Source organism: Triturus cristatus, chromosome 4_2 (genome assembly GCF_964204655.1).
Source record: "Triturus cristatus chromosome 4_2, aTriCri1.1, whole genome shotgun sequence".
NCBI classification, from domain to species: Eukaryota; Metazoa; Chordata; class Amphibia; order Caudata; family Salamandridae; genus Triturus; species Triturus cristatus.
Genome location: NC_140586.1, coordinates 53,035,128 through 53,179,306, shown reverse-complemented (window position 1 = coordinate 53,179,306; position 144,179 = coordinate 53,035,128). Strand labels below are relative to the sequence as shown.

At 49.4% G+C, this 144,179-nt stretch overlaps 1 long non-coding RNA gene across 1 annotated transcript; it reads left to right on the top strand.

The window, feature by feature from the left end:
- The first annotated feature begins 56,716 nt into the window (after positions 1–56,716).
- LOC146832953 (uncharacterized) lies at positions 56,717–115,172 on the top strand. The gene is made up of 5 exons (XR_014960184.1): positions 56,717–56,813; positions 57,589–57,635; positions 96,189–96,283; positions 96,499–96,673; positions 115,017–115,172. It is a non-coding gene; the product is annotated as an uncharacterized LOC146832953 (long non-coding RNA).
- The last annotated feature ends 29,007 nt before the right edge of the window (positions 115,173–144,179 follow it).

Sequence of the window (144,179 nt, the reverse complement as noted above, 5' to 3'; positions counted from 1 at the left end):
TTGGGCTGGTTAATATGGCCCCTCAGTACTAATGCTTGCCAGTTAAGTTTTTCAAATTCGACAGAAGGATTTAGGCTCAGTAGACCAGATCCTCGTTTTCCACAAACACATTTGGTTACAACCTATTCAGTGGGTAAATTGTGTCAACAGTGGTTGGGACAGTCATCATTGTCTTCTGTGAAACAACATCTCTCAAGTTCACTGGCGACATTGATCTTGCAGATTTCATTTTGGGTCCAAGGTCTCCTCGCCCAAAACATATTGCTTATGCAGCATATAATGAATTCTCGAAGCTGTACCAAATGGAGGCAGCTTTTAGATTGCGACAACTAGATCAAGACGACTTGCGTACAGTTTTGGATGTTGTGGACAACAGCATTAATACTTTGTCTTCTCTTATTTACACTTTGGACAATATTGTTTCATCTGTAATTGACATTGTGCAGAATGAAGTGTCTGTTTTGTATCATGGCCAAAATCAATTACGCTCTGTTATGCAATTTGGCTGGACTTTGCAAACATTGAAAAATGGGGAAGGGCCTTGGAATTAGTTGAACACAACTGACCTGTTTTTGCCCTTTCATTTAACAGATAAACAAAAACTTATGTCCATGAAAGATTCGACATACACATTGTTGCATATTGAGAAGTTAGAACAACTACCCTGCTCAATAGCAGAGACCAATTCCTCAGTATGGTTAATGCACGGGGTTATTTCTTTGCCCATTTCCCTCTTTCAATTTACTGCATGTATGAAACATTATCCCAATGGTAGATTTGAACCCTGGGTAGTGCTTTCTTTTTTTTTTTTTTGTTACTTTTTAAAATTTTTATATGAACAACCGGGTACCGGTACATACAAGACAAATTCAAAGTGAGAAATCCCCCCTTCATACAGTCCTCATCATAGTGACATTCACCCCATGAAGGAAGAGGGAGTCATGTGGAGCAAGTCGGACATAGAATTTACAGAGAACTATAAGAGACAACGCTATCCATAGAATACGTTGCAACAGGTGGTTGGGGCTGCAGGGAGCAAGAACACCACACCTAAGGGGGGGAAGCCAGCACCTCCGCCGTCAACTGGGCCATCAATGTTCGCCTTTCCCTCTGAAGCTCCACTGTCGGGGAAATGCAAATGTCTCCTCTGTATCTATTCCATGTTCCCCATTTCTGATCCCGTTTCTTGGGGCAACCCCGTCCCTTAAATACTGACTTTTCAGCAACCATGGTTAGGTCCATATCCTGTGCCCAGTCAACCAGGAGCAGGACTGTCCCAACCCCCCATTTCTGGGCAATATTCCTTTTTAGCCTGTGTGAGGTCCGTCGCCCCCCAAATATTAAATAAGCGCAGCTGTGGCGATAACCCAAGGGTTTTGCCTCCCGCCCTCTCCGGTTGACGGGCAATTTTCCCCCAGTAGTCCTGGATGCGTGGATAGTCCCATAAAATATGAATGAAAATGCCCTCCTGGTTACAGTGTCAGAGGCAAAGTGGATCGGGCATCTGCCTAATTTGAACAGTAATTTGGCATCAAAGTAGGCCCGGTGGAGGATCTTAAACTGGAGGAGCCGCATGCGCATGGGGATGGCTACTTCTCGAGGCGAGGCCAAGGCGTCCCGTCACATGTCATCCTCCAACTCCGCCAAATCCCTCTCCCATCCCCTCAGTTTCAGCATCGGGTCAACACGATTGTTGACTAGCTTTTTGTATGTAAGTGAAATGGCCTTACGATCCATGGGATCCAACAATAACCGGTCTGCCAGCGGGGATGAGTCGGGAGGGGGCCATCTCTCAGCAAGGCGGAGGACACAGCATGGGTAATCTGTAAAAACCTAAATGTCTCGGACGGTGCCAATTGGTATTTAGCTTGAAGCTCCGCAAACAAGGCCAGCTTCCCTTTAACCCAGAGGTCTCTAACCGTGGAGATTCCAATTAAATCCCACTTGTCAAACCCTGGACAAGAGCTAAGATGCCCCAGAACACCAGGTTCCCATAAAGGTGTTGCCTTCGTAAGCCGCTTGTGCCACCCCAACCTTTTGGTGACACTGTGCCAAATCTCGACCGCGCGCGCCGTAGGCCCTGTTAGGTTGGGTTTGCGGGGATTGGTGTAAAGCGCTCTATTCTAACCGCCTCGCCCCATGAGCCAATGGTCCATGCGAAAATTAGGCTTGTCGTGGGGTTCAAACACCCATCTATTCACAGCGATCAGCTGGGACGCTTGATAATATAGTCTGAGATCCGGTAGGCCGATGCCCCCATCATACCAACCCATGGTGAGTTTAGTCATTGCTATTCGTGGCGTACGGCCCTCCCACAACAATTCCCGCAATACACCATCAATTTGGGAGAAATAAGAATCTGGGATCGAAATGGGGGTATTCTGCAGAGAATAGGAAGTGCGAGCATTTTAAACAGGGACGCACGTCCAAGAAGAGTCAGGGGAAGAGAGCGCCAATGCTTGGCATCGGATTTAAAACGCTGCAGAGGTCCAAGTAGGTCTTGTTCAAAGAAGAGATCGGTGTCAGGAGTGACAAAGATGCCCAAATATCGAAAACTCCGGGGAGCCACCGGTATCTCATAGCCCTGAGGACTCACCGGGGGGGGGGAACCCCACAGCGCGTACATCTGTGACTTGGACCAGTTAATCTGATATCCAGAGTGGGCACCAAAGATGTGAAAAATATGAAGCACCCGCAGCAGCGAGCGCGCAGGGGAAGCCAAGTACAGGGGGATATCATCAGCATAGAGCGATATGCGGTCCTCGTGACCCTCCGTCCACTTAAGCCCCCGTATCTCTGGATCACCCCGGACCCACACCGCAAGTGGTTCTAAAACAAGGGCGAAAAGTAATGGTGACAAGGGGCAGCCCTGCCTCGTGCCTCGATGAAGCTCAAAAGTGGCGGAGCGAAGGTTATTAACAACGACATGGGCAGTCGGGCAAGTATACAATAGCCGGATCCAACGTATCAGTTTAGTCCCGAACCCTAGGCGAGTCAGATGAGCAAAAAGAAAGTCCCACTCGATAGTATTGAATGCCATAGAGGCATCCAGTGATAACAGAATCGCGTCCTCCTCTAATGTATGGAGTCTACCGAGGACCCCATGGATCCGACGCACGTTCCGAGCTGTATTTCTCCCCGGCATAAACCCTGATTGATCCGGATGGACCAGATCAGTGATATAATGGAGGAGTCGATTTGCAAGGAGTTTTGCCAGGATCTTAGCTTCGATCGTCAAAAGGGATATGGGACGGTACGATTTGCACTCCTCAACAGGCTTGTTTGGTTTATGGATAACCACGATGGCTGCGGTACAGATCTCCGCGGGGAGGATCCCTGACTCAAAACATCAGTGTATAAATTTAACAAGTGGGGAGCCAACAGAGTTGACATGGATTTAAATAACTCAATGGGAAACCCGTTAGGGCCCATAGCTTTACCGGAACTGACATCATGTATAGCCTTTTGGACTTCTGTCACCGTAATGTCTGCCTCCAGGGTCTCTCTGTCTTGAGGGGAAATTGTGGGGACGTCGATAGTAACCAGGAGGTCAGCCGACAGTGGGGCCTGAGACGTGGGAGAGCTAGTGTAGACATTCTCATAATAACTAGCAAATATGTCGCGATTTGTTGAGGGTCATTAAAGACAGTACCCTCAGAATTTGCTATCGCGCGGACCCACCTGGCAGCCTGCTCCCGTCGTTCAAGCCGCGCAAGGAGTTTACCTGTCCGCTCATCCTGTTCATAGAGCCTATTCCGGGAAGCCAAAGAGCGCGCCGCGATGTCTTCAGAGAGAAGCTGTTGATAGTCCTGTCTCTTAATCGCAAGGCAATGACATGTGGCAAGGTCGGGGTCACGAGCGACTGACTCCTCCAGATCTGAGACTTCCGCCTCCAGCTCCCGCATTCTCCTGGATCGCTCCGCCCTGTGTCCCACCATGAGGGATAAAGCCCTGCCCTTTATAATTGCCCCAAAGGCCCCCCAGATTGTCACTGCAGAGTCAATAGAGCCAAAATTATCAGCAAAATATTATTTGTGGAGAGTCTCTTTGATGTTCGGAATCTTAAGTACCCACGGGTATATGGTAATGGTGTTGGGACGTCCCCCACCTCGAGAACCCAGAGTCACCAGGATGGGAGAATGGTCGGAGATCCCACAGGCCAGGCAACTTGACTTTGTAAAAAGGTGAACGTCTTGGACATGAGTGAATACGTAGTCGATACGCGATTGGCTGCCGTGCACCCTAGGGGGGTAGTGCTTTCTTGCACAAATTGTGGGTGTTACAGTTTACTTTTCACTGTCTACGTGAAGATAAAGAGGTTTCCTGACAGGCGAGGACTGTGATTCTACTGTGGGATATGCGCTAGTATGTCAATAAACAACAGAAAAAACACCTTCCCCTACTCCAGAATAACAATGCCCCACAGGAATGTAGTTTACTTCATTTATTATCAAAACATGTTTATCATTTTATAAAAATATTGGTATCACAAGTGCATGTTCAGACAATACATTTATAAAAAAGACATTTATACACTTAGAACATATGTTGCAATAGAGCCCCAAACAAATTTAATAAGGAACCATACATGTCTCCAAAAATAACACACGAAAAAAACAACCATAAAGTGTGAGAGACAAAACAATATAACATTAGACTTCAATGAACATACATACCAATTTACAAATTACACACAATGTACACAAACACAAGAGGTGCGCCGACGAGCGTTTCGGAGGTACCATGTACTTAAACCATCCTTTATCAGGGCGCTAAATTCATAGTTTTGTTCAGTGGTTGAAAGCCATCTGTGATCATAAATATAATGCAACGGGCTCTGTTCAATGTAAACACACTACTTTTCCAAGGATGTACTATTCCAAAGGAATAGGCCTCTAGAGGATATTGGAAGTCCCCGAACATAGGAAAACTACCTCATTTGTAGTTGAAGTTTATACTATCGCAGTGGGATCACCCATGGTCCCCTAAGTGCGCACAGTCTTGGACGTGATAGTAGAGGATGATACGATACAAGATATATAATAGTTTTATGAAATCACCCCAGTTCGCGTCCCGTGGGCTGCAAAAAGTTGCGTTGGAGTCCAAAATAATCGGTCGCGCAATGAATGAAATTAACAACCGGCAGGCCACGTGTATAAAGAATTATTCTATTACCGTAGACTCCGATCGCCAACAGTGCCAGGGCTCTCAATACAAACATAGGCAGCAAATATATAGAGAGAGATCAAGGGAGATTCCGCCGAAAATTAAAATGACGCCGTCTGGGTCATCTGTCCTCCATCAGTGCAAGAGTCTATGTACACAAGTTCAACTTCATGGGCGCTTGCAACGTATCAGCACCCAATTTGGCCTGTTTTCTAAAAGGAACACCAGTCCCTTCAATACTTCTCACACTCGCATTGCTTTCTAACGGTAGTTATCGTATCCTAAATAACTACAACTGCTGCGGGTTATGGGCAGGCATTACGTATATAGTAACGGTCTCCGAAAGAGTTACTTGTTGCAGCAATGTTCTTTTTTCCATCCCACATGGGATGGTAGAGAGCTCCCTGTGGCCTTCCATTCCCACTTTAAAAACAGACTTCAATAAACTAAGCAGACTCAAAGCGCTATTGTTTCAACAAGAAGTCACTCTCACTCCTACTCGAGAGACCTTCGAATTGCAGGTGGCTAAAACATCTAGTGAGATTCAGTCACTGCTGAATACGAATCTCCCACTACATTTTGGGGAACTGATTCACCAGATCTTTAATGCGTCTTATACTGAAGGCCTTGCACATTTTTTTAACCTCGTAGGTTCCGGCCTTGTATCATCTTTTCAGTAGATTTTTTAGTAATACCAGCCTTTATCCATCCTATTTTTTCCAGAGCCTTCGGTGGTTTTCCACTTATCCTCTTATTGGCGTGTTGAGTGCTGGTTCTTCTGCTCCTGTTACACAATGGATATCCATCCTGTGGTTCTGCACAGACCAGGCCCTTGGCGACTGTACCATGAATTAATGCAGCAGCTTTTTGGATGCTAGCCGCTGGCAACGCTGAGTGTGTCTTAGGTTACTACTCACCTGAAAACCAGGTTGTTCCTTTGGGGAGATGAGAAGCTGGATCCCAACACCCCCAAGATGCTACCTCTGCAAGAGCGAGTAAACACACTCTGTGAAGGAAAAATCCTAGGGAAAGGGAGAAGTGGGATGAGAAACAAGAGAGACACGAAACACTGAGTCGTAGTAGCTTCGATGACCTAATAAACTCTATGTCTAGTATAAATGGATACCGGTCCCTGATGATTACTGTTCTATTGAAATAAATACCAACCTATAGATCAGAAGAATTGACTAATAATTGGTAGCAGTTAGTGCTTTTCTTACAAACAGTAGTTGAATAACAATTACTCTCTATAAACTCTGTTACTCCTATAAGGGTTTCTCAATTCTTCACATAATAGCTGGAGCAATTCAAAATAAACGATGTGTTTTTTAAAACTGTGCACACGGAAGAGAAACAGAAAAACATTAACAGTTATACACACAGCCCAATCTTCCTGGAGTATAAAATAGTTAAGTCTTTTTGCTTACTGCCTTAAATAAAGTCTCAATTTGTAAATAAGTTCCTGCTTTAGAGTGATATTCATTTGTTCCAAGGTAATACATTCTTTCTTTACACCTTGTCCATTTTTATACATCTTTGTCCACTATTCAAATGTTCATTGACCGATTTGTAACCTCAAAGAAATAATATAAACTTTGCCCATTATTCAAATGTTCATCGATCACTTTGTAAAATCAAATAAATGAAAGGAAATAACTGAGGAGTGTTTGTATCAACATCCGCCAGATACGAATGCTGAGAAACACCTTGTATAACCTCGTCCTGTTTTTCTTTCTTTCAGTGCCTGGAGGAATCCAGATACGACGCGGGATTCCGGAAGGTTGCCCGGGTAACTGGAGCGGAAGACAGGAAGGCTGTAGAGGCAGCTTGGATGGGTAAGGAGTGGCCAAGGACCAGAGCCAAAGAAAATCGGAGACGGAGGCTTGAACACACTGGATTCCAGGTAAGCGGGAGGAAATAACAAGGCCAAGCGCTTCTGTTACTTAGATGCGCTTATTTAAAGTCCAGGAGTGGGTGGGGTAACACGTTGAGGGTGTGTCCAGTTAACTGTCAACCGGCAAAAGTAAACACATGGATACGGGGAAAATACTACACGTGGGAGCAAGGCTGAATGCTTAGTCATGCTTACTAATAAGACCTCTCCATGTGCGCTTGTATTTTAACTGTGTTATCACCATAATGTATTTTTTGTTTTGCAATACATAATCGGTTGAGCATAACATATATTTGTGAAAACGAATTAAACAGACATCTCAGCACATTATTCTTTGCTGCCATAAAAATATAGTTCAAGAGTTGACCATAAGCGCACAATTCCCATCAGTTAACCATAAGCGCACAATTCCTAACATTGTGAGATGCGGGCTTACTTTTCGCTTCACCTACTTCACTTGCATGCAACCTGTGTTCCATTGCCGACAGGCCTTTTCTATTGGGCCTTGGATATCTGCCTCTCCACATCATCAGGAGCTGACCCGGATTATGATCTGTCGGTGGATCCCTTGCTGGCCCATGACCACGACTGTTCTGGTAATGCCTGTATGATGCGTGCGGCTGCACTTGGAGTGCGTCTTAAAGGAGAGCTTCATTGAATATCACGCAAGTTGTCCTATTCTGCGTCTGGATACACTGGATCACGAGGAACGCAAATGTTCCTTTGCTCAACTGAATTGGATGGCATCCCTCTTTTTTTATGAACAACAATGATGCCTGTAAGAAACAGGGATTCCCGGTAGGCTAGGGCATGCGCCACAGCCAGGCAGATACCCCCATTTCTAGTCAGGGCAAGGGAGTTACACACTGAAGAGAATCCCATCTCACCCCCTTGGTAGCTTGGCACGAGCAGTCAGGCTTATCCCAGAGGCAATGTGTAAAGCGTTTGCGCAACACACACACACACAGCGGCGACACACTAGGCACACTACAAAAGAGACTCCACACAAGGTTATGTAAAAATAGCCTTTGTATTATGTAAAACACATTAGAATCACGATCACAGATATATACACTGTGCCGACAGTCACCAGGTAATTATTTACAGGGGATTATGTACAAGGCAGCGCAAATTGGGCCGTTGACAGAACCATCGCAAAGCATAAACAGTAAATGTAAACTGACCAGTAATAAATGTACAACAGCCAGTAGCTACCGGTGAAATAGTGACCCCAGCCTTATACCGCGATAGGCAATCACATTTAGATCAGGCATAACCTAAGCATCATAGTATGACAGGCGTAATCACATGAGCATCTCATTAGGCATAAACCACCTTAGATCAGGCATAAATCATGAGCATAAATCAGATCCTGCATAACCACCTTCGCATGAGTACATTAGGCATAAGGACAGTAGTGCACACATCATACCTACTGAAATGACCCCAGTCTGTCGTTGCAGCTGCCCATGCTCTTGTGGCGCAGCTGTACAAACAAGCAGTGGCACTAGCAACGTGCCGATTTTGGGCCTACGTTTCAGCTGCCCGCTTCTGCGGCACAGCTGTGTCCAAGGAACAGAAGAATGGCACCAAAAGTAATTGCCCCCGTGGTGCAGCTGGAGGTAACAAGAAAACACGGGCACCAACTGTGCCTCCTTAGCCCCCTGGGACTCTAGCCCACATGGTCCCCAACGATGCAGCTGCTGCTAACAGGTGGTACAGCTGTGCCAACTAGTCTGGGCACCCTTGTGCCTTTGCAGCCCCACCCTGGAACTCTGAAAATAATTTGGCTAACAGCGTTGCAGCTGCCCGCAACAGCGGCACCGCTAAATAGTCAAAAGGTCGGAGCACTCTCTGTGCTTTAAGGGCAGCCCCCACTCTGGGATCCTACAAACAGATTCTGCCCCCAACATTGGAGCGGCCCGCTGTCCTGCGGGGCCGCTCAGGTAAACAGGCATCGGCAATGTGTCTCACTCTCGCTTCCCAGGCCAGCTCCACTCACCGTCAGTCCTGGGTCTCCTCCGGTCCTGTTCTGATCTCAGGCAACTCCGCTCCTCTTGCTGGCTGGAGGCGGGCTGCTGGAATGAAGCATGCACCGCTCCAACTTCTCAGTGGCTGCTGGGCTCTCTCCGACTCACGAGAGCCCCGCTCAGGCCTGCACCACTTCCGGGTTGCCTTCTCCTTGCATCTCGCGGCCCCACCCACAGTCAGGCCGCCGGCCTGACTTCCGGGTCCATTTCTTGTGTCTCTTCTCTCCGGCTACGGCGGTAATTTCGGTCAGCTCCATTCTTCCTCGGCGGGGCAATGATGGGTGGGCACCCGCTTCAACGTAGACACAGAGCGGGGTGGGCACCTGCTTCTGGAGGCAGAAAATAGCGGGATGGGCACCTGCTTGCCAATAAAGTATAAATGTGGGGTGGGCAGCAGTTGGAGAGCAACAATACGCAGGATGGCCACCCGCTCTCCTGTTAAAAAATGCAGAAAATGCGGGGTGGGCTCCCGCTAGCCAAAAATGAGCGTAAATGCGGGGTGGGCTCCTGCTTCTTGGTTTTCTCTGCAGCTCAGTTCGCCGCTGTGATTTTGGGAATTTCAAAATGCAGGGTGGGCTCCCGCTCCAGTTTTAGAAGGTGTCCACATGCGGGGGGCTCCTGCTCTTCCGCAGGCAGCCCAGGGGGACTCGCACACGTCGGGTAATTAGAATATAGCGCCCATAAGGCGCTAGAAGCCAGGAGAGCAGTCAGGCAATGTTGAGCAAGATCAGCAGGCAGTAGGGCAGCTCAGCAGAACAGGACAGCAGTTCCTGGGGAACAGTCAAATCCAGCAGTGTGGCAATCCTCCTGGTGCAGCAGTCTTCACTCTAAAAGTCCCTTCCTGGTCCTGTAGAAGGCAGAGGGGTAAAGTTGGGCACAGGGGCCAGCACGCAGTGACCCTCAAGGGCCAGCAGCTGAGTCCCGCAGCGGTTCCTCCTGGCAGAGTCTCCCCTCCAAGTAAGCACAAAACACAACACCTCATGGGGTCGGTTGTATGACATAATTTCGACAGACAGAAAATCGACCTACAAATATATCGCAACACAAATATCGATGTCAAGAATATCGACATCCTATCTACAACATGGTAAGTGCAAAAATATTGAAAATTAAATATCGATGTAAAAAATATCGTTATTAAAAATATCGGTTTTTTTTTTACTTTAAAAATATATGTAAAATAAACCAAATAATACTTAGAAATAAAATAAACATAATTAAATATATTGTATAATATTTAAAATGTATAATTAATATATATAATTTAATACAACTTTAATTAAACATATACATATAATATATAATATATATACTTACTTAATAATTAATTTCAATAATAATTTCTGTAACGTATAAATTATTAATTTTTTTTTAAAATGACCAATACATCTATACACATAAAACAATAACATCAATAAATATTTAATAATTACATATAGCAAATAATAATCAATATTTTTCATATAAATAATTTTTATTATTAATGATATATTACAATAGCTAAAATAATACAAAACATATTAAATATCAGACACAATAAAACTACTAGTCCAACTCCAACAAAAACAACAGTAAGGAAAATGTTGGATAGCGTAGGGGTAAAAATTACTATTCCAACTCCAAAGAGTGCAACAGTAGGGAAAGCGTTGGATAGCGTAGGGTTAAAATTACTATTCCAACTCCAGAGAGTGCAATAGTAGGGAAAGTGTTGGATAGCGTAAGGGTAAAAATTACTATTCCCACTCCAGAGAGTACAACAGTAGGGAAAACGTTGGATAGCGTAGGGGTAAAAATTACTATTCCATCTCCAAAGAGTGCAACAGTAGGGAAAGCGTTGGATAGCGTAGGGGTAAAAATTACTATTCCAACTCCAGAGAGTGTAATAGTAGGGAAAGCGTTGGATAGCGTAAGGGTAAAAATTACTATTCCCACTCCAGAGAGTGCAACAGTAGGGAAAGTGTTGGATAGCGTAGGGAAAAAAATGACTATTCCAACTACAGAGAATGCAACAGTAGGGAAACCACTGGATAGCATAGGGGTAAAAATTACTATTCCCACTCCAGTGAGTCCAACAGTAGGGAAAGCGTTGGATAGCGTAGGTGTAAAAATTACTATTCCCACTCCAGTGAGTGCAACAGTAGTTAAAACACTGGATAGCTTAGGAGTAAAAATTACTATTCCCACTCCAATGAGTGCAACAGTAGGGAAAACATTGCATAGCATAGGGGTAAAAATTACTATTCCCACTCCAGAGAGTGCAACAGTAGTGAAAACGCTGGATAGCGTAGGGGTACAAATTACTATTCCCACTCCAGTAAGTGAAACAGTAGGGAAAGCGCTGGATAGCGTAGGGGTAAAAATTACTATTCCCACTCCAGAGAGTGCAACAGTAGTGAAAGCGCTGGATAGCGTAGGGGTAAAAGTTACTATTCCAACTCCATAGAGTGCAATAGTAGGGAAAGCGTTGGATAGCGTAAGGGTAAAAATTACTATTCCCACTCCAGAGAGGGGAACAGTAGGGAAAGTGTTGGATAGCGTAGGGGTAAAAATTACTATTCCCACTCCAGTGAGTCCAACAGTAGGGAAAGCGTTGGATAGCATAGGGGTAAAAATTACTATTCCCACTCCAGTGAGTCCAACAGTAGGGCAAGCGTTGGATAGCGTAGGGGTAAAAATTACTATTCCCACTCCAGGGAGTGCAATAGTAGGGAAAGCGTTGGATAGCTTAGGAGTAAAAATTACTATTCCCACTCCAGGGAGTGCAATAGTATTGAAAACGCTGGATAGCTTAGGAGTAAAAATTACTATTCCCACTCCAGGGAGTGTAATAGTAGGGAAAGCGTTGGATAGCGTAGGGGTAAAAATTACTATTCCCACTCCAGAGAGTGCAATAGTAGGGAAAGCGTTGGATAGCTTGGGTGTACAAATTACTATTCCAACTCCAGAGAGTGCAATAGTAGGGAAAGCGTTGGATAGCGTAAGATTAAAAACTTACTATTCCCACTCCCGAGAGTGCAACAGTAGGGAAAGTGTTGGATTGCGGTGTGGAAAAAAATTACTATTCCAACTACAGCGAATGCAACAGTAGGGAAACCACTGGATAGCATAGGAGTAAAAATTACTATCCCCACTCCAGTGAGTCCAACAGTAGGGAAAGCGTTGGATAGCGTAGGGGTACAAATTACTATTCCCACTCCAGAGAGTGCAACAGTAGTGAAAACGCTGGTTAGCGTAGGGGTACAAATTACTATTCCCACTCCAGTAAGTGAAACAGTAGGGAAAGCACTGGATAGCGTAGGGGTAAAAATTACTATTCCCACTCCAGAGAGTGCAACAGTAGTGAAAGCGCTGGATAGCGTAGGGGTACAAATTACTATTCCCACTCCAGAGAGTGCAACAGTAGGGAAAGCGCTGGATAGCGTAGGGGTAAAAATTACTATTCCCACTCCAGATAGTAAAACAGTTGGGAAAGCACTGGATAGCATAGGGATTCTATAAACATAATAACCAATTAAATAATTATTTATAAAAAAATAGCATGTTAATAATTAATTTACAAAATAATCATTATTAAATACCAATTTTTTAAAATAAATATTTACAAAAATAACTTTGAATTACATCCCACACTATTCCCCCTTTAACACACAACGCACTACACATACAAAATACAGAATACATTTAAATATCAATTTATCTATTATTTACAATTAATAATACATCCTTTATAATTAATATAGTTATTATTTACTAATTTATACATATTAACTACCAAATTACAATTATTCACAAATTAATTATTAATTAACAATACATTAATTAGCAATAACAACAAATAACATGAAATAATAAATTATTTATATTTACTATATTTAACGTACTAATAACAATTAATTACCAATTAATAATTAATTAACAATTAATTATAAATAAATAAAAATGATCATTAATTATTTTAATTTAATTACATCCCACCCTATTCCCCTATAAACCCACAACCCACTACACATAAAAATTCACATAATTAATTTAATCATCAATTAATCACTTAATAAAATTAAATCACCAGTTAATTAGTAATTAACAATTAATTAATTAACAATACCAATAAATAAATATTAATATTAAACTAATTATAACTTATATAATTAACCAATTAATAACATTAATTTACAATTAATAATTAATTAACAATTAATTATTCAATTAATATATTTAATTTACAATTAATAATTAATTAACAATTAATTAATTATAAATACCAATTAAACAATACATATTAATTTATTAATTATAATTAAATTACTTCCCACCCTATTCCCCTATAAACCCACAACCCGCTCTGATACTAAAACGCTAAATTAAATCTTAAAAAATTATTAATCTCTAAACATTTATTTTTAAATGTATTAAAATACATTACAATAATCTTTAACATACAAATAAAATACATATTAAAATACATTCCACTAATAAAATATCGATATTATTGACATCGAAATTTTTGCTTACGATATTACTTACATCTATATTTATGACTTCGATATTGTTAACTTCGATAATACTTACCTTAGGGTCGATATTCTGTCCATCGATATTCTTGACTTCGATATTCTTTACCTACGATATTAACAACTCGATATACTTGTATGTCGAAATTTAAAACTCGATATTTAGACTGCTCACCCATGGGGTCACAGCCCCTATATTTATACACACTTCTGCCCTGCTACTAGAAGGGGGCAGAAGCTTTTGGAAGGGTCTTTCGGGAAACCAGTCCCAACTGGTTTTGTGGGAGTGTAGAGCACTTTGTTTACCAGGCTTTCCTCCTCCATTTGTGATCTGGGGCTTGGTAATCAGACACACCACAGGGGGCGGAGCCAGCATTGTACAGGGCAGGCACAGATCCATTCAGGGACGGGACTTCTCCTCTCACTACTCCAATTGCAGATCTTCTATTCAGCCTAGGGCTGACTCACCCTGCCCTCCCTGGAGCCACCCACACTTCACCAGCCCCGGTCACTTCTAGAACCAGACGTGCAATACACAACAGGCAGGCAGGCACACAGCACACAGAAATGCCAACTTCTAAAAGTGGCATTCCTAAAATAGTGAAAATAAATCTGCACACACCATTGCGCAGCATTTATTATTTCCATTCCACACATACCAAACATGACATACTTATTTTGTGCCATTTAGGAGTTATCCCATAAGGGGGGGCTCCCAATGTTAGCCTATGGAGGGCAGAGAGCACACACACTCTGCTCTGCTAAACAGTGCTAAAGTGCCCAGAGTCCTAAAACCACCAACCCCATGTCAGAAAAAAGGCTAGGAGGAAGCCAAAAAGTTCATGGATGACCCTGCAAAAAGGCCCAAGTCCAATAATGCTTTTTTGAAACACCTTGCATTCCCTGGTGCGCGTAATATTTTCAATTCTTCTGACTAGACTGCACACACACACATATGTGTATATATATATATTTTCACTAAAAAAAAACATAGGTTTCAGGCACGTTATAGTTAGGAATTACCATTTAAAAAACCTTAGAAATTCACTGAAAAAACCATAGGTTTCAGGGGCGTTATAGTTAACTGGACATTTCACTCGTACAAAAAACCATTGAAATTCCACCGTTATAGTTAGTTCAGCTAACTATAACTCACGCGCCCGCAATGCACTGCTGATGACATCACATATTACATCACTCATGACATCACTGATGACATCTCAAATGCTTACTCTTCTTGTATTGCTGTCCCTTGTCACGCGTGACACTATTAGACTTCACCTAATGTTTAGGTAACAGCTAGCTGCATTCTGGGACTTGTAGTATCGCTGTCAACAATGCGCTAAAAAAAATCACATGATGGAAAGGCGGCTGACTGAAAAACAAGACTGGTTAAAGTTGTCACGCATGACACAGAGCCCCTTGCTAGCTGGTTGCACCAGCTTTCATTTGGTGAAGTACATTGTGTTCTTTACAGCATAAATCCGCACGTTTTACCAGCATCGAGTACAACGTTGTTTACAAACTGCGCATCAAATATGTGCGCTCACGTACACACTGCAGGTGCAGCAACCAGTCTCATTTATCTTAAAACCTTACATGAAAATGTCACTGCATCCGGTGTACAATCGAGATGGATATGCAAATTTTTTCATGAGAACAAGAGAATGGCCCGTTGAGAACAGAGACAAGTAAAGTGCTCAGGATGAAAAATCTTAATATAAGATATCTCTGTCACCCGCCACATTGCACAAAGTATTATCCAGCTCGGCAACAGTTTCCAGTATGAAAGACAGACAGCAGGTAGAAGATATGCGGTAAAAAAATATAAGGGGGATATTTGCTCATTTTTCATGCAAAGGAGAGCAGCAAGCAATGTTGCTGCTCTGCTTTGCATGAAATGGAGACAGCAGAAATGCGTCATATCTGCTAAAATATGACACCTTTCTGCTGTCTCCCTGCGCTGGCTCACTGTGTGCTGCCTGGCACCAAAGCAGGCACCCTTGCACCGTGGTACAAGGGTACCTGCGTTACAGGCAGGATTGTTTTTGTGCAGGAAGAGTTACCTTCCTGCACAAAAACAATCCTTAAAGGCATTTTCCAGAATGCAGCATGCATAGAAAGAGGAATTAACAAAGAGAAATACAAATATTTCTCTTTGTAATGCCTGGTTCAGGATGGCGTACCATTTTGCTGCAATTCTAGGTTTACTTACCCTAATAAATCTGGGATTGTGTCAAAATCCATGAATGGATGCAAGGGAACGCCCATGCTCCACCCATGGGACACCTCCCTGACACAAAGTAACGCAAGATAGTGCTAAGCGCTGCCTTCTGTTACTTTTTTGAAAACTTTCACGCGAAGCCACACAAATCGGATTTGCATGGCTTTTTAAATTACAAATAACATTTTGCAACATGGCTGAGCCCAACAAGTGGCTTATTCACGACGCAAAATATTAGTACATCTGGGTCCCAGTGTTGACATCCGGGAAGGGTTTAAGACACAGGGAACTCCTGCCACATTTTAATATTTGTGTATATAAATGAAACACATAGCAGCAAGAAAATAGAGGAGGGTTCATAGAGAGGGGAAGAAAGAAAGAATGATGGTTTTCCTGAGGTAAGAGGGAAACCGATATAGGCAGAGAGGAAGAGATAACAAGAGTGGAAGATGAAAAGTGAAACAGAGAGAGCAAGGGTAGGAGAAAAAGAGAGAGTGTGAAAAAAGAAAGAGAGATACAAGACCAAGAGAGAGGAAAAAGGAGAGAAAGAGGGAGTAAAAAGGACGAATGATTAAAGAAAGGAAGAGGGAAAGTGAGAGAGAAAACAAGAAAGACAATGAGATGGGAAGAGGGAAATGAAGGAAGAGAGAAATTAGAGGGAATATATAATAGATACTTAGGAAAGGGAATAGCAAAATAGATGTTCACATAAATTTGTAGTGAGAGATAGCAGTATAGTGACAGGCAAAGATTGATTTAGAAAAAATGACGGAGTACGAAAGAGGGATGGAGAAATATAGAGGGAAGGGGGATTAGAGTCAAGGAGAAAGAGTGGGAACAAGACAGATACAATGGGAGGGAGGGGGAAGAAGACAGAGAATGATGGATCCATAAATATCAATATCATTAGATCCTAACTATCAAGATAAGGTACCATCATGCATCCATTGACCAGGTTCCAGTGCCTCTTAACACACATTTAGAAGTTGTGTCATTTGTTATCATCAGGAAGGAAGACTACAGAGCAGAAGACCTGCACATTTCTTCCATATGTTTATAACACAGACCCCTACAGCCTGTGCGGTGCAGATGGGCCCCTGCTCTTCAGAGGCACCACCATTCAACCCAAGACCAATGAATATATGTGTGACATATGGGAGTCTTGTGGATCCCCTCATTCCATTTTGCAGGGGGGCCTCCATCACTTTACTTCACGCCACTTGTTTAAAGGCACTTCACAATTTACCAAACAAATGAGATTTTACAATAATGCAGATGACACACAGCTGTTCTTGTACAGAGGATTTTACAAAGGGAGTTAACACATCTAAATTGAGCACGTTAGGTTCACCCTAGACAAGACTTCTCTAACAAGTAGCTCATAAGCTACTGGGAGCTTCGCAGCTACCTGCAGGTTGCTCTCCAGTGTGCAGCCCTGACTACTAAATTAGACATTTTTGCTTGAATGAACTAATTTATGTAAAATAAAACTGAGAGTTTTTACTAAATATGAACATGTGTGTATTTTCAGAACTCATACATTCATGTTTGGAGAACAATGGTTTAATTCGTGAAATATATTTAAAGCTGATATGAGTTATTAATCATGTGGCATTGGGCAAACAGATTATTAATACCATAACCTTTGGTGCCAGAGGCATTGGGTTATATATTATCCTTTAAAGGCATTTGAAACTTACAAAACCTTTTCACACTGCAAGTGGCCACTAATGTAGTCTTGTGTGGTATGACCACTAAAACAACACTAATAATATGAGTAGCTCCTCATCATTTTCATTTAACATAAGTAGCTCTTGCTACAGAAGAGTTTGGAGATTCCTGCCCTAAACATAAATAAATAGTGAGCCTACGCTAAGACTTATGCATTTCTTCTCTAAACTAAGGCTGGAGTGCAAGTTATATATGCTTGAATATATCTACACTGCCCCATTAGAAAAAGTTAAGACCCTGGGCATTACCTAAATCTAGATGCTGTCCATTAACACTACTCCCTAACAGACATCCAACATCGGCCTTCCAGTACTACCTTGCACTGCGGGACTCAATAAGTAGATTTTGAGCCAAACTCATTGTACTATCATGGCGGCACCTTCCTGTGGTACTCATTCACTTTTTCTTCCTAGCCCTAGGCAGTCCTCAGAAAGCACGTTATTTGAGGCTTATGTGGGACCAAGGGCAAAACATTTTGGTGAGGCCCAATAAACTAGGAATTTTGTTTGTTTTAGAAGGGTGGAATGCTGATTGAATCTGACATTCAAATTTGTGATTTACAGGTTACATACAGATATCTGCAGCAGGCATATCAACTGAGAGACATGTACCAATTGCACACTCAAAGATAGAATGCACTTAGAAAGTAGTGGAGCACTAGAACTAAGCACTATTAATGTATTATTTTGTTATTGTGGACTTTGAAGGTCACGAGGTGGCAAGTGACATTCGTGTATTACAAATAAACCCAGCGTACCCCTGTAACATTTTCCCTTATCGTCTAGAATCATCCTATCTCTTCCTTGTCGTCCCTCACATCCAATTACCCCCTCAATGTATGTTCTGTTGTGGGTTTTTGAACTCTAAAATGTGTCAACCATAGAAAGAGTACCCATCTTTTCATGCTGTACTGGTTTTGGAGCCATCCGTCCTCTTCGCTCTCCTACACAGAAAAATACTGGCTCCTGCATAACACCTCTATGCATGAGGCAAAATTCACAAATCCACAAGTAGACCTAGTTATGTTTATTTTAGTGTGAGCCGCTGAGCTCAAATGTTGTCAGCTCAACAACAGGGTCTTGTCTAGAGTGAGGCTTGAGTCAAGCAGCTCTAGTTGCCCCCTCATGTGAAGGTCCGGTCTGAAAGTTGGATATGAGACTGAAGAGCCATCTCTTCCACCAAACATTTCACTTAAGGGGTTATTAATAATACAGCTTTTGTTTCTCTTCCCCTCTCATGTTTAGCCGGGGCTAAGAAGCAACCGACATTTGTACTAACACCTCACAAACACAATACATTTATATATATATTATCTACTGGCGGTCGCCAGTAGATAGTTATAGTTAGGACCTAGTTTCCATAGGAAAAGCGTTTTTTCTTTTCCAAATAACTTTGGTGCCAGTTGACGAATCTTCGCGAAATTTTCAAAACTAGTGGGGCGTTCCGGTCAGCTCCTATCGTGAAAGTTTGGGGGTGATTTGTTGAGCGGGGGCTGAGAAAAAAGGGGGGTCCTAAAACGTGTTTTCTCCGAGTTATTTTCCATAGGAAACTTTAGGCTACAGCCCGAACTGCTGAACGGAATTAAACCAAATTTGGCAAAAAGGTAGCCCTTGTTTCAGAAAGAACTCTTTTTGTTAAATGGTGTAAATCCGTTCAGTAGTTCCTGAGAAATTTAAAAAAAAGAGGTCGGAAAATGAATTTCCCATAGGAAACTTTAGCCATAGCTACAGTCCGAACTGCTGAACGGAATTACACCAAATTTGGCAAAAAGGTAGTGCTTGGTTCAGAAAGCGACCTTTTTTTAAATGGTGTAAATCCGTTCAGTGGTTGCTGAGGAATTTAAAAAATAAAAGTTTCGATATCTGGGCGGAGCCTAAGTTCCGAGCACGAGCTTGCCTCTAATTGGCTGCCAACACTTCAAACCAGGAAGTGTTGGCAGCCATCTTGAGCTTCCAAGGAGTGAAAATCAAAAAGGTGAGACAAAGATTAAAAAAACATGGAAAGGGGGCAGGGTAAAAACACCCTGACCCCCCAGGCCTGCTCAGGGGGTCCCACAAGGACCCCCAGGCCCAAAAAAAGCATTTTTTAAAAAAAAAAAAATTTATGCGGGGTCGCGCCGGGTGCGCGAATCTGCCCAACATTTTTAAAAAATGAAGCGGGTGCTGCTGGCTGTGCTCTAGTCATATATGGGTTGGGGGGAGCTGGTGCCTGCCATGAACCGCTCCCAAGAGTTGCACGTGAGGATCAGGGGCAGAACAAGTACAGTGAAGCTGCTGGCCGGAACTCTGCACTCGCCCCTCTTCCTTCCTGCTCACAAGTGTGTCATGCCAGACATGAGCAGTTTATTCAGCCCGATGCATTTTGATACATGTAGTTCTGCATTTCTCAGTATAAATGCACGGCTACAGGTCGCAGAAAGCAGCATAACATTTGTACTGGCTAATGTGCAGTGCACCCCCGAGATGGCCCACGCTAGACTTGACACCCAGCGCCGCCTTTGCTCTCGTAGTGATATGGCCGGATACCTGGGTCCGCCTCTGGCTGCCTTGAGTTCTCTTATGGACGCTCCTGCAGGAGGGGTGCAGCAAGGGAGGAGGTCTGAGCCCTCAGCGGGGTTTATATCCGGGGGTATTTAAAAGTCTCTCTCCGCCAGCCCTTTCTTCAGCCTCTTAGTGACTAAACAACTCACGGAGGACCTCGCATCTCTCTCTGTAATGCATGCAGCAGGCCAGGTGTTTAAATATGTGAAACGGCACGCACTCACGCACACATACATACACAAACACGCGCACACACAAATCCATGTCTTCCTCCATAGATACGTCTTTGTTTCCTCTCACCGTTTCTTCTCTTGCTCACTTCCATTCTCTTCTAGAGCCCCCTTTGTGCCCCCCTGACCCATAGAACAAGTTTCCATGGCATACCCTGCCTTCCCCAATCTCCTTCACTTCCTCTCCCTTCTTTGTTGTTACCTTCTATCTCCTTCACATTTGCCGTTTTTCTTTTGATTTCTTTCTTCACGCAGCGCGTCTCCTCCTTTCTGTTTCCAATGTTGGCCTTGCCCTTTTGATATTTGTTCTGTTCCGCTTCGCTCTCTACTGGTCTTGACTGTGCTTACTGTTCTGCTCTTCTCTTTTCTGTGCTGCTCTGTTCTGTTTTGCAAAGTCCTGTCCAGTTGTGTGCTGCCCTGTTCTGTTGTGCACTGTTCTGGGCTGCACTGCTCTGTTCTGCCCTGTTCTGCGCTGTCCTTTCCAGGTCTGTGCTGCCCTGTTCTGTTTTGCAATGTTCTGTTCTGTCCAGTTGAATGCTGCCCTGTTCTGTTCATGTAAAAAAAAAAAACAAAGCGGGTTCTGGTGTGCTCTAGTCATATATGGGTGTTGGGGGGCTGGTGCCTGCCATGTACCGCTCCCAAGAGTTGCATGTGAGGGTCAGGGGCAGAACAAGTAGAGTGATGCTGCTGGCCGGCTTTCTCCACCCGCCCCTCATGCACGCTTGCATACACAAACACGCGCACACACAAATCCATGTCTTCCTCCTTAGATACGTGTTTGTTTCCTCTCACCGTTTCTTCTCTTGCTCACTTCCATTCTCTTCTAGAGACCCCTTTGTGCCCCCCTGACCCGTAGAACAAGTTTCCATGGCATACACTGCCTTCCCCAATCTCTTTCCCTTCCTCTCCCTTCTTTGTTGTTCCCTTCTATCTCATTCACATTTGACTTTTCCTTTTGATTTCTTTCTTCACGCAGCGCGTCTCCTCCTTTCTGTTCCCAATGCTAGCTTTGCCCTTTTGTTATTTGTTCTATTCCACTTTGCTCTCTGATGGTATTGATTGTGCTTACTGTTCTCCTCTTCTCTGTTCTGTGCTGCCCTGTCCCGTTTTGCAATGTCCTGTCCAGTTGTGTGATGCCCTGTTCTGTTGTGCACTGTTCTGGGCTGCACTGCTCTGTTCTGCCCTGTTCTGTGCTGTCCTTTCCAGGTCTGTGCTGCCCTGTTCTGTTTTGCAATGTTCTGTTCTGTCCAGTTGAATGCTGCCCTGTTCTGTTCTGGGATAAAAAGTAAAAAAAAAAAAAAAAGCAGCTGCTGATGTGCTCTATTTATATATATTGCTATATTTGGTATATTGGCACTTTCCATGCTTCCAGTCCTCTAACCACCTACACACTTGTCTTTCACACCTTCAATTACCCAGGCAGTACCTATACACTCCAGCAATCACCCTGTCACTCCCCATGCACACCTCCAGTCAGTCATCCAGCACCATGTACTAATCCGAACACTGCGCCAAAACCCAAACACTTATAAATTGACCCAGGCACTCTCCTTGCAGTACTCTAATCATTTAGTCAGTACACAAGTACTCATGCAGTGACCCAGGCTTTAACACATGCACTGCTACAAACCCCTGTCCACTACGCATGCAGTCCTCTAACCACCTACCACTTGTCTTTCACACCTTTAATTACCCACGCAGGACCTATACACTCCATCAAAGACACTGTCACTCCCCATGCACTCCTCCAGTCAGTCATCCAGCACCATGGACTAATCCGAACACTGCGCCAAAACCCAAACACTTATAAATTCACCCAGGCACTCTCCTTGCAGTACTCTAATCATTCAGTCAGTACTCAAGTACTCATGCAGTGACCCAGGCCTTAACACGTGGACTGCTACAAACCCCTCTCCACTACTCATGCAGTCCTCTAACGACCTATACACTTGTCTTTCACACCTTTAATTACCCACGCAGGACCTATACACTCCAGAAATCACCCTGTTACTCCCCATGCACTCCTCCAGTCAGCCATCCAGCACCATGTACTAATCCAAACCGTGTGCCAAAACCCAAACACTTATAAATTCACCCAGGCACTCTCCTTGCAGTACTCTAATAATTCAGTCAGTACCCAAGTACTCATGCAGTGACCCAGGCATTAATACATGCACGGCTACAAACCCCTGTCCACTACGCATGCAGTCCTCTAACCACCTACACACTTTTCTTTCACACCTTCAATTACACAGGCAGTACCTATACACTCCAGCAATCACCCTGTCACTCCCCATGCACTCCTCCAGTCAGCCATCCAGCACCATGTACTAATCCAAACACTGCGCCAAAACCCAAACACTTATAAATTAACCCAGGCACTCTCCTTGCAGTACTCTAATCATTCAGTCAGTACCCAAGTACTCATGCAATAACTCAGGCCTTAACACAAGCACTGCTTCAAACCCTTCTCCAGTACACATGCAGTCCTCTAACCACCTACACACTTGTTTTTCACACCTTCAATTACCCAGGCAGTATACATACACTCCAGCAAACACCCTTTCACTCCCCTTGTACTCCTCCTGTGACCCATTCAGCACTATGTACTAATCCATTCACTGCGCCAAAACCCAAACACTTAGAAATTCACCCAGGCACTCTCCTTGCAGTACTCTAATCATTGTCAGCACCCAAGTACTCATGCAGTGACCCACTTGCTCCTTTCTACTCTTCTCCTGCCTCTTTCTGCACCCCTGTTGCTTCATTCTGCACTTTCCATGCTTCTTTCTGCACCTCTCTTGCTTCTTTCTGCTCCCCGTTGTCTCTTTATGTATCTCTTCTGTCTCTTTCTGCACTTTTCTTGCCTTTTTCTACACCTCTCTTCCCTCTCTCTGTATGTCTGTTGCCTCTTTCTGCAACTCATTTGCTTCTTTGTGCACCCCTGTTGTCTTCCCTCTTTCTGTACCTTTCATGCCTGTTTTTGCATCTCACTTGCCTCATTTTGCACTTTTCTTGCTTCTTTCTACACCTCTGTTGCTTCTTTCAGCAATTCTCTTGCCTCCTCCTGCACCTCTTAGTTAGAGGTAGTTTTAATCCCCTTGCCCTAATATGTACTAGGGCCATACAGGGGAGGTCATGCCAATCACAGGGGAATCCCAACACATAGTGTACCCTAGTGTATGTAGGTGTTTTCACTGTATTCTAAGTGTCTTTCAGCATAGCACTGGCTCTAGACCTGGTTAGTCAGAGTCAGTTATCACCAGTACCCATCAGCAAAAGGTTGGGGGCACAGGATGACTTTGCAAAAAGGCCTCTTTCTGCTCCTCTGTTGGTTCTTTGTGCACATCTCTGGCTTCTTTCTGTACCTTTCTTCTTCTTTCTGGACTTCTGTTTCCTCTTTCTGTATTTCTCTTGCTTCTTTCTGCGCCTTTCTTCCTCTTTCTGCACATTTCCTACCTTTGTAGGCATAGTTTGAAATTATCATTTAAAAAATCTTTTAAGTCCACTGAAAAAACCATAGGTTTTAGGGACGTAATAGTTAGAAATTAGCATTTAAAAAACCTTTGAAATTCACTGAAAAAACCATAGGTTTCAGGGACGTTATAGTTAGAAATTAGCATTTACAAACCCTTAGAAATTCACTGAAAAAACCATAGGTTTGTGGGATGTTAATAGTTAGTTGGACATTTTACTCGTACAAAACCAGAGAAATTCAGCCGTTATAGTTAGTTCAGCTAACTATAACTCGCGCCCCCGCAATGCACTGCTGATGACGTCACATATTACATCATTCATGACATGGTCAGTGACATCACTGATGACATCACTGATGTCATTTCAGTCATCACTGATGACATCATCCACGTGCTAATCTGATGACCTCCTCATATGCAAATATAACCTTTGATACACCCACTCTAAAATACAGACTATCATTTTCGAAACAGTAGACACACCAATACCAGTTAGTGCATACCCACTCAATAAGTCAGTTACGCACCTACTAAATCATTCATGCAGACACTTATACACCCACTCATTCTTACACCTAGGTATATATATATATATATATTATCTACTGGCGGTCGCCAGTAGATAGTTATAGTTAGGACCCTGTTTCCATAGGAAATCCGCAACATTCTATTTGGAATAACTTTGGCGCCGGTCGATGAATCCTCGCGAAATTTTCAAAATAGGTGGGGCGCTACGCTCCGCTCCTACCCTGAAAGTCTCGGGGGGATTCGTCAAGCGGGGGCTGAGAAAAAAGGGGGGTCCCAAAACGCGTTTTTCCCATGCATTTTTCCATAGGACCTTTAGACACAGCTACAGCCCGAACGGCTGAACAGAGTTACTTGAAATTTGGCAGAGAGGTAGTCCTCAGGTCAAGGAAGTGCCTTTTGTAGGTCTGGTGTAAATCTGTTCAGTAGTTCCTGAGAAAATAGCATTTAAATCAATATATATATGTGGGCGGAGCCTAACCACACATCTCATCCTGAGATCTGATTGGCTGTCAGCACTTCATCCAAGAAGTGTTGGCAGCCATCTTGGGACCAATATACATGATAGCACCTCATTAAAAAGCATTGCAGTTAATAGAAGATTTTAAGACTTTAGTTACATTATAAATCATTTGTTGATGGTACCATACTCATTTTAGGAATTGTGGTATGTTCTAAGGTGATTTCACCATGTGAAAAAGCCTTCTGCTGGGATATCATGATTGAGAGAAAAATATTTTCTCATGCTTTTACCACAGAGGTTTGGAAGGTGATCTATAAGCTAAACTGAGAGCTTATTTTCTGTAAATTCACATTATCTTTCTCAGTCATGTGAGAATGAAGTCTGACATTCTCAGTAAAACATGTACATCCAACAAGGGCAGAGACTGTCAGTTGATTCCTTTGTGTTCTACTGCAGCTTTCCAGAGTGTTCCAAAGAACTACTAGAGCGCTAACCGTCCTACTTATGATAAATGTATGGCACACCTGAAGCCATCTTGCTTGGATTAAAGTGGTAACTCTTAAAACATTTAATTTAAAAAGGAACAAAATGAGGGGGTTCATTTTTCCATAAAAAGTATGATTAGTGCTGCAGAAAGAAAAATTAGGGCACATTTTGAGTGACTTCTCAAATCCTGGCATGCAGACTGAAACATGCACTTTCAATACCAGCAGCAGTTTTCCCTGGTGAGCAGTAGCTTTACTACAGTGATCTAATGAGCAAAAAGAGTGCTAACATTCTGATTTTATGGCAAATGTGTGACACATTTGAATGCCTTCTTGATGGAATCAAAGTAAAAAACTGAAAGTATTTCCTACTGAGGAGACTGCAGTAAATGAGGAAATTAGGAAACTTCATAACAAATAAGTCTCCCAAGATGGCCACCAGAGACAAAAGAGCCCAAATGTAGCCCAAATATCACCCAGATGTAGCCCAAGTATAGCCCAATGACAGAATGTCCAAGAATGTTCTTAAAAACAACTAGAGCACTTACTGTCTTCATTATGACAAAAGTATGGCACACCTGAAGCCATCTTGATTGGAATAAACTAGTAACACTTAAAACATTTAATTTAAAAAGGAACACAATGAGGGGGTTCATTTTCCATAGAAATTATGATTAATGCTGAAGAAAGAAAATGAGGGCACATTTTGAGTGACTTCTCAAATCCTCTTCTATTTCATTAAAAAATTCTGACATGCAGACTGAAACATGCACTTTTAATACCAGGAGCAGACTTCCATGGTGAACAGTAGTTTTACTACAGTGATCTAATGAGCAACTAGAGTGCTAACATTCAGAATTCATGGCAAATGTGTGACATATCTGAATACCTTCATGATGGAATCAAAGTAAAAAACTGAAAGCATTTCCGACTGAGGAGACTGCAGTACATGAGGAAGTTAGGAAACTTCATAACAAATAAATCTCCCAAGATGGCCACCGGAGACAAAAGAGCCCAAATGTAGCCCAAAATCACCCAGATATAGCCCAAATATAGCCCAATGACAGAAGTGTGCAAAACACTTATTATTTTGTGTTTTTGCAGTGTTATATAGTGCAGACTTGTCAGGTATTGGAGTGCTTTACATGAGCATTGGTTACATCACACAAGAACAAATTCATTTTGGTTGTAGACATGGGGAGACTAAGTGATTTGACCAGAATCACAGAATGTCGAGCTGAAGCAGAAACTTCAACCTGGTTCCCCAGTTGCAAAGTCTGCAGTTCTGGAAGTAACACCACATCCTCTCCCCTAAGTGCAACATTTAATCAAGTTGTCAACTAGATAAAAAAACATAAAGATAACAAATAATTTAAAATTGCTTTGTCGCTATTTGAAAACTCAGAAAATATGTCCTTATTTTAGTCTTTTAGAGCACTAACCATAATTTTGATGCCAATAAGACCCTCTCATATATGTAATTTCTAAAGGAATGCTCTAGGTATTACAGTTTTGATTACGTCAAGATGATGTCAGGCGTTCCACACTTTTGTAATAAATATAGAATGTTAGCAATCTAGTTGTTCATTAGGATACTGTTGAGAGGCAGAGGCCAGGGGCACGGACTCTGAAAATTGAAGGCAGGTAGGAGGGTGCAAAGGCAACAATTTAACCACACTGAGCAGGCAGGAAGGGCCGTGGAAGCACAACAGACTATGGAGGGCAGTGGAAAGGGGGGCAGGGGCAACAAACCAACAATACAGGACTTGCAAGAGAGGCTGTTGGAGGGAAGATCTATTACGGGTCAAGGAAGCTAGGGGCGGTCCCCAGAGCCCCGGGAGCCACCACAGAACTGAGCAGGAGAGTGAGTCAGGGACAAAAGGGGCACCTTAATTTGAGCCGGGGTGCCTAGGAACGCTTGCTCCAAAAATGAAGAAAACAGACATATGAGACATGGAATTGGAGGCAGAATACAATGGCAGTTTAATGAGAAGATGCAACTTCAAAGAAACCGCAGAATAGAGACATAAAGTACAAAATACAGAATCCAGATAATCATACAGCTGTCATGATATTCTCTGTATCTCAATTAATGGACTGACAGAGAGAGAGAGAAAACACATCTATAAATGTATCATGAGAAACAAGTTACACCAAGGAAAATGTTACCTAGGGACACTCACATTTACTCTTAGAGCAAGCATTCCTGCAATTACAATACAACATCTTTTAAATGCAAAAGTAAAGAGAACAATGGTTAAACATAACATGACATTTCATATAGGTAAAATAGAATAAGATACTTCAAGCAAAGCAGAGCAAGACATTTTAAGCAAAGGAAGACAAGAGCTCCCAGTTCTTGGGGAAAACCTGCACAGCCTGTTAACCTACATACAAACGGCGAGGTTGTCCGTCGATATCTGTGGGTGCTCCCTTTTTATATCATTTTGTGGGCTCCTTTGCACGCTACATCTACCTACGTATGCTACCCAAAAGCTTCGTCTGCAGATTTTACCAGACATTTCGTCATTTACCCACTTAATGCTGACAATGGACTGGGTGAAAAGGTCAGTCTCTCAGGCCAATCGCTTATCGTAAGTTCCATAGAGCAAGCAGAAAATAATGGGTATTGTACAGGAATTCAATATATTCATGTATAAAATCTCCTCAGTTCTCCTAACTTGACGCTCTGCGGTTGCCACTTCCTTAAAAGCGGGAAACCTGCCCAGGAAGCAAGTACCAGTCCAGGATGCAGCCTACTGTATGTCGACAGCTTCAGGGGGATGTTGAACTTTGATACCGAGCACGGAGCACTCGGGTAGGGTGGGGGCTACTAGTTTGGAGCAGAAGGCCTCGCAGACCTGCCTTCAGACTGCTATACACTAAAATTGCAGAGCTATGGTCAATTTAACAAAGAGGCCTACATATTGAACAGAAGGGCCTACACAGGGGTTTTATGCTGGCTGAGTGGTAAGGATGTCTCAGGATAATTATATAGCAACACAGGACCCGCTGGTCAATTTAATATGGCCTACAAATGCGGCTGGCAGGGCAAGGACAAGGGTCTCATACTTCAGGTGTGGACAGAACGGGCCAGGGGCCCCCTGTGATACAAAATCTACCCACCTTCAAGGCTGTGGCAATGTAATAGACCATTGTGGGCAGAAGGAAGAGGCAATGGTAGTACAACCATACATGCCAACAGACCCGATTCAGCCAGGAAACGTCCAATGTTTTTAAGCTCAAATGGGCTTTATTTGATCTGTCTCCTGTCTAAAATATCCTCTTTTTCAATGTAACTCAAAGGGGAAAATCAATACCCCAGTTTTTTTTCAAAATCTCCCTCTTACCAAGTTCAAAATGTTCGCAAGTATGGTACATTGGATCATGGAAGGAAATGGGATAGGGACATGGACTTGGATAACAGAGGACAGGAGAGACATGGAGAGGTGCACCAAACTGACCCTGCAGGGCAGGCATCAGGGTTTGCAGCAGCACAATACACCACACAGGGCATGCAGGACGGGAGTGCAGCACAACAATCCATAGAAAGCAAGAGGGAGGGGACAGGACCATGCACATGGACAACAGAGAACAGAGGGGCAAGAGGCAATGGTAGCTAGCTGACCATAATGGACAGACAGGAGAGAAGGCTGCAGCATAACAGACCATAAAGGGCAGGAGGGACGGATCAGGGGCATTACAATGGAACAGACAAGCCAGGAGGGAGGGAGTAGGGGTCTGCACATGTAAACAGAGGGCTGGGGGCAAGGGGGCAGGGCAGGAGCAGCAAGATGGCCATGGAGGTCACACAGGATGGGCACTAGAAGCAAGACACAACATGAAGAGCAACAGTGAGACTGTGATGGCATACACACAGACCATGGAGGGAAGGTGGGAGGGGGTCAGGGGCAGCTAACTGACCACACAGGGAAGGTGGGAGGGGCCATGGCAGCACAGAAGACCATGCATGGCAAGTGGGAGGGTTAGTGGTAGCACAGTGGCTATGATGGGCAAGAAGGAGGGTGCAGGGGCATGCACAAAGGACGATAGAGGATAGAAGGGAGGGTCAGGACCTGTGCACAGACAAGAAAGTTCAGGGGAAGGGGCCTCACAACAGACCACACGGGGCAGGCAGGAGGAGCAGTTGCAGCACAACAGACCAGGGAGGGCAGAAGGGTGTGGCAGTACAATGGACCATGTAGGACAGGAGGAAGAGGATAGAGGCATGGCATGTGGACAGGCAGGGTGGAGGTGGCAGGGACAGGTTACAGTCATCTGACAATGCTAGGCAGGTGGGAGGGGAGTGGCAGCTCAACAGAACACTCAGACTAGATAGGAGTGGCAGGTCCATGGGACATGGTGGGCAAAAAGGATGGAGCAGGGGCATGCACAAAGACATCGGAGGGCAGGGGGAAGGAGAATAGGGGCAGCAAGCTAAGCACAGAGTTTAAGCAGGAGGTCAATGATGGGGCATAGAATTGGGCAATGGAGGGCAGGAGGAGTGGACTGGTACATCATACTAAATTGAGGGCAGTGGCAGCACATCAGACCATGCATGGCAGGAGGGAGGAGGCTAGTCCATGGATTCACACAACAGAGGATAGGGAGGAGGGGGATGGGGCAGCAAGCTAACTGTTCAGAGAAGGCGGGTATTAGAAACTTTATTGTTTTTAAAACATTTTGTCTGTGCAAACTACTTAAAATATGAACAAGTATGCAGCATAATCTCACTTTTATTCAGGAAGAAGAAGACGTTAGTGACTGTGACTCCGGGCTCACTTGGCAAAAACACCCCCTGACCCTCCACCCCCTATCGCAAAATGTAATGCCCGTGAAAAGGGTAGGTGAACACAGTGTTATATAGAACATAGTCCTGAGAGCACGATTGAAAATGAAAACTAGATATAGTGTATGGTATAAACTATGCACCAAAAAGTGTGATAGAAGATGAACCAGGCGTGAAATATAATATGCAATACATTGTGCGCAATGACAGATTCATTGGAGAGCGCGAGATAGCACAGGCACTAGCGCGTGCTATGCGATATGCGCCTTAGAGTGTAATATGCACAGGGCAGTGTTGTGTAACCTAACTAGTCTCTAAAGTTGTAATATAAAATATGTGCTGGGGAGTGTAACGTTGCATATGCACTGTGACAAAGATATGGATCCCAAATTGTAATATGTATGGCATAGCACTGTGCGTTATAACATAGGCATCGAGGAAGGCACGTTAGATGGGGCAATATAACCCGTGCGAAGACAAGTGTGGCATGACATATTCACGGGGTGGTGTTACAGTGCACATGGGCTAGAGAGTGTCATAGCATATGCACTAGCTAGTGGAATACAATACAGAGGTGTGTGGCACTCGGCAGGCAATGGTGGGTGTAACACAGCATTGGGCTCTGTCAGGAGCGCGCTGTGACTCGCAAGTGATGTTCGTCCCCTTTCCAGAGAGTAAAATAAAAAGTATTACACATCCGGCAGTGGATGTGTGTTTTATTAACTGTGAGGGGGGTTTCTTGCATAGTTTTGGTCGAATTTTTGTTGAATCCCCTTTGAATGGCTTGGTGTGCATGTGTATTAAATGTGCCCGTCAATAGCTACCCATGTTTGTATAAATAAACGACAAGGGTGTCTACCGGGATTAGGCACGGTAGAGCATCAGACATGTCAGAGCTTCACTAGTGGTGTAAATACATTCCACGTGGATTAATTGCATGCATAGTCGCCTTTTAATGAATATCACGCAAATCGTCATGGTGATAGGTACGTACGGTTTGTCCAGCATGTCCTAGGTGTGTCTATAAATATATATTTTTTAAAAATAATAAAAAACAGTGGCCGGCCCTGGGGATTGGGGTCAAAAAAATATAATTAGGAGACAGGCCCTGGGGGATGGGGTCATCAGGGCCAATAAATTAGAATAAGAAGGGGAACCACACAGCCCCCCTTCTTAAAAAAATAAAATAAATAAAAGACTGGCATCGTGCCGGAGGCCATGCCCCCTCCATGCAGCACTCTGCAAAAGCGCGCCCAACAGGCATCTCCAGTATGCGCCAGGGAGCTGCGCTGCAGACAGGTGTTCTGAGGCCAAGCCCCTTTTTACACCTCTCTGCAACGCAGCTCTGTGGCGCTTACTGGAGGTACCTAGTGGTCTAGTGTGACCCTAGGGACCCTTAGGATTCAAGGGGACTTAATCTCTCAACTTAGAACAGCCACAGGGCGCGTTTACACAGTGGTGAAGGGAGGGGACGGGGCCTGAGGTGACGTGTGCAAACACGCACCATGGCACGTTTTAAATTGGGGATATAATTTCCCTTCAATACTGAGGGCCCCTGGGGGCTAACTAGCCCACCAAGTGCTTCCAGTAAGCGCCACTGAGCTGCATTGCAGAGAGGTGGTCCAGGCCGTGCCACTTTTTACACCTCTCTGCAACGCAGCTCTGTGGCACTTACTGGAGGTACCTAGTGGGCTAGTTGGACCCTAGGGACCCTCAGGACTCAAATGAACTTAATCTCCCAACTAAAAACGGACACAGGGCGTGTTTACACAATGGTGAAAGGAGGGGACGGGGCCTGAGTTAACGTGTGCAAAAACGCCCTGTGGCCTGTTTTAAGAGGTAGTTTTAATCCCCATGCCCTATTATATACTAGGGGCTTATAGAGGAGGTAAGGCTAATCACAGGGGGACCCCAACGCATAATGTTCCCTAGTGTATGTAGGTGTTTTCACTGTATTCTAAGTGTCTTTTAACATAGCACTGGCTCTAGGACTGGTTAGTCAGACTCAGTTACCACCAGTATCCATCTGAAAAAGTTGAGGGTACAGGATGATTTTGCAACAAGGCTTCTTTCTGCTCTTCTTTTTGTTCTTTCTGCACGTTGTCCTTCTTCCTGCACTTTTCTTCGTCTTTGAGGACTTCTGTTACTTCTTTCGGCATTTCTTTTTTTTCTTTCTGTGCATTTTTTCTTCTTTCTTCACATGTCCTATCTCTGTAGGCATAGTTAGAAATTAGCATTTAAAAAACCTTTGAAATTAACAGAAAAAACCATAGGTTTCAGGCACGTTATAGTTAGGAATTAGCATTTAAAAAACCTCAGAAATTCACTGAAAAAACCATAGGTTTCAGGGGTGTTATAGTTAGCTGGACTTTTCACTTGTACAAAACCATTGAAATTCCCCCGTTATAGTTAGTTCAGCTAACTATAACTCGCGCGCCCGCAATGCACTGCTGATGATGTCACATATTACATCACTCATGACATGGTCAGTGACATCACTCATGACATCACTCATGACATCTCAAATGACATCACTGATGACATCACTGATGACATCATCCAGTGAATGTGTGTTATTCTGAAAATTAAATATGTTTTATATATGTATATCTCAAGGTCGATGGAAGAATAAATGGGCATATAAGTGTCTAAATGGATGATTTGTTTTTGAAAAATTGATTGTGTAACTGACTGATTAAGTGTATCATAGTGAATACATGGCTTAGTGAGTAATGTTTAAATATGTAAATATCTGTATCAGTCTCTCACTTTGTGTATAAGTGGCTGCATGGGTTGGTGAGTAGCTACATGGGTGTCTATATAGGTTATTAGTTGGTTTTTGGAGTATCAGTCTGAGTGTCTGCATGGTTCGGTGGGGGGTATTACGTAGTGCATAGGTGCATGAATGAGTGACTCACTGTTTGTATGGGTTGAACACAGCATGTGTGCAGGACTGTATGGGTGGATGAGTGTGTGTATGGGTGTGTTAGTGAGTGAATGACTGTCTCAATAGTGTCTTTATGAGTAACTACATATGTTTTAAACTAGTATATGTGACTATTGGTGTATATATGTGAGTATATGTGAGAGTGAGAGATTGAAAGAGTTCCTGTATGAATAAGTATGTGTTTCTATAAGTGATTGTTTAAAAGACTAAGTATGTGTAAGTTTCCGTAGAAGTAAGTATGGTGGTGTGTGTATAACTGTATATGCAAGTAAATGTATGTTTGATTCTTTATTAGCATGAGTGACTATGTGTGTGAGTAACTCTATGGATGAGTGGCATTGTGTAACAGGATGTATAGGTGTATGAGTACATATGATGAGTGAGTACATGTATGAGTGACTGTATTGGACTGTTGGTGAATGAGTGGATGTGTATGTGGATCTTAGAATTACTGAAGAGGTTGTTGTAACTGGTATTGGTATGTCCATTGTTTTGAAAATTTTAGTCTCTATTTTTGAATGTGTGTATCAAAGGTTATATTAGGGTGAGAGGAGGTCTGCCACTCTATCACAAGGATGATGTCATCAGTGATGTCATCAGTGATGTCATTTGAGATGTCATCAGTGATGTCATGAGTGATGTCACTGACCATGTCATGAGTGATGTAATATGTGACGTCATCAGCAGTGCATTGCGGGCGCGCGAGTTATAGTTAGCTGAACTAACTATAACGGGGGAATTTCAATGGTTTTGTACAAGTGAAAAGTCCAGCTAACTATAACACCCCTGAAACCTATGGTTTTTTCAGTGAATATATATATATATATATATATATATATATATATATATATATATATATATATATATATATATATATATATATATATATTTAAACTTTACAGAAACACACATTCACTAGATGATGTCAGCAGTGATGTCACTGACCATGTCATGAATGATGTAATATGTGATGTCATCAGCAGTGCATTGTGGGGGCGCGAGTTATAGTGAGCTGAACTAACTATAACGGACGAATTTGTCTTGTTTTGTAAATCCTAATTTCTAACTATAACGTCCCTGAAACCTATGTTTTTTTCAGTGAAAATATATATATATATATATATATATATATATATATATATATATATATATATCAAAAACACAATCCTGGCTACTTCATGTTTGATTCACCAAACGAGCAGGAACGGACCACACAGTAATGTTTCTTCAGTGTTTTTATTCTTCCCTCAGCAACATGGCGCGTTTCCCCGGTCTTGATCACATGACATGTCGAGACCAATAGTGCAATAACTACTGTTTACACAAGAGTAAATTCCGCCCAATTGATTCATAGGGCTAGACAACAGACTTGGGGCCATATGTAGGTAGCTAAATACCGGTCGGTAACGGCCGAAATTCGGTAAATATCCCGTTACCGACCGGTATTTAGTCAATTGAGATGTAGGAGGCCAAAAAGAAGGTTTCGGTAAATATGAATCGGTAAATACCGATTCACAATTACCGAATTCAAAATTACCGATTCATATTTACCGAATACACATTTTCCAAATCGGTAAATATGAAGTGGTAAAACGAGAAAAGAGATGTAGGTAAATTCGGTATTTAAGAAATCCATGAAATTCGGTAATTAAGAGTCGGTAATTAACACAGATTGAAAGCAGGTGGTAAGCATCAACAGTGCATATAAGCAATCCCAAAATGCAACAGCGTGGACACCATGGCCGCTCTGTATGTCATTGCAAGGCGCCTACAGGCAGCAGGGCTGAGGATTTGGAGACGGGAGGAACGCATTTACAGACAGCGCATCACACTCTTTCAACAGACTGAGGCAGAGATACATGAAAGGTACAGGCTACACCCACAAACCATCATGGACCTGATAAGGGACCTGCACCCACTCCTGGACCAGCCAACAAGAAGGGCGCATGCCATACCACCACATGTGCAGGTTCTCTGCAGCCTACATCTACTTGCATCTGGCAGTTACCAGGGCGTGATAGCTGCGGTGGGCGGTGTATCCCAGAGTTGCCTGTCCCGTTTCTTCAGGAAGTTCCTGGATGCCATGATGCAGAGAATGCACCACTACATCAGCTTCCCAAACACACAGGCTGAACTGCAGAAAACCAAGACAGACTTTTATCACATGGCACAGTTCCCGCATGTCATAGGCTGTATTGATGGCACACACATTCCAATCTGCCCACCAGCAGCCACTGAGCACATCTACAGGAACAGAAAGTCCACCCACTCCATCAATGTGCAGGTAATCTGCGATGCAGGGAACATCATCACTGATATCGTAGCGAAGTTTCCTGGGAGCACCCACGACTCCTTCATCTTCCAGAACAGTGGGATCTACACACGACTGCTTGCCGGAGAATTTGGAGAAGGATACCTGCTAGGTAAGTAACAGTGACGCTCCCTAATACTTAGTGCAAATCATAGTGTATTGAGGCATGTGACTGATGGTTCCCTCTTACTCACCTAGGCGACAATGCATATGCCGTGCGGTCATTCATCCTCACTCCCTACCTACACCCATCAACCCTGAGTGAGAGACGATATAATGTGGCACACAAATCTACACGCAATGTGGTTGAGCGCACGTTTGGACTATTGAAAAGCAGGTTCCGCTGCCTCCATAAAAGCGGAGGCGCACGCCAGTACACACCCATCATCTGCTGCAAGATCATTGCCACTTGTGCAATGCTGCACAACCTTGCCACGAAGAGAGGTACAGAGGTCGAAATGACAGATTTTGAGGACAATGATGATGATTCTGCACAGCCAGAGGCCAACGCAGCAGGAGTGGCAACAGCAACAGATGGGAGAGAGAGACGGGCAGAGATCACATGCAACTATTTCTGAGTGAGTAAGGGGACACAGCCAGTAGTTGGATGCCATGACGTAGTTTAATCATGCGGCACTACGCCACAACACAAAGGAAAACCTGTCCCATCAAGATTGTGCAATAAACATTTGTGAGTCAAGGGTTACTTCACCCAATTGTGTCATGTTATTTTGGGCAGCATTAGTGTCTGCGCCCACGCGCTCCAGTGCGGGATGCCATTGAGTGTGCGTCCTCACTGGCTGTGGGACCAGTGGCAGCCCCATGCCGCCTGCTGCTCCTCCGTGTGTCTGGGACAGGGGGGTTAATGCTGCTCCTGCTGGTCGTTTCCTCGCTGTCCCCAGCATCCACAGCGCCAGTTGTGGCAGACTGGCTTGTGAGCAGCACTTCGAGTGCACTGGTGACCCTCACCATCCCCCTTGACACGTCAGTGCTGCAGTGCGCAAGGCCCTCCTGCATTGCCACCGAGCGCCTGCAGAGCAGCGAAGTGGCAGTTGCCAGTCGGTTCACTGCCCTTGTGTTCTGGTCTTTCCTCTGATGTCCCCGGCGCCGTGCTGCCCTGTCCTCATCAAACTTCGAGCACAGCAGCATGACGGACTGGGACATGTCCCGCATGCCCGCAGCCATCTCAACCATTCCCTCTGCCATAGCGCTGATGCCCCTGTCAATATTTACAAAAGTATCATTGAGGCCACGCATTTGGCGCTGTACGGACATCATTGCCCTTGCCTGTATGCGCTGTATTTTAACCATGGTGGCCTCAAGCCCTGAGCAGACTCCATGGCCCTCACCTTGTGGAGGTGGACTTTGAACCCGAGCCCTGCGGCGACTTCTGCCACCTGTGTGTGCTCCCTCAGAGGCGGAGGGCACACTGGCATGGCTAACATCCAGGGGCACAGTGGACATTTCAGCCCCCCTCGAGTCTTCGGATGACGACTCAGATACATACAACATGGCAGCAGCACGCCTCCTCGACCTGTGCAATGCAGGTGGTGATGATGGTGGTGACTCCAGCAGGAGTGGCGATGCTGGCTGGGGTGGAGATGCTTGTTGTGGTGGTGAGTCTGCCTGTGGTGCTGTTCCCTGGCCAGAACTTGTAGTGGCCTTCTCCGAGCTGTCCTTGTGGTGTGCCCTCTCTCCCTTCTCATGTGCATATCTGCGCGAAGTAGCGCCTGTGGACAGAAATGCAACATCAGCTAAGTGTACCTGAAGAACAGAATTGCTAGCATCACAATACATTTCTGACACAGTATCTCACTGTCCTCTGCCTGCTTCTCGCTAATGTGTGTAAGATGCCTTGTTGTTCTGTGCTATTCGTATCATGTTTTGGGTTTCAGGGACTACATCTCCCATGATGCATTGCTAGTTTGCAGTAACACCTGTACTGGAGTGGGATTCTCATTGCCCATTTGGGGAGTTGGGATAGGGGTAGGCGGGGCCACATTGCTGTGCATGCGTCTTACCTTGTTTGGTGGCGGCTCTGGCAGAGCTGTCATCATCCCCAATCCCCACGATGCTTTCAGGCTCAATTGTGGTCTCCACAAGCTCCTCCAGTTCTGTCAGGGCTGGTGCCCTGTTGCGTCCACCTCCTGTCCTGCTGGCCTCTTTCTTCAATTCTGCCATCTTCCTGTTTGTGATGATACGGATGTCGTACCACCGCTTCTTGAGGACATCAATGTCCCGGGGGGGTCACTCCCATGGAATTCACCTGCGCCTGGATTCCCAGCCAGATTTTCCGTTTCTCTGATTCAGGCACTTGCAGTGACTGTTTCCCAAAAAGCTTCTGGTGCTGCTTTACCACCTCCTCCACCAGTACCTGCAGTTCCTTTTGGCTGAATTTAAGTTTTCTCTTCCTCTCCCCTCCATCCCTCTCTGTGTCCTAGCTGGCCATTCTTGCAGTTTCCTGTGCTGAATCAGGCAGTTGCTCTGTTGCTCTCCTCTGCCCTCCCAGCCTCTCCAGAGTCTGTTGATTGTGTGCACCTGCCTGGGTGTGGCCACTTCCTGGTTGGGTGGGGTTTGGTTAGTACAGGATTGGCTGATTCATCGAGTCATGTGTATTTGAATTTCCGATTCGGTAAATACCGATTCGGTATTTACCGAATCGGTAAATACCACTTCGGTATTTACCGAATCGGTAAATTCCGATTCATGAATACCGATTATTACCGATTCGGTAATAATTACCGAATGTTTACCTACATATAACTTACCGATTCATAAATACCGATTCGGTAAAATTCGGTATTTATGAATCGGTAAATAAACATTACCTACATATGGCCCTAAATGATTTAAGTTGGTTGTAAGCGCAATCTCTACATACAATTACAGTATTCACAAAAACGTTTCCCATCAGGGTAATCGTTTAAACAAATAAACACTGGACAAATGTAGATATATTTTATCAACAATAAATTCTGCAATGCTGAATGCATATAAGAAATAGAGGGCAAGTGCCCAATTGTTGTTTAAAAATATATATGTTACCCACCTAAAATTACAAAAATCTGTATGTCTGTAGTACAGAAATCTTGTGTTATAAAAAAAAGTGCATGATAAGCCACAAGTGAGGAGTAAGCAAGTCTACCATAGATACCGTAGGAAACTCACTTCTTAAAAAATATTTAAATGGATGGACTGGACGCTCAGAATAAAATGCCATCAATATAAGGGTAAATACCAATATAAAGTGCTAGTGCAAGAAAAAAAAGGGAGAAAAGTGTTCTCAAGGAGACTTATTGCTATTAAGTTATAGACAAAAAGTGCTAATGCATAACAAAGGCATATACAAGCAAAAGCATATACCGTACAAAATACCCACTCTAAGCATAGAAAATATATGCAAAGAACGCTAAACTTTAGCTGCTAACAATCATAAAGCAAATCATCAGAAAAATATTAAACCAGTACAGTTCCTTTACCACCAAAATGGATCATATGTTCATAAGATATAATCTAATCCAACAACAGCAATTAACCAAAAAATGTCAGATCTCATTACCCCACAGACACCGAATAAAAACCAGTAAAACCAGAAAACTAGTAAAACCAGTTAAAATCCGATACAAGTAAGGTCTAAAATCTTAAATATTGATCATGCTTAAAACAGTTTATATAAATATATAAAAATATATAAAAGGAAAATCCTATTACATAGCAGCAATAAAGTTACATCAAAGGAAATTGTACAAGTCTTCCCCAGTATTCAGGCCATTTGGCATTTTAGTATCTAACTGTAGGATATCCTGGCTTTCTAATTGACACAATTTTTACTCTCTGATACCTCCCCTTATTGATCGCGGAACTGCGTCAATTACAAAGTAGTTAAGGTCTTTTAAGTTCTTCTGCTGCACCAATTTGAAATGACGTGCAACTGGATACGTAAGATCAGAGTTCACAAGTGCACGTAAGTGCTGCAGGATACGGTTAAAAACTTGTAGTTTAGTACTACCTATGTACTGTAAATTACAAGTACATTCTAATACATAGATTGCATGGTCTGTTTTGCATGTAAATAATCCTCTGATTTTACATGGGATAGGGGAGAAAGCGTAAAAAAATTCCTGTTTATTTACCCCAAATTTACAAGCCCTACAGGAACTACACTTGTAAAAACCTATTCTGTTAGAAAGCCAATGTCCAGTTTCAATTACTTCAGGACTAGCTTTTACAAGGGCTTCTCTCATAGAGGGTGCCCTTCTGAAAGTAATAGCAGGCAATATATCTAACTCGGGGGCAAGTGTAATATCTGACTTTAAAATAGACCAGTTTTTATTTATAATCTTTCTTACCTGCTTTTCTTGACAACTAAAAGTAGTTATGAGCCTGACTACTGTTTTTTTGGTTTCCAATTTGTTTAGGATCTCTGATACTGTACAATCATCGTCAAATGACCTCAGCGATTTATCATCTATAATTGTTTATTTTGGCAATAGTAGTCTGTAAATCGCTTGATCTTTACCCTCGAGCCTCAAACCTATGTACAGTCATTCAAACACATAGCTAGGTCACTTTCATTGCTGCAAATTCTTTTGATTCTTAAAAACTAAATGGCTCAAAACCAACATATCCTTTAAAATCAAGAAAACTAGAGGTTAAAATGCCATGCGTGTGACTTTCTAAACTTTGACAATCTGTGTACTTCCAGAACCTTTTTTAAGTAGAGGAACCATTGATTTTCTAATGGACCCCGGGTCCTCCCATAAGGGTCCTAATCCTAGCCTTAGAAACCAATCCTTACTCCTATTAAGCCATTTAATGTGACCTGTTTGTCTTTACAGAGTAATTAATTCTGCCAGGGCCTTCCTGAGCGGGACCCGAGTGTCACTAGTCCAAATCCTAACCAGAACAGGAGTGCCCTAAAAATAGCAAAATGGCTGATAGGTCTAAGGCCAAGATCGAGTCTAAGTGGCAGGAGGGGAGTGTTTACAGGCAGCGTTGCCCTAATACATTTATTTTCGGCAAGGACCATATCTTTCAAATTTTCCGGCCCCCATAACTCTGCCCCATAAAGGGCTGCACCTAAACCTTTTGCCCTATGGAGTTCTAGAATGGGGGAGAGTGGCCGGAATGGGGAAACTCTAGCCCTTCGCACTATAGCACAATCGGCATGTTGGAGGACCAAGGTGCTTTTTTCAATTTGTGGTGTCCGAGCCAGCTTATCACTGATACGTACACCTAGGTAGTCGAATTCCCTTACCTTCTCCAGGGCTTGACTTTGTAGCATTATTTTACCTTTGTGTGAATTGTATGGATTAAATGTCATATATTTGGTCTTTGAGCAATTTATAACTAACCCCCTGTCTTTGCAGTCTTTGTCAAATTTGTTCAGGAGGTTCTGAATCTCAATAGGTGTCCTGGCAATGAGTAGGGTATCATCCGCAAAAAGCAGACAGGGCAATACACTGCCTGCTAATTTCGGAGGATCACCACCACACTTAAACAATTCCCCTATCAACCCATTAATAAAAAGAGTGAACAATGTTGGGGCCAGAACACAGCCTTGTGGAACACCTTTATTTATCCTTATATCCTTGGAGAGACTTCCATCCAGATTCCACCTAACCTTGGCAAAGGTATTGTGGTGCAGTCGGATCAGAGTGTTAAGTAGGTCCTTGGCGCACTTCATTACCACTGCAGCATCAGGCTCCAGAGCAATCCAGAGCACGGCGCTCCCGTCCTACAGCCTTCCCTGCACCCACAGCTCCCCAGTCACCTGCGTGCCTTCCTCGACCATATCTGCGTGGTAAACCTTTAGACAAAGTTAAAGTGTTTTTTTTATTTTTAGCCCACCATTGTGAAAGTCTTTTGGAGCTTTTGCAGCTGAACATAGTTTACAAAGTGTTCCGCGCCAAAATGTCTGTGAAACTCGTGACTTTTGTGACCATTTGTTCCATATACCCTTTCATGCTCGAAATGGTTCTAGCGCGGTATACTGAAATCTACAGTGCTGTTTATGCATGGAAAAGCCATGAGTAATGTAACCCCGCAGAGAAAGTGGTAGTGTTATGCTGCCCATACATGTATATGTGTGTGTGCGTGTATATGTATGTATATATGTATGTGGTCCAGTAGAAGGCTGGGTAGCCGAAACACGTAGACCATCCTTTTTAGGTCAAGCAGTCGAGACCTCTTATATATACTTTAGTTTATACTTATATATTAGTATATACTTATATGTGTATGTACTTTGTGGGCTCTGGAGATCATCCTTGGGACTTGTCTGCTTCCGCTTAGGGTCTTTTTTTCTGTTCAACTACCTCTATTTAACTGCCTTAATAGAAAAGGACCAGTAGAGGTCAGTAAAATACCAGAATTGCTTTCTGCTGAGGGACTTTCTGTTTTTTTGTTTTTCTGGCAACTGCCTCTATTTAACTTTCTTGATAGAAAACGACCAGCAGAGATCAGTAAATTTCCAGAATCACTTTAGCATTCTCTAGATTCCAGTCCATACATACTGTCTTCCACGAGCACCCGTAGACAATAATAATCTTTTCAAATTTTGTATTTTCAGTGATATGACCACCGAAGGCCCTGATTTTATACTAAAAACAGAGCTTTGGACTATACCATTTCCTGCTAAAAGGCAATATTTCTCTCCATGTGTTCCCATACCTGGCGTGTCACACAGTTTGGTGCTTACTTTCCCTCCATGTTAGAAAACAGTAGATGTTTCAGCACCCAGGCTAATGTGCTGCATTGCTAAATACATATAAGGTCCCAAAGCCGAGACCGACTGCATTGCAAATGGTTGTTGTTATTGGCACTAATGGGGGCTATGGTGGCGGCTTTTTGGGGAATTTGCATAATGATCGCGGCGCCCACTTTAGGGACACCGCGATCATTTTCAATTTTATTTATCTTTTTATGTTAAGTGCGGCGTCCACTTCTGGGACACCGTGCTCTAACTAATTTCTTTTTTTTTTTAAACTTTCATAGTGAGCGCGGTGCCCGCTTCAGGAACACCGCGCACTGTTTGTATTTTTTTATTTAAAACTGAGCGCAGTGCTGCTTCAAGGACACTGCGCTCGGTTTCTTTTTTATCTTTAACACTCAGCACGGCGCCCGCTTCAAGGATACCGCGCTCAGTGTTAAAGTTAAAAAAAAGAGAAAACCAATTGTGGTGTTGTTGAAGCGGCGCCGAGCTCAGTTTTAAAGTTAAACAAACATTTGCAATGCAATAGATCTCGCATTTGCGCGAGTTCAAGCTATTGGCATTGTCATTTACAATGCCAATAGCTTAAACGTGCGTAAATGTGAGACCTATTGCATTGCAAATGCTTGTATTTTAGTCTCCCCAAGCCATTAGGTGTGGCCTTTGTGTGACGCATGCGCACACACAGGCAGACAGGTGTCGACAAACAAATACATGACAGCAACCCATGTCACATGGTTTACCAGACATCCTCACACACACTACTAACACCCCTCAGAGCTTCCTGTTTCTTTAAGTCCGACTTCTGTTTGCAGTGTGACGTTTTCCCGCCATACCTGACCTTTTGCGTCACACTTAATGCAGATCATAAAAGGAGGACCATGCTGACATCTTCAGACCTGCTTTTTCTTTGCCTTGAAGGGATATCGTTTTGTGGTTATAGTGAACATAATGAAAATATCAGAACTACAAGTACCAGAATGCACTTTTAAGTGAATTAACTGCCTATATACCTTTTACGTTGGTCTGTGCTTGGTGGGGTTAGTTCCAGTACTGTTTTTTCTTGCATTCTGATATGTTTAGCATTTCCCTTTCGTTATCCAAAACTACAGGTGAAAGATTTTAAAGTATAAATTGATGATGTAGTTACACGCGATCAGGGGTAGATAACTCGTGTTCTGGTTTCTGCACAGATCTATAAATACTCCGTTCTGGAAGCCTTAGGTATACGATCAGTGCTTGTTTATTACACTGCTGCTGCTCAATCGTTCAATCACATTATTCCCCGTTGACCTTTTCATATTTCATTTTTTATCATTAAATCTGTTGGATTAAACGTTTCAGTATGCTCTTTAATATACACTCTCCTACTTTCAGGCCTAAAGTATTTACATGTTTTAAGAACAAATCTACTCCTGTGGAACAGAAAACAAAGAGTTCAAACCTCTTGATCGAGGGTTTTCAGCAACAAAACACACATGCATTTCACTTTGCACTTCATTACGTTAATAAACCGTAAAAACACAGCCACACAACAAATACTTACATTACAGAAAGAGCAGCAGTGTGTTATCCCAGCCCATCTGATGACGCCACCGAGCCCCAGTACCACCGGTAGTAACAACAACAGTAGTAGCAGCTGCAGCAGCAGCAAAGGGTGGGGCCAGTTAAACAAAACAACCCTTTACATCCGAGGACTTCCTCCTAACACCGCTGAACGGGATCTGGTCAAACTGTTCCAGCCGTAAGTACTTTTTTTCAATGGAAACAAAATTCAAAATTTTCGAACATTCGTGACAAGAATTTTCAATTCTATTAAGGACACAGAGGCGAGGATTATGCTTCTCATTTTCTTTACTGAAAATTCTCAGCAGCCAATCAGAAAAGTAGAACAAAAATACACACTACAATACCCATAAACCCTAGTGGGTATCACATGACAACCATAGAGTAGACCCCTATATAAGGAGCATAAGAGAATACTACATCCTCTTTCTCTGATGAGAAATAACAGTTAAGTCTAAAATAAACAGTCTGATATCTGGGAACAACGGGAAAGAAGAATCCATTCTTCATAAGGAAATCCACAGGCCAACGGGCAGCAGCGAAAACGTGAAGTCAGCTTCAACAAAACAGCATTCCCTGGGAGACGACTAATACCCTCCTCAAAGATGAAAGGCAGCAAACTTTATTTGAGATCAGAACCTGAAATAGAGAATAAATCCGTAATACCGCGCTCCCAGGAAGAGATCTAGCAGTAGGGAAGGGTAAGAAACAGCAAAAATATACATAGCAGTATAAAACAATTCAAATCAGACATTGCAGTACTGAATTATGGGTGGGATAATCCTCGCCTCCGTGTCCTTAATAGAATTGAAAATTCTTGTCACGAATGTTCGCAAATTTTGAATTCTATGTCAGGACCGGAGGCTCCGATTATGCTTGTTCAAAGCTGCACCACCACAACAGATGCAACATTTACAATAAAAAGTTTTAAATGTAGAGTCAGAGGACCAATCAGCTGCATTCATAATGTCCAACAAACTGACTCCCACAGAAAAGGCCTTGGATGCCATAGCACCACGAGCAGAATGAGCACCAAATTTGGAGACATCAATACCAGCTTCGCTCATGAGCCAATGCACCCATCGTGCCAGTGTAGGTGGGTTCACTGGACGAAAAGGTTTCTGCAGAGCAATCAGCAATTGACCCGCCATATTATGACGAAAACCTGCAGTACTCACCTCATAATCCCGGATACATTGTACCACACACAATTTTGGATTGTCAGGAAACGCAGGATAAGTGACAGAAGTGGTGTTACATTTAGTGCATCTGGTGACCAAAAAAGTAACACCCTCCGGAGAGAATCTGCGACCCGCTAGATCAAGGGCACGAATATCAGAAATGCTTTTGCAGGATACTAGACAAAGTAGCATAGCTAGTTTGGCAGAAAGCTGTTTACGAGACAAACACTGATTTACAGGCCAGGAGTCCAAGAAATGGAGACATCCCAAAGCTCCGAATATTTAGAAAATGGTAGTTTTACCAACCGGATACCTCTGATTAATTTACGTACTAATGGATTGTCACCAAGTGGCTTGCCCTCAATGGCCACGTGACCTGCCGAGATGGCCGACCGGAAATTATTGACAGTGCGATAAGCAAGGCCTGAAGCGGCTAAGGACGCAAGAAAGTTCACTACCAAGGAGACATCCGCTGCAGCGGGATCCACCTCCCATTGAGAGCACCAATCACACCATCGTTTCCATGCTGTAGCATAACGTTTGTGTGTGTTGGGCGACCAAGCCTCACTGATAAATCTGGTAGCGTCTCTCGAAAGGCCTGGGACTTTCCAACGATCCCCGAAATTCGCCAAGCGATCAGCAGGAGTTGCCCTGATGTTATCAACGGATGTGGAGATTGGAGAGGGTCTAACAACAGATTCCACCGCCGGGGAAGAAGAACCGGAACTGCACATAACATTTCCAGAAGTAATGGGAACCACGCTTGAGCCCTCCACAGAGGAGTGATCAGAATCAATTCCGAGTGGTAACATTTGGTTTGGGCCAGGACCCTTGGAATCATTACAAACGGAGGGAACGCATAACAAAGCGCTGGAGGCCACACTTGCAGAAAAGCATCCGTGGCTAGAGCCTCCGGATCCGGACGCCAGCTGAAGAACTCCGGAATCTGTTTGTTGAGTCTGAAGGCAAACAGATCGATCTGACAAGGGCCCCATATCTTGTTCAACAATCGGAACACTCGAGGGTGAAGACTCCAATCGCTGAAATCCCGGAGATGTCAGGAATTCCAATCGGCAACTTGGTTGCTGCACCCTGGAAGGTACTCCGCCACTACAAACAGTTTGTTCTGAAGGCAAAAGTGCCAAAAGTCTTTGGTAATCTCTGCTAGAAGATGGGACCGGGTCCCGCCCAACTTGTTGACATAACGAACCGCTGACACGTTGTCCATGCAGAGAAGGATGCAACAATTTGTCTGACTGGGCGAGAGGCACCGAATCGCAAAGGAGCCTGCCAGAAGTTCCAGGCAATTGATGTGGAGATTCAATTCCTCCGGAGACCAACGGCCGCCAGTGGACACTTGACCGCACCGGGCTCCCCAACCCCATCGACTGGCATTGGACTCGATCACCACCTCTGAGGTGGTGCCGAATAGGGCTCGACCGTTCCACGACTCCATATGGTCTAGCCACCACAACATCTCCAACCTCGAGAGAGGAATCTGATCGGAATATTTGAGGCCTTTCCGGAGATGACGTATCTTGAGCCGTTGAAGTGCTCGGTAATGAAGGGGACCCGGGAAGATCGATTGGCTAGAAGAAGCTAACAACCCGACGACCCGGGCTACAGACCTCAAGGACACAGTCTGCTTGTTCAAAATCAACCTCAACTCTCTCTTGATCGATCTGATCTGATTGGGCAAGAGGAGTTGACAAGTGATGGAGTTGACTAGGAAACCCAGGAACTCGATAGACTGAGATGGAATCAACACAGATTTCTGAGGGTTGACCAAGAAACCCAGATTCTGCAACAGATCTATGGTCCAGGCAAGATGCCGCATTACTAGGCGAGGACAATGGCCCATGATGAGGATGTCGTCCAGATAAACAATGAGCCGAACGCCCCGGGCTCGAAGAACTTCGACTACAGGCCTCAGAAGTTTTGTGAAGCACCAAGATGCTGACGAGAGGCCGAAAGGAAGGACTGTGTACTTGTACCATAGGCCCTGCCATTGGAACTGCAGAAAACGCCGATGTGGTTTGTAAATGGGCACCGACAGATAGGCATCTTTCAGATCGAGGCGGACCATCCAGTCCCCTTCCTGAAGAAGATCGCGAAGCAGATGGATCCCCTCCATCTTGAAGTGACGATATACAACCCATCCATCGAACTCCTTGAGATTTAAAACAAGCCTGGATCCACCCCCCTTCTTCTGAACCAGGAAGACGTTGCTGACAAAACCCTGAGGGTGACGAGATGTCTGCACTATGGCTGCTTTCCGAAGCAGAGACTCGATCTCGCTGGAAATGAACAGTTGATCTTGAAGGGAAAAAGGCATTGGACGAGGAGGGAGAGTTTGAGAGGGGGAATGAAAAAAACTCTATTTTGTAACCCTGCACCGAATCCAGGATCCATGCATCCTGCGAGATCCTTTGCCAATTGGCGAGAAAATACTGAATGCGGCCCCCCAACTGAACATCTGAAAAAGGAATCCGGCTCACCTGAAGGTGCGGCATCACGGTGACCTCCCTGGTTGCCCCCATAGCGTCCTTTCCTGTTATTGCGGGATCCACGGGGTGGGATAGAAGGAGGAGGAGGAGTTGGAGTCCTGATATTTTCCACGAGTGGAGGTATAACCCCGCTGGGCGCCTTGCTGGTAACCGCGGCTGAACGACCGCCCCCGATGTCATCCGGCCCGGCCAAAAACCGGGCGGAAAGCCCGTTTGAGGGAACCTTGCGCCTTGTCGAAACCTCTGAATGTAGCAACAAATTGTGTCAGCTCCTTCAGAAAAGGCTGCCCAAAGAGAAGACCTTGTGCTAAGGGGCCTGACTCCGAGGTAGATAACTCTGCCAACTTAGGGTCAAGTTTTAAAAGAATAGAGCGGCGACGCTCGCAGGACATGGCACAATTAGCATTGCCCAATAGACAGATGGCACGCTGAGCCCATCCGATCAGATCATCAGGATCAATGATTTGCCCAGATGCTTTAGTTTTGAAACCTAAGTCCAAAAATTTTGAAGGGAACCAGTTAAATCCAGGAGCTTATCCTGACAGGACCTCCATGCACAATCTATTCCTTTTTTAGGATCCTTCGTGTATTTCTTTAAATAAGCAAGCATGGATAGATCCACCTCTGGGGTGTCCGCCACTTTGTCTGCCAAATCTGGTCTGGGACATTCTGAGCGCAACCGCGCTCTGACATCCTTATCAAAGGCTTGACGCAGATGCGATTGCACATACTCTGCAACCTCGGTAGAGGGAAGCCAGGAGGAGGAGTTAGGGTGGACAATGGCAGTGGGTTCAAAATTCATTAAATTGGGATGGGAAGGGGGGGGAGGAGCCTAGCGCGCATCCAAGATGGCCGCGTAGGTGCGAGGCTCCCGAGGACCTCCGCAACCTCCTACGATTATCCTGAAATTATCCTGCCCTGGATGAGGGGACTATGTTGGTGAACCTGAGCTGAGGTGGCACCCGTTTCCCGCTTCCGAATCGGACCTCGGACACCGGAGTGAGCACCGATTGAGGTTTGCGGCCTTCCCCTCGCCGGACCCCGGACTTGCGCTGTGGGGTGATCCAGTGACAAAGTGAACAACAGCGGCAGGCAGGGCCTGGCGACTCGCGTACCCCGCACTTTCGCTTTCGCTTTCACACCCCCTTGCCGTCTCTGCGAGGTTGAGTTGCGGAGCCCTTGGTGTTGGTGTGGCCTTGCTGGGAGGCCCTGCCTGCCTGCAGGCTGTGATCCACCCCGCTGCTCTGAGGTGGCCCCCCCCCGGAGCTCGTGGCCCTGCTTTCCTGCCCTACACGACGTGGCTGGTGCGACTGGGAGATTGGAGGCCATGGCCACGAAACAAGATGGAGACCGGGCAAAGACCAAATCGACCCGGCGTGGCGCCGTCCATCAGGCTAATAGTATGGACCGCTATACCCTCCAGAAGGGATCTCCCGATGGACCGCGCAAGTCCCCTGAGAGCCCTCCTGATGCCCCAGACCTGCCCGCAGATCTGACTCTGCGAGATATCATGGGCGCCATTGCCGAGATGAAGGCCTCGGTGGGCCAGCGGTTTGATACACTGGCGCAGAAGATCGACTCGGTCCTCGTGGATGTTGGCCTGGTGAGGGCCGATCTTTCCAAAACCAATGACCGAGTAGACTCTTTGGCCCACACCGCATCGGGCCTAACGACAGATGTGGCGGCCTTACAAACAGAGGTGCGCCGACTTAGTCAGGCGAGTGCGCTCATGGATCGACGCCTGGAGGACTCTGATAGTCGGGCACGGAGGAACAACATCCGCATCATCGGGGTGCCTGAGGGACGCGAGGAGGCGGCGGCGGATCTCTTTGTGGAGGACCTGATTGCTACCCATCTCCAGCCACGGGGGCTGAGTAAATTCTTTGCTGTGGAGAGGGCCCACAGGGTTCCCGGGGGAAGGCCGAAGGTCGGAGCCCCTCCGAGACCTCTCATTGCCCGGATTTTCAATTTTCGGGACAGAGACGCTATCCTGCAAACCTCCAGACTGCATGGACCGGTCAAGTTTGACAATATGGAGGTACATTTTTACCCTGATTTCACCCCAGCGGTCCAGAAGCAGAGACTGAGCTTCCTAGGCGTCAAACGCCGTCTTCGGGACCTCAACCTCAAATACGCCATGCTCTTCCCAGCCAAGCTGCGAGTGGAGGTGGATGGTCGCACGCACTTCTTTGATCGTCCCGAAGCGGCCGGGGACTGGCTGGATACTCTGTCCGGGGATCGTGATCGGGGGGGCGGGGGGGCGGCGGGGGGAGACGGCACGCTGGATCAGGACTGAGGGTTTAACATTGGGCCTCACTCTGGACGAAAATGATGCCACTTTCGATTCTGCGTCAGTCGGTTCCCCTCCTATGGAGGTTGTGTTGGGTCTGTTGGGGGTTCTCCCTCCTCCTCTAGGGGGTCTAGTTAGTTTAACTATATATGGGGCGACAGGCACACTGCACGTTGGGGGGGCTGTTCGGGCTCATGCAGGGGTGCAGGGAGGGGGGAGTTCTGTTGGGGTGGGTGGGTAGGGATGGGGTGTTGTTCGTTTTTATCACAAGGCAAACGTACTTTTGTGTTAGTTCTAAAGTGCTCTCCGGGGGACGAATGATGGCTTCTGAGTATGATGGGGGGTAGGGAATTAACTTTGTTGTCTTGGAATGTGAATGGACTGGGGGACAGGATTAAACGAGGTGTGGTCCTGCAGTTTTTGAAGCGAATCTCGCCCGATGTAGTCTTTCTGCAGGAGACACACCTCATTGGCAACTCCTTCTGCGCCATGAATCGGCGTGGCTATCGCCTAGTGGCTCACTCGGGCTTCACGTCTGGCTCAAGGGGTGTGGGCATCATGGTGAGGAACTCGCTCCCGTTGGAGATTGATGAGGTGCTCCACGATGACAGGGGACGTTACACGGTCTTGGTGGGAAGACTGGAGGGCAAAGTGGTTGTCTTTGTGTCAGTATACATCCCACCGGGGCTGCAGTCGACCACCTTTGCAGACCTGGGGCGCCTTCTCCTTGGCCTTCCGGGGGGGCTTTTAGTTGTGGGGGGGGGATTTCAATGCGGTGGTATCTGGGACTGTGGATCGTTACCCCCCTAGGGACCTCCCCCGGGCACAGGCGTGGCTACCCGGCCTCTTGGATACATTTGGGTTAGTGGACTGCTGGCGTTTAAAACACCCCACGCAGCTGCAGTACACTTTCCACTCGGGAGCCCATGGTAGTCTCTCACGACTAGACTATGTCCTTGTCCCGGCGGCCTATGATGGGAGGGTGGGAGAGGTGCGCCATTTGCCACGGGGCATTTCGGATCACTCCCCGCTCCTACTGCAATTTGATGTCTTTCCGAGGGGTGAGGGTAGGGTTGTCCCAATTAATCCTTGGTACCTGCGCGACCCCACTATTCGCGCTGAATTGATTAAATCCCTTCAGCGATATTTTGATGAGAATGTGGGGTCCGTGCCTTCGGCTGTACCGTTGTGGGAGGCCTTCAAGGCAGTACTCCGAGGGGAAGCCCTATCCCTTATTTCCCACGCCCGGAGGCGCGAGCGGGAGGAGGTAACCCGGATGGAGGCTGAAATAGCCGAGTTGGAGGGTAATTTAGAAGGTGGGGTGATGGATGCCGCATTACATGTCCTCCAACTCAAGCAAGCGGCCTATAGGGCCCTCGTCACGGAGGAGGCCAGGGGCCTCAGTAGAGAGCAACAGGGGCGACTGTATGATGTGGGTGATAAGGCTGGTAAACTGATAGCGTGGTTGGACAAAAAAGAGAGAGCGAATCGTGTGGTCCCGCTGATTGAGAAAGCGGATGGTGTGTGTGCAACTGAGCCAGAAGAAATCGTCTCCTGTTTCGCGGATTATTTCCGTGGAGTGTATTCCCCGGTGTCTCCCTGCTCGGAAGAGGATTCCTGTGCCCTGCTCAGGGATATCGCGCTGCCGTCCCTTTCCGGGGATGACAGGGTGTTGCTGGACGCCGCTCCCACCTCCGACAAAATTGCCCTCGCCATACGCTCGGTCGCCTCCGGCAAGGCCATGGGTCCGAATGGTCTCCCTATCGAGTTGTACAAGTTGCGACCGGATACGCTGGCACCCCACCTCCGGGCTATGTTCCTGGAGGCGCACTCGGTGGGCTCCCTCCCGCTGGACCAGCGTCTGGCTACAATCGTGGTCATCCACAAGGAGGGGAGACCTCGGGACCGGGTTACATCCTATCGGCCCATTTCACTACTGAATGCGGAGCCCAAGATTCTCGCCAAGGTACTGGCCAATCGGCTGGTCGGCGTGGTGGGCGACTTGGTTCATCAGGACCAGTCCGGCTTTATTCCTCATCGCAACACAGCCCTTAATCTGCGGCGCTTGCACGGTGTGCTCGCACGTGTCCCGTTTCTACGGGAGCCGGCCATTTTGGCGTCCTTAGACGCCACCATGGCGTTTGACACGCTTGAGTGGCCATACATCTGGGCGATGCTTGCGAAGTTTGGATTTGGCCCAGGGTTCATCAGTTGGGTCAAATTGCTGTATTCGGGCCCACTGGCGCAGGTGGTGGTGAACGGAAGAGTATCGGCTCCGTTCGAGCTGGGCCGGGGCACGCGGCAGGGCTGCCCCTTATCGCCGCTCCTCTTTGCACTTGCCTTGGAGCCCTTGGCGGAGTGGCTGCGGTGGGAGCCTTCCATCCGTGGTCTCCGCTGGACCCCCGAGTATGAGGACCGCGTATCCCTATACGCTGATGACATCCTTTTGTACCTAGCTTCCCCACGTAAATCACTCATAGTACTGGTTGATGTTTTGCATTCATTCGGTCGTAACTCCGGTCTTGTCATCAACTGGGCTAAATCGTGTGTGTATGTTCTCTCCGGGGAGGCTCCTATCCTCCCGCGGGGCTGTCCGATCCAGGTCGCCCCGCAGGGATTTAGGTACCTGGGTGTCTTCATTACTCTGGACCCGGAGGCTCGGTATGATCGGAACTTGCTTCCCCCCCTCCAGCGTCTGAAAGAGGATGTCGCACGCTGGCGGCGTTTGCCGCTTTCGCCGCTCGGCCGGGCGGCATTGTTTAAAATGATGTCGCTGCCGCGTTTCCTGTACGCGTTGCAGAATACTATGGACCTCGTCCCAGCGCGCTACTTCCGCGAAGTGGAGAGTTTGCAGCGCCGCCTGTTCTGGGACGGGAGGCCACGTATTGCCCTGGCGAAGCTGACGCTCCCATGGTATGACGGGGGGATTGCCCTTCCGGATATCAAACGGTACTATTGGGCCTCCCAGCTAGCTGCGATTAATCAGGGCCTATATGGGCCCGCCTTAAACCCGGCATTTGAAATGGATAGGATGCTCCTTCCAGGTGGTGACCATAATCGAGCGCTCTATTCTAGCGCGCCCGACGCTCGCCTAACGGGCCCCACGCGTGTCATGGTGCGAGTGTGGCATGCGGCCAATGCAGCTATGGGGTGGAAGGACCGTTTGACCCGGGCGTCACCACTGTACGCGTCTGAGCGGTTGGGCTCCTTGTGGACCTCGAAGGGCTTTGAGAAGTGGGACATAATAGGCATTAGCAAAGTGGGGGATCTCTGGACGAGGGGAGGATTTAAAATGTTCGAGATGCTGCAGACGGAATTTCAGTTGCAGGGCAGCGAGTACTTTCGGTATTTGCAGGTCCGTCATGCGCTGGGCTCCGTCTTTCCGGACGTTGCCTCCATCCCGGAGTGTTCCCCCCTGGAGGATAGAGTGCTGGATGGACACATCCCGGACAGCACGATCTCACTGATCTACAAAAAACTGATCAACGACCGCTCAGACTTGTTGATTGCCCTTCGTGGGGCTTGGGTCGCCGACGGGCTGGAGCTGGACGACGAGGACTGGACTTCCGCGGTGGCCTCCCCGAAAGAGGTGGCCATACCGGCTCGCCTTCATTTCGTCCAGCTCAAGATACTCCACAGGGTCTACATGACGGGGCCAAGGCTCCTGCGTATGGGCTATGCTGAGGACGGTCTGTGTAAGCATGGGTGTGGTGCGTTGGGAACTTTTCTGCATATCCTGTGGGAATGCCCGGAGGTGGAGGGGTTCTGGCGTGGTGTGCATGAGGTGCTGCGAGTGGTTACGCATGTGGCGCTGTTGCCCGAAGCGAGGAGATGCCTGTTGAATGTGTGGGAGCCTACTGACTATTCGGTGCCGCAGACGTGGTGGGTGACTCTGGGGTATATGGTTGCCAAGCGTGATATTGCCCAATTGTGGGGATCCCAGAGGCCCCCGACTGTCTCAGCCTGGAAGGAACATATGGATTGGTGCATGTTTTGGGAAAAGGTGGTGTATGTGGCGAGAGGTAAGCCTGGGACATGGGTGAAAGTGTGGGGCCCCTGGAACGCCTACCGCGGGGGAATCTGTGCTCCGCCGTTATTGCCTGATCCGTCGCCGGCCCCGTCCCCTTAGCCAACTCATCCCCCCGGCACCTGGGCATTGGGTTCACCCAGCCCTAGTTCTGATCTCTCCCCCCTCTTGAGACTTCTATGGATGGCTAGGATTTCCCCTTTAGGGGAGCACGTGTTGCTATTTCCGATGGAGGATTGCCTTGTGGGTTTATTTGTATTTGTTGTTCTTTAAGTTTAAAATGGAACCGTATAGTGGGGTCTGGATGGTGTGGCTCGCAACGATGTTAACTCCTATGCATGCTCTGCCGCAGCACCATGAGTTTTATAAATGTATATCGTACGCTCCTTCATTGCTAGCGGCCGGCCGGAAGGTTGTAGGCCCATACTTGTATATTTTTTAATCTTGTAATAAACGGTTTAAAAAAAAAAAAAAAAAAAAAAAAAAAATTGGGATGGGAAGGAGCATTAACAAAACGTTCCTTGCAATGTTTCTTAGCTGGGGGAGGGGAAGCCTCCGGCTCAGACACCGTACCAGAGGAGGTATTACCATCATCCCTGTGAGGCGAGCTAGGAGAAATATCCCTGATGGAAGAGCCATAAGAATGGTCCGCAGCGAATGTCTTGGCTAATTTTGCAAAATCTGAAAAATTGGGGTTTTTGGAACCTTTCCCGCCAAATAGAGAACGGGATGAAGACCCAGGAACCCAGCCCTGTTGCCGGGCATAATTACACAAATGCCGTTTTAAGGGTTCAATAGCCCTGACCATGGCCTTATTTACGGAGTGCTTGACTCCCACATCAAGAGCCTCAACCAGCTCATGCTCCAAAGACCCAGAGGGGTCCTCCTCAAAGTATTCCTCATCATCATAATATTCAGACATAATGTCACTTACAAGTGACTGATAAACCCACCAGAGGAGAAAGTTGGAGCAAATATGCACTGCCTGCGCGGAAAGGGACTCTAGAAACTGAGTATTGACAGTGATATAATAAGGGGGAGTGGCAAAACCCCAGGCAAGCCACAGCAACACAAGGACGCAAGACCCACTGTGTGCAGGTAAATTTAAATGTGGAGGGAGGGCTTGCCTAATAACACCACTCTAGGCAAAGCCTATGCAGTAGTATACAGCCCAAGTCCTTTAATTGTAAACCTGAGCGTCATGTGAGGGAGGCATACCCTGGTGGGTAAAGAGCAAACGTCAGCGCTGCCCCTGCGCTCATTAAATCCCGAAAACGGAAGAAATCGGAAAAAAAAAAGAAAATGGACGCCGCGCATGCGCGGAACGGCCAAGTAGTGATGCCAGAAAGACGAATACGCGTCGGAACGACGCGCGTCCTCACCCTCTTCTCCCACGCCACTGATACAAGAAACGGGCACTCAGCGCCCGTTGAGGGAGGCGAAGAACGCTCCCAACTAGATCCTGAAGGATAAAGAAACAAATGCCGAATACACAGACGAGCACACAAACAGCGCTAGGGGCACAAAGGAAAGAAGCGGCAGCGGAATAGAACCGCAAACTAAATCAAGCACCCCCTGCCAAGAGGGACGGCATCGCGACGGGAAAAGAGCATGCAATGCGCGAATAGCGCCGGCACACAGCAGGAGCAAGCAGCAGAGCGCGAACAGCGCCGCACAAAGCATCAAACAGAGAAACAGGCAAGTAAATGCAAAACTCAGTAGCACAAACGGAAAACAAAGCGCAATGAATGGCAAGATAATCAGAAAGAAAGTAATGCACTTAACTGGCTGCGGAGCAGCAAAGAAAGAGGATGTAGTATTTTCTTATGCTCCTTATATAGGGGTCTACTCTATGGTTGTCATTTGATACCCCTAGGGTTTATGGGTATTGTAGTGTGTATTTTTGTTTTACATTTCTGATTGGCTGCTGAGAATTTTCAGTAAAGAAAATGAGAAGCACATTCGGACCCCCGGTCCTGACATAGAATTTTAATCTTAATTCATTTTTTTAATGTGTGTAATTTGTGTGGTAACCTCAAACAGAAACGCACGTTAAAACATTACTGAAGGGAATCATTTATTCAACCCTAGAAATACATGTTTTTAATCTGGTCACTACACTTATGTAATCTAATTTACATTTTTGCAAACATATTTTCCATTTTTAGTTGACCAGGGAGCTGTTTAGTTGGCTTCTAATCGCGTGAGTGCATTTCTAGACCAAAACTCTGCTTTCGATTTAAATAGCTACAGGCTATCTGATATTTCCTTTCGCAAACATATGTTTTCTGAAGCTGCCACTAGGAATTTTTATTGTGGGATGTTTCTGAGTTTCTTTCCGTGCCGGTCAGTGGAAAAGTGCTGTGTCCTGCCACTTGTGTGCATAGACTACTGGCAAAATTAATTAAAGAGTGCAGTTACGTTTACTCAAACGTCAAGTTGTGAAGTATCGGTCTGTGGAAAAAAATTAGAATATGTTGCCATTGCCAGAGTAAGAAAACCATTCCAAGATGGCACTGATTGCTACTATTCCCCCTGTGGGAACAAAACAGGTGCTTTAGCTCTTGCAACTAATGTGGACCACAACATTTATTTGGATTTCACTTTGCTTGGTCCCTTATATTTAGCGATTACTCCTCGCAACGCAGTGGATGCAACAAGCAGAAACAGTCTCTCTGCTATGAGGGCCTAACATGCTCCACTTTCATGGCTGCTAACAACATGGTTGTCACCAGTATAATCATTAACTGGTGAGACACTATGATTATACTTCTCCTCCCTTTGATGCTATACCCTATACCGTATATAAACAAGCATTTGCAATGCAATAGGTCTCGCATTTTCACGAGTTTAAGCTATTGGCATTGTAAATGACACTGCGTTTTATTTATGTTTCAGAAACCAAAACATAAATGAAAGGCATTGTCTTTTAATATGCCAAAATATCTCATGAATGCGAGACCTGTTGCATTGCAATTTGTTTGTTTTCATTAGAAGCATTGGAAAAACTGTCTGTCCGTCATCCCGCTTCCTGGCTGTAATTGGTCCCTACCTGCCGACGGGGGCGGGGCTCTGCGGACACCATGTATTCTTCTGAGGCTCGCGCTACGAGGAATGGTTTGCTGCTACACAGCGCGTACGCCGCTTCAGGAATGGTTTGCTGCTACACAGCGCGTACGCCGCTTCAATCCGCAGAGCCCTGAACAAGGTGAGGGCCTCAAGGCCTGCGCGGGTCTTAGAGAGCTGCCAGGGAACAGACAAGAGGCAAGTGCGAGGGAAGGGTGATAGAGAGCATGCAACAAGGCAGGCCCGGTTCTAGGGGGTGGGGGGTGGGTCAGCCAGGCCCACGCAAACATCCTTTCCCACCCAAACATTAGCCTTGGCCCTCTCAGTGAGGACATAAAGGCCAATAGAAAATGGGCTTTATGATTTTAAACTTTACTCCGAACGTTGTTTTTCATACAATTCTGGGAATGCAAGATTGAGCCTTGGCTCTTTCTCACAGCCAACCCCAATCACCCAACTCCTTTTAGAAAGGTGGGTTGTCGTCAGAGGCGCAACTAGAGGCAAATTTCGGGGGGGGGGGGGGGGGGAGAGCTAAGAAAAAATTTCTGGGGGGGGGGGTAAGTCTTTAATTGATAGGAAGAGTGGAGCTGCATGGGCTCTTAGAAGGGGTGAAACAACAGCAAGGCCTCATTAACATGCAAATGGTCTTTTAATGACCTGTGAAGTGCTCGGGTGCGGCTGTGTGTGTGCCCGGGAAGCTGTCTCATCCCGGGCTGCCACACACGAGGGAGGGAGGGAGGGGGCTGAAGCCCTTTGAGTCCAATGGGTGTTGCGCGCCTGGTTGTCGTGCAGGTACAATAGGGGTTATGGCAAAGGGGACTTTTGCCTACCGTCCTGCCGCGTTGATGTTTCCTTTTCTGTCAGCGCTGTAGAAAATAAGTTTGATTATTCTGATTCACCTTTCCTCACCCCCGCAGTTGCTGATCACATCAGGCTGACATATAAAGTTTGGCTAATTGAGTAGGTAAGAGAAGTGTTACTATTTGTTTTTCTTTTTACAATCTGCACAGGCCCAGCAAGGCACATAATAGCTGTATGCTTCATTTAATTTATTTTTATTGTTAACATGGCCATGGATGCAAGCCAACAATAAACATGTCAAGATAACTGGTGATTAATGATCCTGCTGGAGAGGAATCCTTTGCCTGTTGGTATTTTTGAAATGCAGATACCCTGTATTTTATGTGCATAGCTCAGTGGGTTACTGCCTTTGTCACAGAGATTCTTGTGTTACTTGCAGTTCAGAAGTTACAATCCTAACGTAGGAAAGTGACCTGTGAACTGTCATCGAAGAGCTGCACACAAGCATGAATGGTATAGTTAGAACTTCCCCAGTCTTTCATTATTTTAATGGTGCTAAAAAGAGTTTGGGCCGATATACATTTTTGTTATAGCCAACCCCCAACCACTGGGGTATGCTTTAAATCCCGAGTTTGTGCTTCCCCGGCCCAAACCCTCTTAAAATATACTGCCCACCAGTATGGATGACGTGATTCCTCCACCTTGTATTCCTCATTAACTTACGTGACTTTCCCTATAGACTGATTTACATAGTTGTATGATTCATTGTCTCTGTATATGTGCGTGAGGTAAAGTACTGTGACACCCTACCCTGATATGAGTAGCGCTATACAACAAATGAATTGCATATGCAAGAGTGGCTAAAGAGTGATGAAGGGCTAAAATAAAAGTGAATTTGATCTTCCGTAATCAAACACAAACTAACAACATTTATAAAGCACAATACTGTCACCCCTAGGGGTATCTGGGCGCTGTTCCACCAAAGAGCCAGGTTGCTCTCGAGCGCTGGGGGAGTACGGGAAGGGGCTTCGCTTGAGGGCCTTTTGTTGGCACCACCACTGAAGTATTTTTCAGGTCTTGGTTTGGTGGGGGGGGTTTATGTGACTGGTGCTCATTAACGTCTGTCCTTTGACCGAAATCAAACTATATAATACTGATTAAAAAAAATAACCTTCTGTTTACTCCTTTTAAGCTTTTGCGACGGCAGGAACATGAGAGTATTCTTCATACAATAATAAAAAACTTTTGTATTTCTTCTTCACATGGCTTTTCTGCTTTTGTTTAGTTTAAACTGTCAGTCATCGATCATTAAAGCAGCTTTAGACCACATTTTATACTGTTTTCACCTTGCATTCATTGTTTAAAGTACGTTTTGATCAGAGTAGAAAATACCAGCTGTGGGTGATTCTCTCCATTTTTTTGTACTGACCTGGACATTAAAATACCAGTAATGCTTTAAAAAAAACGGCCAGGTGGCAGATAGCCAGATCAGGAGTTGTGGCCTTTTTTGTGCCACTTTACTGCACTTGGCTCGCCCGACCAAAATGTAGTACTTCTAGTTTACACCAATGTTTTTGGTGGTATGAGTTTTAAAATGTATAGTTTATCAGACATTTCTCTAAAAATTAGCCCAATGACACTAGTCAAATGCTGTTTAAAGAATGGGTGTGATCCGGGAATGTGGGCCACTTTTTTGGGGGGTTCCTGGGCCGAATTGTTATCCCAATCTGACCGTGGTTGTGGTGACCATGTCATGATCGGACGATTGGCTGCCTCTGGGTGTTTCGTATCGCGTCAAGTCCTAGGTTGTCTGAGCTTTAGATAGAGGGGGTAGTTAGTAATGGCCCAAGCGTAAGGGAGCGTGATGAAAGATATTTCAAAGGACATTGCAGTCTACCGGTCAGAAGCCACCATCCACCAGCAGGGGTGGTGAATCAGTGGCACATCTTGGCAGTGGGCACTAACGCAGGTGCTGCTTGGTGCCATGGTGAGACCACCCCATGTTGCGTAGGCTGTCTGCAGTGCCAGGTCTTCAGGCACTGCGTGCCGAGCCTTGTGAGGGTCATGGTAGCAAAGAGCCCCTGCATAGGGATGCTGAATTCTGCTTCATTGGCACCTGCTGTTGGGATCTGATGCCAGCTGTGAGTATCACACTGTAGGGTGCTGGTACTGCTGGTAAGAGGGTGTCACCCAGGTTAGAGATGGTGACTGAAAGTTCCTGTCAACCAGACACAGGGATCTGTTCAGGACTCGGGTCACACCTAGAGCTCTTGTCTGATCTTAGGACTGTTGACACTGTTAGTAAGCCCCCCCGGTTGGTTCAGCCTGACTGGCCTCCCAGTCCAAATCCGCATCCTCTTTTCTCGCAGACCGAACCCTATTGACTAAATTCAGCACCCATTATGTGTTGAACCACTGCACCTGGCCGTCCTAGTGCCACTGGAGGTGACCTGCTTATCCTGCCTTGGACCTTGCCCCATACTCACCTTAAGTTCAGGAGATTGGACTTGTGAGTCGCGGTACTGTACCCGATTGCCATACTTGTTTTTCCTCCTTTGGGCTAGTATTGCAGCTTCTGAAAAATCCACTGCTGACTTTATAAATGTAAAAGTATTTCTCTTGCAGGACTTACGTACCTGATCGTATTGATTCTGGTGCCTAAACATTATTCGTATAAATTGGTGTGGATCTCCTTAATTCCTGTGCATCATTTATTGGATTTGTGTGTATTTTACGGCTTGCTAACTCACCTGATAAGCCTATGGCTGCCCAACCGCACTACCCCCTATAAGAGCACCTTGGAATTGGTAGAGCAAGCCTGTGTCCACTCATAAGGGAATACCTGGTCTCTCTGTACAATATACCTCTTTTTGGTATAGCATAAAGAGTCAGCTCCTACAATTACTTTGCTCAGTTGTATGTTTTCTAATCGCAGCACATTTGCTTCACATTAGAGCACTATAGTTGCAATAAATATTGTAGACTGAAATTGTGTCTTTCTTTAGCTTGATATGGACATGCATTAGTAGGATGCAGAAGGTGATGATCTGTTTCCACAGTTCCCATTGGAGCTAGAGTGTTGTGTTCTAGGTTCCCAAATCACCTGTCCCTCTGGGAAGGGTACAAGGGCAGGTGCGGCACTGTCAGCTATTGGGATTTGGACCCATATGTACTGATGTGCTATATTTGTAGTGTTGGACCCTAGCTTGGGGCTGTGAAAGGGGGAATGGGTGCTATTTCCAGTGTTGGGTCTAGTTCTTGAGGACTGAGTTCTTTCAAAGGTTGACTGGAGGTGTCAGATTAAAATGCTTAAATCGGGTACAATGGGCTCAAGAATCTAGGCCTGGGACTGAGAAGAGACCTGGAAAGTGGTATATTGTCAGTCACTTACCATTGGAATAAGAACAGTCTATAGGGTGGTCTGGCAGGGTTGAAAAATATCCCAGTCTCCAGAGGCTGCGGTAAAAGATTAATGTGGCCTAGAAGCATGTGAACCCACTGTACTGTGGATGGATGTCCTTGAGTTATCAGTGAAGGTGGGGAAGCGGGGCGGAAATTGTTGTCATTGCGATTCCACCATGTACCCTTTACGAGTCCGGACGTGTTGGTGACTGTTTTAGTAATGTATGTTCTGTGGCAGTCACCTTGAAGGAAAGAGATTATCTGCTGAGATTTGAGGCTCTCTCTTTGTGTTTGGAGCTTGTTGCATGTGGTTTTGGTTGTGTGTCTCTAGCAAAGGAGTGAACACTTTGCTCTCTTTTCCAGTGGTCCTAAGTGGATGACTGGAAGACAGCCAAGTCCATTTTTCAGTTTTCAGCGTGAGATATTGATGGAAATTAGATGCCCCTGGATAAATATAATTTAGTGGGAACTGTACTCCTTCTGTTCTTAGGAATTGCATCTTGCACTGCCAGAAGTTGACAGACTAATGCTGATTGTTCTGAGCTCTGTATTCTCATCAGCCACCTTACGTTTCACAGAGTGCTTAGAAGAGCGTTTAAGTCCCCCACCAGGGCTTTATTATTTTCAATCAGCCCATCTCAATTACCCTTGCCTCTTTGTTCATAGTCAGTAATCATTACTCGTCTCTAGTGGTTACACAGGCCCCTCCATGTCCATTTTCTTTCTCCCCACAATCACGTTTTGGCATTTTTGATTCCATTAGACCCTTCATCATCTTTCATCTGCCAGAGTCAACCATCTCTTGCAGGGCTCTGCTGGTGACACTACATCCCCTGCAGTCTTCTTTTTCCCTGCTCTTATCTGCCTCTCCCAGTCACTAGCAGGAGACATAGACCTAGAAGACCCCTTGCTGTCTCTTATACAGAGTGGGTGGAGTTCTCCTGCTTCCATTCAAACATCACACAGAACAGAACACCCCAACATATTCCTCTTCCATGGCGTGGGGTGTTATCTCTCTGATCCTCTTGCTGATACTTTAGGGCCAGCTGCATCTACCTGAACCTTTTATAAAGCACTTGACATGGGCCCTCTGCTCTTCTGGTGGTGCAGCTAACGTGGGAGCTTGCGGAGAAGATGGGGTCAAGCGTGTGGTCTGCGGAGTGGGTGGGCGTTGTGACGAGTTGTCTGAGTCTGAGGTTGTCGATCAGGGTGGTGGAGTTGCGGTCGTTGTTCTTGAGGTGGAAGTTCAGGTCCCCGAGAAGGATGTAGTCTGGATGTGAGGGCGTGTGTACTGACGAAGTCGGCGATGAACTGTGGTTGTGGTCCGGGGGGTCTGTATACGAGGGTTCCTCTGAGGGTGGTGTTGGGATCGGTGTGGATCTGGAAGTGCATGTGTTCGGCGGTGCTGAGGGTGTCGTCGGTGTTGGTCGGGACTCTGAGAGTGTTCCTGTGGATGATGGCGATTCCTACTCCGTTGGTGTGGTCCCTGCGGGTGATCTTGTAGCAGTCCGGGATGGCTATGGTGATGTCTGGTGCCGAGGAGGGGTTCAGCCTGGTCTCCGTTAGGAAGGCGACGGCTGGGGAGGTTGAGTCGAGTAGGTCCCAGAGTTCAACGGCATGTTTGCAGGCGGAGCGGGTGTTGAGAAGGATGCATCTGAGGTGGTTGCGTTCCTTCACGGTGGGTGGCTTGGCGGATCGGATGCTGGTGAAGCTGCAGTTCTGGCAGGTGAAGGGTCCTTGGGTGCGCTTTGGGGTGGCCAGGAAGCAGGTGTGTGATTGTCTGGTGTTGGGTGTGTGGAGGGTGCTGGCATCATAGCGGTGTCGGGCGTCGTGGCGTTCGCAGGGCCAGGGGTTCTGGCGCTGGGCGCGGTCCAGGCGCGGATGGGCGCAGACTGGCTTGCCTTAGGCACGCCCGCTGCGTGCGTCTGCGCAGCGGCTGCCATAAGGGGAGGTGGGAGGGAGGAGGCAGCTGGGAGGAGGGAGCGGACGAATGGGCGAGCGGGGCCGCAGGGGACGCAGCGGAGGGAAAACGGGGGCAGGAACGGCGAAGGAACAGAAGGCAAAAGGGCAGTCTATAGGGTGGTCTGGCAGGGTTGAATAATATCCCAGTCTCTAGAGGCTGCGGTAAAAGATTAATGTGGCCTAGAAGCATGTGAATCCACTGTACTGCGGATGGATGTCTTTGAGTTATCAGGGACGGGGGGCAGAAATAGTTGTCATTGCCGTTCCACCATGTACCCTTTACGAGTCCTGATGTGTTGGTGACTGTTTTAGTAATGCATGTTCCGGGGCAGTCACATTGAAGGAAAGCGATTATCTGCTGAGATTTGAGGCTCTTTCTTTGTGTTTGGAGCTTGTTGCATGTGGTTTTAGACGTGTGTCCTCTTGTAAAGGAGTGGATGACTGGAAGGCAGCCAAGTCCATTTTTAGTTTTCAGCCAGAGATATTGATGGAAATGAGATGCCCCAGGATAAATATAATTTAGTGGGAACTGTACTCCTTCCGCTCTTAGGAATTGCGTCTCGCATCTGCCTGAAGTGGACAGACACATGCTGATGGTCCTGAGTTCTGTATTCTCGTCAGCCACCTTATGTTTCACAGAGTGCTTAGAAGAGCGTTTAACCCCCCCACCAGGGCTTCATTATTTTCAATCAGCCCACCTCCATTGCTCCTTCCTCTTTGTCCATGGAGTCAGTAATCATTACTTGTCTCTAGTGGTTACACAGGCCCCTCCATGTCCATCTTCTTTCTCCCCACAATCACGTTTTGGCATTTTTGATTCCATGAGACCCTTCATCATCTTTCATCTGCCGGAGTCAACGATCTTCTGCAGGGCTCTGCTGGTGACACTACATCCTCTGCAGTCTTCTTTTTCCCTGCTCTTATCTGCCTCTCCCAGTCACTAGCAGGAGATGTATAGACCTAGAAGACCCCATGCTGTCTCTCTTTTACAGAGTGGGTGGAGTTCCTCCTGCTTCCATTCGAACATCACACACAACAGAACACCCCAACACATTCCTCTTCCATGGCGTGGGGTGTTGTCTCTCTGATCCTCTTGCTGATACTTAGGGACCAGCTGCATCTACCTGAACCTTTTATAAAGCACTTGACATGGGCCCTCTGCTCTTCTGGGGGTGCAGCTACATGCAGTATACCTAGGTAAGTAAACTGCAGCACAATAAACCCCTGTAGACAAGGGCATGTTCCCGCTACTCTGGGGGCAGCTGAAGCTCTTGAAACGGGATTAAAGGTTCTGTACTCTCCTCCACTAGAGTCAGGGTATTGTGTCCATGCTCTACTGTATGCTACTCTCGGTTCTCAGGTAGACAACAAGGTTCATAGACAACCTTTTCCCTTAGAGTGGCCACGTTGCATTGTGTTAGCATTGGAACATCCCACATGAGCCAGAAAGGGGATCATCTTTTCTTATTGATTGAGGAAGATTCTTTGGTTGGAAAGGTTGGGATTTACATGTTGTTGGAATAGTTTTGAGTGACATCTTGAGAAAATGCTCTGTTGAAGGTAAATACACCTGTTGAAATAAATCAATGCTTCAGATTAATTTCAAATGGCAACAAGATGAGGGCAAGACATGTTTCACCTCGGGGTGTGAATCTGTGGGCCGCATACCTACCACTAATGGAGGTCAGGATCTTCTTTTAGTCTGTATGCTACTTCCAGTGTTGCACAGCTCTTGTGCTGGTGCCTGTGTACACTGCTGGACCGAAGAAGTCAGAAGTATAAAAAAGTATGCAGAGGATAGAGGTACTGATCAGCCTGGCTCCCCACCCTCCATTGAGAATTTGAGGAGGGCTGCAGTACATGAGGAATGGCTGTGGAGGTGCACATTCTGTATTTGTCTCCGTTTAGCCCAAATAGAATGACTCCAAAAGAAGAGACGGAATTTCAGGAAGTGCTCGGATCTCAGAAACCCTTCAACTTTGCAAAAATGCAGGATTACCAGCAAGGAACATCCAAATGCACAATGTGTCAATCAGCCACTTTGTATAGTATTTAGATTCTAATATTATTGGCAGCATAACCACCTTGGTATTTACAATGTGGCCTAATTAGGCACCTACTATTTGAAAGATTACTTCTGCATTGCTTGTGGATGGGATTCGTCATACCTAGTTGAGTGAAAAAGGAAAAAACTATTCCAATCCTTGGTGCCAACAGTTCTCCCATTCTATTGATTCATCTTCTTTTGATTATACTTCTGATGTAAAGGAAAGCTGGGTGCTGTATTGCATTCATACTGCTGCACACGGGTGGCATGAATCCAATATCTTGTGCACTGTTGGGTACTATTTTGGAAGGCTAAGATTCATTTGATGTGCAGAGTTATATTGTGAGCACCACCTGAAATTAGAAGCTGCTGTCCTCCTCCTTTGTATTATTCTCATTCTCTGAGAAACTACTAGATAACATTTCCTCTGTCATTAAGAATGAGGATACAGAAAGGGAGGATGGAAGACAATCACATGCACACCCACAAACTTCCACCCTGAAATCTCATACCACGGTGCCATGGTCCCCTTCTTGGTTGCAAACTGACATCTCTTGGCGATGCCGGGCAATCCATATGTGGACACGCTCTCCAAGATTCCCCAGCTACTGCTGCACATGCCTCATTTCCAGAACGGGGGCACACTGTACACAGTGCATACAAGAACGCCTTTACTAATCAATTTCCCAACACATAGAGATTGCACAGGCCACTTTGACAAGCCAACTTATAGTGGCCAAGCCTGTGCCTGGATGGCGCTTCTCGATTGACCCCTAAAATACTATTAAATTCTGGAGTGATTATGTTAACCTAATTTGATAGCTTAAGATATACATTCCTAGTGCCCACTTTGTCTGTACTTCTACTGTTTAGTATGGATTCTGAGAGACGTAAATGGATATGGATGACACAGGAAGAAGACTGATGAGAGAAGTAACCAGAGGGACAACACAGATGAGGTGGAACTAGGCACTATACAAATGAGAGAGGTGAGTGAGGAAAAAGCCAAATGAGACATGTGAAACAGAGAAGAATGGAACAAGCCACAGGTCAGATGAGGGCGGGCCAAAACATGCACTGGATGGAAAAGCAGAAGACTAGCACAATCTGGATACAGTAGGGTAGCAAGATTAAATAAATAAAACTTTAACTTCTGCTCCCCTTTAAAATATATCTTCTAGCAGTGTAGTACGATTACAAGGAATAATAATCTATCTAAACAGACATGTACTGGAACTAGGCTGTTTGTTATAATGTAATCTTTTGCTGTACCTTGGAGGCTAGGGGTTATTTACAAGCCCCTTGCGCTGGCCGGTGTGTCACTTTTCCCATGTTAAGTGACGCACCAGTGGCGTAAGGGGCTTTTAAATAAGCACCTAGGTTTCGATGACATAAGCTTTTACGTCTCCTTTAATGATGAATTAGTAGTGTAGGTTAATGTGTAATTATGGAATTACCTTGTTCAATGAAATATAATAAAAAGAGAAGGATGAATGGCAAACAGTAGACGATACTGCACATGCTGATGAAAGAGGAGACTAAAGAATTAGGCTGGTGAGATAAGAGTGTGGCATACAAATGCGAAGCAATTATGTAGTAAAGCGCAAGTCACATGACAGAGGAGGCCAAGAACCACAGAGATGAGTGGATCAAGGCACAGAGCAGATGAGAAAAGCAAGTGAGGCACAATTCATATGATGGAAAAGAGCAAGACACAAAGCAGATAAGGGTAAGAGAAAAGGAATGATAAAAAGGGGCCGGTGCCTAATATGAACAATAGGTCTGAACATGCCACAACCCAGATGAGGAAGAGAAGCAGGTTCAGAGAAGAGATTGAGACTTGATGTGGCTGAGAGTCAAGCAAGGTACTATGCTGATGAGAGAGGGGAGCAAGCAGAGGCAAAGCAGCATAATGCAGATGAGATTGGAGCAAGAAATGCAGTTGAAGACGCAGGCAGCTGAGCCATCAAATGGATGCTGGTGATGAGAAAGATTAATATCAGGTGAGCGGGGTGCAGGGAAGAAGATGGAAGAGTCGTAAACAATGTCCAATACGGATGAACGGGGACCATGGTACACAATGGATTAGAAAGGCGACAGAAGAACAACACAGATGATGTAGGAGAGCAAGACCTAAGGTGGATGTGAGAAGAAAATGTGGTCCAAACTTATGAGACCGAGGCAAAACCTGATATGAGAAGCAGCTAAGCCACACAATAAATGAAAATAAAATGACTCACAAGATGGATGAATGAGGGGTATGAGCACACGGTTGATAGGAGTAGTGAGGGAGACGTGCTAGATGAGAGAGAGTCATGAACTGGATAAGGACAGAACAAGTGACAGGAGGGATGAGAAAGGACCACTGCACGTACTGTATGGAAAAACGGGAAAGCTGCACAATATAGATGAGAGAGGGGAGCAGAACACAAGTTGGATGAAGATTAACCTCAATTAGTTTACAAAGAGTCACTTACACTGTTCAATAAGCCACGGACATTTACAAAGGACTTAATTTACAGGGAGGTAGCTTGTGGAGTACACCCCACTACTTTCACAATATTTACTCACTACGTTAACATTGCCACTACTGAGAATGTGATGGCAGAGCATGATACTAGATGAAACAAGGTTAGTTCAAAGGTATGCACTAGTTTCCTGAAATTTACTGAATTTACTTATATATTTGTTTGTTTCCTAAATGTTATAGAATTTGTATTTTTACTTCTACTTTCATTGAAAGATTGGGATAGAATTAGTATTAGGGTGAGCTTGCTTACTTTTATTAAATCAAAATAAATTTAAATAATTTTAAGTTTACCATTTGAGTTAGCTCACAGTAATTTACTCAATTAAATGTAATATTACAAATAGAAACCATTAGGAACACTAAACAAATATTTATGTAACTAAATTGTATTTAATTCCACTCAATTTAGAGTATAGAAAGTGAATTTTAATGTTGGGTAAAGATAAAACTAATTTAGTAGATATTATTTAACACCAATATATTTTACCTAATTGTAATTAATAAAAGGTTAGTATATTAAATAATGTAAGGTAATATACAAAATCTTGTTATAACTTTATTTAGCATTCGGTTAAGAATTACCTTTTAGATCTGTTTTTAATTTTATAACATTAAATGACATCCAATTAATTTTATTTTGTTTAAAGTTTGGATGCGGTTATTTTCAGAGTTGGGTAAAGGTAACTAATTTAATTTAATCTATTTAAATGTATATAATCTGATTTCATTTATTTGTAATTAATGTCGTATTAGCTATCAAGTTAACTTTTACTGAAGTGAATTTACTTAAATATGTTCAAATCATGGTAGGGGTTAGTACTAGGCATGGTTTTGGGTTACGTATTTAATTGCTTTTAGAGTAAGGGCTAGTGGTACTTTTGTAGCTAGAATGGATGTAAGGGGGGGGTCAAAGTAGGGAAGAAATTAGAATATAAGAAAGGGTACATAGGCAGGAAATGGATGATTAACTGGTGCAAAGCCCAAGCCAAATGAGGCATAAAATGGATGAAAGATGGACCAGAGTCACAAGGCAGATAAATCTTTGAAGGAATATACTTCTAAGAAAAGGGGTTTATGGATTGTTATAGGATGGTAGCTGTATTACAATCTAATTTATTTAATGTACTGAAACAAAGCTGTAAATGTTATAAGTAACCTCTTTTATTCACCTTAATGAGTTTGTAATTCTAAGTGTTTAGTTATGCTACCTTCAATAACTTAAGAGCAATAATAATTATTAAAGGGCAATATATGTTGCTAAATAGTTGTCTTTGTACAACGGTGTTGAATTTAATAAAATATCTACGTGTCCATGGGGCAGGTTGCTTCATAAATCTACTTGTCCTGTAACAAAATCCACTTGTCCCTTTTGTGCCTGTAATGCGGTGACAAATTATGGCAACAATCTCATTATTTAACCCCTTGCGCGTGGCTTTATTTCTCCCGCTGTGCGGGAGAAATAAACGGCGTTCGCGAACACGACGGCACCCGGCCGTCGTGCGCACACAAGGGGTTAAGAGTTCTGAAATAGCCTCTGATTATGCCAGAGCTCATACCATAGAAGGATTAGAATACTAGCAATTCCCTTATGTTGCCACGTTTCCGACAGATCTACATACTGGGGCTGAAGGTAATGTTAGGCAACAGTTTTAGGTTGGAATGCCCTTTTGAGTCTGTACTAACTTGCATGTTTTAAGGGTTTTCACCAACTCTTCTTTAATCTTTTTCCATACTGGGAAAGGTTGGAAATTTACTCCTGACAATGGCAGACATAAAACATCTTCCACGGTTGAGGAAAAAGTGAACTTGTAAACACTCAGATTTTTGACAAGAGCAAATGTACACCTGCATATTTGTTCATGCTAAAATGCAGTTCACAAATATTTTCTAGGAGTATTATTTCTTGGCATACTTCTGTAAAGTCTTGTGAATTCACGAAAGCCGTATCTCTGCACTTAATGCATGGACATGGGTGTATTTTTGAGACTTTATTTAATATTTCGGCCCTAATTAGGTCTGGTGTTAATAATGACCCTTTGTGTTAATTATAATTCTCTTTCTCTCACTCTCCACTGTGAGTGACAGAATTCTGTTCTTTCACAAGGAGAACATCAACACACACTAGTTTTGTTCAGTGCCAGAAACTACTGTGGCAATGTGTGCTTTTTGAGACCTAAACGATCTTTGCTTTTGCCAATGTTTGTCATAATGGTGAGGGCCCGGCAGCTCCCACACCAATAAGGTTTTACAAAAACCATGCCAAAACAAGTCGCGCATTGACAAAGCCAAAAGTCTGATCAAAAAGTTCAGACCTACTGGCTATACCAATGCTTGTTTATTTTTGTTTCCCATAATCTTGTTAAAACTGGTTTCACTGATTTTCCATTATTAATATTTTTGGGAAATACTTGCATACTTCAAGACATTTTACTAAATGATGCTGCAAAGAAATGGTAGCTAAAATTTTACAGTAGTTTAGCGAAATGCTGTTGCATTTTATTTGTGAAAAATTATTTTGAAAGCAAAGAAACGTCAATCGTGCTTTCAAGCTTCTGCAAATATTTGCATCTAATCAGAGATCATAAACATAGCCTTATATTGCTAAACATTGAAAACGTGTGTACACATTCTTATACTGGAACCACTATCCGTAGTGCAGTCTGAGCCTACATTTGCTTAGAGTGCCCACACTAATAATAAAGTATTTGCATTAATGAACCATAAATACAAGTTTGAACAGCACTAACAAATGGACACAAATATTATCTTAACTGCATACAGTGCCCTTCCCTGAGCCATAATGTGGTACTGGCAGCCAAAGGGTTTGTGATGTAGGGGGTTGGGCCTACTTGTCCCAAGGACAAAATACATATGAAAACTTGTTGCCCATGACCCCATACAATATGTCCCGGGCGTTGGGCTATAGGAATTCGACCTCCCTATTTGTATTTCTCTCATTTTAAATCTTTATATTGAACTATACAAAGGCAAAATAGTGGAAGACAAATGGTAGTAATTTGTGACCACTAAGCCAGTTCAACTTTGATTAAGGTGAAAGAGAGGGGACCAGGGAAAGAACTGTATGTCAGGAGAGAAAGGAACACGGCTGATAAGAGAAGGAAGCCGCATGCAAGCCAAATTAGAGTACTGAGCGAGGACAAAGCTGGACAAGAAAGGTGAAAGAAGTGAAGCACCCTCTGGGTGAGAACTTGGTGGGAGGTGGAGGATGGTTGTGATCAGGCAGCAAGGGCCCAAGAGGAAGAGGGAGTAAATGCTGCACACTAAGTGCAAAGGGATAAAGGCACAATATAGATGCGTGGTGACCAAGACACAAGCCAGGTAACATGGAAGGAAGGCACAGATCAGTTGAAAATGAACAAGTAAAGAAGGATGTTGAGAGAAGTATCAATAGAGATAACTAATGTGAAAGTGTCACAGACCACAAGATGTTTGCAGAATGAAAGGCTCTGGAAGGATAAGGGAGGGAACAGGCAAAATAAGAAGACTCGCAAGACAATAGGGTGGTGAGGGGAGCGTGGGCAAGATGGATAAGAGAAGCAGTAAAGCATAATCCAGAACAGAGAGTAGACTGAATCAACTCAAAAAGCTTGATGCTAGCCAGATGTCAGAACAAACTTCATTCCTCAGGATCTGGACTTGAAGATACAATGAACCCACCTCTCGATACCTTTAACTCTGATTCTTTGACAAAGTATTGAAGTGATCAAGCAAGGGGGTAAGGGAAATTAGGATGGGAGCAGCTGGGAAGAAGCTCTGTAAAGGAAAAGGTTAATCAAAACATAAATAACAGAAACCATGTACTAAATGATGCGCCTTAATAATGCTTTATGCCACTCAGAGCCTTATTAGTTTCCTGTTATCCTGTATCAAGGCTTTCATCTGCTAAGGAAATTACTGCTTAAGTAATCACTGTAAATATATATATGTGTAAGTTAACAGCACTCACATTTTCACCACATTGTGTTTTTTTGTCGAGTATTAGCTGATGTCTTTGGCAGAAATAAATCTCTTATTTTCAAACGTTTCACCCGTTTTTATTAATAAACTCATATGACAATGCTTAACTAAGAAAAGAATACCACCAAAATAATATGCAAAATGTGCACGTAATCAAGATAATTAATTTGTTCTTTCCTGAGCAAATTCGTAGGTATTGTAATTCTATCTTACCCTACAGAGTACGGCCTACTCTGAAAGTTCTGTTTGTGCTGCCGTAATGTCGGGGAAACTCTGCGGGATCCGGCTTAAGTCTGCGTTGTCCAGCAATGTGCCGGCTGCGATATCGTGAATCGCCGTGGAGAAGCCAGGAACTCGGAGAGGTGAGAGCCCACACTGGACGGCCTCAGAGGAGCGCAAAGGCTCTCTCAAAGAACCGGCAAGACTCTCTCAGGAAAGCGGAGCAGGACAAGAGCTCTGCACGTGTGAACCTCTAAGGAATAGTGAGCACGGAGGAAAGGGCTAGGCAGCTTTTGAGGACGTTGCCACGCTCACCGTGCAGCACCCCAGGCATGATGGGACATGTAGTCCCAAATTGTAAAACCTCCCTGAAAGACAACATAAGAGCTATGAGAGCTCTCAACCCAGGAACATAACAAAATAAAGAGGCAATATTAATAAAAGCAGTCAAGTTACCAACAATGAGAGAACCAAACCCACCACCGAGTAACTGAGGCTGCCTCATGTGCTTTGCAACAAAGCAAATTAGCACAAGGCATAAGCACACAACTCTGGCTTACTACAGGGATGCGTGGAGTAAATGGGGCGGGCCCTAGACCGCGTGCCGCCCTAGACCTGACACCAGAGCAGAGAGCCAGATGAGAGAATGGAGCAGATCACGTGCTAGATGATATAGGAAACCAAGGCCTATGTCAGATTAGAAAGAGGGGCATGAGGCTCAAATAGAGAGGATTGATAAGAGATGAAGACTAAGAGAAGGGGGCACAGCTAAACATAGACAACAGAATAAAACAAGGTGCAACCGGAACGAGAGAGGGAAGTGAGACACTGTAAAAGAGATAGACCAGCCATAAAAAATTGAGGACCAATGCCAAAGCCAGATGAGAAAGCAGAGCAAAGCTTAGAATGAATGAGAGAGAGAATCAAGGCAGAAAGTGGAAGAAATATTGAACAGACATTTTCTGGATTTGCAAAGGGAGTTAAGCACAAGTCAGATGAAAAAATTGAGTAAACCATGAAGCAGATGAGGGCAGCAATCCGCTAGTTGAACGACAGAGGAACATCAAAAAAGATCAAGGATGGAGCGGTTTGTTGTGCACTATAACTATGAGAGTGCCATGAAGCATAAGGGGGATGAGCGAGTTGCGAGACACAAGTTAGATGAGTGGGTGAAATGAGACCAGAAAAGGATGGGCAAAGAGATCAAGGGTCCATGTGAATGAAAGCCAAACAAGGTGCAAGATTGATGTGAGATTGGATCAGGCACAAGGCAGGTGAACGTGAGTTGCCAAAAAAGAGGGAAGACCAAGATAAGATGGGGGTGAAATAGGCACAAACCAGATAAGATACCCAAAATAGTCGTGCTCAGAAGTGGGGTCAAGGGGGTTGAACACCCGTGACTCCTCCTCTGGAGCATCACCACCCATACCCAAGTTATACTGCCCTGCAGGATTTTGGAGGTCATCCTGCAGGAGCATCTCAAAGAGGCTGTTTGGTAGGGTTGCTACCAGTCTTCAGTTTCCTAGACGAACACAGGGTCCTAAGTTCCTGGAACCTAATACCAGTGTATCCAGGGGGATGAGGCCCACTGGCCTCGCCCACCTGAGACATGGTACTAGGTGTAGTGTGGTGTACTGCAGCTACCTATCCTAGTGATCCTAAAGTTCCAAAGATCGGAGAAAGGATTATGGTAAGACCCTTGATACCCAATCCAAGAAGTTCAGTAGAACTTACTTGATACAGTATTTATATGTGCCTAGCTAGTGATGGTTTCTCATGTAACCTTCACTCGATTATATGGTAAAACAGTGCAGGATTTAAACCCTACCGCTGCACACAAATGAAGGAGGCTGGCTTAGTATGTGGTACACACTGAAAAAAGTGATGGACCTTGTACAAATCCAGGCAACACTTATGGTGATTTTAGTGGCCTTTGATAACCTCAGGCTCTCAAAATTGTTGCTGTGGGGAGCAGCCTTCAGGCTTATCTTGAAGGAGCGTAAAGCAGCTTGGTTTACCACATGTAATCAGTAGTGTAGATTAGGTGAAAAAGAAAGTGTTTATGAAAAATACGGCTATTTATTACACAGCATAATCACTATCACATTGGCATATCCCCTAGCTGGAGATATCAACAATACACATTAAAATACTTCAAAAAATCGGCAAGTGGCACTAATATACACTGGTCTCCAGGGGGAGGTCAAACCATATTCTAAAGAAGTGTAATGCGAACTGCAAGGAAGAATGAGACTGGTACCAAAGGAGTCAGAGGAGCTGAGAGAACCTGGAACCACCCAAGTTAAGTAACAAGGAACCCCACGGAGGCTGTGTGCAGAGTGGAAACACAGCTATGTGCCTAATGGAAGTTAATGGAGAAGTTTTGATTTTAAAGAAAAAGGACCCTTCCCAAAGAAACCCTTTGGAGGACAAAGTTGGAGAGCCACCCCACCCGTGGATGCCCCAGAAACCAGGTTATCTGCTCCAGGGTAGCTGGGTGCAGAGGGGTAAAGTGGCGTCAGAATCTCCGGTAGACGACAAAGAAAGACTTGGGAAGAAAGGCCTTTGGAGAAGTGTATGAAGATCTCCAGTGGAATCCAAGGGTGGATTCTTGAAGAGGAGAACTTGCAAGCATAGGGGACAAAGTATTTTTCACTTGGAGGCGACCAGGAGGCATGGAAGCACAATGCCCTCCCTTGGCAGGGAGCTCAGCAGAGTTGATGAGGACCTTGGGGCAGCTGTAGGGACCAGGTGACGCTGAGAAAGACAAGGAGCTGTACACAAGGTGTCCGTCGGTGTCTAGGTGCTCGGTATCTGACTGGAGTGCCAATAAGCCTTGGTAGCTGCAACTGGTGTGGATGACAAGATGCAATTGTTGGAACCAGCAAGGTCCAAGGGACTCATCAAGTGCAGCTAAGTGGGGGCAGGCCCAGGGAAAGCAGGGGAGCCCACCAATGCAGTAGAAGACCTTTGAGAGGACACCTAGGCCGAAGGCACCGGAGTGGCAGAAGGACCTCAGGCAACTCACCAAAGAGATGGTGGCCCTCAGTGCAAGGGATGTAGTGTGGACGCTGATCTTTCGAGAGATGAAGTGCTGGATGCTGGAGCTTTTTGTAGCCCAAAGATCTCTGGAGTGCTGAGCCAGCAAGCCTTGGCAACTGCAAGTCTACTCGGTACGCAGGGGTTTGGTCCCAGTGGCTCCGACAAGAAATACTGTACACCAAATGGCAAGGAAGACAGGTCAGGCCTTTGGAGATCCACAGAACCACCACCTGTGTTGCTGGGCCTCAGAAAGTCCATAGGACGACAGGAGCAGCAGACCGTTCAGCTTTGTTATTGTGCCTGCAGATGCAGGGTAGTGACTTGTTCATTCCAAGGAAGATTATTTTGGATGTCCTTGATGCCCACTGGTCTTCTGGATGACATGAGCAATGCACAAATGAGGTAGAAGACTTGCAGAACAGCAAGACCAGGAGCAGCTAGTCTTCCTTCATGCAATCTCGGTTCACAGCGAAACTCATATGACAATGCTTAACTAAGAAAAGAATACGACCAAAATAATATGCAAAATGTGCACGTAATCAAGATAATCAATTTGTTCTTTCCTGAGCAACTTCGTAGGTATTGTAATTCTATCTTACCCTACAGAGTACGGCCTACTCTGAAAGTTCTGTTTGTGCTGCCGTAATGTCGGGGAAACTCTGCGGGATCCGGCTTAAGCCTGCGTTGTCCAGCAATGTGCCGGCTGCGATATCTTGAATCGCCGTGGAGAAGCCAGGAACTCGGAGAGGTGAGAGCCCACACCGGACGGCCTCAGAGGAGCGCAAAGGCTCTCTCAAAGAACCGGCAAGACTCTCTCAGGAAAGCGGAGCAGGACAAGAGCTCTGCACGTGTGAACCTCTAAGGAATAGTGAGCACGGAGGAAAGGGCTAGGCAGCTTTTGAGGACGTTGCCACGCTCACCGTGCAGCACCCCAGGCATGATGGGACATGTAGTCCCAAATTGTAAAACCTCCCTGAAAGACAACATAAGAGCTATGAGAGCTCTCAACCCAGGAACATAACAAAATAAAGAGGCAATATTAATAAAAGCAGTCAAGTTACCAACAATGAGAGAACCAAACCCACCACCGAGTAACTGAGGCTGCCTCATGTGCTTTGCAACAAAGCAAATTAGCACAAGGCATAAGCACACAACTCTGGCTTACTACAGGGATGCGTGGAGTAAATGGGGCGGGCCCTAGACCGCGTGCCGCCCTAGACCCGACACCAGAGCAGAGAGCCAGATGAGAGAATGGAGCAGATCACGTGCTAGATGATATAGGAAACCAAGGCCTATGTCAGATTAGAAAGAGGGGCATGAGGCTCAAATAGAGAGGATTGATAAGAGATGAAGACTAAGAGAAGGGGGCACAGCTAAACATAGACAACAGAATAAAACAAGGTGCAACTGGAACGAGAGAGGGAAGTGAGACACTGTAAAAGATAGACCAGCCATAAAAAATTGAGGACCAATGCCAAAGCCAGATGAAAAAGCAGAGCAAAGCTTAGAATGAATGAGAGAGAGAATCAAGGCAGAAAGTGGAAGAAATATTGAACAGACATTTTCTGGATTTGCAAAGGGAGTTAAGCACAAGTCAGATGAAAAAATTGAGTAAACCATGAAGCAGATGAGGGCAGCAATCCGCTAGTTGAACGACAGAGGAACATCAAAAAAGATCAAGGATGGAGCGGTTTGTTGTGCACTATAACTGAGAGTGCCATGAAGCATAAGGGGGATGAGCGAGTTGCGAGACACAAGTTAGATGAGTGGGTGAAATGAGACCAGAAAAAGATGGGCAAAGAGATCAAGGGTCCATGTGAATGAAAGCCAAACAAGGTGCAATACGGCTATTTATTACACAGCATAATCACGATCACATTGGCATATCCCCTAGCTGGAGATATCAACAATACACATTAAAATACTTCAAAAAATCGGCAAGTGGCACTAATATACACTGGTCTCCAGGGGGAGGTCAAACCATATTCTAAAGAAGTGTAATGCGAACTGCAAGGAAGAACGAGACTGGTACCAAAGGAGTCAGAGGAGCTGAGAGAACCTGGAACCACCCAAGTTAAGTAACAAGGAACCCCACGGAGGCTGTGTGCAGAGTGGAAACACAGCTATGTGCCTAATGGAAGTTAATGGAGAAGTTTTGATTTTAAAGAAAAAGGACCCTTCCCAAAGAAACCCTTTGGAGGACAAAGTTGGAGAGCCACCCCACCCGTGGATGCCCCAGAAACCAGGTTATCTGCTCCAGGGTAGCCGGGTGCAGAGGGGTAAAGTGGCGTCAGAATCTCCGGTAGACGACAAAGAAAGACTTGGGAAGAAAGGCCTTTGGAGAAGTGTCTGAAGATCTCCAGTGGAATCCAAGGGTGGATTCTTTAAGAGGAGAACTTGCAAGCATAGGGGACAAAGTATTTTTCACTTGGAGGCGACCAGGAGGCATGGAAGCACAATGCCCTCCCTTGGCAGGGAGCTCAGCAGAGTTGATGAGGACCTTGGGGCAGCTGTAGGGACCAGGTGACGCTGAGAAAGACAAGGAGCTGTACACAAGGTGTCCGTCGGTGTCTAGGTGCTCGGTGTCTGACTGGAGTGCCAATAAGCCTTGGTAGCTGCAACTGGTGTGGATGACCAGATGCAATTGTTGGAACCAGCAAGGTCCAAGGGACTCATCAAGTGCAGCTAAGTGGGGGCAGGCCCAGGGAAAGCAGGGGAGCCCACCAATGCAGTAGAAGACCTTTGAGAGGACACCTAGGCCGAAGGCACCGGAGTGGCAGAAGGACCTCAGGCAACTCACCAAAGAGATGGTGGCCCTCAGTGCAAGGGATGTAGTGTGGACGCTGATCTTTCGAGAGATGAAGTGCTGGATGCTGGAGCTTTTTGTAGCCCAAAGATCTCTGGAGTGCTGAGCCAGCAAGCCTTGGCAACTGCAAGTCTACTCGGTACGCAGGGGTTTGGTCCCAGTGGCTCCGACAAGAAATACTGTACACCAAATGGCATGGAAGACAGGTCAGGCCTTTGGAGATCCACAGAACCACCACCTGTGTTGCTGGGCCTCAGAAAGTCCATAGGACGACAGGAGCAGCAGACCGTTCAGCTTTGTTATTGTGCCTGCAGATGCAGGGTAGTGACTTGTTCATTCCAAGGAAGATTATTTTGGATGTCCTTGATGCCCACTGGTCTTCTGGATGACATGAGCAATGCACAAATGAGGTAGAAGACTTGCAGAACAGCAAGACCAGGAGCAGCTAGTCTTCCTTCATGCAATCTCGGTTCACAGCGAAGTCCAACAAAGTCCAAGTGTCTACACGGTCGAAGAGTGTCTAGGTTTCAGAGGTGAGTCTTGTTCCTTGACGAATCTGAGGACCACCCCCCCACAGGGAGCCCTTAAATACCTAAGGAAAGGGTTGTAATGACACTGGGATCCCTCCCAGAGTAGGGGCTGGATGAGTGGAGGATACTCCCCTGTTCTTGGTCCAGTTTCATGTCAAAGCGGAAACCAAGGATTCCTGAGCTGGCTCAAACTGGTGTATTCAAGGAGAGCAGGAATGTGCCCTTCAGTGCAGTCTGGTGGCGCTGGAAAGCAGACCCACCCTAGCCAAATACACGAAGTCCTGGCTGGGATGTGGTCACACCACCCAGTGACTAGAAACCTATTGTTCTACCTTCCCCTGCTCGAGCTCATCTCAGAAGCAGGAGGGCAGAACAGCGGCTGTGGTCGGCAGCAGGACTAGCTTGCTGGCTGACCCAGAAAGGCTGTAACCGGGAGTACAGGGGGCTCCCCTAAGGGGCCCCCAGTACTTGGGATCTTACATCCAACAGCTGATTCAGTGTTGTATGATTCCAACATGTTTGATACCAAGCATGACCAGGTTTGATGCAGCCAATATATAGTTAGACTTTTCGTAATGACTGAGGTCCACTATGTCTTAAAATGGCTGACCACACTTGCAAATCCTGGAGAATCAAATCTGGGGTTAGTAGGGGTGTCCTGATCATGCAGGGGCACCCTCATGCTTATAACAAAGCACCCTGCCCTCAGGACTGAAGAGCCTACCATAAGAGTGACTTAAGGTTTTAAGTGTGGTGACCTCAGTTATAAGAAAACGTATAACTGTCATGAGAGGTGCAAGCACCACCTCACACAGGCTGCAATGGCATGCCTGTAGTCTGAGTTTAAGTGGACTCCCATAGATGGCATAATACATGCTGCAGCCCATGGGAGCCCCCTGGTGTACCTCTACCCTGGGTAGCTTAGTACCATATTTTAGGGACTTATAAGGGTATATCAGTAGCTAATAGTTGTGGTACAAAAGTATTTACCAGAGCCATTTTGGGAAATAGAGCTCAGATGCTGGGTTCAGAGTTAGCAGGATAACCGCAAACTCCAGTCAAAACATACTGACACCAGCCAAAAAGTGGGGGTAACCTGGAAAAGTATATCTCACTTTCCTACAACATGTATGTTCCTGGCACTGATATTCTCAGCTGGATGCATGCCTTTGATCTTGCATATAAGGCTCAAAGTCTGAAGGGTCAGTCCAGAGCAGTGACTCTTCTAAGTCGCTTCCCTCAGGAATGGACTGAAGTAATTGATGGGATATCTAAGAAAGACAGTCTGACAAATGAGTGCATGAAGAATGCTTTGATTAGTCGGTTTGAACTGAAAGTGAGTGAGTGGGGTGGAAACAAATGATCACCAGTCCCTAAATCAGGTGATGATAGCAGAGCATCTCCGGGAGGAGTTCTCTAACTGACTCAGTTTTTGTTCTGACCTTGCTGAGAGGGATCTCGAGAAACTTCCAGTGTTGGCAAATAAGTGGCTTGCCAACAAAGTCAACAAGGGGCATGGGAAACAGAGCTTCAAGCCCAAAGGGAGAAGAACTCCCAGCAGCCTGGCCTTAAACCAGAGTGGAAGGGCCAGAACAGTTCCCCAGGCTCTCAGCCAGGACAGCAGTCTAAGGGGTAGAGGGCCTTTAGTCAGCACCAGAAGGGAAAGGAGGTAAGGTCCTTTCACTCCCAAGGTGATTAAATGCTATAAGTGTCCCAGAGAGGGACACTTAAAGCCGGATTGCCCAGTAAAGGGCAAGGTGCAAGTGGCACCTGTGAATGCAAGTGTGCTTTCAGTGGGGGCAGACTTAACTGAGTTTACCTTAGTCACCAGGGACATCTGGGAACTAGACCTTGAACCCCTTAAGCATGTTCACCCTAATTCAAGGGGGGTATAGGAATGTGGCAAGTATCAATGGAAGGAAGGTTCCCACCATGAGGGATACTGGTACCCACAAGACTATGGTTGAACAGAACGATCTCAAACTCGAGGAGCTCATCCCTGGTTCCAAGGGTTATGGACTTTTAGCTACCGGTGCTGAATTGGAGGACCCTCTTGCTAGAGTGGAGGTAGATATGAAGGGTAAGAAGGTCATGGTCAATGTGGGTGTGCAAGAAAAGCTGTGCACAGTGTAGTTCCTGGGGAATGATCTGGTTGAACCTGCGTTAGTACCTGGAACTGAGGCCTATATGGCCTGGATTTCATCAGCTGTGCTCAATAGGGCACTGATGGTAAAACCACTTCTTAGTGAGGTGGGGGCCACTCTAGTAGACACTAGAGAGGAATAAGCTGGAACAAGAATTAAGGACCGATTCTGAGAAGGCACCTTTCCTGTAGTCTGCACCTTCAGCTCCATTTGGAAGGGAGGGTCAGCATCCAGAGGAGGATATGGTGTCAGAGGCTGGGTCCTTGGCAAAGCTGCTGGTGTCAAGAGGGCCGTCTGTGAGGATTTTTTTAAGGCACAGGCTGAGTGTCCTACACTTGTTGGTGTGTGGAAGACTGCTCAGAAACAGGTATCTACTACAGTAGTCAGAAAGCACATGGTGGTTTAGAAGGTGGACTCCTTTATAGTGAGCCCACTTACCCATAGCCAGAAGCTAGCAAAAGGTTGGTGGTTCCTCACGTGCACAGGAACTTCCTGTTGCAGCTAGCCCATGAAGTACCCTTAGCTGGTCACTTTGACATCAAAAAGACAAAGGGCAGGTTATCACGTCTGTTTTACTGGCCAAGAGTTGGTCAGGATGTGGAGAAGTTTTGCCGTACCTGTCTGGTCTCTCAGTCCAGTGACCAGTCTGGTAGCCAGACGAAGGCACCCTTGGTGCCTCTACCTTTTGTGGGGGTACCCTTCCAGAGGGTGGGGCTTGATATAGTTGATCCGTTTGACCCTCCATCCTCTTCAGGCAACAATTACATTCTTGTGGTGGACCATGCTGCAAGGTTCCCTGAAGTGATGGCTTTAAAGAACACTACTGCCAAAGTGGTAGCTAGGGATCTTTTCCAGGGTTGGATACCTGCAGACGGTGGTTATTCATAGGGGAGCAAGCTTTATCTAGTCTTACATGAAGGCCATGTGGGAAGAGGTAGGGGTGACTTACCACTTCTCCACTGCTTACCATTCCCAGACCAATGGTTTGAATGAGCGCTTTAAGACCCTAAAGAGAATGATGGGTACGCTGTCTGATCCCCAGAGGAAGTGGGATCTCCTCTTGCCATACTTGTTTGCTTACAGCAAGATCCAGCAGAAAGGAGTTTGCTTCGGTTACTTAGAACTTCTTTTAGGGCATCCTTTCTGAGGTCCCCTGACTTTGGACAAGGAGGTTGGGAGGGCGACCCTAAATCCCCTACCCATGGTGTGGTGAACTATGTCCTGGGCCTCCGTAGAGTAATGGCCCAGCTCATGAATAAAGCAAAGAATAATCTTCAAGCCAGTCAGGAGCTGATTGAATGGTATGACCATACTGGTATGCTGGACCTGGAAGTGTGGGTCTTAAAGCTGATTTATCCTCTGGCGGACATGTGGTATGGCTGGCCCCCACAAATTTGTTTGGAAGATTTCTGATGTCATCTATTTAGTTGACACAGGAGCCCCAAAGGTTATTCCATGTTAATCGGATGAAGCTGTGTCTTCAAAGGGATTACACGTATTCTTTGCATGCAATGGCTGAAGAAGTGGAACAGGAGAGTAAGCCGCTCCTTGACTTATTGCAAGGGGATGAGAAGAATTGTTCAGTTGAGGGTGTTAAGCTTGCCTTTGAACTGACACCTGAACAGCAGGTGGAGTGTAAAGAGCTGCTGGGGAGACTTTTCCATCTCTTTTCAATTACCCCTGGGCTGACGCCTGTCTATGTTCATAGCCTAGACAAAGGGGGCACCCTGCCAGTTAAAAGCAAGACGTACAGGATTTCAGACCAGGTCCAAGAGTGCATCAAGAATGAAGTGGTCAAGATGCTGAACATGGGTATTTTTGAGACCTCCCGTTGTCTCTGGGCCAGCCCAGTTGTGTTAGTGCCTAAGCAGGGGTCAGCTCACCTACACTTCTGTGTGGTCTATTGCGATCTAAACACTGACCAAACTGATGCCCATCCTATTCCCTGAGCTGATGAGCTGGTGGATAGGTTGGGTGTCGCAAAGTACCTTAGTACTTTTGAACTTCCAGCTGTTACTGGCAGATTGCCTTAACCCCTGATTCCAGGGAGAAAACCGCATTTTCAACCCCAGGGGTGCGCTACCAATTTAAAGTTATGCCTTTTGGATTGAAGAATGCTACTGCCAGCGCCAAGTCTGTGTGGTGTACCTGGATGAGATTGCAGTGCTCAGTACCTCCTGGGAGGACCACATAGAACATCTGATGCAGGTTTTGGAGAGGATGCAGGGGGCCAAACTGATATTCATGGCAACCAATTGTCAAGTTGGGCATTCCTCTGTTTATATTGGACTTCAGGTGTATAATGGAAAGGTTCGCCCCCTGGAGGCTTCTGTCCAGGCGGTGTTGAACTGGCAGATTGCCACAACCCAGACCCAGTTAAGGGCCTTACTGGTTGCTGTCGGAACTGTGTAGCAAGCTATGGGACCATAGTTGCTCCATTAACAGTCCTGCCCTCTAAGAAGCAGCCCAGGAAGGTGATCTGTACTGAAGTGTCAGAAGGCATGTGATCAATTGAAGGTAGCACTATGCAATGCTTCTGTGTTGAAGGCCCCTGATTACAGTCAGCCCTTCATTGTGCAGACAGATGTTTCAGACAAGGAGTTGGGGCAGTTCTTGCCAAGCTCAGTGGAAAGAGAAGGGAGCATCCGGTGGCCTTAATTTGCTGCTGACTACTCCCCAGGAAGCAGAACTGGTCTGCTGTGGAAAATGTTGGGCCCTTTGAAGATTCAGGCCTTACTTTTTTGGCACGAGGTTTGAGGTACAGACAGATCACAAGCCCCTCACCTGGCTCATGGCAATGAAGGGGAAGGTGATCAGGTGATCCATATCTCTTGAGGTGCTAGATTTAATTGTGGATCATAAGGTAGACTTACAGCACGGTAAGGAAGATGGCCTTTTTTGCAGGTTTACCCAATCAGATGATTGGTCTTTACCCATTGGGGAATAACTACCAGCCATTCTTATCTGGAGTGGGCATATGTTGGGATGGGAGGTCTTCTGCATGTCTCTGGAAAGCGTGCTTTCCCTGCTTTATGCTGATCTCCAGTCAAGTAACATTAACAGTTACTGTATGTTTTCTAGATCTCTACCTCAGTGAGCATGACAATCACCTGTTTACCTGGCTTGAGACCCTAGAGCTTGGCTCTGAGGTAGAGGGGGGCATGTATTGTGCACCCCTATTTCACAGAGAGAGGTTACTGCCATCTTTACCCAGGCTGTGGCAGACTGACAGTGGTGGCAGCAATACATCTATAGTCTGGTACACCTGTATTCTAAGAAGGGTGGGTTACTACCCACCCTCCTAATCAAGCCTGTGCAGTCTCCCTTGTCTACATGGAACGTGGAGAGAGGATGTGACTTAATGGCTAGAACGGGCTACCGAGCCGGGTATCCGGGTTAGAGGTCTCTGCAACGGCGCTCAACATCCTGTGATCTGGGTAAATTACTTAATCACCCCATGCCTAGCAAAATAAATGTGTCCATCTGTAACACAACTGGTGCTCATGTGAAGAGCCTTGATACTGTCGGGTTGAGTTTGCGCTATACAAAACAAAAAAGAAATATGTGTTTGAGAGCCAGTGGGTGTACTGGGGAAGGATGTTGAGTTGAGCCATTGTGTGTAATATGAGCTGTTCTGCTCGACATGCCAGCACCCACGTGTCCTTTCCCTAATCCATGAAGAAACCCAGGGGGCTTATCTGTGTTCAGCTACATTAACTCTGCTAGGAGGGACCCTCCCACCTTTCTGTTAAGCGATGGCCAGGGCCTCCTGGTCTGGAGGTAATTGAAATTCCTTGTTTGGGACTGGTACAATGGAAGACAGTAGGTCATCCTTTGCATACTTTGGACAGCAGTGAACATGGCACAAATGTGCCTCACGATTGGAGGGGCGCCCAGGATTCAAATGTAGCAAACCCTCTGATTGGATCAGGTTACCAATCAGAGGCGATAAGTCTGGCTTCAGTGGTCAGTTGTTTGTTCACAACTGGTGTACTTATGAAGGGGATCCACACAGTGTCCGTCCAAGGAAGCCAGCCAGGACCTGTGGTGTGAAGGCAAGATAAGAAGCTGGCTCACTGCGTCTGACAATCTGAAAGTTCCTTGATAAGGGTTGAACTTGAAGATGTTTTCTGTGTAACTGATAGAATATGCTGCCAAGGAATTGGTCAGGTTGATGAGGAGAATCAGTCAGCAGCATCGGTCAGAGAACCAGCTGTTCCTGTGAGGCTTGTGGAGCTGGCACTTTGAACAAGGAAATCGGAGACAGCTGCATAAGATAAGGAAGCTTGCAGCACATCGGAGACCGAAGGAAACTGGGAAGCTTGAGCCCATTCCTTGAAGGTGGGGTCACTATGCCCAGACTCCTCTCTGGTGCTGTTGGAGCCAGTGTGGTATTTCCAGTTACAAGCTGTATTTGGTAAAGAGTGTCCTGTGGTACATGCCCCCACCTTTCTTTTTGTGACATCTGGGGGGTTTTGGGGTGTCCTTGCGCTCTGACCAGTCACTACCCTCCTACAGCTCGCCAGTGGCCACTGGACTAGTGGGACTCGAGTAAACTGTGGCAACACATCAGGCACATATGGCCAGACCTCTGACGCCACTAGAGCAGTGTCCACGCTCAGGACAGGAGGGTGCTTCTGTTTCTTTGGATGGCTGGTTAATGGCTGAGTAAGAAAATGTGACTTCCCAACAAATACTGAAACAAAATCATTTCAATACAAGGATTGGTATCCTGTCTCTAGTGAATGAAAGGTTAGGAGGCTGGCTTAATACGTGGTGCTCACTGAGCACCCTGCACTAATCCAGACAACCCTTATGGTGACTTTAGTGTTCTTAGGCAACCTCAGAAAGCTCTCTAAGACAGTAGCTGTGGAGAGCAGCCTTCAGGCTTAGTCCAGAAGGAGTGTAAAGCCGCTTGTTTTACCAGTACTTAAACTTATGGTATATGTTAAGTGAAAAAAAACCACACAGTTGAGTTATAAAAAATATGTATTTATTATTAACACTCACTAACACAATGCAATATCTCCTTCCTGGAGATATAAACACAATACACACAATACTTTGCCAATAGAACTCGTAAACAGCACCAATACTCAGTAGTCTCCAGGGGGAGAACAAATCATATACTAAAGTAGTGGAATGCGAACCACGACTTGCGTCCAGAATGGACCCAGAAGTCGTAGAAGAGTTGGGGATCCAAGGAACCACCCAAGGTGAGTATCTAGGAACCCCACGGAGGTCGTGTGCTGAGTGGGAACACGATCGGGTGCTCAATTCACGTCAACGGGTAAGTTGCGGTCACAGTTTTAAACAAGGACACTTCCCAGTAGACCCTGAAGAACACTCCATGGAAGATGGAAGGTTGGAGGGTCACTCCACCTGTGGATACCCCAGGAACCAGGATACATACACCAGGGAAGCTGGGTGCATAGGTGCGAAGTGACGTCAGAAACCACCTTAGACCACAATGGAGGATTTCAGAAAAGATGATGCTGGTGAAGAAGGTGAAAGTGTCAGCTGGAACCCAAAGGTGGAATTAAGATGAAAGATACCTGCAAGCAGAGGGGACAGATTCTGTGCCACTCAGGAGTAACCAGGTGGCAAGGAAGATGAATGCCCACCGATATTGGAGATGTAGGGGAGTTGATGGTGCCCTTGAAGTTGCAGCTGTGCGGACCAGGTGGCTTTGAGGAAGACTAGGAGTAGTTCACGTGCTGTCCCAAGTCGGTCATTGAAGCTGCAGATAGACTTGACCCCAATTCCATCATCTTTTAGACCTCTGTCCTGAAGCAGTCTCTGACATGGTCAGGCTGTCTATAAATATACCTGAATTTACTCACCATGTCCAATTTAGGAAAGAAGGACACAGGCTGGGGTCCTCATTAGCAGGATACCAGTCAGACTAGTCAGTAAAACATAATGACACCAGCAAAAAGTGGGGGTGACCATGAAAGCAGATCCTGATATCCTACAGAGAGCAACCCTGTGCAACATGGTCTGTAATATGCAATGCTAATTGTGTCTCCATGTTAACTGTGTTTTTATAGTCCTTAGTGTCTAGGCCCTATAATACTGTTTGGGGTCAGAACTCCGGCCCAGAGGGTTGTAGCGACAACTGTTTTTCACGGTTTGTCCTAGTCTTGTGTAGTATTTTTCTCTTGTGTGTATTAAAGAACTTTTCTTTTTAAAACGTAAAGCACTGGCTGGACATTGACTTTATCAGCTGATAGTACTGTGTGCACTGTTTTCTGAATGTTAAAACCCACCTCACCTCCTTGAGTAAGCCTTGGACTTTTCTGTCTCACTACCATGAGTGTGTCAAAGTGCTGGAGAGGAGTACTTTGTTATCCAGTTTTGGGTCCACTAGTACCAAGGCCCCAAGACACCCGCTGGGAACACTCCAGTTGATGCAGTTGGAGCCTAGTGACCCCGGAGTGCCCTAGTGCCCAGGAATCCGGGTATAACAGTCTTATTCAGATTTAAAGACACCTCTGTATTGAGATTATGATCTCAGAGCAGAGACTGATATAGCCATGTAAGAACTCTTTTTTTGGAAGTTTTATATAGAGAGAATTCAACCCCCCACCTGCCAATCAAGTTATGTAATGGGGAGCCATGGCCAAAAAGTCAGGGTAACCACTTGTTGAACATGTTTGTAAACCACTGGCATAATACCTCCCATTAATGTGTTTTAATTATCTCTGACCCTGATTGGATTTGATCTCTGTAGCAACATATGGTACAGGACACATTCAATCAGCCAGTGCACATAGGCGATAACACCAGGTTCCATTCTTTACAATCACTTGATTTTTAACAATATTTCCATATGTAATGGGGGCATGTAACCATCCTCCCCCTTTTCTTTACAAGAGCTACTAGTGACAATCCTATATTCTGTTAGCTGGGAATATATATATATATATATATATATATATATATATATATATATATATATATTCTACTGGCGGTCGCCAGTAGATAGTTATAGTTGGGGCCGTGTTTCCATAGGAAATCCGCAACATTCTATTTGGAATAACTTTGGCGCCGATTGACGAATCCTCGCGAAATTTTCAAAATAGGTGGGGCGCTCTGCTCCGTCCCTAAAAGTCTCGGGGGGGGGGGGGGATTCGTCAAGCGGGGGCTGAGAAAAAGGGGGGGTCCCAAAACGTGTTTTTCCCATGCATTTTTCCATAGGGACCTTTAGTCCGAGCTACAGCCCGAACGGCTGAACAGAATTAGTTGAAATTTGGCAGAGGTAGCCCTCAGGTCAGGGATGTGCCTTTTGAAGGTCTCGTGTAAATCTGTTCAGTATTTCCAGAGAAAATAGCATTTAAAAGCATATGTACATCTATAGGCGCGCACCGTGCGCGCACGGTACGAGCACCCTAACGTGCGCGAGCGTAATTCTGATTGGTTGTTACATTTCAGTCAACGTTCGAATCGGTCGAAATCAGGAAGTGTCGGCCGCCATTTTGTTTGTCAGTGCGAGAGTGGAAAAGGAAGGTGGCGAACGTGAAAAGGGGGCAGGGTGGACAGTTCCTGACCCCCTAGCCTTGGTCGGGGTCACAGAAGGACCCCCAAGGGCCAAAAAAAGATTTTATTTTTTTTACGAAAAATCACGGAGTGCGCGCAGAGTGCGCGCAGCGTGCGTGCACGCAGAAACGGAAAAATTCAGCGAACTTCGCGTACCAATTCCGCAAACTTAGCGTACCGTGCGCGCACGGCAAGAAAAAACATTTTAAAAAAGTGATAAAATTTTTTTTTTTAAAGTTGTGAGGTAAGGTTGGCTCTTAAAAGAGCCGTTGTGTTAATACAGGGTCAGAGGAAGGAAAGAATGGGAATATTAACAAGGACCACACTTGTGCTGGTCTATCTTATTGTTTATTAGGGAAATACTGGACTCCCCAAAAACAATTAGACCATAACACCTGGTGCACCTCATTTGTTCTCTCTGAAATCGAGGGTTAATGTCCAGAGGAGCAGAAGAGGGTGATGCTCCCCCCACAGAGGAAGGGCTCAGCTGAGCTGCCTATGATGTACTCGGCTGAGCTTCTGAGGTTGGGCTCGGCTGAGCTGCTGGAGGGATTGCTCCAGTAGCTCGAGTAAAGGTCGCAGGATGTACATCCCTAATGTGTCTGGACATAGAGAAGATCCCAAAAGAGTACTTCTTCTTAGGATCCCCTCTAGACAAGACACGCCCACAAAGTTTGCAGGTGACCTTAGGAGCATTAACTTTCTTCTCCCCCTCTGGAAATGTGAAATATTCCCAAACAATAGAATCCTTCGGCTTCCTCTTTCTCTGTCTGAGAATGGTGTCCTGCTCACTCCCAGAAGTGGATTGCTGCTCTGCCATTGTCTCTCAAAAGCAGTTCAGGTCCTTCTCCTATGGAATCACAAGCAATAATGAGGGGAATGGGTGTGGTGTTGGGATGTTTCTGGAAATGAAAGAAGTTTAAACCAATCAAGTGTTGTGGCTAGATCACATGACCTACCGTACGCGCTCCGTAAGCTTAGCGAGCGCGTACGGTTAAAGTACGCATGCGCGAACGTAAGACGTACGCATGCGCGTACAGAGCATGCACGTACGACGCACGCGCGCATGCGCATTAGAGGCACTTGCGCAACCGCGTACGTCGGTTCCGCGTAAGGCGCATACGCGAACTACGCCAGCGCGTACGCGTCGCAGACGAAGTACGCATGCGTACGTACGTCGCGTACGCATGCGCACACGGAGCATACATATTACGTACGCGCTCCGTACTTATAACGTACGGAGCGCGTAGCGTCAGCTTATGGTACGCGCACGGTAAAAATTCCTTAAAAAAAACTAAGTTTAAAGGTATGTAGAATATATTAACTATGATGTTCAACCATATCTAAACATTTATTTTAAAAAGGTGAACCCTTCCATATTGCAGGATTCAGTAAATTTATGATAATATACATGGGTAGGATATTCTTATTAAAAAACAATCTAAAAGAAATAAAAAAATTTGCATTTAAAAAACCTTGCAAATTCACTGAAAAAACCATAGGTTTCACACACGTTATAGTTAGGAATTAGCATTTAAAAAACCTTGCAAATTCACTGAAAAAACCATAGGTTTCACACATGTTATAGTTAGCTGGACATTTCTCTCGTAAAAAAACATTGAAATTCCCCCGTTATAGTTAGTGCAGGCAACTATAACTCGCGCGACAGCAATCCTCTGCTGATGTCAGATATTACATCACTGATGACATATGTGTCTTTCTGAAAAATAAATATTTGTAATATATGTATAGCTAAAGATTAATGGAAGAAGACATGGGTAAATAAGTGTCTAAATACAGTGATGTAATATCTGACATTATCAGCAGAGGATTGCGGTCGCGTGAGTTATAGTTGCCTGCACTAACTAGAACGGGGGAATTTCATTGGTTTTTCACGAGTGAAATGTCCTGCTAACTATAACATGTGTGAAACCTATGGTTTTTGAAGTGAATTTGCAAGGTTTTTGAAATGCTAATTCCTAACTATAACGTGTGTGAAACCTATGGTTTTTTCAGTGAATATATATATATATATATATATATATATATATATATATATATATATATATATATATATATATATATATATATATATATATTTCTTAGCTGAGAAATATCCATCACAGTTTTTTCATCCATATCTCTATAAATGACTGAAAAATACACCCAACAGCCACATAACTACAAAATAAGGACCCAAGGCACCGCAAGAGAAACTAGGAGGGGATTTCACTCGCGTCTGCCATTTTGGAAATGACCAAGCGGTCTAGTTGCTCTCTGCTCTAGACAGCGAGCGAGGACGCACAGCCCATGCCCCCACTCACCAGCACGTAATATGAACAGCTCTATGGGGTAAAAATGGTAATGTTAAGGCCCCAGTGCATGTCCTTGGGTGAATTGGCACAGAGGATTCCCTAAAAGCAGTCAGTACGGCACAGCTATTTAAGTTTCCATACTGCATAGTTCTCTGAGTGAGCTCATTCTTACGAGGACGACATGATGGCTATGATTTGTATTTTTTACCACATCAAGTGTAACTACAGGCTGTTCTTGCCACCGGAGGGCCTGTTCTGCAAATGTCTTGCTTTATTTTTGTAGTGTTTGTACTATGTCTATATGTGTTATTTTGCCTTGTGTTTTACGCCATAGGTATCCCTGTTTTATTAGATATGCGCACCTCAGCAAGCATTGTATTTTAGTTCACATGACCTGCCACGTAGAGGCCACTTTAAAATATATAAAAAGCATATACAGCGTACTTGCTTAATTTACTAGTCTAAGCGCACTGTTCTCTTCTTTTCTGCCTGAAACTTTGCCAGGCTAGCTCTCTTATTATACATTACAGGTTGCCAAGCAATAACACCAAGTAGGTGCTAAAAAACCTTTTCTGTTAGCATGCAGTGTGTGTGAGGTCACTTTATCAGTACTATTTTAGGAGTGGAATCAGAGAGTTAGATCTTTGGTCCTGAAGAAAAGCCATGAGTATTGCCTTGAAACCTGTAGACCTATAGAAAGGAAGGTACATTTCAACCTACACTTTCTATTCTCTCTCCCTACTTTTTAACTATACCGCCTGGAGGAGAGATTAAAGTATTACTTACTTACCAAGCAGTTATTTTTAAACCTCCAACAATACCCCTCCTACTTCTTATATTTTCATCATTTAGGGCATACTACTTAGTGCTTCCGCATAACTCGCTGGTCTTAGCAGGCCTGTTCCGCAGCAAAATGGGAGGAGCCCTGTGATGAAGCATGCCGCCAAGGGGCAACCCTAGTGGGTGAAGGTTATATAGGAAAACCTAGAGTTTTCTCTTTATCTTGTGAAGGGTTAGCACACAGAGTACAGATGAGCTCTCTTGTTTTGAAGAGGTCGAACTCCTCGTGATATTCCTCTCCTCTCCCCTTTTCTCTTGAGACAACAATATCCTGCCAATGACCCATAAGAGAAGAAAGCTCCAGAGCTGGATACTACCCTTCAGGGCTATCACTGCGCTAGCTATATTGCTCTTAAGCACGTCTGCTTCTTTGCGGTATAACTGAGCCCCCAGATAGCGGCACAAGTCAGATTCCCATTGAAGACCCCGATAGTTAATCTGCCTCTCCGGTCCAATGGGACTGGGTTTATCAGTAAAAATGCAAGAGTTCATCCTATTGGCCCTTAATCCTGACACCTCAACAAAGGTCTGTACTACTGCCAACATTGATTGTAAATCTGACGTAATGCTCCTTACATAAAGCAGTATATCGTCTGAGCATAGTGATGTGTGGTGTTCTGTATGCGATATGTGGATTCCTCTATCTTTATTATCACATCTTCTTTCATTAGCCATGCCCACCATCGCCATAGTAAAAATAAAGTCAGAGAAAGCATACATGGTGAGTTCTCCTCTTTATCTGGTATGACTCACACCGTTCACCCTGTCTTAAAGCATGCAAGTGGTGGAGCGAATATGAGAGCGACCCAATGCATGCTATTAGGCCTGTGGTCTAGTATTCTCCTGACTCTGAAGATGGAGCGAAATCCTATTGTGCCAAAGGCTTATTCCAGATAAGTTATGACCACTACCGGCTTTAATATAGTGCAAGAGGTCTTGTCTAGGATTTGGCAACAACGGAATCATCCCTTTTTTGTGAGTCAAGTAATAGCAGTGTATACCTCTAGTAGGCTCAGGGCAAGCTCCTTCACTTAGGTAATTTAAAGATCTGCTGATAGTCTATGGGCTACAGGGGTTTTGCCCCCTGGCCAATTCAATTATAAATTTTCGTACCCCTTGGACATTTAATAAAGCCTTCAAAGCACCTTTTAAGGTGGGAGTTAAGCCCCCCCCCCCCCCCATTCTGGATGAGCTACAAGGTTTTCTAGAGCCAGGACAGAAACCTCAGTACTTTACTCACACCAAGTTGGGAATTAACCAAAAAAACTTGATTAATACCCTTTTGGGCTTGTATCCTCTGCACGTCTGTATTCTGTATTCTTGTGCTTTGTCTCCCTCTGGGTTTCGGTTTGGTCAATCCGGCCAGTAGCCTCCTGGATTTATCCACCTTACTACGCTGTTTTGGCGTGTATTCTTCGCCTCTGTAATCCTTCCATTATTGTGGCTTTGGCATGTTTTTCCCTGTGTAGAAGTAGCTCTTTTTGTACGTCTGAGTCTCATCAGGGAGCCTGTTCCCGTTCCCTATGGCAGTGGTTGATCTAGGACAGTCATTTGCCTCTGTTATTCTTTTCTGTCTCTGTCGTCCATATGATATTCCCCTGATGGCCATCTTGAAAGCCTACCATTCTGTCAATCCACCGGAGGATGTCCAGATGTTCTCTGCAAACTAGTGGCAAATCGTTTCACTCATAGTGTCCCCAAACATACTGTTCTCCTGTGCAGCAGATTGAAGACTCCCAGTAGAGACTGCTAATCTGGGCCTGCTTCACCAAATCCCCAACAGGAGGGCATTATAGTCAGAGGAGGACACAATAGACTTATGGTCCTGAAGAAGTGATCTTGGCCAAATGTTCTTCTATATCTAAAAACAAAAAATAATGGTGATATAAGATACTCTTTGTATTCATGGCCTTTGCGTTTGAAGTTGTGAACACATTAGAAACTTATACTCTTATAAGGAGGGACCATCACTATATTCAGAGCAGGTGACAGGATGTTAACAGCTCCCTACCAGTAACGCACCTATGGATGACTTTTAATTGCCAACAACCATGTGTTGCCGCATAAGATAGAGTGAAACTATTCAATTTGCCAATTTCTGAATGTTGGATTGGACAGCCTTAGGATGGTCGTCCCTAAAACCTTTTGCCTTCTCCCCTCCTGTTTTTCTCTAATTTGCTTCCATTGGCTTTTGTACTCTGTACACTTTATCACTGATAGCCAGTGCCAAAGTGCTGGTGCTCACTCCTTAAAACATAGTGCCATTGGACTACACACAACTGGCACATTTCATTTACTTAAGTCCCCAAAGTTCATAACATGTATCCAGTCCTGTAAATTAAATGCTTTAAGTGGGCCTGCAGCACTTATTGTGCCACCCACTTTAGTAGCCATTTAAAACATGTCTCAGGCCTGCCATTGCAGCCTATGTGGAGTTTCAAACTGCCAATTTGACTTAGCAAAATAACCCTTTGCCAGGCAGAAAACTTCCTTTTTTAATGCAAATAAGGCACCCTTAATATAGACCCTAATCAGCCTTTAGGGCAGGGTGCAGTTTATTGAAAAAGTTGGACATATGGTTTTAAGTTTTGTCCTCGTGGTGAAAAAAATCCAAATTTGTTTTTCACTACCGTTAGGCCTACCTCTCCCATGGGATAACATTGGGTTAGCTTATCACATTTAATAAGTTGTTGGGATTGAAAAGTTCTCTGCATGGTAAGTGATGTTTACCTCTGCCCTGAGTGCCCTACTGTACTGTTGTCGGAATCCATAATGCTGTCTTAGACAAACACGAATCATGTGTGTGTGCCATGACATAGGCCTGTTTCATGGATTGTGGCCTTGTTGGAATGGGAGGGGTGCCCAAAGCACTACTCTCATAGTGGTGGAAAGCTACTGCCTTCACGAGGAGTTGAGCAGCACAAGCGCGGTGGTGGCAGCATACTGTGTAGTGGTAATTAGTAGTAAACAGCTCCCTTTTACCCTGTGCCACTAGAGTGAGGCCTACAGCTACTTACCAATCTAAAGTTCCGCTGTGTGCTTAAGTCACTCTTGGCCCACATCGGTTAGATGTGGAAGTGCTGTGCAGCAAAGATTAGTGCCTCTATTTGTGCCTGTGAAGGGTACAGTACAGGGATAGAGTAGTTCTACACGGTATACACCTGGTTAGTGCACGCACTGAATGTATGTATTCCTGTTGGGGTACAGTACATAAGAGATGTAATGCTGGGCAGTGCATGCAGAAGAAAGGCACTTGCTGAGTCTGTGCTTGCATCAAGTACAATACATGATGGTGAAGTGTTGTGCAGCACACATGGTGAGTGTGTGTGTTATAAAAAAACAAAAGTACACCCTGGTATAACACATAAAGGCTTCAATGCTGAATAATGCACTTAGATTGAATGTGTGTGCTGAATGTATGTGTGCCTGTAATGGTACAATGAATGGAAGTAGAAGAGCTGTACAGTAAGTGTTCTGTGAAAGCATACTGAGTGCCAATGCGCCTGCAATGGTATATTACATGGAGGATCCTGGGTTCCATTTTGATAGGGGTGGGTGGAATGTTGCATTCTGCCCACGGAATGGGCAAAATTTGGCAAATCTACATTACTCTTGTAACGCGGAGTTCCAACCAGATTCCACCAATGGCCGCTTGGCAGTTTTTTCCCTGTGAGGCTCCAGAAATGCGAACGATATTTGGACTCCCATGCTGCCATTTTCTAATGAGGGCAGTTGCGGCCAGAGTACTGCTTCTTGAGTAGATTTCCTGCTGCTCAAGTGAATTTTCTGCTGCTTGATTGGATTTTCTTCTCGAGCGGCAGAAAAATCAACTTGAATGGCTACATGTTCGTTCACACCACATGCTGCCATTTGCGCTGATTTGTCAGTGCTTCTCGAGCTACTGGCTCTAAAGTGCAGTGCAAGCAGCACAGAATTTATTTTTTTCTGTTGGATGCTGGTACTCCGCAGAGTTTAGCACAGTTTTTATGTAACTCTTCAGAATTCTGCAGAGTGAAACGCCGAACGTTTTGCCCATTCCATGAGCAGATGAATCCCACCAGACAGGTTTGTGTATTGATGCATTCCTGCGAGCTGTGTGCGACACAACGCCGGAGGGAAAGCAATGCTCCCTCTGTGCACTTCAAAGAGTGCTCTTTGATTCAGTGATAGATCACAAGGAAGGGGCCTGGACACATCCATGGATGGGAATTGGGGCAGATAACGGAATCATAACGACCCTGTCTGGGAGCCCGGTATTAAACCTTTTACGCACATAGCTCTGTGGCTGACATCCGGATGTGAACTCGGATCATACCCATGAATTGTGTTGTGGGTCAATAATTCTCAGTCATGTCTGTGTGACAACCATCCCTTCAGAGGAAAGGAGAAAGGGAAAGATGTCCATAAAAAAAAAAGCTGAACCCCAATCAAAAACTTGAAAGGCTCCGACCTAAAATCACATTTGCTGTCTAGTAAAGGACCACAAAAAGGGGAGACTTAAACCAGAAATGTTCTCATACAACCTATCTGGCTGCTTCGCTGATGACGAGGTGAAGCTCTGCAAGACTTCTGCCTGTGACCAGGACTTGGGGCTAAGTCATGCTTGTCCCTGCTGGCTGAGGGGGGACACCAAGATCATGAAGAAGGGTGAGACAGGGATTTGCCTGACAACTACTCAAAACTCGACCTCCAGGGGAATTGTGTTAATTCTTCTGAATGTCGTATACCTTTGCATGTGAAGAGTTAGAAATAAAATACTTCTTTTTTATATAAAAGCAAGTATTGGACTGGGCATTGGTTTATTGTAAGTACTGTTTGCACTTTGAGTCATAAGCGGTGTTCATTGATATGTATCTACATCTGCCCAGAGAATCATCATCATCAAGGGGTGGTAGCTGGGAGAATGGTGCTTTCCTTCACTGAGACGATGGTAAATGGGAATACGCTGCTGTGCTTCATTGACGATTTGTAACTGAAAATTTGCTACACTGCTACATTGAGGTGTGCTAACTGGGAGTACTCTGTTTCACTGTGTTTTGGAAACAGAATACGCTGCTGTTCTTTATTGAGGGATTGTAAAAGAGTATGAGGGGTGGTAACCAAGTATGCTGCTGTGTTTTATTGAGGGGTAGTTACTGTGAATACACTGCTGTGTATCACTAAGGGTTGGTACTTGGAGTACTCTGCCGTGCTTAATTGAGTGGTGGTAAACGTGTGTATGGTATACTCATCTTTCGTGAGGTAATTTTGCATACCCGTCTCTTGCTCTGCTTAAGCGACCTCATTTTTTTTATACTCTGGTCTCTTCATGAGGCGACCTTCCATACATCTGACTTGCTTCTCACTTTTCTCTCTTCTACAGTGTGCCCAAGTGGATGACTGAATGGCAGCCAAGTCCATTTACGAGTTCTCATCCAGACATATTGATGAAAATAATGTGTCCCGGGAAAAATACAGGTGAGTTAGACTTGTACCTCTTCCACTCTTGGGATTTGCATCTTGCATCTACCTGAAATTGCCAGACTAATGCTGATTGTTCCAAGCTCGCTTGTCTCATCAGCCACCGTAGGTTTCACAGAGTGCTTAGAAGAGAGTTGAAGTTGGATACATGCACTGATGAAATGGGTAAATAAAGGTTTTCTCTGACCATTTTCTTTTCCGCTTCATTCTAGTGGGCTTGTTTGCATCATTGCCAACTTACCCTCCAAACTTGAATCCACTGCTGTTCTTCATTGAGGGTGGAAACAGAGTACGCTATTTTACTTTACTCTGGGATTGGTATCTGCAAGTACGCTGCTTTATGTCACAGGGTGGTAATCAGGAGTATGCTGCCATGCTTCATTGAAGGTTGGTGATTGGGAGCGTGAGGGGTGGTAACATATTACACTGTTGTGCTTTGAGTGGTAATAATGGACTTGTTTGTTTTGCTTAATTGAGGAGTGGTAACGAAGTATACTGCTTTGCTTCAGTGAGTTGTGGTTACAGAATACGCTGCTGTGCTTTATTGAGCTTTTGTAATAGGGAATGCGCTGCTGTGCTTCATTGACAATTTGTAACTGGGAACAAGCTACTGTGCTATATTGAGGGGTGCTAACTGGGACTACACTGCTGTACTTCATTGAAGAGTGGAAAGGACTATGCGTGAGGTAACCCGGAGTAGGTCGCTGACCTTCACTGAGGTGTGGTAACGGAATACGCTGCTGTGCTTTATTGAGTTGTGATAACAGGGAATACTCTGCTGTGCTTCATTGATGATTGGTAACTACATAATGGTAACTACATAAATGCTACTGTGCTACATTGAGGAATAATAACGGAGTACTCTGCCTTGTTTCACTGGGGTGTGGTAACAATATGCTGCTGTGCTTTGAGTATTGAGCATTGGTAACCGGGAATACCCTGCTGTGCTCCTTATACAGTTTGTAACTGCAAATTTGCTGCTGTGCTATTTTGAGTGGTGGTAACTTGGACTACGCTGCTATACATCATTGAAGAGTGGTACGGACTATGAGGGGGGTAACAGAGTACACTGCTGTCCTTAACTGGGGTGTGGAAACAGAATATGCTGCTGTGCTGTATTGAGCGTTGATAACAGGGAATATGCTGCTGTACTTAATTGACGATTTGTAACTGCTAATTCACAACTGTACTACATTGAGGAGTAGTAACTGGGAGTAAACTATTTTGCTTCACTGAGGTGTGGTACCAGAATATGCTGCTGTGCTTTATTGACTATTAGTAACTGCAAATTCGCTGCTGCGTTACATTGTGGGGTTGTAACAGAGTACTCTGCTGTATTTCACAGGGGTTTTGTGTCAGAATAAGCTGCTGTGCTTTATTGAGCGTTGGTAACAGGGAATAAGCTGCTGTGCCTCATTGAAAATTTGCAACTGCAAATTCGCTACTGTGCTATGCTGAGGGGTGGTAACTGGGACTATGCTGCTGTGCTTTATTGAAGAGTGGTACAGAATTTGAGGGGGTAACTGGGAGTAACCTGCTGTGCTTCACTGAGATGTGTAACAGAATATGCTGATGTGCTTTATTAAGAGTTTGTAACTGGGAATACGCTGCTGTTCTTCATTGATTGGTAACTATGAATTCGCCATTGGGCTATATTGAGGAGTAGTAACAGGGAGTACACTGCTTTGTTTCACTGAGGTGTGGTACCAGAATACGCTGCTGTGCTTTATTAAGCATTTGTAACAGGGAATACGCTGCTGTGCTTGATTGACAGCTTGTAACTGCGAATTCGCTACTGTGCTATTTTGAGGGGTAGTAACTGGGACAACGCCACTGTCCTTCATTGAAGAATGGTACGGACTATGGGGGGGGGGGGGTAACTGGAAGTGCGCTGCTCTCCTTCACTGAGGTGTGGTAGCAGAATACGCGCTGTGCTTTATTGAGGGGTGGTACATGGAAGTATGCTGTCATGCTTCACTGAGTTGTAGTAACAGAATACGCTGCTGTTGTATTGAGCGTTTATTACTGGGAGCACGCTGCTGTGGTTCATTGGCTGTTAGTAACTGCAAATTTGCCACTGTGATACAATGAATGTTGGTAAATGGAGTATGCTGCTGTGCGTCTTCGAGGGTTGATAACTGGTGTACTCCGCTCCGCTGTGCTTCATTGGGGATGGTAACCCTGTACGTATTTTTATGAGTCTTGTGTGGTAACTGGGATTACGCTGCTCTGCTTTGATGGATGGCAACTGGGAATATGCTGCCGTTTCATTTATGATTGGTAATTGCAAATTTGCCACTGTTCTACAATGAGAGTAGTAGCTTGGATTACACTGCTTTGCTTCACTGTGGTGTGGTAACATAATGCGCTGCTGTGCTGTATTCAGTGTTCATTACTCTGAATACGCTGCTATGCTTCATTGATAATTGGTAACTGCAGATTCGCTACTGTGCTACATTGTGGGGTGGTAACTGGGAGTATGCTGCTCTGCTTCAGTAAGTTGTGGTAACAAAATACGCTGCTGTGCTTTATTGAGCGTTGATAACAGGGAATACGCTGCTGTGCTTCATTGACAATTTGCAACTGCAAATTCTCGACTGCTATATTGAGGTTGGTAACAGGTACTACGCTGCTGTGCTTCATTGAAGAGTGGTACGGACTATGGGGGGGGGGGTAACAGAGTAGGCTGCTGTCCTTCACTGAGGTGTGGTAACAGAATACGCTGCTGTGCTTTATTGAGCGTTGGTAACCGGGAACACTGCTGTTTCTTTTATTTGTAACTAGAAATTTGCCCCTGTGCTATGTTGAGGAGTAGTAACTGGGAGTACACTACTTTGCTTTACTGAGGTGTGGTAAAAGAAGATGCTGCTGTGCTGTATTGAGCGTTGGTAACAGGGAATTTGCTGCTGTGCTTCATTGGCAGTTTGTAATTTGAAATTCGGTCCTGTGCTATTTTGAAGGGTGGTAACTGGTACTACGCTGCTGTACATCATGGAAGAGTGGTACGAACTATAAGTGAGGTAGCTGGGAGTACGCTGCTGTCCTTAACTGAGGTGTGGTAACAGAATACGCTGTTGTGCTTTGATTTTTTTTTTAACTGCATATTCTCTACTGTGCTATATTGAGGCGTGGTAACTGGAACTATGCTGCTGTGCTTTATTGGACAGTGGTACGGATTATGAGAGGGTTACTGGGAGTACCCTGCTGTCCTTCATTGAGGTGTGGTAACAGAATACGCTGCTGTACTTTATTGTGCGTTGGTAACCGGGAATTCACTGCTGTTCTTCATTGACAATTTGCAACTGCGAATTCGCTACGTGGTATATTAAGGGGTAGTAATTGGGAGTACTCTGCTCTACTTGATTGAGGTGTGGTAACAGAATACGCTGCTGTGCTTTATTGAGCGTTGATAACAGGAAATACACTGAGATGCTTCATTGAGAGTTTGTAACTGCACATTCACTACTGTGCTATTTTGATCGGTGGACACTTGTACTACGCTGCTGTACTTCATTGATGATTTGTAACTGCTAATTCACTACTGTACTATATTGAGGGGTGTTAACTGGAAGTACGCTGTTGTGCTTCACTGAGGTGTGGTAGCAGAATACGCTGCTGTGCTGTTTTGAGCGTTTGTTACTGGGAATAAGCTGCTGTGCTTCATTGACTATTGGTAACTGCAAATTTGCTGCTGTGCTACATTGTGGGGTGTAGTGTGGTACCAGAATATGCTGCTGTGCTTTTTTAAGCGTTTGTAACAGAATACACTGCTGTTCTTAATTGATGATTGGTGACTGCAAATTTTCCACTGTGCTACATTGAGGAGTAGTAACTGGGAGGACACTGCTTTATCGAGGTGTGATAAAAGAATACACTGCTTTGCTGTATTGAGAGTTGCAAACAGGGAATACGCTGCTGTGCTGCATTGACAGTTTGTAACTGTGTATTCGCTACTGTGCTTTATTGAGGGGTGGTAACTGGGACTACGCTGCTGTACTTCATTGAAGTGTGGTACAGACTATGGGGGGGGGGGTAACAGAGTAGGCTGCTGTCCTTCACTGAGGTGTGGTAACAGAATACGCTGCTGTGCTTTATTGAGCGTTGGTAACCGGGAACACTGCTGTTTCTTTTATTTGTAACTAGAAATTTGCCCCTGTGCTATGTTGAGGAGTAGTAACTGGGAGTACACTACTTTGCTTTACTGAGGTGTGGTAAAAGAAGATGCTGCTGTGCTGTATTGAGCGTTGGTAACAGGGAATTTGCTGCTGTGCTTCATTGGCAGTTTGTAATTTGAAATTCGGTCCTGTGCTATTTTGAAGGGTGGTAACTGGTACTACGCTGCTGTACATCATGGAAGAGTGGTACGAACTATAAGTGAGGTAGCTGGGAGTACGCTGCTGTCCTTAACTGAGGTGTGGTAACAGAATACGCTGTTGTGCTTTGATTTTTTTTTTAACTGCATATTCTCTACTGTGCTATATTGAGGCGTGGTAACTGGAACTATGCTGCTGTGCTTTATTGGACAGTGGTACGGATTATGAGAGGGTTACTGGGAGTACCCTGCTGTCCTTCATTGAGGTGTGGTAACAGAATACGCTGCTGTACTTTATTGTGCGTTGGTAACAGGGAATTCACTGCTGTTCTTCATTGACAATTTGCAACTGCGAATTCGCTACGTGGTATATTAAGGGGTAGTAATTGGGAGTACTCTGCTCTACTTGATTGAGGTGTGGTAACAGAATACGCTGCTGTGCTTTATTGAGCGTTGATAACAGGAAATACACTGAGATGCTTCATTGAGAGTTTGTAACTGCACATTCACTACTGTGCTATTTTGATCGGTGGACACTTGTACTACGCTGCTGTACTTCATTGATTTGTAACTGCTAATTCACTACTGTACTATATTGAGGGGTGTTAACTGGAAGTACGCTGTTGTGCTTCACTGAGGTGTGGTAGCAGAATACGCTGCTGTGCTGTTTTGAGCGTTTGTTACTGGGAATAAGCTGCTGTGCTTCATTGACTATTGGTAACTGCAAATTTGCTGCTGTGCTACATTGTGGGGTGTAGTGTGGTACCAGAATATGCTGCTGTGCTTTTTTAAGCGTTTGTAACAGAATACACTGCTGTTCTTAATTGATGATTGGTGTCTGCAAATTTTCCACTGTGCTACATTGAGGAGTAGTAACTGGGAGGACACTGCTTTATCGAGGTGTGATAAAAGAATACACTGCTTTGCTGTATTGAGAGTTGCAAACAGGGAATACGCTGCTGTGCTGCATTGACAGTTTGTAACTGTGTATTCGCTACTGTGCTTTATTGAGGGGTGGTAACTGGGACTACGCTGCTGTACTTCATTGAAGTGTGGTACAGACCATGAGGGGGGTAAATGGAAGTACGCTGTAGTGTTTAACTGAGTTGTGGTAACAGAGTATGCTGCTGTGTTGTATTGAGCGTTCATTGCTGGGAACACGCTGCTGTGGTTTATTGGCTGTTGGTAACTGCAAATTTGCCACTGTGCTACAATGAGGAGTAGTAACTGGGATTACACTGCTTTGCTTCACTGAGGTGTGGTAACAGAATACGCTGCTGTGCTGTATTCAACTTTCATTACTCTCAATACGCTACTGTGCTTCATTGTTAATTGAAAAACGCCTAATTTGCTACTGTGCTACATTGCAGGGTGGTAACTGGGAGTTTGTTGCTCTGCTTCATTGAGGTGTGGTAACAGAATACGCTGCTGTGCTTTACTGAGGGGTGGTAACCGGAGCTACACTGCTGTACTTAATTGAAGAGTGGTACAGACTATAAGGGGGGTAGCTGGGAGTACGCTGCTGTCCTTCTTTGAGGTGTGGTAACAGAATACGCTGCTGTGCTATATTTAGAGGTGGTAACAGGAAATACCCACTGTGATACATTAATTGGTAACTGCAAATGCGCTACTGTGCTACATTGAGGAGTAGTAACTGGGAGTACACGGCTTTGCTTCTCTGAGATGTGGTAACAGAATAAGCTGCTGTGCTGTATTGAGCCTTGATAACCGGGAATACGCTGCTGTGCTTCATTGACAATTTTCAACTGCTCTACTGTGCTATATTGAGGCGTGGTAACTTGGAGTACGCTGCTGTGCTTCATTGATGATTGGTAACTGAGTATTGGCCAGTGTGCTACATTGAGAAGTAGTAACTGGGAGTACTTCTCTTCAGTGAGTTGTGGTAACAGAATACTGTGCTGTGCTTTATTGAGCGTTGGTAACAGGGAATAAGCGCTGTGCCTCATTGAAAATTTGCAACTGCAAATTCGCTACTATGCTATGCTGGGGGGTGGTACTGGTAACTGGGACTATGCTGCTGTACTTCACTGAGATGTGTAACAATAAAGCACATCTGCATATTCCAAGCGTTTGTAACCGGGATTACGCTGCTGTTCTTCATTGATTGCTAACTATGAATTCGCCACTGTACCACATTGAGGAGTAGTAACTGTGAGTAAACTATTTTGCTTCACTGAGGTGTGGTACCAGACTACGCTGCTGTGCTTTATTAAGCGTTTGTAACTGTGAATTCGCTACTGTGCTATTTTGAGGGGTGGTAACTTGGACTATGCTGCTGTCCTTCATTGAAGAGTGGTATGGACTATGAGGGGGGTAACGGAGTGCGCTGCTCTCCTTCACTGAGGTGTTGTAGCAGAATACATGCTGTGCTTTGAGGGGTGGTAAATGGAAGTACTCTGTCATGCTTCACTGAGTTGTAGTAACAGAATATGCTGCTGTGTCATATTGAGTGTTCATTACTGGGAGCACGCTGCTGTAGTTCATTGGCTTTTAGCCACTGCAAATTTGCCACTGTTATACAATGATTGGTAGCTGGAGTATGCTGCTGTGCGTCTTCGAGGGTTGATAACTGGTGTACTCCGCTGTGCTTCATTGGGGGTGGTAACCGTGTACGTATTTTTATGAGTTTTGTGTGGTAACTGGGATTATGCTGCTCTGCTTCGAGGGATGGCAACTGGGAATATGCTGCCGTTTCATTGATGATTGGTAATTGCAAATTTGCCTCTGTTCTACAATGAGTAGTAGCTTGGATTACACTGCTATGCATCACTGTGGTATGGTAACAGAATGTGCTGCTGTGCTGTATTCAGTGTTAATTACTCTGAATACGCTGCTATGCTTCATTGATGATTGGTAACTGCAGATTCGCTACTGTGCTACATTGCAGGGTGGTAACTGGGAGTATTTTGCTCTGCTTCATTGAGGTGTGGTAACAGAATACGCTGCTGTGCTTTATTGAGCTCTTGGCAACAGGGAATACGCTGCTGTGCTTAATTGATGATTGGTACCTGCACATTGGCTAATGTGCTACATTAAGGAGTAGTAACTGGGAGTACACTGCTTTGCTTCAGTGAGTTGTGGTAACAGAATACGCTTCTGTGCTTTATTGAATGTTGGTAACAGAGAATTCTCTGCTGTGCTTCATTGACAATTTGCAACTGCAAATTCTCTACTGTGCTATATTGAGGGTGGTAACTGGTACTACGCTGCTGTGCTTCATTGAAGAGTGGTACAGACTATGGGGGGGGCTAACAGAGTAGGCTGCTGTCCTTCACTGAGGTGTGGTAACAGAATACGCTGCTGTGCTTTATTGAGCGTTGATAACCGGGAATATGCTGCTGTGATCCATTGACTATTTATAACTGCGAATTCACTACTGTGCTATGAGGGGTGGTAAATGGAAGGCTGCTGTTTTTCACTGAGGTGTGGTAGCAGAATATACTGCTGTGCTGCATTGAGCATTCGTTTTTGGGAATATGCTGCTGTGCTTCATTGATGATTGGTAACTGCAAATTTGCAACTGTGCTACATTGAGTAGTAGTAACTGGGAGTACACTGCTTTGCTTTACTGAGGTGTGGTAACGGAATACGTTGCTGTCCTGTATTGTGGTGTAAGGAAAAAATGGTACATATAAGGCCAAAAAGGTCCTGAAGCAGCTTGAGCTAATGCGTTTAAAAGGGGTATTAATCATTAGACAGGTGGCAAATGGTGATTAGTAATTTCCAGAGATAGCGGTATGACAGTTTTTAAATATACATAGGGACACATAGTAATATTGACATAGCACTTATTTATTTCATAAATAATAGATCAAAGATTATGTAAAAATAGTTCAAGTGCTCACAAAACAGTTGAAGTGTGATGTGACGAGTGAGGGTGACATTAAAAATTACATCGCATTGACATTATCAAAAACTCCTTGTAAATTTTAAACAAAGGAGTTTTTTGTTGTGGAAGGGTCGACGGCGTTCTGATCTCAACTACTTGATCATCATCAGGGCGAGAATTGTGAGCAAGAAGAATCTATATGGGTTAGGAGAAAACATGGTTTAGGGGTGTCCTTAAGTATATAGTTATTTTTATTGCTTCCATAAATTGTGACTATACATACGACGATCAGTGAGAGAATCAGTTAAAAATTGAGGGAAGAATTAATAAAGTGCAAAACAATACAAGTTGTGAAGACGGTGTTTTCAATACTGAAGGTAGGAGATGTAGTCAGGAATAAATCAAGCATACGAGTGGGTAAACGGCGCGGAAAGTATGGCTTGCTCAGAGAACCTTTGTCATGCCAAAAGTAAGGACAGTCAGATATATACAGCATGGGTAAGGTGTCACTCAAGCATATTGAGGAAGTCAGGCTATGCAGAGTGCCTGAGACAGAAAATGGGAAGTTGCGCTCTTAATACATGCCAGAATTGGGTAATGACTGGTAAAAAAATCACTTATATCTGAAGCCAAGGGTCGGCTGTGCGGCGTGCCCGAAGCAGGTAAGGAATATGCATGCTCTATTTACACGTGGAAGGGTGTAAATTAAAACGGGGCCCGTTGCAGGTGCAACTAGGAGACGAGTGCCTAGTCTGGAAAGTCCATGCGGGTGGGAGGTGAGTTGCACCAATGCGATGAAAAAATGCGCAGGCTTACTTAAGGAGCGGACCGAGTGAGTGCGATGTTCAACTTGGGGGCTATGAATCTAATGCAAGTCTCGGTAGTCGGTCTGGACCCGACAGCGTCCTGTAAGAGGGTGGGGGAGAGAGAGTGAGTGGAAGCAGAGGACAATCACTTTTCCAAATGCCTGAGATAAGGGAGAAGCACTTACATGTGAATTGGAATAATTCCAAGAGCCACTGTATGGCCGGTGTGCCAGGGAATGGGGACGCAATTCAATGGCAGGAACCCCGCTATGGATTGTCCATTATTGCGAAGATGGTATTGAAACATGACACCACGTAGTTGATGTGCATGTGTAGTTAACTGTGGAAAAAGGAAATTATACTAAATGAATTGGAGCTCAGGAAGGAGTGAGGAAGCCCACCCTGTCCGAGCGGTAATTGGCTTAGTTAGGATAGACCGCCGAAGGTCGGTCTACTGTGAAGGACCGGGAGCGGCTCTGCCATCTAGCAGAATCTTTGCTGAAGTGCAGAGGCCAAGGATGAAGTTATGAGAGGCCCGACTTCCCGCATGGGAGACGAGAGCGTGCAAGGGATGCGCATGCGCGTAGAGTAGCGTGGGTGACCTGGACTCCATCTTGGGAGAGGGGCGTGAGGGGTGGTCAGTGTGCAGCTTAAGTAGCGAAAGAAGAGAAGGGAGCAATAAATGTGACGGTAAGACAATTTTACCCATATGAGCTCAGCAATGAGAATAGGTAGAGCAATGGGAAACTAAACAGTCTAAAAGGTAGATAGAAAATAATTGTCATAATACAATGAGAGTTATGAAATCCAGGTTACAGGTGGTGGTCATATAGGCGCAGTTACAAAATTGTATTCCATTCTTCCAACATATTTAGTCCAGGTTCAATTGACCTGCAGTAAAAAATCCATTTGGACCCAACTCTGTTAAGTGTTTGTTGGTGGTCACCACACTGCTCTGTGGGCGTAGGATGTCGATTACTTGCCACATAAAGTCCAATTCCTAGTGTCCTTTCTCCAGAAGGAGTTCCACCAGGGGTGCCTTGAAAACTTTACAGTGTATTCTGCTTTTATGTAGGCATATTCTGGATTTGACTTTTTGTGTAGTTTGGCTAATGTACAGAAGATTACAAGGACAATGAATGCAATATATGACGTTGTTAGTATTACAATTAGAAAAAGAATTGTGTGTGTTTCACACTGCCATATTCAAACACTTTCGGATTCTCTGTTTGAGCACATGCAGTGCAGTTGCTGCATTAAAAAAACTGCCCTTTGATCGGAGGGAGGCCTAGCAAGGATTGGATGGTGTTTTTACTGTGTGTTGACTTGTAGGCTCTTACTAAATGGTTCTTGATATTGCATCCCCTTTTAACGGAGAAAAGGGGGGCTTTATTAGCAATGTTGACTGGTGCAAGGACAGACCAGTGCTTTTTTTATCATCTTAGTCAGTTTATTGCTGACGGGACAGAATGTGGTAACACAGGTAATGTGTGACATAGGTTCCCTTTGTTTGGGTTCTAGCAGACACTCTCTGTGGGAGTACCAGGCGCGTTTCATGGAGCGTTTTATCAAGCGTCCGGGTTACCCTCTGTTAGCCAATTTTTTGCAGAGGACTTCTGCTTCTTTGAAGAAATAGTCTTTGAATTTGCAGTTCCTGCGTATTCGGAGGAATTGACCATAGGGGAGACCATCCCTGAGTGCTCTGGGGTGGGCGCTATTGTATTGGAGCAGAGTATTGCGTTCTGTCGGTTTGCGGAACAGAGTAGTGTAGAGTCCACCCTCAGTAGTTTTAAATGTCACGTCGAGGTAATCAATTTGGGTATTGCTGAGACTGTACGTGAGTTTGGGGTCAGGTTGGCAGTTGGTGATACAGTTGAAAAAGTCATGTAGTTCAGTGTCATTACCTTTCCAGATCATGAAGACATCGTCGATGCATCGACGCCAAGTCCAGATTTTGGACAGATGTGGGTTGTGTGTGTGTTGAGGACAAAGGATGTTTCAATGTCATCAACAAACAGAATAGCAACATTTGGAGCGAAAACTGCTCCCATAGAGGTACCCTTGCATTGTCTATAGTATTTTACATTGAATAAAATGTAGTTTAGTCAGAGCTGTCTTGAGAAGTGAGATGATGAAGTCAGTGGGGACCTGGTGAGGAGAGGGACGGGCGTTGAGGTGGTTTCTAATGACTTCAGTACCTTTGTCCTGTGGAATATTAGTGTAAAGTGATTCAATGTCCAAGGTGACAAGGAATTCGCTTTCAGGATCAAATGATTCTTGTTCAACTAAGTTAATGAAGTGGGTGGTGTACTTCATATAAGATGCTGTGCCCTGGACTAGACCTCGGATGAAAAAAATCAATATACCTCCCTAGAGGTTCCAGCATAGAACCACAGCCAGACACGATGAGTCTACCAGGGCACAGCATCTTAAGTGAAAGACACCACCGCTTCATTAACTTAGTTGAACAAGAATCATTTGATCCTGAAAGCGAATTCCTTTTCACCTTGGACATTTAATCACTTTACACTAATATTCCACAGGACAAAGGTACTGAAGTCATTAGGAACCACCTCAACGCCCGTCCCTCTCCTCACCAAGTCCCCACTGACTTCATCATCTCATTTCTCAAGACAGCTCTGACTAAACTACATTTTATTCAATGTAAAATACTATAGACAATGCAAGGGTACCTCTATGGGAGCAGTTTTCGCTCCAAATGTTGCTATTCTGTTTGTTGATGCTATTGAAACATCCTTTGTCCTCAACACACACAACCCACATCTGTCCAAAATCTGGCCTTGGTGTCAATGCATCGACGATGTCTTCATGATCTGGAAAGGTAATGACACAGAATTAAATGACTTTTGCAACTGGCTCACCAACTGCCAACCTGATCTCAAATTCACGTACTGTCTCGGCAATACCCAGATTGATTACCTCGACGTGACAGTTAAAACTACTGGGGGTGGACTCTATACTACTCTGTTCCGCAAACCGACAGAACGCAATACCATGCTCCAATACACTAGTGCCCACCCCAGAGCACTCGGGGATGGTCTCCCCTAAGGCCAATTCCTCAAAATACTCAGGAACTGCAAATTCAAAGACGATTTCTTCAAGGAAGCAGAAGTCCTCTGCAAAAAAACAGGCCAGCAGAGGGTACCCCAAATGCTTGATAAATTGCTCCATGAAACGTGCCTGGTATTCCCACAGAGAGTGTCTACTAGTACCCAAACAAAGGGAACCTGTCACACATTACCTGTTGCCACATTCTGTCCCGTTAGCAATAAACTGACTAAGATACTAAAAAAGCACTGGTCTGTCCTTGCACCAGTCAACATTGCTAACAAAGCCACCCTTTTCTCCTTTAAAAGGGGACGCAATATTAAGGACCATTTAGTAAGAGCCTACAAGTCAACACTCAGTGAAAACACCATCCAATCCTTGCTAGGCCTCCCTCCGATCAAAGGGCATTTTAAAGGCAGCAACTGCACTGCATGTGCTCATACAGAGAATACGAAAGTGTTTGAATATGGCAGTGTGAAACGCACACTCAATTCTTTTTCTAATTGTAATACTAACAATGTCATATACTGCATTCGTTGTCCTTGTAATCTTCTGTACATTGGCCAAACAACTCAAAGTTATATCCAGAATATGCCGCCATAAGAGCAGAATACGCTGTAAAGTTGTCACGGCACCCCTGGTGGAACACTTCCTGGCGAAAGGACACTCGGAATTGGACTCTACGTGGCAAGTAATCGACGACCTACGCTCACGGAGCAGGGGTGGTGACCACCATCAAACACTTAACAGACTTGAGTGCAAATTGATTTTTAACTGCAGGTCAATTGAACATGGACTATATACGTTGAGAAATGGAAACCAATTTTGTAACTGCGCCTATATGACCACCATCTGTAATCTGTATTTCATAACTCTCATTGTATATGACAAGAATTTTCTATCTACCTTTTAGACTGTTTAGTTTCCCATTGCTCCACCTATCCTCATTGCTGAGCTCATATGGGTAAAATTCTTTCCTTCAAATTTATTTCTCCCTTCTCTTCTTTCTCTATTTATGCTGCACTCTGACCGCCCCTCAAGCCCCTCCCCCAAGATGGAGTCCAGGCCGCGCACTCTACTCTACGCGCATGCGCGTCCCTTGCACGCTGTATTCTCCCAGGTGGGAAGCCAGGCCGCTCTTAACTTCCGCCTTGGCCTCGGCACAAATATTCTGCTAGACAACGGAGCGGATGCCCGTCCTTCACAGAAGACCGACTTTCGGCGGTTTATCCTAAGTAAGTCAATTACCCCTTGGACAGGGTGGGCTTCCTCACTCCTTCCTGCGCTTTAGTATAATTTCCTTTTTCCACAGTTAAGTACACACGCACACCAACTACTTTGTGTCACATTTCAATACCATCTTCGCAATAATGGACATACCATAGCGGGCTTCCTGCAGTTGAATTGTGTCCCCGTTCCCTGGCACACCGGCCATACAGTGGCTCTTGCAATTATTCCAATTCACACGTAAGTGCTTCTTCCTTATCTCGGGCAATTGGTTAAGTGATTGACCTCGGCCTCCACTCACTCCCCCACCCTCTTATAGGATGCTGTCGGGTCCGGATCGACCACCGAGACCTACATTAGATCCATACCCCCGTAGTTGAACATCGCATTCACTCGGTTTGCTCCTTAAGTAAGCCCTCAAGTTTTTTCATTGCATTGGTGCAACTCGCCTCCCACCCGCATGGACTTTCCTGACTAGCCACTCGTCACCTAGTTGCACCTGCACCGGTCCCTGTTTTAATTTACACCCTTCCACATGTAAATAAAATGCACATATTCTTTACCTGCTTCGGGCACTCTGCACTACCCAATCTTGGCTTCAGATATTTGTGATTTTCTTTTACCAGTCATTACCCATTCTGGCATGTATGAAGAGCGCAACTTCTCCTTTTCTGTCTCAGGCACTCTGCACAGCCTGACTTCCTCATTATGCATGAATGATACCTTACTCATGCTATATATCGGACTGTCCTTACTTTTGGCAAGACAACGGACCTCTGAGCAAGCTATACGCTCTGCGTCGTTTACCCACTGTATGCTTGAATTATTCCTGTCCGACTACAGCTCCTACCTTCAGAATTGAATAGACCCTCTTCACGACTTTATTAATTCTTTCCTCAATTTTTAACTGATTCTCTCACTGATCATAGTATGTATAGTCAAAATTTATGGAAGCAATATACATAACTATATACTTAAGGGACACCCCTAAACTATGTTTTCTCCTAACACATAGATTCTTCTTGCTCACAACTCTCGTCCTGATGATGATCTCAAGCAGTGTAGATCAAAACATCGTCGACCCTTTTACAACAAAAACTCATTTATTGGTTAAAATGTACATGGGGTTTTTGATAATGTTGTCAATGCAATGTAATTTTTAATGTCACCTTCACTCGTCACATCACACTTTCCACTGTTTTGTGAGCACTTGAACTATTTTTTATAAATCTTTGATAGCACCTATTTATTTAATAAATAATATATGTCTATTACTGTGTCCCTAAGTATATTTAAAAAAAGTCTTATACCGCTGTCTCTGGCAATTACTAATCACCATTTGTCACCTGTCTTATGATTAATAGCCCTTTTAAATGCATTAGCTCAGGCTGCTTCAGGACCTTTTTGGCCTTATATCTACCATTGTTTCCTTACACCACTATTGACTACCCATGGTTCAGATATCGGGGTCCTCTTGTTCCTTAATGTATGCTGTACTGTATTGAGCGTTGATAACAGGGAATATGCCGCTGTGCTTCATTGACCATTTGTAACTGCAAAATTCACTACTGTGCTATATTGAGGGGCGGTAAATAGAAGTACACTGTTGTGCTTCACTGAGGTGTGGTAGCAGAATACGCTGCTGTGCTGTATTGAGAGTTCATTACTGGGAATAAGCTGCTGTGCTTTATTGACGATTAGTAACTGCAAATTTGCCACTGTGCTACATTGAGGAGTAGTAACTGGGAGTAAACTGCTTTGCTTCAGTGAGTTGTTTTAACAGAATACGCTGCTGTGCTGGATTGAGCGTTGGTAACAGGGAATAGGCTGCTGTGCTTCATTGTCGCTTGGTAACTGCAAATTCTCTACTGTGCTACATTAAGGGGCGGTAACTAGGAGTACTCTGCTGTGTTTCACTGGGCCGTGGTAACCGAATACGCTGCTGTACTTTATTGAGCGTTGGTAACAGGGAATACTCTGCTATGCTTCATTGACAATTTGCAGCTGTAAATTTGCTACTGTTCTATATTTAGGGGTGGTAAACTTGGGCTACGCTTCTGTGCTTCATTGAAGAGCGGTACAGACTATGAGGGGGGGTAACTGGGAGTACGCTTTTATCCTTCACTGAGGTGTGGTAACAGAATACGGTGCAGTGCTTTATAGAGCGTTGTTATTGAGTGTTGATAAAAGGGAATACGCGGCTGTGCTCCATTGACTATTTGTAACTTCGGAATTTATTTCTTTACTTCATTGAGGGGTGGGAAATGGAAGTATGCTGTTGTGCTTCCCTGAGATGTGGTAGCAGAATACGCTGCTATGCTGTATTGAGCTTTCCTTACTGGGAATAAGCTGCTGTGCTTTGATGTTAGTAACTGCAAATTTGCCACTCTGCTACTTTGAGGAGTAGTAACTGGGAGTACACTGCTTTGCTCCAGTGAGGTGTGTTCACAGAATACGCTGCTGTGCTGTATTGAGCGTTGGTAACAGGGAATACACTACTGTGCTTCATTGACAGTTTGCAACTACAAATTCGCTACTGTGCTATATTGAGGGGTGGTAATTGGGACTATGCTGCTGTGCTACATTGAAGAGTGGTACGGACTATGAGGGGGGAGGGATAACTTGGAGTACTCTGCCGTCCTTCACTGAGGTTTGATAACCTAATACGCTGCTGTGTTGTATTGAGCGTTGGTTACTGGGAACAGGTTGCTGTGGTTTATTGGCGATTGGTAACTGCAAATTTGCCACTGTGCTACAATGATGGTTTGTAACTGGAGTATGCTACTGTGCGTCTTCAAGGGGTGATAATTGGTTTACTCCGCTGTGCTTTTTTGGGGGGTGGTAACAATACGTATTTTTATGATTCTCTGCTGTATTAAGCGTTAGTTACTGGGAATAAGCTGCCGTGCTTTATTGACGATTAGTAACTGCAATTCCCTACTGTGCTACATTGTGGGGTGGGAACTGGGAGAACTCGCCTGTTTCTCTTTGGGGTGTGGTAACAGAATACGCGGCAGTGCTTTATTGAGCGTTGGTAACAGGGATTACGCTGCTGTGCTTTATTGATGATTGGTAACTGCAACTTCACTACTGTTCTACATTAAGGAGTGTTAACTGGATGTACTCTGCTGTGTTTCACTGAGTGTGGTAACTACTACACACATACTCTCTGCTGCCGGTCAGTGGACACCAAGGGTTATTTTAGCAGTCCTGGCGGTGAACATGAACGAGGCCGTGGCGCTGTTCAAAGCCTTGTTCAGCTGGTTGACAAAGTGGGAGACAGGGAAACTACAAATCCCATGAGCCTTGGGTGCGTCACAGTTACGTGCAGGAAGGAGGCAGAAATGGTATTTATCCTACAGTAGCGGTGAAAGCAGGCAGATTATTCCCGCCGTGTGTTCTGGATCGATTGGCTGTCACCGCATGAAGTATCTTGAGTTTGGTATTGGGTAAGGGTGCGCTTCGCACCGTTTCGCAGTATGCTTTAATTCGGACATATTTTGTTTGTGTGTTCTTCCGAGTACAATCCCCGACAAAGCTGCCTGGTTAGCTGGAGTTGCTGCCTGGTGTCTTTACCAGGGGTTAACAGTGGGATACTGCAGAGGTTGCAGTAGTTTCACAAATCAAGCCTTTGGTACGGTGGTATGTTTGACTATTAAGCGATGTAGATCTTTCGGTTATAACAATTGATTACAAGACATTTGTGGAGTATTTAACAATAATGCTGGTCGCATTATTATTTGTTTGCAATTGGGGTATGAGCTAGTAACGTGTTTGGATATAATTCCTGGCAATGAAGAGGTCTATGACGCAAATAGCTTCTATGACATTATTGTGCAAATTGGGGAAAAAGGATCTTTGCTTTGTATGTGCTTCTAGATTCCATAGAAGGCGCCTACTCATCATGTGTACTATTATTTTTCTAACCGGAATCTTGAGTCCTGAGATTAAGGATCCTACCGTGTGAGGTGGGACACATGATGCTTTTAGGTGGGTATGTAAACAAGAAGGTTCAGACTTAAAAAGATAGCATACAGGAAAGTACTATACCTAAAAATATAGCCCCTTACCTCATTTCAGATATTTCCTTCCCTCTCTTTCACCAATGAGATATCATAAACACCTGTTTAAAAGATATGTCTATAACTAACATGAAGTGTTTTAGGTGGTTTTATTTTTCTTTACAGGTAATGATAATATAGTGCTATATATTGATATGCCAAAAAAGTGTTAGTGAGTGATAGCCATATTGTTTATTTCTTACAGGTCTCCCTCCCTGCTGTACCTTCCCTATCCTTCCCTCGCTTGATCACCTTAATCTTCCGTGCTTTAATAGCATATCGGAATTGAGGCGGTCGAGAGATGGACCAAATAAGCATCGAACCCGCGCTGAGGATATATTGTTCATATGAATGCTAAAAGTAACAGAATACGCTGCTGTGCTGTATTGAGCGTTGGTAACGGGGATTAAGCTGCTGTACTTCATTGATCATTTGTAACTGCGAATTTGCCACTGTGCTTCATTGAGGATTAGTAACTGGGAATACACAGCATTGCTTTACTGAGGTGTGGTAACAGAATATGCTGCTGTGCTGTATTGAGCGTTTGTTAATGGGGATAACCTGCTGTGCTTTGATGATTGGTTAGTGCAAATTTGCTACTGTGCTATATTGAGGGGTGATAACTGGGAGTACGCTGCTCCAATGAGATGTGGTATCAGAATACGATGCTGTGCTTTAATAAGCGTTTGTAACAGGGAATACGCTGCTGTTCTTAATTGATGATTGGTAACTGCAAATTCGCCACCGTAAAACATTGAGTAGTAACTGGGAGTACACTACTTTTCTTCAGTGAGGTGTGTTAACAGAATGCTCTGCTGTGCTGTATTGAGCGTTTGCTACTGGAAATAAGCTGCTGTGCTTTATTGAAGAGTAGTATGGACTATGAGGGGGGGGGGGTTAACAGAGTACGCTGCTGTCCTTCTTTGAGGTGTGTTAACAGAATATGCTGCTGTGCTGTATTGAGCATTGATAACGGAATAGTCTGCTGTGTTGAACGTTCGTTACTAGGAATACACTGCTGTGGTTTATTGGCGATTGGTAACTGCAAATTTGCCAGTGTGCTACAATGATGTGTGTCAACTGGAGGATGCTGCTGTGTGTCAACTGGAGGATGCTGCTGTGTCTTTGAGGGGTGATAACTGGTGTATGATGAATGTCACGTGAAGATGTGTACAATGAAAGTTATTTCATGGCTTAGGTGGTTGGATGCAAATAGCATCACCACCTCACACTAGAAAATGCCTTAGATGAGTTTGACACACTTAAGGATTGGTTGATTGTGATCCATGCAGATTATAATCACACTATAGCACCCGTCCTGAATGGCCTGTATGCGTGACACATGTGCAGCGTGGATTGGACAAGTATGTGCTTATTAATTCCAATATGTTTTTTGGTTTTACAGATGGATATGAAACATTACGGAAGAGGATGAGAGAGAAGTTATCTTTGCTTTTCGTATGAGTGCAGCTTTCTGCCCTCTACTAAAATATATGAAATTCCTAGATAAATAACACCAGGAAGGGAAAAGATTTTGCCCTAAATAAAGTTCCGGACCCGAACGGCCCATTTTTTGAGGACTGAAACATTTTGGCACTAGGGTCATAGGACTATTACGTCCTTGCGATGCCCCCTTTTTCCATATTTAATACCCTGTACGATTCTGCGAAAGAAACGATATCTGGAGCTGTAGGAGGATTTTTAATCTTTAAAACCCTCGGCTGTCTGTTAAGTGCTCCCTGAAATATGGTCGAGCCCACCCTGACCTTTAGGAGTCAGGGTGTGAACTCTAAGAAGAAGCATGACACTACTTGAGTGAGGGTTACTTAGAAAAAGAAATTGCTTCCTTTCCTGCGCTTGAGCTACTGCCCAACTTCCTCTAATCTAGGTGAAATAACTGAGTTCTCTGCTGTGTTTCCCTGAGGTGTGGTAACAGAATACGCTGCTGTGCTTTATTGAGCGTTTGTAACAGGGAATACGCTGCTGTTCTTAATTGTTGATTGGTAACTGCAAATTTGCCACTGTGTTCCAATGAGGAGTAGTAGCTGGGAGTACACTGCTTTGCTTCACTGAGGTGTGGTAACAGAATATGCTCCTGCGTGACCCCCCCCCCACCCTGGCCATTTTTTTTTGGGGGGGGGTGCCCCCCTGAGTGACCCCTCCCTGCCATTTTGGGGGGCCCCTGTGTCACTCCCCCCAGCCATTTGGGTGGGAATCCTGTGTGACCCCCCCCCCGCCATTTGGGTGGGAATCCTGTGTGACCCCCCCCGCCATTTGGGTGGGGACCCCTGCGTGACCCCCCCCTGGCCATTTTTGGGGGTCCCCTGTGTGACCCCCCAGCCATTTGGGGGCCCCCCTATATGACACCCCCAGCCATTTGGGGTCCCCCTGTGTGACCCCCCAGCCATTTGGGGTCCCCCTGTGTGACCCCCCAGCCATTTGGGGTCCCCCTGTGTGACCCCTCCAGCCATTTGGGGGTCCCCCTGTGTGACCCCTCCAGCCATTTGGGGGTCCCCCTGTGTGACCCCTCCAGCCATTTGGGGGTCCCCCTGTGTGACCCCTCCAGCCATTTGGGGGTCCCCCTGTGTGACCCCTCCAGCCATTTGGGGGTCCCCCTGTGTGACCCCTCCAGCCATTTGGGGGTCCCCCGTGTGACCCCTCCAGCCATTTGGGGGGTCCCCCGTGTGACCCCTCCAGCCATTTGGGGGTCCCCGTGTGACCCCTCCAGCCATTTGGGGGCCCCCCTGTGTGACCCCCCCAGCCATTTGGGGGCCCCCCTGTGTGACCCCCCAGCCATTTGGGGGCCCCCCTGTGTGACCCCCCCAGCCATTTGGGGGCCCCCCTGTGTGACCCCCCCAGCCATTTGGGGGCCCCCCTGTGTGACCCCCCCAGCCATTTGGGGGCCCCCCTGTGTGACCCCCCCAGCCATTTGGGGGCCCCCCTGTGTGACCCCCCCAGCCATTTGGGGGCCCCCTGTGTGACCCCCCCGTGTGACCCCCCCAGCCATTTGGGGGCCCCCCTGTGTGACCCCCCCAGCCATTTGGAGGGCCTCTCCTGTGTCACCCCCAGCCATTTGGAGGGCCCCCCCTGCGCGACCCCCAGTCATTTCGAGGGCCCCCCCTGCGCGACCCCCTGGCCATTTGGGGGGCCCCCCCCGCGCGACCCCCTGGCCATTTGGGGGGGCCCCCCCGCGCGACCCCCTGGCCATTTGGGGGGGCCCCCCCGCGCGACCCCCTGGCCATTTGGGGGGGCCCCCCGCGCGACCCCCTGGCCATTTGGGGGGGCCCCCCCGCGCGACCCCCTGGCCATTTGGGGGGGGCCCCCCCGCGCGACCCCCTGGCCATTTGGGGGGGCCCCCCGCGCGACCCCCTGGCCATTTGGGGGGGCCCCCCCGCGCGACCCCCTGGCCATTTGGGGGGGGCCCCCCCGCGCGACCCCCTGGCCATTTGGGGGGGGCCCCCCCGCGCGACCCCCTGGCCATTTGGGGGGGGCCCCCCCGCGCGACCCCCTGGCCATTTGGGGGGGGCCCCCCCGCGCGACCCCCTGGCCATTTGGGGGGGGCCCCCCCGCGCGACCCCCTGGCCATTTGGGGGGGGCCCCCCCGCGCGACCCCCTGGCCATTTGGGGGGGGCCCCCCCGCGCGACCCCCTGGCCATTTGGGGGGGGCCCCCCCGCGCGACCCCCTGGCCATTTGGGGGGGGCCCCCCCGCGCGACCCCCTGGCCATTTGGGGGGGGGCCCCCCGCGCGACCCCCTGGCCATTTGGGGGGGGGCCCCCCCGCGCGACCCCCTGGCCATTTGGGGGGGGGCCCCCCCGCGCGACCCCCTGGCCATTTGGGGGGGGCCCCCCCGCGCGACCCCCTGGCCATTTGGGGGGGGCCCCCCCGCGCGACCCCCTGGCCATTTGGGGGGGGCCCCCCGCGCGACCCCCTGGCAATTTGGGGGGGGGGCCCCCCCGCGCGACCCCCTGGTAATTTGGGGGGGGGGGGGCCCCCCCGCGCGACCCCCTGGCCATTTGGGGGGGGGGGGGCCCCCCGCGCGACCCCCTGGCCATTTGGGGGGGGGGGGGGGCCCCCCGCGCGACCCCCTGGCCATTTGGGGGGGGGGGGGCCCCCCGCGCGACCCCCTGGCCATTTGGGGGGGGGGGGGGGGGCCCCCCCGCGCGACCTCTTGGCCATTTGGGGGGGGGGGGGGGGCCCCCCGCGCGACCCCCTGGCCATTTGGGGGGGGGGGGGCCCCCCGCGCGACCCCCTGGCCATTTGGGGGGGGGGGGGCCCCCCGCGCGACCCCCTGGCCATTTGGGGGGGGGGCCCCCCGCGCGACCCCCTGGCCATTTGGGGGGGGGGCCCCCCGCGCGACCCCCTGGCCATTTGGGGGGGGGGCCCCCCGCGCGACCCCCTGGCCATTTGGGGGGGGGGGGGGCCCCCCGCGCGACCCCCTGGCCATTTGGGGGGGGGGGGGGGCCCCCCCGCGCGACCCCCTGGCCATTTGGGGGGGGGGGCCCCCCCGCGCGACCCCCTGGCCATTTGGGGGGGGGGCCCCCCGCGCGACCCCCTGGCCATTTGGGGGGGGGGGGGGGGGGCCCCCCGCGCGACCCCCTGGCCATTTGGGGGGGGGGGCCCCCCGCGCGACCCCCTGGCCATTTGGGGGGGGGGCCCCCCGCGCGACCCCCTGGCCATTTGGGGGGGGGGCCCCCCGCGCGACCCCCTGGCCATTTGGGGGGGCCCCCCGCGCGACCCCCTGGCCATTTGGGGGGGCCCCCCGCGCGACCCCCTGGCCATTTGGGGGGGGGGGCCCCCCGCGCGACCCCCTGGCCATTTGGGGGGGGGGCCCCCCGCGCGACCCCCTGGCCATTTGGGGGGGGGGCCCCCGCGCGACCCCCTGGCCATTTGGGGGGGGGGCCCCCCGCGCGACCCCCTGGCCATTTTGGGGGGGCCCCCCGCGCGACCCCCTGGCCATTTTGGGGGGGCCCCCCGCGCGACCCCCTGGCCATTTTGGGGGGGCCTCTCGCGCGACCCCCTGGCCATTTTGGGGGGTCCCCCGCGCGACCCCCTGGCCATTTTGGGGGGTCCCCCGCGCGACCCCCTGGCCATTTTGGGGGGGCCCCCCGCGCGACCCCCTGGCCATTTTGGGGGGGCCCCCCGCGCGACCCCCTGGCCATTTTGGGGGGGCCCCCCGCGCGACCCCCTGGCCATTTTGGGGGGGCCCCCCCGGCGCGACCCCCTGGCCATTTTGGGGGGGCCCCCCCGGCGCGACCCCCTGGCCATTTTGGGGGGGCCCCCCCCGGCGGGACCCCCTGGCCATTTGGGGGGGCCCCCCCCGGCGGGACCCCCTGGCCATTTGGGGGGGCCCCCCCCGGCGGGACCCCCTGGCCATTTGGGGGGGCCCCCCCCGCGGGACCCCCTGGCCATTTGGGGGGCCCCCCCCCGCGGGACCCCCTGGCCATTTCGGGGGGCCCCCCCCGCGCGACCCCCCTGGCCATTTCGGGGGGCCCCCCCGCGCGACCCCCCTGGCCATTTCGGGGGGCCCCCCGCGCGACCCCCCCGCGCGAACCCCCCCCTGGCCATTTCGGGGGGCCCCCCCGCGCGAACCCCCCCCCTGGCCATTTCGGGGGGCCCCCCGCGCACCCCCCCTGGCCATTTGGGGGGGGGGGCCCCCCGCGCGCACCCCCCCCTGGCCATTTGGGGGGGGGGCCCCCGCGCAAAACCCCCCCTGGCCATTTGGGGGGGGGGGGCCCCCGCGCAAAACCCCCCCTGGCCATTTGGGGGGGGGGCCCCCCCCGCGCAAAACCCCCCCTGGCCATTTGGGGGGGGGGCCCCCCCCGCGCGAACCCCCCTGGCCATTTGGGGGGGGGGGGGGGCCCCCCCGCGCGAACCCCCCTGGCCATTTGGGGGGGGGGGGGGCCCCCCGCGCGAACTCCCCTGGCCATTTGGGGGGGGGGGCCCCCCGCGCGAACCCCCCTGGCCATTTGGGGGGGCCCCCCCGCGCGAACCCCCCTGGCCATTTGGGGGGGCCCCCCGCGCGAACCCCCCTGGCCATTTGGGGGCGACCCCCCCTGGCCATTTTGGGGGGGGGGGGGGCCCCGCGCGACCCCCCCTGGCCATTTTGGGGGGCCCCCCCGCGCGACCCCCCTGGCCATTTTGGGGGGGCCCCCCCGCGCGACCCCCCCTGGCCATTTTGGGGGGGCCCCCCCGCGCGACCCCCCCTGGCCATTTTGGGGGGGCCCCCCCGCGCGACCCCCCCTGGCCATTTTGGGGGGGCCCCCCGCGCGACCCCCCCCTGGCCATTTTGGGGGGGCCCCCCGCGCGACCCCCTCCTGGCCATTTTGGGGGGCCCCCCCGCGCGACCCCCCCCTGGCCATTTTGGGGGGGCCCCCCGCGCGACCCCCCCTGGCCATTTTGGGGGGGCCCCCCGCGCGACCCCCCCTGGCCATTTTGGGGGGGCCCCCCGCGCGACCCCCCCTGGCCATTTTGGGGGGGCCCCCCCGCGCGACCCCCCTGGCCATTTTGGGGGGGCCCCCCCGCGCGACCCCCCTGGCCATTTTGGGGGGGCCCCCCGCGCGACCCCCCTGGCCATTTGGGGGGGGCCCCCCCGCGCGACCCCCCTGGCCATTTGGGGGGGCCCCCCCGCGCGACCCCCCTGGCCATTTGGGGGGGGCCCCCCCGCGCGAACCCCCCCGGCCATTTGGGGGGGGGCCCCCCGCGAACCCCCCCGGCCATTTGGGGGGGGGGCCCCCCCGCGCGAACCCCCCCGGCCATTTGGGGGGGGCCCCCCCGCGCGAACCCCCCCGGCCATTTGGGGGGGGCCCCCCCGCGCGAACCCCCCCGGCCATTTGGGGGGGCCCCCCCGCGCGAACCCCCCCGGCCATTTGGGGGGGGGGGTGCCCCCCGCGCGAACCCCCCCGGCCATTTGGGGGGGGGCCCCCGCGCGAACCCCCCATGCCATTTGGGGGGGGGGGGGGCCCCCGCGCGACCCCCCCTGGCCATTTGGGGGGGGGGCCCCCCGCGCGACCCCCCCTGGCCATTTGGGGGGGGGGCCCCCCCGCGCAAAACCCCCCCTGGCCATTTGGGGGGGGGGCCCCCCCCGCGCAAAACCCCCCCTGGCCATTTGGGGGGGGCCCCCCCGCGCGAACCCCCCTGGCCATTTGGGGGGGGCCCCCCCGCGCGAACCCCCCTGGCCATTTGGGGGGGGCCCCCCCGCGCGAACCCCCCTGGCCATTTGGGGGGGGGGGGCTCCCCCGCGCGAACCCCCCTGGCCATTTGGGGGGGGGGCCCCCCCGCGCGAACCCCCCTGGCCATTTGGGGGGGGGTCCCCCCCGCGCGAACCCCCCTGGCCATTTGGGGGGGGGGGGGGTCCCCCCCGCGCGAACCCCCCTGGCCATTTGGGGGGGGGCCCCCCGCGCGAACCCCCCTGGCCATTTGGGGGCGACCCCCCCTGGCCATTTTGGGGGGGGGGGGGGGCCCCCCGCGCGACCCCCCCTGGCCATTTTGGGGGGGGGGCCCCCCGCGCGACCCCCCCTGGCCATTTTGGGGGGGCCCCCCCGCGCGACCCCCCCTGGCCATTTTGGGGGGGCCCCCCGCGCGACCCCCCCTGGCCATTTTGGGGGGGCCCCCCGCGCGACCCCCCTGGCCATTTTGGGGGGCCCCCCGCGCGACCCCCCTGGCCATTTTGGGGGGGCCCCCCGCGCAACCCCCCTGGCCATTTTGGGGGGGCCCCCCCGCGCGACCCCCCCCCGGCCATTTGGGGGGGCCCCCCCGCGCGACCCCCCCCGGCCATTTGGGGGGCCCCCCCGCGCGACCCCCCCCGGCCATTTGGGGGGGGCCCCCCCGCGCGACCCCCCCCGGCCATTTGGGGGGGGCCCCCCGCGCGAACCCCCGCGGCCATTTGGGGGGCCCCCCCGCGCGAACCCCCCCGGCCATTTGGGGGGGGGGGGGGCCCCCCCGCGCGACCCCCCCGGCCATTTGGGGGGGGGCCCCCCCGCGCGACCCCCCCGGCCATTTGGGGGGGGGGCCCCCCCGCGCGACCCCCCCTGGCCATTTGGGGGGGGGGCCCCCCCGCGCGACCCCCCCTGGCCATTTGGGGGGGGGGCCCCCCCGCGCGACCCCCCCTGGCCATTTGGGGGGGGGGGGGCCCCCCCGCGCGACCCCCCCTGGCCATTTGGGGGCGACCCCCCCCTGGCCATTTGGGGGCGACCCCCCTTGGCATTTTGGGGGGGCCCCCCCGCGCGACCCCCCTGGCCATTTTGGGGGGGGCCCCCGCGCGACCCCCCTGGCCATTTTGGGGGGGGCCCCCCGCGCGACCCCCCTGGCCATTTTGGGGGGGCCCCCCCGCGCGACCCCCCTGGCCATTTTGGGGGGGCCCCCCGCGTGACCCCCTGGCCATTTGGGGGGGCCCCCCTGGCCATTTGGGGGGGCCCCCCCGCGCGAACTCCCCTGGCCATTTGGGGGGGCCCCCCCGCGCGACCCCCCTGGCCATTTGGGGGGGGCCCCCCGCGCGAACCCCCCTTGGCCATTTGGGGGAGGCCCCCCCGCGCGAACCCCCCTGGCCATTTGGGGGGGCCCCCCCGCGCGACCCCCCCTGGCCATTTGGGGGGGCCCCCCCGCGCGACCCCCCCTGGCCATTTGGGGGGGGGCCCCCCCGCGCGACCCCCCCTGGCCATTTGGGGGGGGGGGCCCCCCCGCGCGACCCCCCTGGCCATTTGGGGGTGACCCCCCTGGCCATTTTGGGGGGGGCCCCCCCGCGCGACCCCCCTGGCCATTTGGAGGGGGCCCCCGCGTGACCCCCCTGGCCATTTGGGGGGGCCCCCGCGCGACCCCCCTGGCCATTTGGGGGGGGGGGGGGGGCCCCCGCGCGACCCCCCCTGGCCATTTAGGGGGGGGGCCCCCGCGCGACCCCCCCTGGCCATTTAGGGGGGGGGCCCCCGCGCGACCCCCCTGGCCATTTGGGGGGGCCCCCCGCGCGACCCCCCCTGGCCATTTGGGGGGGCCCCCGCGCGACCCCCCCTGGCCATTTGGGGGGGCCCCCGCGCGACCCCCCTGGCCATTTGGGGGGGCCCCCCGCGCGACCCCCCTGGCCATTTGGGGGGGGGGGCCCCCGCGCGACCGCCCTGGCCATTTGGGGGGTGGGGCCCCGCGCGACCCCCCTGGCCATTTGGGGGGGGGGCCCCCGGCGCGACCCCCTGGCCATTTGGGGAGGGGCCCCCGGCGCGACCCCCCTGGCCATTTGGGGGGGGCCCCCCCGCGCGACCTCCCTGGCCATTTGGGGGGGGGGGGCCCCCGCGCGACCTCCCTGGCCATTTGGGGGGGGGGGGGGGCCCCCGCGCGACCCCCCTGGCCATTTGGGGGGGGGGGGGGGGGCCCCCGCGCGACCCCCCTGGCCATTTGGGGGGGGGGGGGCCCCCGCGCGACCGCCCTGGCCATTTGGGGGGTGGGGCCCCGCGCGACCCCCCTGGCCATTTGGGGGGGGGGCCCCCGGCGCGACCCCCCTGGCCATTTGGGGAGGGGCCCCCGGCGCGACCCCCCTGGCCATTTGGGGGGCCCCCCGCGTGACCCCTCGGCCATTTGGGGGGGCCCCCCGCGCGACCCCCTGGCCATTTGGGGGGGGGGGTGCCCCCCGCGCGACCCCCTGGCCATTTGGGGGGCCCCCCGCGCGACCCCCTGGCCATTTGGGGGGGTGCCCCCCGCGCGACCCCCTGGCCATTTGGGGGGGGGGGGGGGGGGGGTGCCCCCCGCGCGACCCCCTGGCCATTTGGGGGGGGCCCCCCGCGCGACCCCCTGGCCATTTGGGGGGGGGGGCCCTGTTAGAAAGGGTAGACGGACCGGGAGGGTCGGCCGGGGTCAGGAGGAGAGGTCTCCGGGGAGAGCCGTCTCCAGCGATCGTACAGACAAGTAACTTCCCCCCCACAGACAGATACCACACACGGATAAGGTTCAGTGTCCTTTATAAGCACTTCTTAAGGTACGGTTGAATGGTACAAGGAGGTCTGGACTCAGGGGTCCCCTCGATTCAAGTCTCTCAAAGCAGGGTAAGGGGTAGCGGGACAGTCTGTCTACCAGTCAGGTAGTTCGGATGCGATGATGACTAGCTCACAATCCTCGAGCTTGGTGGTTTAGTTGGTACGGGCCGCGGCAGCGCCAGCAGGTCCCGGTTGAGATGGTCGGTACACGGTCCGCGGCAGCGCCAGCAGGTCCCGGAAAGATGGTCGATGTACGGTCCGCGGCAGCGCCAGCAGGTCCCGGTGAGGATGGTCGATACAACGGGCCGCGGCAGCAGGTCCCGACGAAGATGGTCGTTACAACGGGCCGCGGCAGCGCCAGCAGGTCCCGACTAGGATGGATGTTGCAGAAGGCCGCGGCAGCGCCAGCAGGCAGGACGATGGTTCACAAGAGCGGGCTACGGCAGCGCCAGTAGTCCGTCAAGGCTGAGTTCTCTCGGTGTCTCTCGACTCCAGGATACAACTGCCTTCCTGCTCCGGAGCTGCCCCAGTTATAGGGCAGGCGCCCTTTGATGTCCGGACCCTCGCACCTGGAGGTCGGAGGGCCCGGGATGAAGGTGTCCAGACACCCAGCAGGGGGTGGAGCCAGCGCCTGGGGGAGCTGGAGGCGATCGGCACCTGGCGGGGGAAGAGCTCTTGACACTTCGTTCTCCCATTGCCCTGCCAAGTGGTCCGCTCACCTCCTGGGTGGAGGGTGGTGCCGGGATGTCGGGGCCGGCCAGGCCCGGGGTTAGGGTCGGGCCGAGGCCACGCGGCCTCGTGGTGCAGGGCCCAAGATGGCGGCTTGAACCGGCCGGGGGAGCCGGTGGGGCTGGGCCCCGTGATGAGTAGAGGTCCGAGGGCAGAAGATCCGTCGGGAGACGGGGCACAGGTGCTTTTCGTGGGTTATGCCTGGTGGGCCGGAGCTCGGGCCCTGTCGTGCGGGGAGGGAGCAAGCCCTTCGTGTGGCCTGTCCAACATGCGTCCCCCCCAGCTGAAGGCGGGGAGAGTCACCCATCTCCTTGGGGACTCTCTTCGTCGAGGCGGAAAAAGCGGGACAGGCCATCCGCGTTGGCGTGGTCTTGGCCTGGTCGGTGCTCCACAGTGAAGTCCATTCCCTGCAGGGAAATGGACCAGCGCAAGAGTTTTGGGTTCTACCCCCGCATCTGCATCAGCCACTGCAGGGGTCGATGGTCGGTTTGTACCCGGAAGTGGGTACCGAAGAGATAGGGCCGGAGCTTTTTGAGGGGCCCACACCACTGCGAAGGCCTCCCTCTCGATGGTGCTCCAGCGCTGTTCTCGGGCCAGGAGACGTCGACTGATGAAGGCCACCGGCTGGTCATGACCCTCGGGGTTTAGCTGAGAAAGGACGGCTCCGATGCCGTGGTCGGAGGCGTCGGTCTGTACCACGAATTCCCGACTGTAATCGGGGGCCCGGAGCACAGGGGCGGTGCACAGGGCGGCCTTCAGCTTCTCGAAGGCCGCTTGACAATCGGGGGTCCAGTTAACCCGCTTCGGCTGGTTCTTGGACGTGAGACCCGTGAGGGGCCCCACGATGCTGCCGTAGTCTTTCACGAACCGCCGGTAGTAGCCGGTGAGCCCCAAGAAGGCTCGGACCTCGGTCTGGGTGACGGGGGGCTGCCAGGACTGGATGGCAGCAATCTTAAGTTGTAGCGGGGCCACCAGGCCGCTTCCCACTTGGTGCCCAAGGTAGGTCACAGACCCTTGGCCAATTTGGCACTTGCCGGCCTTAATTGTGAGGCCGGCCCGCTGGAGGGCCTGTAGGACCTCTTGGAGGTGACGGAGGTGGTCGGGCCAGTGGCGGCTGTATACAGCGATATCGTCCAGGTAGGCAGCGCTGAACTCTTCGAGCCCCGCCAAGACCTGGTTCACGAGGCGTTGAAACGTGGCGGGGGCATTCTTCATGCCGAAGGGCATGACCTTGAATTGGTAGTGGCCATCGGGGGTAGAGAAGGCTGACCGTTCCTGAGCCCGGGGTGTGAGGCCGATCTGCCAGTAGCCCGCTGTTAGGTCGAAGATACTAAGGTAGCGGGCGGCCCCCAGCCGGTCGATCAGCTCGTCTGCTCGGGGAATCGGATGAGCGTCGGTCCGGGTGACAGCGTTCAAGCCCCGGTAGTCGACGCAGAATCTCAGTTCAGGTGCGGTGCCGGGGGCAGCGGCTTTGGGAACCAATACAACCGGACTGGCCCAGGGACTGTCTGAGGGCTCGATGACCCCGATTGTGAGCATCTTGGCCACTTCCTCCTGTATGCAGGCCCGTACCCGATCTGGTACGCGGTAGGCCCGGTGTCGGACAGGGGGACTGTCCCCGGTGTCCACGTCGTGCAAACACCAAGGGGTGACCCCGGGGGTGAGGGGGAACAGGGTAGCGAACTGCAGCAGGAGGTTCCGGCAGCCCTGGCGTTGCTCCGAAGTGAGGGCGTCAGAGAGCCGGACCCCGTCCACGGAACCGTCATTCTCCTGAGTTTTCAGAAGATCCGGGAGGGGTTCGGAGTCTTCCTCTGCCCCACTGTCCGTAGCCATCAGGAGGCTGAGTTCTGAGCGCACAAAGTGTGGTTTGAGTCGGTTGGTGTGGAGGACCCGGAGGGGGTTCCGGGAGGTCCCCAGGTCGATGAGGTAAGTGACGGGGCTTTTGCGCTCGACCACTTTGAAGGGCCCCGTCCACTTATCTTGCAAGGCACATGGTTCGGTGGGGGACATCACCCATACTTGTTGTCCAGGCTCGAACTCAACGGAGGAGGCATTGTGATCATACCACCTCTTCATGTCCTCCTGGCTGGCCTCGAGGTTCGCCTTGGCCACCTCTCTGAAGCGCCGGGTCTGGTTGCGTAGGGCCAGGATGTATTTGAAGACGTCTGGAGGGGTCTTTAGGGGGGCCATCTCCCAACCTTCTTTTACGAGGCTGAGGGGCCCTCGCACAGGGTGCCCGTACAGGAGTTCGAAAGGGCTAAAACCGAGGGACTTCTGGGGAACTTCTCGGTAGGCGAAGAGGAGGCACGGGAGTAGTACATCCCACTGGCGACGGAGGGGCTCTTCCAATCCCCCAATCATCCCCTTGAGAGTGCGGTTAAAACGCTCCACTAGTCCGTTCCCTTGGGAGTGATAGGGGGTCGTGAATCTGTAGGTGACCCCGCATTGTTGCCAGAGGGACTTCATGTATTTGGATATAAAGTTCGTGCCTCGGTCGCTGACGACTTCTCGGGGGAAGCCTACCCGGGAGAAGATCCCCATTAGGGCCCGGCCAACCACCGGAGCTGTCACGGTCCGTAGGGGCACCGCCTCGGGGTAGCGGGTGGCATGGTCCACCAGTACTAAGATGAACCTGTGTCCTTGTGCCGTGCGGGGGTCCAGAGGCCCCACAATGTCTATCCCCACCCTCTCGAACGGGGTGGTGACCACAGGGAAGGGTTGCAGAGGGGCTTTCAGCCTCCGGCCACTCTTCCCGCTGGCTTGGCATGTGGGGCAAGATCGGCAGTGGTTCAGGACGTCGTTCCTCATTTTCGGCCAGAAAAAGTGGGTCACTAGGCGGCTGTACGTTTTGTCCTGGCCCAGGTGTCCAGCCAGGGGGACATCGTGGGCCAGGTTGAGCAGAAAGTCTCTGAAGCGGAGAGGTACCACCAGTACTCGACCGGCCCCCAGCTCGGCGATTCTTTGCTCGCTGTATAGCAGGTCGTTATCCCAGTAGACCCAGTGCGTTCCGGTGGAGTCCCCTGCGTTCTGGGCGCTGGCTTGTTGGCGGAGTCCCTCGAGGGAGGGACAGGTCTTTTGTTCCTGGCGGAACTGTTCTTGGGTGGGCCCCCCTTCTTGACGCCACTGAGCCAGGTCAGGGAGGTCCTGGGGTTGCGCGTCCCCTTCGGTCGTCGGGTCTGGGAGGCTGGCCTCGTCGTGGTCTTCTACTGGGGCGACCGGGGGCGGAGGTGCTGGTCATTCCGGTTCTTCTGATCGAGGGACGGCACGGGCGGCCATGGACCGGGTGGTTATGCAGGCCCAGTCCGGGAGGCCCAGCATCCCCAGGTGCTCTCTTCTCTCAACGGTGGCCCACGGGGAACTCTCGAGGTCATTCCCCAGGAGGCAGTCCACGGGGGCATCGTCCCGGACCGTCACCTTCAACAGGCCGGAGACCCCTCCCCATTCGAATGGGACGCAGGCCATTTGACACATACTTTCAGAGTTGTCTGCCGAGCGGACGGGGCAGAGAATGTTCGGCAGGATCTGCTCGGGCTTCACCAGGTGACAGCGGACGGCCGTCACACTGGCGCCGGTGTCGCGCAAGGCCTCGGCTCGCTGTCCATTAATGGTCACCCACTGACCGTATTTCCTGGTGTTAGCGGGTAGGGGAGCCCGCGGGGCCATGTCTCTTCCCCCTAAGCATGCCAGGACCATGGCGGCCGGTTCCCACTCTTGCTGGGCCGGCTCATACTCTTCTGGTTCCTCCGATGATCGCTCTTCCCCCAGGGCGGCGGCAGCTACCTGGCGGGGCTTGGGTGTTTGGTTCTGCGGGCAGCTCGGGTCATTGGCGTAGTGGCCGACTCGCTGGCATCGGTGGCACGTGACGTTGGCTCGGACCCCAGGACGCCACGGGGGTTTACCTCGGCCGGCCGGAGGCGGGGTGCTGGTCACGGGTGTTGCTGGCAGGGCGTCTCTCCCTCGCCCCTGGCCCCCTCCTCCTCCCCGAGGACGGTGCTGGCCTTGGCTGCTTCTGTTCTGTTCGTGTGGCCCCCTCCGGCCCACTCGGGTGCTTTCCCATCGGTCAGCTTCGGCGGCGAGCTGCCGGGGGTCAGTCAGCTTACTGTCGAGGAGGTGCTGCCTGAGCTCGACGAAACAGTTGTTCGACAGGTGCTCCCATACCATAAGGTTAAAGAGTTGTTCGTAGGTGGTGACATGGCTCCCCTTTATCCAACCCTCGAAGGCACGGCTGAAATAGTTCACGTATTCTACCCAAGTTGTACCTGGGATCCGGGTGCAATCTCTGAACCTCTGGCGGTACATCTCGGGTGTGAGGCCGTAGCGGGTGAGGAGGGCAGCCTTCATGTGGTCGTAGGACGACATTTGGTGATCTGGAGCTGCAGCAGGGCATCGCGACCCTCGTTGATAAACCTCCCCCAAAGTCCGGCTCCCCAATCACTCCGGTCGATCCGGTGGGAGGTCATGGCGATCTCGTAGGCTTTAAACCACTGTTGTATGTCGTCTTCTCGGACATACTCGCGGACAACATCCTTGGGGATGTGGACTTTTTTCTCGATTGGCCCCGGGGTGTGTGGTCGCTCAGGCACCCCCAGTTCTTTATTCTGTTTCCGAAGTTCTATCTCCGCTAGTTGGCGCTCGTGCTCGAGCGTTATTTTTTTCTCCTCCAGCTCTCTCTGTCTCTGCTTCTCTTCTCGTTCATCTCGGAGCCGCATATGCTCGAGGTTGAGTTTCTGTTCAGCTAACTTGAGTTCCCCATCCATCTTGAGTCGTGCCATTTCCAACTCGTGCAATCTGGTTCTTTCTCTTTCTCGGATCTCCTCCTGCGAGAGGCCCGTTCCCCGCTCCTCGGGAGCCGTGGCGTTCCCCTCTGGTGTGATGCTGCTTTGGTCGGAGGGTCCGGCGACCCCCGTTTCTGTCCACGACTCTAGGGCGTGCTTTAGATCATCCTTGGTACTCAGGCCGGTGGTAGCAATGCCAAGTTCTATGCAGAATTGTCTCAGTTCGCGGTGGTTGTATTCTTCTAATTTATCCATTTGGAATTTCTCGGTGGAGCTGCTATCTTTGGCTGACATCGTGTTTTTGTCGTGGGGTGAGCTACTCTCTGTACGATTACGCGTTGATTCGGATCGCGCCGCTGGCCACCAATGTTAGAAAGGGTAGACGGACCGGGAGGGTCGGCCGGGGTCAGGAGGAGAGGTCTCCGGGGAGAGCCGTCTCCAGCGATCGTACAGACAAGTAACTTCCCCCCCACAGACAGATACCACACACGGATAAGGTTCAGTGTCCTTTATAAGCACTTCTTAAGGTACGGTTGAATGGTACAAGGAGGTCTGGACTCAGGGGTTCCCTCGATTCAAGTCTCTCAAAGCAGGGTAAGGGGTAGCGGGACAGTCTGTCTACCAGTCAGGTAGTTCGGATGCGATGATGACTAGCTCACAATCCTCGAGCTTGGTGGTTTAGTTGGTACGGGCCGCGGCAGCGCCAGCAGGTCCCGGTTGAGATGGTCGGTACACGGTCCGCGGCAGCGCCAGCAGGTCCCGGAAAGATGGTCGATGTACGGTCCGCGGCAGCGCCAGCAGGTCCCGGTGAGGATGGTCGATACAACGGGCCGCGGCAGCGCCAGCAGGTCCCGACGAAGATGGTCGTTACAACGGGCCGCGGCAGCGCCAGCAGGTCCCGACTAGGATGGATGTTGCAGAAGGCCGCGGCAGCGCCAGCAGGCAGGACGATGGTTCACAAGAGCGGGCTACGGCAGCGCCAGTAGTCCGTCAAGGCTGAGTTCTCTCGGTGTCTCTCGACTCCAGGATACAACTGCCTTCCTGCTCCGGAGCTGCCCCAGTTATAGGGCAGGCGCCCTTTGATGTCCGGACCCTCGCACCTGGAGGTCGGAGGGCCCGGGATGAAGGTGTCCAGACACCCAGCAGGGGGTGGAGCCAGCGCCTGGGGGAGCTGGAGGCGATCGGCACCTGGCGGGGGAAGAGCTCTTGACACTTCGTTCTCCCATTGCCCTGCCAAGTGGTCCGCTCACCTCCTGGGTGGAGGGTGGTGCCGGGATGTCGGGGCCGGCCAGGCCCGGGGTTAGGGTCGGGCCGAGGCCACGCGGCCTCGTGGTGCAGGGCCCAAGATGGCGGCTTGAACCGGCCGGGGGAGCCGGTGGGGCTGGGCCCCGTGATGAGTAGAGGTCCGAGGGCAGAAGATCCGTCGGGAGACGGGGCACAGGTGCTTTTCGTGGGTTCTGCCTGGTGGGCCGGAGCTCGGGCCCTGTCGTGCGGGGAGGGAGCAAGCCCTTCGTGTGGCCTGTCCAACACCCCCGCGCGACCCCCTGGCCATTTTTGGGGGTCCCCTGTGTGACCCCCCAGCCATTTGGGGGCCCCCCTATATGACTCCTCCAGCCATTTGGGGGTCCCCCTGTGTGACCCCTCCAGCCATTTGGGGGTCCCCCTCCAGCCATTTGGGGGCCCCCCCTGTGTCACCCCCCCAGCCATTTGGAGGGCCCCCCCCTTTGTCACCCCCAGTCATTTCGGGGCCCCCGCGCGACCCCCTGGCCATTTGGGGGGGGGGGGGGGCCCCGCGCGACCCCCTGGCCATTGGGGGGGGGGCCCCCTGCGCGACCCCCTGGCCATTTGGGGGGGGGGGGGCCCGCGCGACCCCCTGGCCATTTGGGGAGGGGGGGCCCCGCGCGACCCCCTGGCCATTTGGGGGGGGCCCCCACGCGACCCCCTGGCCATTTGGGGGGGCCCCCGCGCGACCCCCTGGCCATTTGGGGGGGGGGGCCCCCCGCGCGACCCCCTGGCCATTTTGGGGGCCCCCCGCGCGACCCCCTGGCCATTTGGGGGGCCCCCCACGCGACCCCCTGGCCATTTGGGGGGCCCCCCACGCGACCCCCTGGCCATTTGGGGGGGGGGGGGCCCGCGCGACCCCCTGGCCATTTGGGGGGGGGGGGGGGGGGCCCCGCGCGACCCCCTGGCCATTTGGGGGGGGGGCCCCCGCGCGACCCCCTGGCCATTTGGGGGGGGGGGGGGGGGCCCGCGCGACCCCCTGGCCATTTGGGGGGGCCCCCTGCGCGACCCCCTGGCCATTTGGGGGGGGGCCCCCGTGCGACCTGGCCATTTGGGGGGGCCCCGCGTGACCTGGCCATTTGGGGGGGGGGGGGGCCCCGCGCGACCCCTGGCCATTTGGGGGGGGGGGGGGGGGCCCGCGCGATCCCCTGGCCATTTGGGGGGGCCCCCGCGCGATCCCCTGGCCATTTGGGGGGGCCCCCGCGCGATCCCCTGGCCATTTGGGGGGGCTCCCGCGCGACCGCCTGTCCATTTGGGGGGGGGCCCCCCGCGCGACCCACTGGCCATTTGGGGGGGGCCCCCGCGCGACCCCCTGGCCATTGGGGGGGGGCCCCCGCGCGACCCCCTGGCCATTGGGGGGGGGCCCCCGCGCGACCCCCTGGCCATTTGGGGGGGGGCCCCCCGCGTGACCCCCTGGCCATTTGGGGGGGCCCCCTGCGCGACCCCCTGGCCATTTGGGGGGGGGGCCCCCGCGCGACCCCCCGGCCATTTGGGGGGGGCCCGTGCGACCCCCTGGCCATTAGGGGGGGCCCACCGCGCGACCCCTTGTCCATTGGGGGGGCCCCCGTGCGACCCCTTGGCCATTTGTGGGGGGGGGGGGGGGCCCCCCGCGCGACCCCCTGGCCATTTGGGGGGGCCCCGCTCGCCCCCCTGGCCATTTTGGGGGGGGGGGGCCCCCGCGCGACCCCCTGGCCATTTGGGGGGGGCCCCGCTCGCCCCCCTGGCCATTTGGGGGGGGGGGGCCCCCGCGCGACCCCCTGGCCATTTGGGGGGGGGCCCCCGCGCGACCCCCTGGCCTTTTGGGGGGGCCCCGCGCGACTCCCTGGCCATTGGGGGGGCCCCCCGCGCGACCCCCTGCCATTTGGGGGGGGGGGGCCCACCGCGCGACCCCTTGGCCATTGGGGGGGCCCCCCGCGCGACCCCTTGGCCATTGGGGGGGCCCCCCGCGCGACCCCTTGGCCATTTGGGGGGGGCCCCCGCGCGACCCCCTGGCCATTTGGGGGGGGGGGCCGCGCGACCCCCTGGCCATTTGGGGGGGGGGGGGGCCGCGCGACCCCCTGGCCATTTGGGGGGGGGGGGGCGGTGGCCCCCACGCGACCCCCTGGCCATTTGGGGGGGGCCCCCCGCGCGACCCCCTGGCCATTTGGGGGGGCCCCCCGCGCGACCCCCTGGCCATTTGGGGGGGGGGGGGGGCCCCCGCGCGACCCCCTGGCCATATGGGGGGGGGGGCCCCCCGTGCGACCCCCTGGCCATTTGGGGGGGGCCCCGCGCGACCCCCTGGCCATTTGGGGGGGGCCCCGCGCGACCCCCTGGCCATTTTTGGGGGTCCCCTGTGTGACCCCCCAGCCATTTGGGGGCTGTTGGACAGGCCACACGAAGGGCTTGCCCCCTCCCCGCACGATAGGGCCCAAGCTCCGGCCCGCCAGGCGTGACCCACGAAAAGCACCTGCACCCCGTCTCCCGACGGAACTTCTGCCCTCGGACCTCCATGCATCACGGGCCCCAGCCCCACCGGCTTCCCCGGCCGGGTCAAGCCGTCATCTTGGGCCCTGCACCACGAGGCCGCGTGGCCTCCCCCCGACCCTAACCCTGGGCCTGGCCGGCCCCGACATCCCGGCACCACCATCCACCCAGGAGGTGAGCGGACCACTTGGCAGGTCAATGGGAGAACGAAGCGTCAAGAGCTCTTCCCCCGCCAGGTGCCGATCGCCTCCAGCTCCCCCAGGCGCTGGCTCCACCCCCTGCTGGGTGTCTGGACACCTTCATCCCGGACCCTCCGACCTCCAAGTGCGAGGGCCCGGACATCAAAGGGCGCCTGCCCTATAACTGGAGCAGCTCCGGAGCAGGATGGGAGTTGTATCCTGGAGTCGAGAGACACCGAGAGAACTCAGCCTTGACGGACTACTGGCGCTGCCGTAGCCCTATCTTGCGAACTATCGTCCTGCCTGCTGGCGCTGCCGCGGCCTTCTGCAACATCCATCCTCGTCGGGACCTGCTGGCGCTGCCGCGGCCCGTTGTAACGACCATCTTCACCGGGACCTGCTGGCGCTGCCGCGGACCGTACCTCGACCATCTTCACTGGGACCTGCTGGCGCTGCCGCGGACCGTGTACCGACCATCTCTACCGGGACCTGCTGGCGCTGCCGCGGCCCGTACCAGCTACACCACCAAGCTCGAGGATTGTGGGCTAACCATCATCTCATCCGAACTACCTGACTGGTAAACAGACTGTCCCGCTTCCCCTTCCCTATCCTAAGAGACCTAAATCGAGGGGACCCCTGAGTCCAGACCTCCTTGTACTATTTCATCGTACCTTAAGAAGTGCATATAAAGAACACTAAATCTTATCCTTGTGTGGTGTCTGTCTGTGGGGGGGAAGTCACTTGTCTGTACGATCGCTGGAGACGGCTCTCCCCGGAGACCTCTCCCCCTGACCTCGGCCGACCCTCCCGGTCCGTCTAACATTGGTGGCCAGCGGCGCGATCCGAATCAACGCGTAATCGTACAGAGAGTAGCTTACCCCACGACAAAACCACGATGTCGGCCAAAGATAGCGGTTCCACTGAAAAATTCCAAATGGATAAGTTAGAAGAATACAGCCACCGCGAACTGAAACAATTCTGCATGGAACTAGGCATTGCTACCACCGGCCTGAGTACCAAAGATGATTTGAAGCACGCCCTTGAGTCGTGGACAGAAACTGGGATCGCCGGGCCCTCCGACCGAAACAGTGTCGCACCAGAGGGGAACGCCACGGCTCCCGAGGAGCGGGGAACGGGCCTCTCGCAGGAGGAGATCCAGGAAAGGGAAAGAACCAGATTACACGAGTTGGAAATGGCACGGCTCAAGATGGACGGTGAACTCAAGTTAGCCGAGCAGAAACTAAATCTAGAGCATCTGCGGCTCCGAGAGGAGCGTGAAGAAAAGCAGAGACAGAGAGAGCTTGAGGAAAAAAGAATAACACTCGAACACGAGCGCAAACTGGCGGAAATAGAACTTCGGAAACAGAATAAAGAATCGGGGGTGCCTGAGAGACCGCACACCCCGGGGCCAACCGAGAAAAAAGTACACATCCCCAAGGATGTTGTCCGCGAGTATGTCCGAGAAGACGACATACAACAGTGGTTCAAAGCCTACGAGATCGCCATGACCTCCCACCGGATCGACCGGAGTGATTGGGGAGCCGGACTATGGGGGAGGTTCGTCAACGAAGGTCGCGATGCCCTGCTACAGCTCCCAGATCACCAAATGTCGTCCTACGACCACATGAAGGCTGCCCTCCTCACCCGCTACGGCCTCACACCCGAGATGTACCGCCAGAGGTTCAGAGATTGCACCCGGATCCCGGGTACAACTTGGGTGGAGTACGTTAACTATTTCAGCCGTGCCTTCGAGGGTTGGATCAAGGGGAGCCATGTCACGACCTACGAGCAACTCTTTAACCTTATGGTATGGGAGCACCTGTCGAACAACTGTTTCGTCGAGCTCAGGCAGCACCTCCTCGACAGCAAGCTGACTGACCCCCGGCAGCTCGCCGCCGAAGCTGACCGATGGGAAAGCACCCGAGTGGGCCGGAGAGGGCCACACGAGCAGAACCGAAGCAACCAAGGCCAGCACCGTCCTCGGGGAGGAGGAGGAGGCCAGGGGCGAGGGAGAGAAGCCTTGCCGGCAACCCCCGTGGCCAGCACCCCACCTCCGGCCGGGGCAACCCCCCGATGCGTCCTGGGTTCCGAGCCAACGTCACGTGCCACCGATGCCAGCGAGTCGGCCACTACGCCAATGACCCGAGCTGCCCGCAGAACCAAACACCCAAGCCCCGCCAGGAAGCTGCCGCCGCCCTGGGGGAAGAGCGACTATCAGAGGAACAGGAAGAGTATGAGCCGGCCCAGCAAGAGTGGGAACCGGCCGCCATGGTCCTGGCGTGCCTAGGGGGAAGAGACATGGTCCCGCGGGCTCCCCTACCCGCTAACACCAGGAAATACGGTCAGTGGGAGACCATTAATGGACATCGGGCCGAGGCCTTGCGTGACACAGGCGCCAGTGTGACGGCCGTCCGCTGTCACCTGGTGAAGCCCGAGCAGATCCTGCCGAACATTCTCTGCCCCGTCCGCTCAGCCGACAATTCTGAAAGTATGTGTCAAATGGCCTGCGTCCCATTCGAATGGGGAGGGGTCTCCGGCCTGTTGAAGGTGACGGTCCGGGACGATGCCCCCGTGGACTGCCTCCTGGGGAATGACCTCGAAAGTTCCCCGTGGGCCACCGTCGAGAGAAGAGAGCACCTGGGGATGCTGGGCCTCCCGGACTGGGCCTGCATAACCACCCTGTTAGAAAAGGTAGACGGACCGGGAGGGCCGGCCGGGGTCAGGGGGAGAGGTCTCCGGGGAGAGCCGTCTCCAGCGATCGTACAGACAAGTAACTTCCCCCCCCACAGACAGATATCACACACGGATAAGGTTCAGTGTTCTTTATAAGCACTTATTTAGGATACGGTTGAATGGTACAAGGAGGTCTGGACTCAGGGGTCCCCTCGATTAGAGTCTCGCAAGGTAGGGAAGGGGGTAGTGGGACAGTCTATTTACCAATCAGGTAGTTCGGATGAGATGATGATGAGCTCACAATCCTCGAGCTTGGTGGTTAGGTGGTACGGACCGCGGCAGCGCCAGCAGGTCCCGGTGCGGGTGGTCGATACAACGGGCCGCGGCAGCGCCAGCAGGTCCCAGGAAGATGAAGGTGGCAGAAGGCCGCGGCAGCGCCAGCAGGTCCCGGTGAGGATGGTCGTTACAACGGGCCGCGGCAGCGCCAGCAGGTCCCAGGAAGATGAATGTTGCAGAAGGCCGCGGCAGCGCCAGCAGGTCCCGGTGAGGATGGTCGTTACAACGGGCCGCGGCAGCGCCAGCAGGTCCCAGGAAGATGAATGTTGCAGAAGGCCGCGGCAGCGCCAGCAGGCAGGACGATGGTTCACAAGAGCGGCTACGGCAGCGCCAGTAGACCGTCAAGGTTGAGTTCACTCGGTGTCTCTCGACTCCAGGATACAACTGCCTTCCTGCTCCGTAGCTGCCTCAGTTATAGGGCTGGGGCCCTTTGATGTCCGGACCCTCGCACTTGGAGGTCGGAGGGTCCAGGATGAAGGTGTCCAGACACCCAGCAGGGGGTGAAGCCAGTGCCTGGGGGAGCTGGGGGTGATCGGCACCTGGCGGGGGAGAGCCCTTGACACTTCGTTCTCCCATTGACCTGCCAAGTGGTCCGCTCACCTCCTGGGTGGATGGTGGTGCCGGGATGTCGGGGCCGGCCAGGCCCGGGGTTAGGGTCGAGGTGAGGCCATGCGGCCGCGTGGTGCAGGGCCCAAGAGGGCGGCTTGACCCGGCCGGGGAAGCCGGTGGGGCTGGACCCCGTGATGAGTAGGGGTCCGAGGGCAGAGGGTCCGTCGGGAGACGGAGTACGGGTACTTGTCGCGGGGATATGCCAGGTGGGCCGGAGTTCGGGCCCTGTCGTGCGGGGAGGGAGCAAGCCGTCTGTGAGGCCTGTCCAACACACCCGGTCCATGGCCGCCCATGCCGTCCCCCGATCAGAAGAACCGGAATGGCCAGCACCTCCGCCCCCGGTCGCCCCAGTAGAAGACAACGACGAGGCCAGCCCCCCAGAGCCAACGACCGAAGGGGACGCACAACCCCAGGACTTTCCCGGCCTGGCTCAGTGGCGTCAAGAAGGGGGGCCCACCCAAGAACAGTTCCGCCAGGAACAAAAGACCTGCCCCTCCCTCGAGGGACTCCGCCAACAAGCCAGCGCCCAGAACGCAGGGGACTCCACCGGATCTCACTGGGTCTACTGGGATAACGACCTGCTATACAGCGAACAAAGAATCGCAGAGCTAGGGGCCGGTCGAGTGCTGGTGGTACCTCTCCGCTTCAGAGACTTCCTACTCAACCTGGCCCACGATGTCCCCCTGGCTGGACACCTGGGCCAGGACAAAACTTACAGTCGCCTAGTGACCCACTTTTTCTGGCCGAAAATGAGGAACGACGTCCTGAACCACTGCCGGTCCTGCCCCACATGCCAAGCCAGCGGGAAGAGTGGTCGGAAGCTGAAAGCCCCTCTGCAACCCTTCCCTGTGGTCACCACCCCGTTCGAAAGGGTAGGAATAGACATTGTGGGGCCTCTGGACCCCCGCACGGCACAAGGACACAGGTTCATCCTGGTACTGGTGGACCATGCCACCCGCTACCCCGAGGCGGTGCCCCTACGGACCGTGACAGCTCCGGTGGTTGGCCGGGCCCTAATGGGGATCTTCTCCCGGGTGGGCTTCCCCCGAGAAGTCGTCAGCGACCGAGGCACGAACTTTATCTCCAAATACATGAAGTCCCTCTGGCAACAATGCGGGGTCACCTACAGATTCACGACCCCCTATCACCCCCAAGGGAACGGACTAGTGGAGCGTTTTAACCGCACTCTCAAGGGGATGATTGGGGGATTGGAAGAGCCCCTCCGTCGCCAGTGGGATGTACTACTCCCGTGCCTCCTCTTCGCCTACCGAGAAGTCCCCCAGAAGTCCCTCGGCTTTAGCCCTTTCGAACTCCTGTACGGGCACCCTGTGCGAGGGCCCCTCAGCCTAGTCAAGGAAGGTTGGGAGATGGCCCCCCTAAAGACCCCTCCAGACGTCTTCAAATACCTCCTGGCCCTACGCAATCAGACCCGGCGCTTCAGAGAGATGGCCAAGGCGAACCTCGAGGCCAGCCAGGAGGACATGAAGAGATGGTATGATCACAATGCCTCCTCCGTTGAGTTCGAGCCTGGTCAACAAGTGTGGGTGATGTCCCCCACCGAACCGTGTGCCTTGCAAGATAAGTGGACGGGGCCCTTCAAAGTGGTCGAGCGCAAAAGCCCCGTCACTTACCTCATCGACATGGGGACCTCCCGAAACCCCCTTCGGGTCCTCCACACCAACCGACTCAAACCACACTTTGTGCGCTCAGAACTCAGCCTCCTGATGGCTACGGACAGTGGGGCAGAGGAAGACTCCGAACCCCTCCCGGATCTCCTGAAGACTCAGGAGAATGACGGCTCCGTGGACGGGGTCCGGCTCTCTGACGCCCTCACCTCGGAGCAACGCCAGGGCTGCCGAAACCTCCTGCTGCGGTTCGCTACACTGTTCTCCCTCACCCCCGGGGTCACCCCTTGGTGTTTGCACGACGTGGACACCGGGGACAGTCCCCCTATTCGACACCGGGCCTACCGCGTACCAGATCGGGTACGGGCCTTGTTAGAAATGAGGGGGCTCTGGTTGACGCAGGTGTGAACCTACAACAAGCAGGGACCCTTTACTTCTTGTCAGGGCGAAGGATGACTCCCCAGAATAACCCCTGCTCACCCTCTAGGTGCGTGGCGCGAGCAGTCTAGGCTAAGTCTCAGGCGTACACGGTTAAGCAAATGCAATTACACATATAGTAAACCCCCTGCATGCACCACAAATGGACACCAATCCGGTAGTATATAAAAATAAGCTTTTATGTAGTTTCAGCAGAGTTAAATACAAGGCCCAGTAACGTTGAACTGATGGGGCCACAATTCTTAGGAATACGGTAAAGTTCTCTTTGTACGGAAAGTTCTTTAGGCGGGCACAAGGTGACTGTAGGCCTCAGCACACTCTAGGCTGAGGTGGCGACTTGGAAGCCCACGGCAGATGACAGGGAAATAAGAACGTTGCGGACCCTGGATCCGATGCGAGCTCGCGGTCGAGTTCGTAAGTACAGTACCTTGTTTCTTGACGCAAAGGCGGGTGCGGGATTTCAGCGGCTCTTCGACAGAAGAGCGAGGCGGCGTCCGGGGCTCCCACACTTCACGAGGGTGTCTGATCTTCAGGCTCACGACAAGAGCGGGGTGTTGCAGGTGGCGGGTGAACAAAGCGGGGCAGCCGGGCACGCCGATGCGTCCGGGCTGTCCGAGGCTTGGAGATGCTCACAAACGCCGATTCCGGCGGGAGGGTGAAGGTGCACAGCGAGCCTCCACGAGCGAGGTGACGGGGCAGCCCAGCACAGCGTAGGGGGAGCGGCTCCGATCGAGCGAGGCTCTTCCCAAGGCGGGGGCGGCTAAGCAGTCCTGGTCACGGCTCAGGGAGGGACTGCGGCACGAGGGTCACAGCTCCGGCGAGGGAAAGGACACCACGGTCAAGCAGCAGGCGGGTGAAGATCAGGTAGAGCCCAATGGTCCTGGGGCTCCGTTCAGGGGGCAAGCTCGGTTCCAAGCCCTTGGAGATCGTTTTGGAAAAGCACAAGTCTTGAAAGTAAAAATAAAGCAAAGTCTTCAGCAACAGTTTCTCTTCTCCCCTTTGGCAGCGAGGTCACCACTGCAGGCCAATCCCCCAGGATAGGGACAGTCTCCTCCTACAGCTTTCCCGGTGCCTCCTCCTCAGGCAGAGATTCTTCTTGGTCAAAAGCGGATCTAGTTTCTTAGGAGCAGGGCTCCTCCATTTATACAGCAAATCTTTTGTTCTCCCAGGCCAGGGGGCCCTTGCCTAGTTCAGTCCGGTTTCTGAGCACTTTGTTTACGTGATGCAGGCTTCTTCTTTCAGAGTGCAGGGCAGAGTCATCAGACGCTCCACAGGGGGTGGAGCCGGCATCGAGGTAGCGGAGCACTGTCCTATTCAGAGCCTAGGAGCACTCCTCCCACCCATCTACCTGTCGATCGTCCTATTCATACCAGGCTACCTAGCCCTGCCCATCTGGGTTCCCCCAGCCCTGTCACTCACACCAGCCAGACATCCGATACACATCATGCAGAGGCGGCTGAAATGTTTAGGCAAGCAAAGGCCAACTTTCTAAAAGTGACATTTGCAAACCCGGAATATTAAAATAAACCTTGCGAAAAGATGTACCTTATTATTCCGAGTTCAGGCATACTAAACTCGATCTTCTACCATGTTCCCTGGGTCGGTTAGGATCATAGGGTGTAATAATCCAGGCCGCCCATACTGGCCTATGAGAACAGGGTAGCCTTGCAGTAGTGAACAACAAGATGGCGGTAATTCACTACTAGGACATGCCAGGCATCCGGGCTTGTCCTACCTTAGGCTTACAACGCACCCTGCCCGTGGGCCTACCAGAGGGGTGACTAACATGCAGCTAAGGGAAGGTTTTAGGGACTGGCAAGTGTGGGCACTTGCCGGTCAGCATGTCAGTACCAGACTGCACGCAGGTTCTGCGGTAGCAGACCTCAGACATATTTTACCGGCCGCTCCTGTGGGTGGCACAACCAGTGCTGCAAGCCCACCAGCGGTGTTCGCATTTACATGCCCTGGCGCCCCTGGCGCACTTTACTGGGGTCTGACAGTAAATCAAACAGTCCAATCATGGAATCCAACCAACATACACAATTTACATAGGGAGCACTCGCTCCGCGACACTGGTTGGCAGTGGCACAGCGCGCTGAGCGGCCAACACCATAAAACACATGAGGCACAGCGACAAAAAGAGGAAGGGAGACTCACGCCAAGGTGCCAGGTCTAACACGTGTCCCCTCCAGCTGAAAAGTGGGGGGAACTACCCTACCCCAGGGAGTTCCTCATCACTAAGGCGGAAAAATCTGGACAGACCGTCAGCATTGGCGTGATCTGTACCAGGGCGATGTTCCACCGTGAAATCCATACCCTGTAGGGAAATGGACCACCTCAACAGCTTTGGATTCTCACCCCTCATATGCATCAACCATCTGAGGGGCCTGTGGTCCGTCTGAACCCGGAAGTGAGACCCAAACAAGTAGGGTCTTAGCTTCTTCAGCGCCCAGACCACAGCAAATGCCTCACGCTCAATAGCACTCCACCTTTGTTCCCGTGGAAGTAACCTCCTGCTAAGAAAGGCTACGGGTTGATCTAGGCCCTCCTCATTAATCTGTGAAAGAACAGCCCCCACACCATGCTCTGAAGCGTCTGTCTGAACGATAAACTCTTTGGAGAAGTTGGGAGCCAAGAGCACGGGCGCCGTGCACATAGCAGTTTTCAAGGCCTCAAAAGCTTTCTGACAGGTGTCAGTCCAGATCACTTTCCTGGGCTGCTTCTTCGAAGTCAGCGCTGTCAAGGGGGCAACCATGTTGCCATACCCCTTGACAAACCTCCTGTAGTACCCGGTGAGACCTAGGAAGGCTCTCACCTCCGTCTGGGTTTTGGGCGCCTCCCAATTCAGGATGGTTTCTATCTTGGGCTGAAGGGGTGCCACCTGGCCACTCCCAACTTGGTGTCCCAAGTACACCACGGAACCCTGCCCGATCTGGCACTTACTCGCCTTGATCGTGAGGCCTGCCTTGCGCAGCGCCATCAACACTTCCCCGAGGTGACGCAAGTGTTCCTCCCAAGTGGAGCTGAACACTGCGATGTCATCCAGGTAGGCTGCACTGAACGAATCCAGCCCAGCCAACACCTGGTTGACCAATCTCTGGAAGGTGGCAGGGGCATTCTTCATCCCAAATGGCATAACCCGGAACTGGTAGTGCCCATCTGGGGTGGAAAATGCTGACCTCTCTTTGGCCCCCTCGGTCAAGGCGATCTGCCAATACCCCGACGTTAAATCAAACGTGCTGAGGTAGTTGGCAGCCCCTAGCCGATCGATGAGCTCATCAGCTCTGGGGATGGGGTGTGCGTCGGTCCTAGTGACCGAATTGAGTCCTCTGTAGTCCACACAGAACCGGAGTTCGGGTGTGGCTCCCGGCGCTGCAGCCTTTGGGACCAAGACCACGGGGCTGGCCCAAGGACTGCTAGAAGACTCAATTACCCCGAGGGCAAACATCTTGGAGACCTCCTCCTTGATGCATGTCCTCACCCTGTCAGTCACCCGGTAGGCCTTGTGCCGCACAGGTGGACTATCCCCAGTGTCCACATCATGGACGCACCAATCAGTGACACCAGGGATCAGGGAAAACAGGTCAGAAAACTGTCCCAGCAGCTGGCGACAATCATTCTGTTGCTCAGGGGTCAGGGTGGAAGAGAGGATGACACCATCCACTGACCCATCTTGCTCCTTGGCTGACAGGAGGTCAGGAAGAGGTTCTGTCTCCTCTTCCATTCCAGCATCTGTTGCCAAGAGCATGCCCACTTGGGACCTCTCCAAGTGGGGCTTGAGGCGGTTGACATGTAGGACCCTTAAGGGGTTCCTCGGAGACTTCAGGTCCACCACGTAGGTAACAGGACTCTTGCGCTCCACCACCTCAAAGGGACCGGTCCACTTATCCTGGAGCGCACACGGCTCCACGGGGGCCAAGACCCATACTTTCTGTCCAGGCTGAAGCTCTACCAGAGTGGCATTCTGGTCGTACCACCGCTTCATCTCCTCCTGGCTGGCTTCCAGATTTGCCTCAGCAAGTTGCCTGAATCGCCTAGTCTGATTCCTGAAGGCCAGCATGTAACTATATACATTCTGGGGAGGCTTCCTGGGAGATTGCTCCCAGCCTTCCTTGACCAGACTTAGAGGTCCTCTGACGGGGTGACCATACAGAAGCTCAAAGGGACTGAACCCCAGAGACTTCTGTGGCACCTCACGGTAAGCGAAGAGAAGGCATGGTAAGAGGACGTCCCACTTGCGCCTCATGGGTCCTTCTAGGCCCATTATCATGCCTTTGAGGGTTCGGTTGAATCTCTCAACCAACCCGTTTCCTTGGGGGTGGTAAGGTGTGGTGAACTTGTAGGTTACACCACACTCTTGCCAAAGAGATTTCATGTACTTGGACATGAAATTGGTACCTCGGTCAGACACCACCTCTAGAGGGAATCCCACTCGGGAGAAAATTCCCATCAGTGCACGTCCCACCACGGGGGCCGTCACTGTCCTCAGAGGGATGGCTTCCGGGTACCGGGTGGCATGGTCCACCAGGACCAGGATGAACCTATTGCCCATCGCTGTCTTGGGGTCCAGTGGCCCTACAATGTCAATCCCCACTCGCTGGAATGGGGTACCGACCACAGGGAATGGCTGGAGTGGAGCCTTCTGCTTCCTTCCACTCTTTCCACTTGCCTGGCAAGTCTGGCATGTCCTGCAGTGAGTATCCGAACTCCTGCGCATTTGAGGCCAATAAAAGTGGGTGACAAGCCTTTCAAAGGTCTTGTCCTGCCCCAAATGCCCTGCCAATGGCACATCGTGAGCCAGCCCCAGTAGGAAGGCTCTGAAGTCCTGGGGTACCACCAGCGCACGGGCTGACCCAGGCTCAGCAACCTTAGGCTCTGTATATAGGAGGTCGTTCTCCCAGTAAATGAAATGCGATCCTGACTGATCACCTGCGGCCTGGGCTGCAGCCTGCTGCCGCATACCCACGAGAGAAGGGCACTCCTTCTGTGCCTTACAAAAGTCCTCCCTGGTGGGACCCCCTTCCTGCTGCCAATGGGTCAGCTCCGGTAGGTCTCCCAGTTCAGCTATCTGTTCCCCTGTAGGCTCCAGGGCATCCCCCTCAAGGTCTGCTTCCTCCTGGACCGTGGGAACTTCAGGGGCCGGCTTCCCGCGCCCCTTGCCCCTTCTCTCTGAGGCCGGCTCCTGGGCCTCCCTCTCAGGCTCCAGGACCTCTCGAGTACCTTTACTGGCTGCCATGGACCGGGTGGTGACACACGCCCAATCCGGCATACCCAACATCTCCAGGTGAGCACTCCGCTCCACCTGAGCCCAAGGTGAGCTCTCCAAATCGTTCCCTAACAAACAGTCTACAGGCATGGCGGGCCTCACAGCTACCTGAAGAGTACCAGAGACCCCCCCCCACTCGAAGGGAACCTGAGCCACCTTGCAGTGTCTCTCTGTGTTGTCAGCGGCAACAACGGGATAGAATGCATTGGGGACCACCTGCTCCTGAGACACCAGGTGACA